General features: G+C 40.5%; 1 protein-coding gene, 1 long non-coding RNA gene and 1 pseudogene across 3 annotated transcripts; 1 reads left to right on the forward strand and 2 right to left on the reverse strand.

Annotated features, from left to right (window-relative positions):
* Positions 1–7,346: 7,346 nt before the first annotated feature.
* On the reverse strand, positions 7,347–56,960 carry NDFIP2 (Nedd4 family interacting protein 2). The gene is made up of 8 exons (XM_084767522.1): positions 56,556–56,960; positions 29,116–29,281; positions 25,670–25,803; positions 23,319–23,412; positions 18,400–18,524; positions 13,911–13,977; positions 11,414–11,519; positions 7,347–8,755 (listed from the first exon to the last, which is right to left on the reverse strand). The coding sequence occupies exons 1-7, from the start codon at positions 56,880–56,882 to the stop codon at positions 11,416–11,418; spliced, it is 1,017 nt and encodes a 338-aa protein (XP_084623648.1). The 5' UTR covers positions 56,883–56,960; the 3' UTR covers positions 7,347–8,755; positions 11,414–11,415.
* Positions 56,903–68,701, forward strand: LOC311589232. Its single transcript, XR_014776462.1, has 2 exons — positions 56,903–57,042; positions 68,395–68,701. It is a non-coding gene; the product is annotated as an uncharacterized lncRNA (long non-coding RNA).
* Positions 60,717–64,041, reverse strand: LOC311589548 (large ribosomal subunit protein eL31-like; annotated as a pseudogene). The gene is made up of 2 exons: positions 64,011–64,041; positions 60,717–61,085 (listed from the first exon to the last, which is right to left on the reverse strand). The product of its transcript is annotated as a large ribosomal subunit protein eL31-like (transcript).
* Positions 68,702–110,674: the final 41,973 nt, after the last annotated feature.

Below are 110,674 nucleotides of genomic sequence, written 5' to 3' on the forward strand. Positions count from 1 at the left end.
GTACTGATGCTGATCTGGGGAAGACTAAAGCCTCGTCGACTCCTCAGGTAACTGACTGTGCTTCCCAAGAAACAGGCCAGAAAACCAAGGCTTCAGTTGGGCAACGTGTCTGAGCCTGGATCAGAGTACCAAATCCTTTCAACATCACCAAGGTGCCTCTCTACAAAACCTATAGAGATGGGGAAAGGAAGTTGCTAGTAGAAAGAAACTGAGTCAGAAAGATCATCTGTATGAGGGAGAAATCCACTTGTGTTGTTTTTATGATGACGGAGAAAGTAACTGCTGTTCTGTCTCAACACTGCCACACTCTGGTCATCTGGCCCTGCAGTCATGTCATAGGTAGTAAGGCATCAAAACCAGACAGGTACTCAACACAGAAGTCATAAGGCAAGGCCTCAAAAAATGCCTAAATTCTGTAACTTGATTTTATATGCCTTGAAATCTTATATACAAATAAATGTGTTCATATTTTCAATGTTCCAGCATATGTATGCAAAGAGCTAGGATGGGCATCAACACCAGATAAAAATCAGTCCACAACCTCCAACTCAGGAAATGCAGTGTCACTGGGTAGAGTGACTGTGCTGGGGCTTCTAGGTACTGGGTCTGAGATGGTAACCTCAGGAGACCTTGCAGCTCACTTTGTCTAATACATCACATTCATGAGCAACTGCCGCCCTGGAAAGAAGTTCTATATGGCACCAGCCAAGGATAATACATGCAGTAAAATTTGAATCCCTACCCAGATCTACCCAATGGACAGGACATTCTCCATAGTTGAGTGGAGAGTGGGGTCTGACTTTCACATGAACTCTGGTGCCCCATATTTGACCATGTCCCCTGGATGGGGAGGCCTGGTGGCACTCAGAGGAAGGATAGGAGGCTACCAAGAAGAGACTTGATACCCTATGAGCATATACAGGGGGAGGAGGTCCCCCTCAGTCAGTCATAGGGGAAGGGAGTAAGGAGAAAATGGGAGAGAGGGAGGAATGGGAGGATACAAGGGATGGGATAACTGAGATATAGTATGAATAAATCAATAAAATATATTTTTTTAAAAAAGAATCATTCAAACTAGATTTTTATCCCTGGAGTTTCTAAGGATTAGGGAAATGTCTTTTTAAAGTCCCTAATTCTCATATGTCAATCAATAAAACTTTTAAGTGGGTGAAAAACCAATTTCAAAATTTATAAAATTTAAATGTATTTAAAATAAAATCTCTTTGATTAAATATTTTAAACACTTGTTTAAGTTAATAGTTTTTGGTGATGGAGAGATGACTCAGCCATTAAGAGCACTTGCTGCTCTTTGAGAGGACATGAGTTCAATTCCCAAGCACCCACATAAGGTAGAGTTCAACTACCTGTTAACTACAGCAGCTCCCAAGAACCCTAAATCTCTGGCTTCTCAAGGCACCTGTATTTATACAGACCAAATAGAACTCAAAATAAAACCTTTGCTTTTTTAAAGTTCATAGCTTTTGATGAACTGATGCTTGGCTTTTTCAAAGTTTCATCAGACCCTTCCTTTCAGGGCTGAGGAGGCAGAAAGAATGTAAGGACCCATAGTGATGGAAAATACCAAGGCCTTCTAAACACAAGACTGATCCACATGTGAACTGACGAGGGACGGGACAGCAGGCACAGGGTCTCTTCAGAACGTGAACACAAGCCTCATGCATAACCCACACACTATCTCCAGGTGTCAACCACTTAAAAAGGAAAGTCAGTTTTCTACAATGGAGTCTCACTAGATACAAAGCACACTTAAGGGAAGGCTCCACGCCCAGCAGTAGATGGCCACCACAAAATGAGCTCACCAGTATTTCTGTAGACTTTTTGTCTTAGGTTGCTTTGGGCATTTCTCTTGCCTTACTGGTCTTTAGCTTGTATAACATGGTTTTGGATTTTGTGTGTGTGTGTTTCTCCTCTTTCTTCTTTTTCCTGTCTTTTTATTTTTTGTTTGTGTGTTTTGGTTTTTTTTTTTCCTGTTTGCTTTATAAAAAATGGAAAAGAAGGCTGAGCTGAGTGGGTGGGGAGAAGGAAAGGAGCTGGGAGGAGGTAAGGGAGGGAAACTCATCAGAACACACTGCATAAAAAAATATTTTTTCAGTTAAAAATAAAATCTGGCCCTAGGACAATTGTAAAATTAACTTTTATTCTCCTGGATCAATTGTTGTCTGGGAGGCTGACTGCCTCCTCCTGCTAACCTGGGCCTAGTCCTGGAAGCATCCAGCCTCTGTACAATCTAACCAAGGCCTAGAATGCTTCCAACCTCTGAAACTCACAGCTTAATAAGCTCACCCTTTCTTGTTCTTTCTGAGCTCTGGGCTGGCTGGGTCAACTCAACTGTTCTGGCTCAAACTCCTCTCCCAGCTGACTTATTTAATCTGGCTTCTCTCTACCTCAGAATTGCACTGCTTAGCCTCAAACTAATTCAGCAATCTGCTCTAATCTTTTGGCTGCTTCTCATTTTTTAGCTTGCTCTGTCTTCACCTGAGTTCTCTCTCTGCAACCCATATCTCTATTACTGTCCTGGTTAAAAAAAAAAAAACTGGCTCCTCCCTCTGCAAAACCGCCTCTCACGTAGCTCCCCTTTCCTCTTTTTCTCCTGAGATTTGAGCATATCCTATTCTGTCAAATCTTTTCTGATTCGTCGCCTTTCCTGTCAATTAGACATCATTTTCCAACATGAGTGCTTCCTTCTACAAACTAACTTCACCTTTGTTTGGGATTAAAGGCATGTTCCACCATGCCTGGAGCTAAGCTTTTCTTTACCTGATACTTGCTCCATACCAGGCTGGCCTTGAACTCACATCTGTTTGCCTCTGCCTCCTGGATTAAAGGCAGTTTTGTATTCCAGCCACAGACCTACAAGATCTCTGGATGTGATCTCTTGCCAGAACAGCCATGTTCTGAATTAACCTTGCTCTACATACAATATTTCATATTCCTTCACAACCTATTTTTTCAGCATGACTGAACACCAACACTTGATAACAGTGGAGAATCTTTAGGTCTCAATGAATGAACAGGATGGGAATTAGGCTTTTACATCCCAAATCACATGGCCCACCCAAACAAGTATTGTAGAATTCAGACGGCTGACTACCTACATTTTGTGAAAAGGGAACGAAATTTTCACACATGGGATGTATGCACATGCATCCCTGAAGAACCCATGTTTTCCAACAACATTGCTACTTGCCACATTCTACATGACAAGGCTGCTCCCCAGATTTCTGAGCTTTGGGTGAATTACTTTGTTCTCTGATAAAGCCAAGAGAAGAAACCATGCCTCCTCATGTCCCTGATGTGATGATTTAATTAAAGAAAAACACGTGGGGGGGGGGGAGCGGTAGGGAGATGGGTCATTTAGAGAGACAGAAGTGTGTATGTGTGTGACAAGACAGTGACACACAGAGATCCAGAGCCCTAGACAAAGGACAAAGCAGTGCTCTGTAAACATAAGGAGAACAGCGGCCCCCAGGCCCTGACTATCTCCTTTATGTTACTGCATGGTTTTGTTAGTTTTTACGCTTTACTTGCTCAGTGGCAGGAGCACATGCAGACCACAGCCTACATGCCACAGCACGCATCTGGAAGCCAGAGGACAAACTATCAAAGCTGGTTCTCTTTCCACCATGTGGGTTCTGGAGATGAAACCCAAGGCATTGGGCGTGGCATCAGGCACCATTACCCTCAGAGACATGCAGTCCCTGGACTGGTGCTTTTAAAAAAAGTGGTTTTCACTGGGATCAGGTAGATGTGTTTTTAAGCAGCAGATGGCATAACCCTTTAAGACAAAAGCAAACAAAACATGAGTAGGCTGAAAGCATCAAGGCAGTAAAGCATGGGCTTAGGATGGAACTCAATGCTCATTGATACATGAGGCCCTGAGTCTGGTCCCGATACCAACAAAAAGAAGGAAGGAGGGAAAGAAAGAGGAAGGGAAGGAGTGAGGGAAAGAGAAAGGAAGAGGTGTTGAGTTGAAAATAAACATTTTTATCTGTTGCAACATAAAAACAAAAAAAGGTTATCTTCAAGAAGTTGATTTGTTTGCATGTATTAAACTGTAACCTCTCTCAACAAAAACACCCAAGGGGCTGGAGAGATGGCTCAGTGGTTAAGAGCACCACCAGCTCTTCCAAAGGTCCCGAGTTCAATTCCAATCTTGGTTCATGACCATCTGTAATGTGATGTGATTCTCTTTTCTGGCCTGCCAGTGTGCATGCAGGCAGAACACTGTATTCATAATAAAAAATAAATCTTTAAAATAACAGGTATATGTTTTTTTAAAAAAACCTGCAAAAGTTTAAATAAAGCTGCACATGCCAACCTATTCCATTGCAGGGTTGCTTTTGTCTCAGATCTTGAAGTGCGGTATATAAACATGTCAGAGAGGTGAAGACGATGATAATATACTTAGAATCTTAAACTGGTTTTCAAAAGGACGACATTTCCATCTATACAATTTTATTAACAAAGTACACACCAGTATGTTTCCTATATAGACAAGGACACTATATAGTATATATAGTATATATAATATATATTATCATCTAACAGTTGAACTTTATCAAGAATGATAGCTTTAAAAATAATATGCTACACCCATCAGAATGGCTAAAATCAAAAATTCAAGTGACACCACATGCTGGGAGGATGTGGGGAGAGAGGAACACTCCTTCATTGCTGGTGGGAATGCAAACTAGTACAACCACTTTGGAAATCTATCTGGTGCTATCTCAGAAAAATGGGAATAGGAATTCCTCAAGACCCAGCTATTCCACTCCTTGGAATATAGCCAGAAGATGCTCCAGCACACAACAAGAAAATTTGCTCAACCATGTTCATAGCAGCCTTATTCATAATAGCCAGAACACGGAAACAGCCTAAGTGTCCATCAGTAGAAGAATGGATAAAGAAACTGTGGTACATATACACTATGGAATACTACTCAGCTATTAAAAACAAGGAATTCCCGAAATTTGTGGACAAATGGATTGAGCTAGAAATGATGATAATGAGTGAGTTAACCCAGAAGCAGAAAGACTCAAATGGTATATACTCACTTATATCTGCATACTAGCCCAAGGGGCCTGTCCCATGAAAGCCTTCACTTACCAGGAAACTGGGACAGAGGGGAGGACATCCCATTGAGACTCTGGATGAGAGAAGCATGGGAGAATAGCAAAGTAGAAGGATCCAGAGGGTCCTAGAAACCTACAAGTAGAACATTATGGTAGGCAGATTTGGGCCCAGGGGTTCTGCTCAAACTAAGGCACCAGCCAAGGACAATACAGGCAGTAAACTTTAAACCCCTACCCAGATCTAGCCAATGGTCAGAACAGTCTCCACAATTGAGTGGAGAGTGGGATATTACTTTCTCACATACTCTGGTGCCTCACATTTGACCATGTCCCCTGGAGGGGGAGATCTGGTGGCACTCAGAGAAAGGACAGCAGGTTACAGAGAAGAGACTTGATACCCTATGAACATATGCAGGGGGAGGTAATCCTCCTCAGGAACAGTCATAGGGGAGGGGAATAAGGGGAAAATGGGAGGGAGGGAAGAATGGGAGGATACAAGGGATGGGATAACCATTGAGATGTAACAAGAATAAATTAATAAAAAAAATTTTTTTAAATAATATGCTAATATTTTATGACTATGTAATTAATAAGGAATTCAAATGATATAATTAAAATCTTCAAATTCCATTGTTTATTAAATATTATAAACTGTAATCAAACATAACTTCTTTTAAAAATAAATTATTATGCCTGTTTTTGAGGCGGACTAAGTGGTTAAGAACTTAACATCCTGTTTTGGCTCCTGCCCCTCCCCTGGTTCCTTTTCTCATAGGCAGTGAGTTACAGCACTCAATTCTCCTTAGGCTGCCCATGTACCTGAGCTTCCGGGACTCCACAGAGTGAGAGGAAACGCTACTGAAGCCGAGAACAACCGTAACAATAGCTGTTCTGAGCACATTCCAGACAGAGGTACGAAGAGTGACTATCCGGCTACCCAATGCCATGCTTGTGCCTTTTAAAGCAGCAAACACTACTTTGGGGGAAAGTATTAAGAAAATCTGACTTTTCTCCAGTTGGACACTTTGCTTTCTTCTGATTATGAAATGTTTAAGTGGAAGTGCAGTGTAGCTGTGTGATCTCAGCTGTGTGGGCAGCTGAGGCAGCAGGTCAGCAGATGCATGGACTGCTCTGAGGTACAGACTGAGTTCTGGGACAACCCTGGGATACTCTGTCTCAAAATAAAAAGTGGGCTGGAGGTGTAACACAGTGGGGGGATCTGTGCTAAGCTTCCATGAGCTTCTCCATGAAAAACAAATGGAGGGCAGGAAGAGAAGCAGAAAAAAAAAAAAACCTTGATTATCACTTCAACAAGTAAAATGAACTACTTCAAAGACATGTCTAAATTGTGATTTATCTGATGGGCTTAAAATATTGGTTAAAGACTAGTGGTTTTATTTTCTATGAAGTAGAGACTTTTCAGTTTTAATTGGTATAAAGGGGTCCATATTTTAACTTTCAATTTTTAAACCTCATCCTAACTCACTACAAGAAAGCGCACATTTTGCTATGAAATATAGTCTACTGTATAACTAATCAAAATGGATTATTCAACCCACAACAAGCTTATTCAAATGCAAAATCATTAAGGCACTTTTATATTAACATGCAAGCCCTGGTTCACATTCACTCAAGATGCTGTAGATACCGCGGGTCTGACTTTGTCTTTAAGGCATCATGGAAAGGGTTCTCCAAACACAGCAGCTGCTGGAGCTCAGAGAAGTGACGGGATATGTGGGAGTCACGTGCTAAAAGGAATGTTAAGGTTTTTAAGCAACACCTTTGGCGATCCTGCTTGGATGATGAAGCGTATGAGCACGCTAGGCTGTTACAGTTACAGGGGATCGGGGAATGTACACTTTACCTTTAAGATTGAAGGGAGAAACGCAACTCCAATTCTGAGGTTGGAGCACAAGTGGCACACACATATGCAAAAAAACAAAATATGAATGCTATAGAAACTAAAGTGAAATTTTAATAACTTGATGTTTGGTAGCTGAGCTTCCTTGTAATTTTAAGTTACTTCCTTAATTAATCTCTCCCAATTAGGCACTGAAGCTCGCCAAGCTGTGTCTTTCCATGCTAGTGGCTTTACTTCAAGGGTGCAACACAGGTACTTCAACCAACAATAAAGACTCTATAAAGGGGAAGAGTAAAGCGAATTAGGAAAAACAATTTAGGAGGCTCAATTAGCAAACAAAACTATATGTTTTATTTACCAAAAACAATGAAAAAATCATAAAATACAAGAGGTAATAAAACATAGTAAATTTTATTTTTCCTTAATACTGGAAAAATGGCCCTGAATCGTTAGATGTACGTTTTAGGCATAGTGTCTAGCAATCAATTTTGTATGTTGTTTATGGCTATATTAAATGATTTTTTTTACATGTAAGCAGTAATGTAATTTCCATGATCTTTACTGTTAGCATTCAAAAGCTAAGATAAAAATGAAAAGAAAACCATATAAAACAAAAAATGATTTGTAAAAAGCCAAGCACTGCATCTCATCGATGTAAAAGCAGATTCCAGTTGACGCAATGGTTGTACACTCACCACACAGACACTCCTCACCCCTATAGTCCACAGATACATTGCCATAGCACGAAAGTAGTATTGAGTATCGCAATTTGGGTTATATGTTTTTACAAATTAATTTTGCAACCACTAAGCAAGGCGCTATTAACAGACCAAAATTTTATTTGCTAAGCTTAACAAACATTTAAAGAAAAATTACAGTAATACTGAAAGATACTTTTATTGGCTTTTTAAAAGACAAATAAAATGCAAATGAGAATATATTTGGTAAATTACTTTTTAATTATCTTAGATGTAAATAAATATAAGATCTAAAGCAATATCTTCTAGTAAGAACTGCTAAGGTGAGTAATCTAAGGTTCTCATTTGAAAATCCCTAAAACTAGTATTGTCCCCTAACTTTTTTTCTTTAAAAGACATTTGGTATACTCATATTTCTTAAAGTTCATCCTAAACCACTTTATCTTTAACAAAGTTTATTTCTATATATTTAGTTTACTTAATTTAAAATTAATGAAAAGATATTTAGACACAATTTCTAAGAAAACAATGTAAAAAGCAACTTATGCATGGTTATTTACAGGAGTTTTCCTAAATAAAATCATATCCAAAGATTCGACATATTCTTTCTAATAATCACACTGTGGGTTTTCATAAACATCATATATAACCAAGAATATTTCATGTGTGGAATTACTAGATGAAGCTAAGAGCCAGAAACTAAAGCATTTGACGACATTAGTAACGTAGTTATTACACTGATGGCCAGTCAGAAGCTCGTCCATGCCGAAGACTGTATCGCTGACTCTTGCAATATCATCAGACACTGATTAACCGAGCGTGGCTGCACTGCGCTGCTACAACTTTACAAATTCTTTCAAGTATATGTATATCGTTTAAACAGGTAAATATGCAAGTGTGCAAAATAAATGAACTATATATAATTAAGGAATGAACAGAAATGGCTTTTCAGCATAAACCATCCTGCCATTTAATTTCAAAGCTCCGCCTTTCACTACATTTCTTCTGTTCTCAGTAGTCTTCTATCTTAGCAAAGTTGAAGGTTTACAGATGATGTGGACATTTCACATTGGCATAAGAAAGGAATGTTGGGCTGATGCACTCTGGAGACAAAGAGAGTAGTCTTAAAATGTATTAAGTTATACTAGTAATCTTAGTACAGTAAAAACACATTTCACAGCTGCATTTCATTTAACTATATAGCAGTCTTTGGATGAAGATAACAATGTGGTTTTTACATTTTTCTAAAAGACAAAGCTTCTATATTTACATTATATCTGACTCTTTAAAAAACCGCAAAATCATTATATTACTGAGGGAACAGTATTCAAGTTAGCAAACCCTTGGTGCCAGTAGTCACAAAGACATTCTAACAAGTAAGAAGAAACTTTGGTATCGTCTCAGAATAGGAAACATTAAAGAACACTTAAACTAATACTTCCATATAATCCAGAAATATATTTTAATATAGACATTATATTTATATTTGTGTTCTTCAGCAGAGATGGTATATCCTTTTTAAGTTTTCAGTTAAAATGTGCTTACATAATTTCCTTTCTTTGCTCTAATTCCTCTCACCCATGTCTCTCTTGAAATTAAGGCCTCTTTTTCTGTTACCATTACACACACACACATATATATGTATATAATACACACACACACACATACACACATGCATGCCTAAGTAAATACAACCTGCACAATCCATGTAGTGTTATAATTTCAAGGCTGATCACTTTGTACTGGCTAACCAACTAGGGGGCTCCTCCCTGGGGAAGACTTTCTCCCAACCTCAGCATTCCTTAGTTGCCTGTAGATCTTTGTCTATGGGTGGGGCCCTTATAGTAAGTCACATAAGCTATAAATGTGTCATATCATAACCACACACCTTGCTTACAGGAAGGAGCAAATCTTACCTCAATAGCTACAGTGGGTTGTTTCAGGAGCTCTCCATCATCGAACTCCTCAGACACTCAAGCACACTAGATACAATGGTATGGTATGTACACATAACATGGCATGCATCCTCTGCTCGTGAGTGTGCATCACCTCTGCTTATGTACAATACGTAATATAACAAACACTACATAAATGATTGTTACACTGAACACTCTGAATAGTGGCAAGAGGAAAATGTTCATATTCTGTATGGATGTAATTCTTTTTCAAATACTCAGCAATCCATGGTTGGTTAAGCACATGGACACAGAGCCCATAAATACAGAGAATTAAGTAAAGACATAATGTCTCTTTATGTGAAGAGATTCCTTGGCTGTTTAATGAATAAATACTGACTATACACACAACTTCCAGAAACTCCCCGAGTAACTATGATGTTCTCTGTTCATCTCCCCCCCCCCTTTTTTTTCCTTAACTATGTGACAAAGTAGTTTTCCTTTTTTTTATTAATTTTTTTATTAATTTATTCTTGTTACATCTCAATGGTTATCCCATCCCTTGTATCCTCCCATTCTTCCCTCCCTCCCATTTTCCCCTTATTCCCCTCCCCTATGACTGTTCCTGAGGGGGATTACCTCCCCCTGCATATGTTCATAGGGTATCAAGTCTCTTCTTGGTAACCTGCTGTCCTTTCTCTGAGTGCCACCAGGTCTCCCCCTCCAGGGGACATGGTCAAAGGTGAGGCACCAGAGTATGTGAGAAAGTCATATCCCACTCTCCACTCTACTGTGGAGAATGTTCTATCCATTGGCTAGATCTGGGTAGGGGTTTAAAGTTTACTGCCTGTATTGTCCTTGGCTGGTGCCTTAGTTTGAGTGGAACCCCTGGGGACAAAGTAGTTTTCAATCACAAATCTGTGATCATTCTGTCTTTCCCCTAGATGTCTACATGAACTTCACATTACTTTTTCCTTTCTATGTAAGTATTTTGTTATAAAAAGTACTCTTTTTAAAGCCTTCATGTTTTATGCTGCCAATTGTTTCAAATGTGGCAACTTATTTTTAAAAAGCTGAGAAAGTAGGATTTAAGTTTCTCTGGGTATGGTGGTGCACACCTGTAATCCCAGCCTTAGGAGGGGCCAAATTTATAGCAAGCCAGAGTTAATAGCACAGGCCTGCTCAAAAGACCAAGGGTAAAGGTTAATGTGCTTGCTTGTTCCACATGCAATGTACTGGGCTCAATTCCAAAAGCATAAAAATAAACAAACTAGTTCTTGTTTATAGTTTTGTATTTTAAAATTGAAATTCATGAAATTCAATTTAATTTTTTAATTTTTTAAAAAGATTTATTTATTTATTACGCATACAGTATTCTGCCTGCGTGTACACCTCCATGCCAGAGTGGGTACCAGATCTCATTATAGATGGTTGTGAGCTGCTATGTGGCTTCTGGGAATGGAACCCAGGACCTGTTGGAAGAGCAGACAATGCTCTTAACCTTTGAGCCATCTATCTCTCCAGCCCCATGAAATTCAATTTAAAGCTGGGTGGGGTTGTGCACGCCTTTAATCCCAGCCCTTGGGAGGAGAGGCTCGCAGATCTGTGTGAGTTCGAGGCCAGCCTGTTCTATAGAGTTCCAGGACAGCCACTATTACACAGTGAAATCATGTCTCAAAAAATAAAACAAAAAAACAAAGCAAAACAAAAATGTTTAATCTAACTTGGTAATTCTAATAATCTATTAACAGTACAGGCATACCAAATACACTAAGTAAAACTTATGAGAATACATTAAATATTTAGTATGTATTTCAAAACCATGACTCTACAATGTGAATAAACAAGCAGATCACCATTTCTTACCTCTATAGTAAGAAGAAATATCTAGTTCTGTGCGCAGCTGCCATGCTTTCAGACATGTTTCTGACTTTTAGATAATTAACAAATCCTCTGAAGAAAAGGAGCAGGCCTAAAAAGATTGAAATAACAGATACACTCTTAGCATTAGTGAGCAAGACAAAATAAACGAGTATAAATATAATTCCTTCTGCCCAAGGAAATAAAGTTGAATTCTATTTATTCTACAATATATCTTACAGTAGAATGATAACCCCATTATAGTAAAATCTAATACAACTTTACTGACATTCTTTCAATTTCTAAATCCTAACTGTAACAAAATTAAAACAAATAAAAATCCAAGGTCACATAGAAGTATAGAAGTGACAGCTTTACATAGCAAAGTTAATATGTTTTAAATGAGCCCACTCCTAGAAATCCTCCCTTTATAAAACTTTCCACTGACCATAACTACTGACCAAGGAAGATATTTATTTTTAAAGTACTCAGACAAAATGAGTACACATAGACGCTAACAGTGCAGATAAAAATTAAAAAAAAAGATTGTCTGGCAATATAAAGTACCTGCCACTTGTGAAGTCTGTATTCAAAGATGGGTAAGTTTTTACATTTTTATTTTGTTTATTTTTAATTTTTCCTTTTTTATATATACATTTATATTGTTACATATATATACAATAAACTACTTACAGCAAGAAGACCCAAGAAACCATCAAGAATTATATAAATGTTATATTCATAGTGTTTTGGCTATTTATATTTGGCTTACATTCAGAATTTTATACATTTTTATTTTTAACTAATAAAAAACCAGTATCAAAAACTGAGAGAAGAAGAGCCAGGATGGCCTTGAAAGCAGCCACTCTAGTGACTTCTTTCTGTTTAGTTAGCTGAGGGAGCTAAGCAAAATATTATTTTTAAATAATACCCATTTACATTACATTCATCTTTAATGTTTCAAAACCAATGCCTATGAAATGCTTTATAGTTTCAGATGAAAAGTACTCGGTAAGCGTAGGAGCATGAACATTGTACGCACAAGCCTGTGGGATACTTAGGCATGCGGGTTCCTGGGAAGCACTTATTAACTGCAGTAAATGTGCTGGTGAATTTGACATCTGAAGTCTAAAGTCTAATGTTTACGCACTATCAGACGGTAATCAAAGCACACAGAAAGAGGTGTGTTTCTAACAGACTGAAGAGAAGATACACACACACACACACACACACACACACACACACACACACACACACACGTACGATGACAAAATGAAGAAGTGACATTTCAGCTAAATCTAGTTCCACTTGCTTTCATGCCCAGCTTCTCCATTTGTGATTCTCCCTCTCTGGATTCTACCCACATTCCCTTCCAGATGCAAGGCAAAAACATAAACATTGTTTTTGTTTTTCAACTACAAAAACACTATGAAAAATAGATATTTTGTGAGATGTCTTCCTTTGTCTATGAAGCACCTAGTTCTTAGACACAGTTTGTTCTACTTAGGCATTTCTTAAATTTCTACAGCCCACTCAGTGACTTAGGGTCTTAGCATCCCACTTATATTCAACATTGTTTTAGGTTTGTAACAGCAGCATTTTAGTCCTAGTCAAGTCTCCTGTAAATAAATGCTAGATTCTGGCTTTCCTGGAGGACAGGATTGTCATCTGCACTCTGTTCCAGTTACCTACCTCCAATGGCAGAATTCAGGAACCTAGGATATAATTAACAATATATAATCCAATCTTGACCCCTATATAAATGACACCCCAACATAGTTACAACATGAAAATATTTTCACTATATAACAGAAAGAATTTAATGACCTTAATTGACCACTAATAGTTTATTTCTAAAAAATCTTAAAGGCCCAACAGCATGACTAAAAACCTAAAGAGAAGACTGCCACCTACTGAAATCTAAAAGAATTAAAATATGAATTGTCAGTCAAGACATTTGAAATGTGGGCCAAAGTATAATATGATGTTAAAATCAACTTAATTACCATTTATTATTGAAAACCCATAAACTTCACCAACATCATAAAAACATGCCTTTCAAAGAGACAACTACACAGAAGGGCTGTGATCACTGGACATGAACCTTTCCCTGCACTGCTGGATTAATGATTAATAAAGAGCTCATTGGAAAAGCACAAGCAATGTTTCCAGGATCCAAAACTAAGAGAAGAGCCTGAATGCTCAAAGCCCCATACTGGCTGCATTATCATTAAAATTATGCATGTGTGTTTCCAAAGATAATTAATAAAGAGAACAGTGTTTTAATTAGGTAGAAATTTCAAATTTTGCAGCCCTCGTTTATCACTCAACTACTGAGTCCCACACTGACAGAGCTGAGCTAAGTGAGTAAAAGTCTAACGTGAGAACTTATTTCTGTACTACTAGTAACACAACTTACTTGCACTTTAAGATCTTAAAAATGCCAGTTAACTGAGTAATAAGATAGATTATTTAAACTAAACCGTACTAAGAATAAACTTACCAAGCACAAGAAATATCCACCAAAGCCAATACTGCCCATTAAAATAGCCAGTAAAATAGTCAGAAAACTGTGGAGTGAACATAAATATATTAATCATGTTTAATTAAATTTGAACATTCAGGTTATCCTGGGTTTCAGAACATCTCTTTAAATAATCTTTAACACTTAAAAACAGCATATAAAAACAGCACCAAAGGAAAGCACAGGAATAATACTTAATGGTATACATACATAGTTGAGGAAAAACTCACTTATGTGACTGCAAACGTCTGTAAAATACTTTATAAACAAAAACTCCAAACTGCTCGCAAGAGAGTAAATGCCTAAATGTTATCTACTGGAATCAAACATTTCCTCCTTGAGAAGTTTACATCAGTTTCTTATACTCTCTCAAAGCCAGAACTACCATCCCACATGTGCTGCTGCAACCTGCTGCTTTGGATATTAACACAAAAGCCACATTAGTTTAATCTTATCAGGCGGGGATGTTCTGGTGACCTCTAAAACGAGAGGTTCCTGACCTTCTGTACACCCCCTACTGCTAATCACTGCCAAAAATACTAGGCACATAAAGGCTCCGAACTCATTAGAGACTTTTTATTTTCCAACTAGACGCCTGGCATTCAGCTGCCAGCAGTGAGCTGAGAATAGCTAAATGAGCCTTGAAGTGGCATTTCAACAGTTGTCATGGCTGGCCATGTCAGCCTGTCTGTCCTGTTCTGTGTGAGGTGGGAGCTCAAGGGGCAGCGGGAGGCTTCCCGGCACAGGACACAGGCAGCTTCTGTTGAAGCTTCTGCACTCATGGAACTTAAAAGTTAGCAATCCATTGTTCTTAGCCTATTACGGATAATTCTTCCCATTTATGTGGCTTTTGTTTGTTTGCTTTTAGAAATAGGGTTTCTCTGTGTAGCCTTGGCTATCCTGGACTCGCTTTGTAGACCAGGCTGGCCTCAAACTCATAGTAGTCCTCCTGTCTCTGCCTCCCAAGTGCTGGGATTAAAGGGGTGTGCCACCATGCCCAGTTTTATGTAGCATCTTAAATTGTCTTAAAATAATTACTTTTGTGTTTCAGATAACCTATTCTAAAAGTTAAAGGGAAAAAAAAGAAGCTTGTTTTAAATGATTTCTTTCTACTGGCTTCCAAACAATTTTATTTACCTAAAATTTTTGTTAAATGCAAATTGATACTTGAATATGAAATTAAAAGTATTTCCAACTATTTGTCAGTAACTTCCATAATGATTAAAAATCTACAGCTTTGGTAATAAAAATACAAATTATACATGGTGTTTCAATTTGAGAAGATTATCAAAACATGTTTTTAAATTTTCTGAAGCACTTTCTTTGAATAATTTTAAATTAATAAATAATATTGTCTAAATTATAAGCTAAGAGTTATAAAAATTCCAAGGAGTTAGAATATCATAGTCCTATGGAATGTATTAAAACTGCAATTGTTGCACACTCCCACACTTAAAAGATACACAGTGAGAAAAAAGCTGACAACTGAAAAAGTGCTTTTTTTTTTCTCTTTGAGATGGTTTCTCTGTGTAGCCCTGGCTGTCCTGCACTCACTTTGTAGACCAGGCTGGCCTCAAACTCATAGCAATCCACCTGCCTCTACCTCCTGAGTGCTGGGATTAAAGGTGTGTGCTACTATTGCTGATGTGAAAATTTACTTTTTAATCAAGTAACGTTTTCTAACAGTTTTAGACGCTGGAAGAAATAAAAAAGTAAAGAACCAAAACATTATATTTTCATCACTATGCTTATAATACTTAATAAGAGGCAACCAAAAGTTCCAATGAAAGATTAGGTATTAATGTCCTCAAATACAGGCTATCCATAATGGATTGACTTCCTTCTTGTATATCAAGAATGACTTTAATAAATTATCAACATCAGGAAAATTAAAAAATTAGTTTTTGAATTGTTTCGCATGTTCAAAGGTTTCAATGATAAATTACGTTTGAATAACAGCAACAGTTCTACTGACAATACAGCTAAGTCTGGACATACTTAGCCCCACCTTTTTTCAGTTTCTTTAGCAAGAAAAGTGTAGCTTTCTTTGTCTTTGTGTTTGTTTACAACAGCTAGCAGTTTTAAGCTCATGATAGGAACTCACTGGACATTTTTGAAGTAAAATTAAAACAAAAAAAATCTGTTAGAGGACAATTCTCATAATGGTTCAACCTTTAATCATCTTACAATAAATTAGTATATAAATCCCAACCAAGAGTAAATAGATTAACATTCAAAACCTATAATCTAGGCTGGAGAGATGGCTCAGCAGTTAAAAGGACTATCTGCTCTTTCAGAGGACCTGTGTTCAAATCCCAGCAACCACATGGTGGCTCACTGGGATCTAATGCCCTCTTCTGGCATTCAAGTGTACATGCAGATACAGCACTCATCTACATAAAATAAATCTTTTTTTTAAAAAAAATCTATAATCTTATATGTACCAGTACAGGATATGTTAAGAGTCAAAACCCCACAAAGCTTTAAAACAAATATATCATTCAGAGTACTAATTTTTGTATAATGGTTACTTTTAATAAATCAATAAAATACATGCATTACCAAAGTGTCTGAAGCATTTAAAAGAAGCAAATATTTTAGACCTGTGATTCTACTGAAAACTTTAGGAAGATTTAGCTCTTCTAATCAGAAAGCAATGTTTGAGTAAATACCATCTGTATAATTTACATAATTTAACTTAGTAATTGTATGAGAATATTTAAAATTCTGTGGACAGCTGTCATAACATGGTGGTCCAAGAACAGAGTTGTGTGAAGGGAATTCCATGTGCTTGTGAGAAAACAAGAGTCTTGTGGCCTCAGTTTCTCGAAAAACATGGGGTTGTTCTTAGAATGTGCTTTCGTGCCCCCCCAGGTGTAGGGATAGAAGTGAGTTTGCTTCAGATGTTACTATTCATATGTCTCTTTGTGACTGTATACTTTACTCAGGGGATTTTTCTTAACCCTCAGAGGATAAATTGTCTGAGGCTGTGAAAAAAAGGGGCTCCTGCATAAGACTTTAATTTTTCTCGTTTTTAGGCTCCAATCTCCCACCGCCTTTAGAGTGGAAAATAGATAGCTTCTCAAAAAAACTTGACACAACAATGAATAAAGCTACCCTTGGTCAGCCTTCTAGGTCTATGCTTTAAAAACCCAGAGGAGAGCCTGCAGATATGGCTCATTAGGTAAAGGAACTTGTCACCAAATCTAATGACTTGAGTTTGAACCCCTAAACCCACATGGTGGAGGGGAAGAACAGACTCTCACAAGATGCTTTCAAAATGTGCCCCCACCAAGTGCTTGCTGTCACACACAAACACTCAAACGCTGAAAGCTAATGAAGGAAGAACCATTTGTTTGAATGAATGAATGAAAGAAAGAAAGAAAGAAAGAAAGAAAGAAAGAAAGAAAGAAAGAAAGAAGCTCAAAGGAAACCTTCAAGAGGCAAAAGTAAGAAACAAGCTGTATGAATTTGCCTGACAAGAAAAGTTGTTGAGACAGGAGCAAGGAAAGGACATTTTGTTTTCCCCTAAACACCACCTTGTAAGTGATGCAAAGTACAGAAAGTTATTTCCGGGAACTGGTAATTAAGAAAGGCATTCCTTTTATATCCTTGGGACAAGGGATAAAAAAGCTTTCTCTTTCTTTTTTGAATCTTGAGATAGGGTCTTACAATGTAGCCAACAATGGCCTCAAAATCTTACTGGCTCAACCTCCCGAGCGCTGGGCTGTGGGTGTATACTTTATACCCGCCAGAATGAGCACTGACAGCTGCTTCATAGGCCTTTACTTCTGAGTTCTCAAAGCTTTAAGGAGAAAGGAAATATTTACTTATTATTTGAAACAGAATTTTCCAATATTCATCTCTTCCTGGTGCATTTCTAAATGTCAGAGTTCTCAGTCAGATTTGAATATACTTTTTAAAAGTCCTTGGCAACCTCTAAATTACTCTTGGTGACCTTGGTATCTCTTTGGCCAACCTTAGGTAAGATCAAAGGGACATTATAAACCTCCTTTGAGGACACTTGAATTCACAATAACTTATTAAGCAGACATCTTCCGTTTTATTTAAGGCAACTTGTACTACATCACAATGGCAGAAAGCATGATCTGCTCTAAACATACAAGCTGTTTACATTCCCGTACACTGGGCAAGGTACTTTCCTCTCCAGCCTCAGAGATAGTCCCACCGGGCAGCATTTATCAACTTACGAGGAAACCAAGAAGATGGTGAAAGCATTTAGGTAACTGAAAGTGAGGTCACAGATACCAAAATATGGAAGCATTTTCTTATTTCAATGTTTTCCCTAACATCTTTCACATACAGTTATGGCATAGAGTTTTACCAAGTTTTCATAGTTACAGAATGCCAAAATAAGAAGTGTTGTCTTTACTCTGTGGAATGTGTATGTATAAAGCAAACACTGTAACAAACACACATTTTGGATAGAAATTACCAAGATGCTCACCCTGACAATAAGGATCCATTTGATCAGTGACAGGCCAAACCCACAGATAGCACCGTACCTCCCAGCTATGGTGTTGGTGATACAGAAGGACAGGCAGAAGCCAAGCCAGTTGAAAATGAACGCCACTAAAAAGAACAGAAACATGTTTTGAGGTCAAATTTTCTATACAAATAAACAGAAACACTGCTGTAATAAAACAGCAGGGTTTTTACTGTTGTTGTTGTTGTTTTTAACTCTACTCATGGGCTGTCCTTATAGACTGCCACAGCTTGCTGTTTGAGATCTACCAGCTACGATATAATAAGCAAATAAACTGGTAAACTTGGGTTCCTGTCAGTTTCCTTAAGCCAATCTGTTCCTTAAGGCTTATTACTAGTATGCAAAATAATTTTTATTGATGAATTTCAGTTTTCATTAGTTTTAGGAAGCACACAGAGTAACTGTTTTTACTTTTCATACTTGTATATCATTATACTTGCTCATATTTGCCCTTCACCTCCCTCGTACTCCCGGCCCTTCCTCCTACTAGATATTCCTCCTCCTCCTCCTTTAGCGATCCCTTCTACCTTCATGTATGGTGCATATATAATATGTGCAGATTTAAATATATGTAACATAGTTTCTGTATGTGAGAAAGGGATACTTGTTTTCTTGTTTCCTTTCCATATTCTCATTTGAAACTTCACTTTATACCAGCAAAACACCAGATCTTAATATTACTCCTTAGGAGTCTCACCTCCAAGGGATCAGTCAAAACTGGGTATGTTGCAAAGATTAAAAAAAAAAATTTTTACCAACTCCTATTCTAGTCTCTTAAAAAAAAAATGAGATGCACTTTATAGTCCTACCTAAGCAAATATGAGATTACTTCTCGTATTCTTACTAAACATTATGGGATACACACATTTCTTCCCTTTTATTTTCTGCGCAGGAAATTGTAATTTTATCACTGAATTTAATTGCAAATCTTGTTTAATGTTACATGAGTTAAGAAGCAAAAACACGAGCCAGGCATGGTGGTGCACGCCTTTAATCCCAGCACTTGGGAGGCAGAGGCAGGTGAATCACTGTGAGTTCGAGGCCAGTCTGGTCTACAAAATGAGTCCAGGACAGTCACGCCTACACAGAGAAACCCTGTCTCGAAAAAAAAAAAAAAAAAGAAGCAAAAACAGCCCCTCTGGTGATGGGCAAGAGGCACCTTGTTGGTGCTGTTCTTATATCAGTCAGGAGCAGAGCAGCTGGCAGTCCTTTGTTCATCCTAGCTTGATGCCTGGCTTCGTGGCCAAAGCTGTCTTATGCCTAGGACTCAGAGTAATCAAATTAAATCCAGGCAGTAAAGCACAGGAGGAAGGAGACAGACAGAGACCTGCAGGCTACCATGCCACCTAAAGACCTGCCCTCCAGTGCACAGCACAGGCTGCCCTTAAATAGCTACTTGCTGCCAAACAAGAGACGCGCCAGCTGCATGGCCGACTGTGGCGGGAGCCAACACAACGTGAGGACGTGGCAGTCAGATGGGAAAGGAAGAAGCAGAGCAGCTTGAGCATTATGAAGGAGATGGAACGGGAGACTCAAGGGTGGAGAGGACTAGCCTGTTGTGGGGGGCAATCCGCACCACCGCAGGCCATGGTGAGATCCCGAGTGGCAGCTGAGGGCCATGTCTGAGTCTGTGGCTACGCAGTGGCAGAGTAGGTGTTAATGTCCATGGCTCATGTTATCTCTAGAGAACAAGATGATGTACCTCATCGGGGCAGCCGCCAGGAAGCACATGATGTCCAGGAACGATGTATAATTGGCCCCACCCCGCACTGGCTGTGCCATGCTAGAGAGCTGGCCCCATCTCACACAGGCGGGTGAGCCAGCCCTGAGGGTGTGAGAACAGGAAAGCCAGCACAGTCCCTCAAAGGCTGCAGCACTTGGGAAAGTGGGGGGCATACCTTGACTTGGCAGCACAGTGGAGCTAGCACTGGATGTGTGGGTGCAGATAAGCTGGCCCAAGGGCATGAAAGCAGGAGAGCTGACGCTGCCTCCTGCTGATGGCTGCCTTGTGGAGCCTGGAGGAGCAGTGCTGGAGAGCTGGCCCTCGTGCTATGCGTAAGGCCAGCAGGCTTATACCAGCTTCAGCTACCACCCAGGCGCAAGGCCAGGGCTCTGAATCGACTCATCCCAAACTGTGCATCATCTCATGCTGGGGCATGAGAAAGGGCCAGTCCTGCTGTTCCAAAGCTGCGGGATCTCCAGGACACAGGGCAACAACAGGGTAACTGGGAGGAGTCCCAGTGAGGATCCAATATTCATGGCCTCACAGAAGCCAGAGATCTCAAAGCATTCCAATGACTCTCTGCACTGAGCATTTGCAAGTGAAGATGTGTGGACAGAGGGATGTTCTGGGGGACACACTGACATACTACAGCTTCCACCTGAGGTATTTTTATGCTTTTTGTTGTTGTTGCTGCTGGTGTGGTGTGTGTGTGTGTGTGTGTGTGTGTGTGTGTGTGTGTGTGTATGTGTGTGTGTGTTATTTTGGGGGGAGTTTTCAAGGATGAATGGCAGATATAGAAGGGCAGAGAAATGAGTGAACCTGGGGTACATGATGTGAAACAAAAAAAACAAGAAGTGTTTTTAAAAAGCAAAAACATGAACATTTTAAATAGAGAAGTCAAGAATTTAATCTATGAAAGTTATTTATTAAAAAATATTATATTTCTGTTATTTTGCTTGCACAAATATAACCTGAAATGTTCAAGTACTAAGCTATGTTAAAGAATGCACTTCCAGACTGCAAGTTTAAGCATGGACTATAAACCCAGGTGCAATGTGAAGAACAGCCACTAGATGGTAGTAATCACAAACAAATCTATGCTAATTAAACCAGGCTCTGGGCATACCAGACCAAAAAGGAAAAAAAAAAAAAAACCTTTTACTCTTATAATTAATACAAAATATTTGTAAAACAGAAGTAACTTGTAGAAACAGAATTTTACTAAAGTCCAGGCATTCTGTATTACATCTAGGAATATATATTTATATACATCAATATATTATCATGGCCTAAAATGATCTACCGTATCTAAGTTACCAGGCATTTACAACATTTGTACGTAAAGTATTTTTAAATCTAAAAGATGCATATTAAATAAAAGATATTAGGTTAAAGGAAATGGTATAAGTTCAGAATCAAACACTTAGAAATGAAAGCATATAATTTATATCTAAGGAGGCTACTATTTATATTATCAATAGTATATTCATAATCTTTTCTAATTGATATTTCTATTTCGGGCCATGTATGTGTGTGTAGTATACATGTGTGTATATATATGTGTGTGTGTGTGTGTGTGTGTGTGTGTGTCTGTGTGTGTGTGTATATATATATATATATATATATATATATATATATATATATATATATATACACATACATACATACATACATGTTTATGGGCACACGTGTGTAGAGTCCAGATGTTCCCAAGGGTGTGTTCGTCAGCTGCTCTCTGCTTCATTTACTGAGGCAGGGTCTCTCATTTGAACTCACAGCTCCTCCATCACCTAACCCGCTCCCCAGCTACCCAGCATGCTCCAAGGATCCTCTGTTCCTTCCTTCCAAATGCTGGAATTACAGGCAGCTGCCACACCTGCTCAGCATGGGTCTAGGGATCCAAATTCTGCCCTTCATATGTGCGTGGCTTCACCAACTGAGCCACCTCCATGGCACCAAGACTTCTTACAAGATATCACAATGACAGGAACTAATCTTTAAGACATTCTTTAAGTAAACAAAATATGTGATGAGCTTGACATTGATATAAAAGTTTACTAATTGAATAGAAATCAAAGATTAAAAACTAAGGTTCACTGGACTGCAGTAAGCAGTTAAGTGTGACCAATAAATTCACTGCCTTTTCACTGGATCTACCACAGGCAATTAAAAACTACAACAGGACAGAATTAAGGCTTAAATATGGCACATACTAGGTAGCAATGGAAACATAATTAAGTGAACTTGAAAAGAAAGATACATTGCCTGCCTCCTTCTCCTTACTCATTTCTTTTGTTTGGTAGATAAAATAAAGAGATGCAAGAAACCTTTCAAACCAGGAAAAAGGGTTAAGCCAACCTCCAGACTCAGAAATAGTTCAACATATGAAGTTGGGTGTATCATTTTACATAACTGAACTATCTATTTTTATATATAGAATAAACCATATATAATCTAATTAAGTTTTTACTCAACATTAGGTATAAAATTGATTTTAGTGGGCTGGAGAGTTGGTTCAGTGGTTAAGAGCACCGTCTGCTCTTCCAAATGGTCCTGGGTTCAATTCCCAAGCACCCACATGGCAGCTCACAACTGTTTGTAACTCCAAGATGTGACACCCTCACACCAGTACACATGACTTTAAAAATTAAATGAAAAACAATTTTTTAAATTGATTTTAGCCACTTAAACAACTTAATATATACTAATACTAATTCCTATGTTTGGAAATAACAAATACTTCTCTCACCATTTAAATTTACTATGTAAGTCGAATAATCATTTTGTATGATGTTAAAAATATTCAGGATTTAATCTTCTAACTGTTCCCCATTGTAGATTTATACATCCATACCTTTGCTTATAGAATTTTCCCTTCTCAAAGGGAACTCTTCCGACCCCACTGCATATATGTCTACAGCCTTAAAGTGACAGCAATACTTCTTTTAAAATTCTCTTTCTGCTTTTTCCCTTTGTACAATCTCATTCAGCTTAAATTTGTATATATCCCTGGCCAGCATCAAAAATAATATCTACAATCAGAATTACCTAACAAATGCTTAATAAATTCTTAGCTTTAGTATGTGCACTGCCTTGAGAACTCTACACTTTAAATGAGGTATAGGCATGTTAGCAGTACTATGGAAAGGTCACTTACTGAAAAACGCCAGCATGAAAATGCCATCGTTGCCCACTCTCAGCTGGTCTACATCGCTGAAGTCATCTCTTGGTGTGCATTCTTCCTCCTGGCTCTGTAAATACATACCAAAACATTTTACTAAAACAAGTAGAACTTTCACATCTTCAATTTAAGAAGAAGTACATCAGTAACACCTAGTGCTCTCAAATGGTCATACATTAGCAAGTATTACTTTACTAAAGGTGCTGATGAGATTAAAAATCCTTAAAGGCAAACACAGAGAAGGTAAGTTGAAGGCTGGGGAAACGGCTTGGTCAGTACAGGTGCAAAGACCTGAGTTGGGATCCCCAAGCCCCCGTAAATGCCTGACACTGCAGCACTAGACACCAGAGTTGGTGAGACAGGAGAGAGGCAGATCCCTAAAGCTCATTTGCCAGTCAATATGGTTAAATTGATTAATTTTTGGTTCAGTGGGAGCCTGTCTCAAAAAAGAAAGGTGGACAGGGGTAGAGCAAATAACACATCCCACACTCACCTCAAGCCTACATATATAACATTTACAGAGAGAGGTGGGAGAAGATGAAAAAAAAGGAAGGGAGGGAGAGAGGGGAGGGGGGGAGGAAGGGAGGGAGGGAGGGATAAAGAAAGTTCAGGACTATGATACAAGACAGATGTGATACTACTCTATAAATGCCAAGTGGAAAAATACAACTCTCACAATCAGTGATGGAATGCAAATTTGTGCAACTCCTGGTTAGCAAGTAGGCAGGATTTATTAAAAATAAAAGTGTATATGCCCTCTGGTCCAGCAATTTTAACTCTTAAATTATATACGTGTGTATATTCCCACTTAAAATAAAATATTACAAAAATCCTGCAGTGACGTTAGAAGAGCAGAGGACACAATTTAAATGTCCCTTGATCATGGGCTGTGTTGGGAGATGGCTCTACATGCATGTTTCCACGTCTGCATGTCTTCCATATGCAAATACTGACTGCCTTCTTCTGGATACTTAACAGTGGAAAGCTTTGAAGAGGAGTGGAATCTCCTGCAGAACATTCCTAACGACCCTAGTAACACAGCCCACAGCACGTGGGGACTATCACTCAGTCCCTGCTGTGGGAACCGGGGCTTGAGGAACAGCAAGAGCAAGACCACTGCTACTGCTATGAACAATGAAGTCTTTACTTCTGACCCAAGTAACTTCCTGCTTCTCTCCAAAATACTGGAAACTGACAAACTAAGAATCTGTCTGCAAGCTTAAAATTCAAGTCAGTTCTGGTAGACGGATAAGTTATAGGGCATACATCCTACGAAACTAAAAAATTTAACATTAAAAATTTAAAAGGTTTAAAATATCTTGGTGTTTTTACTATTATAATTATCTCTAAAATATACTATGTAAAATACTGTTTGTATAGTATACCTTTTGCTTAAAAAATAATATACTAACATATATCTTTGCTTACAAACATAAAGAACTCTAAAAATTACTTGCAAAAATCTGTTATCATTGATGGTTTCTACTATTTAAGAAATGTTACTGCAAAAGGTTTTGCTTCCTTAGCCTTAGACCCTATAGTTCACACAAAACAAACCTGGATGCTCTTCTAGAGCCTATACTACAGTCAGATGGAACGAGACGATAAAGACAATCCAAGTTATTTACACAATTAAAAGTTTTAAATGCGAAGGTGGAAAGATGGCTCAGTGGCTAAGAGCAGTAGCAGCTCTTCCAGAAGACTCTGGTTCAATTCCCAGTACCCACATGGAAGCTAACAACTGTCTGTAACTCCAATTCTGACATCTTTACACAAACACACATGTAGGCAAAACACCAATGCACATAAAATAAATAAATCATTTTTAAAAGGTGTGAATGCATGTATGCAAGAGGAAAAGTTGGAATTGGTATATGGGGGTAGAGAAAGGGGAAGGGAAAAGCAAACACGAATGAAAGATAGAACAATGTAGCTCTGGTGACAGACCACAGGAGAGCGAAGTCCACGAACAGCAGAGAGCCGTGGACAGATCCACAGGAAAGAAAAGAACTACATGGGTGGCACTCGTCAGAGTGAGCTGACTTAGATGAAAAAGTCACTATGTGATATCCCTGAAATCAAAAATCAGGAAGTGACAAACACATTGAAAAGTAAGATAAAGGGCGCCGTAGGTTGAGGCAGTGTACAGACAAGATCAGCAGAAGCCAAGGAGGCCAGGGGCAAGAGACATTGAGTTTATCTGAGTGCAACGTGACCACTACTGACATACGTAGACAAGAAGACAGGCAGACTACACAGAAAGAAGGATTTTTATATTAAATGCACAGAAAGCCACAAAAATATTGTCAAACAAATGGTGTTTTTACTCTTTGAGGTGTTTCCGCTGCTGCAGCTGCCATGGCAGCAGCTTTAGCCTTTTCAGCTTCATCATATGTAGGAAGAGAGGTAGCAACACTGTACGGTGGTGGCACAGGGTAAAACTCACTGTAAACTTCAGTATCTGAAGACAAAAGAAGATTTTTAAAGGATAATCATTAAAAACAATTGAATATGATTTTATAGTCATGATCATACTTTAATAACACAATAACACACTAAAGATTACTATTGCTACTATATGTCTATAATATAAGCCATATAACACAGAACCCTGTTAACCCTGTATAATCAATCTTTTTCGTCCCATGGTTATTATAAAGAGGATGGGATGATAACTATCATCTAAAAGATGGCTCGGACTCAAAAAGAGCTCCAGACTGAGGGTTTTTGAACACTATTTGGCATGTGCACATGTGTGCAACTCCCAGGAGGACATTTTCTCCTTGAGCTGTGTGGACTCTTGGCATCAAACTCAGGTCAGCAGACTTGGTGATGACTGGCCTAACCTGCTGACTCACTAGATGATCCAAATGTGAGAACTGGAAAGGAATTTTGGACCAGGAGGTGGGAATTTCACAGTACGTACCATCTTCTACGTGCTCACTAGTCTGCACAAAGCAGCTCATTTATCCACCCACTGTTTCATAGGCAAACCAATCAAAGAAAACAGTAAAACTGCATCCATGTGGTGCTGACCATGCGGCCTCTGTTCTCTATATATCAATGTTAGCAACTCTGAGATCCAGGAAAATGACATGACTTGCAAGTCCCAATCAGGCCATAAGTGGGAGCACCAGGAACCCTCTGCTCTGATGAGCTATGCAGGATAATTTTTCTATGTTAATTTCAGCAACTACTCTAATCTTTTAAGAAAATCCCATTTCTCAAAAAAAAAAAAAAAAGAAAGAAAGAAAGAAAAGAAAATCCCATTTCTCTTTGCCTAAAGACGGATAGACTTCTATTTTTTTAACTCTTGCTCACTTCTCCTTCAGTTTTCCCAATATCCACATAGTTCTTTAGATTTTTCTATTTATTAACAGTTTCTGTCTCTGGTAAAGTGTTTATGAGAAATAGCCACCAAAAATTCTAATAAAACAGTAAGTATCACTGCTCACTTTAAAAACAAAAATACAGAATATATTTCTAATATAAGTAGTAAGTTAAGTGCAGCATGAACTGATGTTTATAGTAGAATCATGACCGAGGAAAATACACTCTAAAAGCGATGTCAAACAGTAAGTATGGAATACAGAATTTCATCCAACTATAACTAAAATATTTTGATCTTTTCTACACTAACTTACACTTTTCTCTGTTAGAACTCCTTGTATCTCCAATAGGAAACATTTTTACTATAGTATTATATTTTCAGCTACAGAAAAAAAAATATATTTTCAGCTTTAAGAAAAAAAATAAGTGATCAATATAGGCTAAGAATCTGAAGTGAAGTTGTTTCTAGTCCAATGATAGTTGTAATAACAGTACCGTTGAAAAGTGAGAACAAAACTAAGGCAATAGCACTGAAATGATGAATTTATAAATGCTAAGTTTAAATAGCACACATCATCTTCTATAGCAGCAGCATGTGACATCTTGAAAATCTTCAACAGAGAAAAGGATCAAGCCATTAACAGAAGGCAGCGGAGACACCATGAGCCCCAGCATCAAATGCTGTGATTACCTTCTCTGCTCTGTGACCAAGGCTGCTCAACTAGGTTTCAAGTCTGCACGCTCCGTCTCCCAGTCTCCCAAGGACTGGGACCTCAGTCAAGTCACTGACATGCTACTGAGCCTGACTTTCCATGCATACAATGGCATTACAAAGGGAAGTTGCCCTCAAGAGCAATGTGGATAAAATACACAAGTATTACACAAATACTGATGCTACTCAGATGTAAAAAAAAGAAAAAGGTTGTAAAAAGAATTAATAGAGAATACAAACCACAGAAAACTAGGAAAGATCATGTTTAACACATAACTAAGAAACAAACAAAATTATGAACAATTTTTCACTAAAGAGACTGCAAATCTAGAATGACTCAGTTCTTGTGGTTAATTAAAAACATGAGTATCCTGCTAGCAAGAGCTGTAAAAATAAAAAAATAAAAAGACTCATCTCCACAGAGGATACAGTAACAAGTGAATACCCAAGTGCCAGGTACAACTGGATTTATAGTTGAAATTTTTCTAATCTTTAAATATATGCTACATTATCTACTCCAGGATCATGGAATCAGAAGAGTCTCAATTTGTTTTCTATTGCTGAATAGGAAACTACAAAGACAGCAGATAGAGCTTTGGATCCCACTAAGCTGTACAAGCTCTACTAAAGGACTCAAAAAAACCTAAGTCCAGAAGAGATTAAGCCATGGCATGACAATTCATTCTAAAAAGTGAAGATGGATATAGTTTTTGAAATCTAATATAATTTTATTTCAATAAAAATTAAAGCAGAAAGCTAGGTAACTTTATGACTGAGAAGCGAAGAGTGACTGTAGAGCAATGGCTCTCAACCTTCCTAATGCTGCAGCCCTGTTAGACACTCTTTGTGCTATGGTGACCCTGACCATAAAATTATTTTGTTGATACTTCATTTTCCTACTGTTATTAATCGTAATGTAAATACGGCTGGTTTACAGTTTCAGAGTTTTAATCCATTACCATGCAGGAAACATGGCAGTCTGCAGACAGACATAGGGCTGGAGGAACCGTGGGTTCTGTATCTTCATCCACAGGAAGCAGAGGGGAAACTGGATGTTTCACAGTGGGCATAGCTTGAGCTTTAAGACCTCAAAGCCCACCTCCATAGTGACACATTTCCTCCAACAAGGCCACACCCCCTACAATAAGGCCACGCCTCCTATTAGTGGCATTCCCCGGGGCCAATATTCAAACACATAAATCTTTGCAGGCCATATCTACTCAACCATCACAGACATTTGAACACTGCTGAGAAATTACACATTGTGGCTACAGAAATAACGATGAGTATGATAACCTGACACAGAGGACACAGAGCAGCAAGCAGCAAACACTGACTTGTACACAGCATTATTACTGCACATACGGCAAAATACTACGCACACTGTTCATGTCTGCCCACACATACCCACCACGTTCTTATTCATTCCTGTCATGATTAACTTTCCATACAACTTCATGAACATATATGCATAAAAATGTGTGTGTGTGTGTACAGACAAGCATGGTGTGTGTGTGTGTGTGTGTGTGTGTGTGTGTGTGTGTGTGTGTGTTTCTAAGTTCATTTAACAAGCTGGTGTAGTGGTACATCCTGCACTCTGAGCACACAAGAGCTAGGAGGCGCACCCAGGAAGACCCAGGCCAGCCTAGCACGTGGAAAGACTTGATCATCACACAAGAGCACACTGTCAGCCAGGAGAGGGAGTGGCGAGTCACTGCTAGCGCCTCCCACCTGAAGTTGTAGGTGCTTCCACAGGAATGCTGCTGTACGGTGGAGGAGAGGAGTCAGCTTCCAGCGCAGGTGCTGAAGCAGCAGCTTCCGCCATCTGTGCTGCCGAGCTGGAAGTTGATGGCTGCTCTACAGCAGATGATTCCGAATTATCTTCTTCATTGTGAAGCTGAGCAACAAAGAAGAAAATTAATGTAATCAATTTGTTGTTCTCTTTTCACCGCAGCTAATTTTTAAAGATTATTTCAATGTTAAAGGTATTCAAGAAAAAAAAGAAAAATTATCATTTTAAGAGGTGAACAAAAAAATTAACCAGTATATGGCAAAGCCAAAACTGTAATCAGGAAATAAATCCATTAACATAACCCTCCAAGCAAATGCTCTTACTTCTCAGAGTCTTGCTTTGTATGTGTACTGAAATTAGGTTTTCCATTTCTAATGTTGATACATATTTTCTATAAGTAAAAACATTTGTTGGTAAGTAGAACACACCCATATGTCTACACACATGGAGCTGTAAGTGTCCCATCACCCCAGCAAGTCTGCATACCTGCTTAAGCTCAAGAGTCAACAGGGACTTTTATCAAACACAACAGAGTTGACTGTTAACAAAAGTAGATGTTTTGTTTTCATCTAAAACTGCTTGCCTTAGTTTGCTTTCTGTCACGGTAATAAACACCATGACCACAAGAACTGTGTGGTGGCTAGTATTTCATTTCGCAGGTTGTATCATCAAGGAAGTCTGTGCAGGAACTCAAGCAAGAACCTAGAGGCAGAGGCCATGGAGGGGTGCTGTACCGTCAGCCTGCTTGTTTTCTTTCTTTTTTCCTTTCTTTCTTTCTTTCTTTCTCTTTTTAAAACATGTTTATTAAATATTTTTACATATATATTTATATTATTACACATATATACAAGAAACTAACTGCAGCAAGAAGAACCACAAAACAACCAGGAATTTTATATATATGTTGCATTCACAGTGTTTTGGCTATTTGTCTTTGGCAGCCTGGAAGAAAACATCCTTCCTATCTTGGTGAGTCTAACACTCTGAATGTAAATCAGTATCTATCTCTTAAACACCCAAGACCACCTTCTCAGGAGTGACCCCACTCACAGTGCGCTGGCCTCTCCCACACCACTCAATCAAGAAAATGTCCATAGACTTGCTTACAGGCCAATCTGATGGAAGTATTTTCTCTACTGAAGTCCCCTCTTCTCAGATGATACTTGTTTGTGTCAAAGCGAAGAAAACACACACAGATACATACACACGCAGCATAACTAGACTTTAAGATAATGAGGACATAATCCCATTTAGTAATACTTGAGAACAATCCAAATCTCTAGAAGAGCACAGCAAAGAACAGTTCAAGTTTAGAGAAGAAATTTCATTCTTGTTATTTCAAAATTTTACCCCATAAGTAAATTAGCATAGGCATTAACATTTGTTTGTTTGTTTGTTTGTTTGTTTGTTGAGACAAGGTGTTCCCTATGCAGCCTCAGCTGGCCCAGAACTCACAGCGATCACCTCTGGAGTACTAGGATTAAAGGCATGCACCACCATACTTGAGTACTTTAATATTTTTAATAGATAAAATGCAGTAAAATGGAAGTAGAACTTCCAGTTTTGCATATCTCCAAAGCACAAATATTAAGATATACATTACTCCCTATAAGAAAAGGTTTTCTCTAACATAAAATTTACAGCAGCTCCATTATTTTTTTGTTGAAAATGGTACAGCACAGAACTATAGCCATCAAGAATGTGCCTAAGTAATGGAAATCAGAAAACATATCTATCTTTTCAAGAAAATGAAAGGAAAGGATATCAGTAAGTCTATGAACCAATTATAGAATGGACAATCAAATTTATATTACCAGACTAGACACTTCAGAGCTTCAGACCTGTGTTTCCCTTTCTAAATCCATTTTTAAAAAATATTTATTTATTATTTATACAGTATTCTGTAAGCCAGCAGGCCAGACGGTGGCACCAGATCTCATTATAGATGGCTGAGAGCCACTATGTGGTTGCTGGGAATTGAACTCAGGACCTTTGCAAGAACAGCCAGTGCTCTTAACCTCTGAGTTATGTGCTCTTAACCTCTGAGCCATCTCTCCAGCTCCACTAATCCATGTTTCGAAAGGACTCTTGATTTATGGCCAATTCTTTCTGTTATATCTCTCAATGTCCAGCGAATCTATATAGTGCTCAGATCTCAGCTTAACAGCACGTTCTTAGGAAGTCTTTGTGGTCTCCTGAAAGGATTCTTTGCCATATCTTCTCAACTCTGAGCAGTATCTAAGCAGCCCACACTGTCCTAGCCCTGCCTCTCTCACACACGTAACTTGTCAGGTTGTGGTTTTCTTGCACAGTAGGGATCCATCCAGGGCCTTGCACAAACTGATCTCTACTAACAGCTTTTTAACAATCCTGCCCACAAGTGATCTTCAAAGGGTTTAGAGCAACCTTATTTATATAATCAATAATTTCCAACAGGGCTCATAGCTCCTTTTCACAGGAGAACATTTTAGGTAGCCATAGATATACAAAGCTATAAAACAAGTATACAAATCAAATACTTAGTGAAAAGAACCAAGCTGCCTCCTAAATAACTGTATTTAAGCCCATAGATTAGAGCTTCCATCAACCCTAGTCAGAGGAACTTCTTTTTGCAGTGGTCATGGGAACTGACCCATTAAATGGTCAAAATGAGAAGTGACTTGAACATTGCCCCACACATGGTACATTTACATCACCTGCGCCAACCCTCAGGAACGTCACAGAAGAGACATAAGGAATGCGACCACTGTGGGGAAGAGGGCGGAGTGGTGTGCCAGGCTGGCCGGCAGGCATCACAGGTGAGCTGTGATTATTAACTAACCACCCACGATCTGGACAAGGCTGGGCCCTAACACCTGTCCCAGAAGAGGGAGGGCTCATGAGACCCCACCCTCCTTGAGTATTTAGAGTTAACAGCTGATGGACAAAAGAGAGCCATTTTCTTCAGCGGTTAGCCACTAGTAAGGTGCCAGTGAAAATCTTCACCCGTGTTCTCATAAGCAGCTATAGTCAACTTACCAAGGCAGTTCTTTGATATACATATAATTTACCATTAAGGATGAAAGCAGCAGGGCGTGATGGCGCATGCCTGTAATGCCTGCACCTGGGGAGGCAGAGGCAGGAGGATCTCTGTGAGTTCTAGGCCAGCCAGCTCTACAAGGCAAGAGAGTACAAGACAGCCAAGGCTACACAGAGAAACTCTATCTTTTGGGGGGGGGGGCAGGAAGCAAATCTGTAAACAGATGAGATAGATGTACTTATTCATAACATAAAAACCAAATGCTGACTTAATATATGAAACTGCAAGAAACAGAACAACTTCAACATTTTTTCAGAGATGATTGGCATTTTGATGTCATAGTTATCAATGCTGAGGAGATTGCTTCACACGAATATGCAGTATAGGGCAGAATGAGGTAAGTATGTTTAGAGTCATTTCGGAAACATCAGAAAACCTCTTTAATTCCCAAGTGAAAATTCTTCAAAATGGTTTCTTTGTAAAACTGAAATCACTAACTCAAACAGTAATTTAAAAAACCAAACAAACGTGCTCGCTTCGGCAGCACATATACTAAAGTTGGAACGATACAGAGAAGATTAGCATGGCCCCTGAGCAAGGATGACACGCAAATTCGTGAAGCATTCTATATTTTTATATATAGGGGGAAGAGGTCTCCCTCAATCACGGACATAGGGGAGGGGAGAAGGGAGGAAGTGGGAGGGAGGGAGAAATAGGAAGATACAAGGGAAGGGCTAACAATTGAGATGTAATATGATTAAATTAATAAAAAATGAAAAAATAAAATAAAATGGCAGTTGAGCAAAACAAACGAACAAACAAACAAACAAACAAACCTATGTGTGTTGGGGTAGGGGTTATGGGTGTGTGTATGTGGCTGTTCACACCCGTGCGAGAGCATGTGGAGACCAGAGGAGGGCCACCATATTCTTTGGAGATAGGGTCTCTCACTGCACCTGGGCTAAGGCTAGTAGCCAGCAAGCCCCAGTGATCCTTCTGTCTCTGCTCCCCCAGTGATGAAGTGGCAGGTATACAACTGGCCATGTGCAGGTTTTTACACAGGAACTAAAATCACAACTCAGGTCCTCATGTTTGTGCAGCAAGTGTGTTACCCACTGAGCGTGGAACCTCTCAAACAGCAAACTGTATAGGTAAACCTGGTAACTCAATACAACCCAGAGATACACTCATTTTGTACTTACACACTGACAAACAGCAGGAGGAAAATAAATTTGATTTCTATAATTAAATCAGTTTCTCTAAAAGCAAAAAATATTTGTATGTACAGCAAATATACTGCCATTCATAACATACAAGTCTCAAATGTAAGCTGAGATTTTTTAGGTAGTGTCAGTGGCATTACACTGCACAGTGCAGTTGCATATGCAAAGTATGTATGTGTATTCAGAACCAGGGTAGTGTGGTTGTATAACACAGTACTAGCAAGCACCACCACCACCAAGCACTGCCAGAAACATTGTGAATTCAGTACATGTTTCATCTGTACCTAAGTTTTGGGTGTTGCACACATGTACTGGCTCGTTTTGTCAACTTGATGCAAGCTAGTGAGTCCCTCCGAGAGAAAGGAGCCTCAATTTAGAAAATGCTTCTATAAGATCTGGTTGTAGATAAGCCTGAAGGGCATTTTCTTAATTAACAATTGACACAGGGAGGACCCAGCCACTGAGGGTGATGTCATTCCTGGGCTGCTGGCCCCAGGTTCTATAAGAAAGCAGGCTGAAGAAGCCGTGGGGAGCAAGCCAGTAAGCAGCACCACTCCGCGGCCTCTGCATCAGCTCCTCCCTCCAGCATCCCGGCCTGTTGGAGTTCCTGCCCTGGTTTCCTTCAAAGATGCACTACAACGCGACACAGAAGTGCAAGCCAAATAAACCCTTTCCTCCCCAACTTGCTGTTGATAATAGTGTTATGAGCAAAAATCCCAGCAACAGAAACCCTATCTAAGACAATACCCAAAAACCTTTTATTGTCGCCAAACTTGTGCTCTCCAACATTCCGTTACAGGACTCCCAAATTTAAAAAGTGTTTTACTGTCCAAAGATATCTATTAAAGTGGAGGTTATGTTTGTCTTAAATACTGTGAAAATAAAAGTAACCCTCCAAAACCACTTACTCAACCCTGCTTAAAGTGAAAAGAACGTGCATTATAGGCTACTGTTCACAAAGAGAATATAAAGGAAGAAAGCGAAGGAGAACAGCCTTGCTACCTCTTGCACTGTGAAGTCCCTCATAGCTCGTCACTGACTTCCTTCAGTTAAAGGGTAGGAAGGAAAGTTTTTTCATCTCAAAGATTTCCAAAGAACAAAGAAATCATGTAGGTGGGGTAAAGATCTTACATAAACTTCCACTTTCAAAAAAATTACACCTCTGCTTGAATTCCTCTTCATATGCTAAAGTTGAGCATAAATATCTGGGAGACCTAAGATTCCCTGCCGTCTGTACAGCACACTCATTATGTTCAGCCCCTCAGTTGAACGACGTATGCTACTTAACATGTTGTATTGACCAGAACACCATAAAGGGGGGTGGGAATAAAAGGTAACCGTAGGGAAGATACATTTGATCAAGGCACGATACACACACATGTACGGTGAAGCTCATTAACATGTACAACTACTGTATATTAGTAATAATGAAATACTAGCTCACTGTCCCACGATATGAAAATACTTATAAATCTGCCTTATATTTAGTCCTCTTTGTCATCTGGGCAATATCATTTAAAGAAATGATTAGCAGACTGCTGACCTAGTCCTTAAGGAGGAAAAATGGGAACTGGGGTCATTAAACCACTTGAACGGTTCCTCTTTGCAAAATGGCCAAGTAGAATACGTCTCCTTTGTCTGCTTTTCACTACCTGTTTACTTCGCTGGTTTACTGAGGAGGGGTAACTGAGCCCAGCCTGCTAGGCTGCCAAGGCCCACACTCTGATCTTACCACCTCAGGAACACTGCTTCCGCCTGCTGAGGGCTGGGATCAAGGGCTGCTCCACCACATCACGCTTGGGTTTGCTTTTAAAAGGCAGAAGTTTTTGAAGTCTAGTCTCTAGGCTTGGTGTAGTATCTGTCCATGGCACACTATTCTAGTTCATCACTTCAAGCAGGTTTTTCAGGTGAATTTATTAGTGGGTGCACTATAGTTTTAAGCAATTAAGGAAAATACATGACTTCCCCTAAAAGGCTTCCTTCCCTCTTCACTACAGACCACCACGTTAGGTGGGCACTAGCCCTCCCGACTGCAGACCTACAGACTAGCTGTATCACTCACCATATTCCCAACACCCAGCAAGGCCCTCCTTCTGGGAAGGGTACCTAGGACAAAGACAGAAGCTAAAATAACAAAGTAACCTACTTACAGGACACTCAACAGCATGTAACTACAGACAGGAAGAGAAGGAAAGTATCTGCATAAGTAAGGAAACATCTCAGTCTGTCTCGGTATAAATTATCAGAGTTCACTCATTTTCAAGTCAAACACGCTTCCCATCAAATCACATACATTTAGAAATAACAATACAGGGAAATTGTAGTTTTTAAGCTTCCCTTCCTTAAATGGCTTAGGAACGAAAATTTAGAAACCCAGATGGAAAAGATGCTACAAAACATTTTTATAAGCAGAAAAAAAGTTTAGGAGATAATGTTTGGCTTCATAAAGCCACTTAAATGTGGAGTTTTAAAAAGATTCTAATGCTGATTTTATACTTCACTATACATTCCATTCCATACAGGGACACATAATATAATAGTAACAGCAATTTGTAATAAAAGCTTTTACTCCTTTCCTGTCCCTGTAATCAAATAAAATAAGAACATTTTGACATATCTTCCAGAAAGTTTCTAATTTGCATGAACTAAAAATATATCACCAAACTGGTAGTTGGTAAAGTTTAAAGACTAAAATTGTCTAAGAGCACATTTCCTAATGAAAGGCTGAGATATCAAACCAAGCATAGAAAAATAACAAAACAGATGTCACTGGACTTGGAATATGTCCCTTTTAGCTATTAGAACCTGAACATTCTCTAAGATTTTAAAACAAAATTGTTGGGGGTAGAGTCTACTGAAGCACAAACAGGACGAGTAACTTTAATCGCAAGCACTCTCTTGGGAAGCACCAAGACGGTGCTGTCTGAGGAGGCTCTAAGGCTCTAGAGCAGCCGCTCTCACCCTTCCTAACGCTGCTGCGACCCTTTAGTAGCGGTTCCTCATGTTGTGGTGACCCCCAACCAGAACAATTATTTTGTTGCTACTTCATAACGGTAACTCTGTTGTTGTTTCAAGAGTACCCAGGTTCAATTCAACAGCCACATGGCAGTCACAACTTTCTGGAATTCTAATTCCTGGGATCCAACATCCCCTTCTGGCCTCCATGGGCACTTGGTATGCATGTGGTAACAGACATACATGTAGGCAAAACTTAAACACATAAAAAATAAATTTTAAATAAAATAAACTCAAACTCTGTACCACCTGTCTTTAAAACAACTCCACTAGAGATGACAATCTCACCACAGCTAGGTAGGAGTCAACAGAAAAGAGAATTAAAAAATAAAGGAAACAACAACCAACACACAGACACAAACTCCTCCATCCCTCCCTTCCTTTCTCCCTCCCCCTCGTCTCGTCCACCCCCTGCTATGGAAAATCAAAGACTAGGCCAAAGTTCATATGTTCTTCATACACAGAGGGCTAGAAAGCACTGAACAGAAGCAAACATCCACCCACAGATACAACTTTTCTCATTAAAATACAGTATTCTATTAAAAATAGATAGGAACCTAAGCTGGTCATAAAGGAGGTAATGTTCTTTGCACAAATTATCAAGAATATATCAAATAAAACCCACACAAGTAGTATTAATTAATAGCAAAGATAAGAAAATGTTCCTGGAAAAACTACATAGGGGACAGATGTGGTGGTACACGCCTTTAATTCCAGCATTCAGGAGGCAGAGGCACGATGACCTAATGAGCTCAAGGCAGTTCAAGGTCTACATAAGGAAGCCCAGCCAAGCCAGAGTGAAGAGACACTTCTGTCTAAAATAAAACAAAACAGAACTGCACAACGAAAAGAACAGGCCTAAATTCCCTGTAACCACACCAGAGAGCAATTCTGACCAAATAACCTATGAGTCTATTTTCTATTCGTCAATACCAGAGAACTCTTACACCTAAACAAAGACACACAGAGGCCTACTCAAGGCGGCATTTCCAAAGAGCAAGCAACTGTGTAAGATAAGTACGTCGTGAGTTAATTATTATATAAATATACTGTTGTGTTATGTTATACATACATATACTGTTACATATTATACCATGTAAATTGTTATACAAGTACACCATGATTTAAACAACAGAATTCACCATTTAAATTTGGAAGTTACATCTGTATTAGCTGTAATGGTTCACTAGCACTGGCTGTTCTTCCAGAAGACCCAGGTTTAATCCCTGCACCTGCATGACAACTTAAAGCTGTCTGTAATTCCAGTTCCAGAGGTTTTGATGTCATCTTCTGGCCTCCACAAGTACCGCACACACATGATGCACAAACACACACATTAAAAATAAAAGTTTAAAAAGCCAGCAAAATAATGTAGCAAACACAATTCATATACTCTAATCCTAAAGGATACACTGTACAGAATAAACACTTTGTAATAAATAAAAGTAAAGAAAGCATAAAATAGGGAGGGAAGAGAGCTCGCTTGGAATACAGGTAGGTGTGGGAGAGATCTTCCAGATCTGAAACCACACAAAACATCAGTTGTTCCTATGGCGATATAGAAGTCTTTTATATTATTCTGTACTTTTTATGATGAACATGTTTCATAGTTTTGTGGTTTTGGAGTTTTTTTGTTTGTTTGTTTTATTTTGTTTTTTAACTGAGCCAACCAAATTGTCCTCCAAACACAAAGCCACAAAGAACATTTTCAAGTGTAATAGCAGTCAAGGAACACAGAGCAGCGTTCTTGTGTCCCTGCAATAAAGCTGCTTCAGAATAAATCTCAGGCAAGAAAAGAAGCAATCAAAATAAAAACCAAAAAAACAGAAAGGTTACATCATTTCTTTTTTTTTTTTTAATGTAGAACCAAGGCTAAATACAGACCTAAAGACTAAGTAACTCCTGGAAACAGAAAGCAAATTTTATCTATGCCCCCTTCCTTCCCTGAAAAAAATACCTAAAAACAATGCAAATACCAGAACTGGGAAACAGATGAAAGTACTACTACTACTACTACTACTTAATATAAATAGGATGAATAAGCACGGTATATCATAATACAAGAAGTGTTTTAACAGTGTTTGGAGAGAATATAGACTTTGAAAGAAATGTCTTGACAAGTGAATCAACTGCTACCCAATTTAATTTTTTTTTTAATTTATTATTTCTACAGTATTCTACCGCATGTGCACCTGCCTGCCACAAGAAGACACCAGATCTCATTACATGTGGTAGTAAGTCACCATGTGGGTGCTGGGAATTGAACTCAGGACCTTTGGAAGAGCAGCCAGTGCTCTTAACCTGTGAGCCATCTCTCCAGCCCCCCAATTTCATTTTTTGTTATTTTTATATCTTTCTTTTACGTGTGTGTGAGTGGAGTAGTGTATGTGTGTATGTCTGTATGTGTGTGTGTATGAGTGTGTGTGTGTCTGTATGTGTATGAGTGTGGTGTGTTTATGTCGTGTGTGTATGTCTGTCTGTATGTGTGTGTATGTCTATGTGTGTGTGTGTTTGTATGTCTGTATGTGTGTGTGTGTTGTGTGTATGTCTACGTGTATGTGTGTGTTTGTATGTCTGTATGTGTGTAGGGGTGTGTGTGGGTGTGTGTGTGTGTGTGTAGGGGTGTGTGAGGGGGTAAGATATGGACATGCATGAGCCGTGGCACTCATATGGAGGGCAGGTGGGTGGAGCACATATTGATGGAGCTGGTTTTCTCCTTCTACCCATACGTGTGTGATTGGATGCAGCTCTCCAGGCTTCTACAGGAAAGGCCACTTCTGCTGAGGCCACCTCCCCAGGCCTCATTTCAAGTTTAAATAATACAAAAGATTATTTTGAAATGATTGCTAATAAACAAAATAAATGAACTCTTGCAAACTGTGAATTCTTTTTCTTCATTTTCTTTTTCACTAGCCTGTTCTTTCCCAAGATCTCTACAAGAGAGATTAAAAGTAGGGAACATTCTTTGTTTCTAACGTAGGGCAAAATGACAGAATGAAGTCATTTCTGTGTTTGAGGGAATTTCTGTGAGTTGGAAAACAAGTGTCGTGTTATAAAAAATCTTACATCTGTAAAATTTCTCCATGATACTGAACAAGATTATCACTGACTGCACATGTATTCAAAATCTTTTTTAGCATCTCCCGGGGAAAGTCAGGCACACAAACCCATGTGATGTAACTGTTTCGGTCAGCCATCTCACAGCATTAAAGACTACTATCAGCATATCTCTTTCTGTGTGATGATTTACTAACGAAATTCAGCTTAGAGGTCAAAGGCTTCATCAGGGCTTTCTGTTGCTTTGCCACCTGTAACGACACGCTTCCCTCTTGGTGCCCTTTTCCTACACACTCCATACAGCACATATATCCCCTATATAACCTAAAAAGGCGCTCTGAAGCCATGCTCCTCAGTCTAAAAAGACTGTGCCTCAAAACGAAACACAAAAACCAACCAAGCGAAAAAAGACATTCCGTTGTCAGTGTTGAACTCATACACACTGTACACCGCCCAATGAAAAATGCTTGTTAAGCAGCATCAGCAGGAAGAAAGCAGGTTTCTTCCACTGCTGTTTGCACCACATGTGCAAACAGCCTTTCAATCATAGTAAATTCAAGAACTCAAACCTATTGCCTTATTTAGATGCTATACGAAAAGAAAGTTCCAAAATAATGGTGAACATGTCACAAAGACACAGGAAATGATGAAAGAGGCTCCAGCTGAATAAATTGGGATGATCTGAATATTTTATTAAGTAGAAGTATGCAATTATAACATAGAATAAAATATGAATCTGAGAATTCAATCTGAAATAAGTGACTAAACAGCATGGATCATGGGAAAGTGCTTCCTTGTAGAATTAAAATTACTGAGTTCTTTAGAAATTATGAACTGGGAAACTACCACTTAACAACCACTATAATCACTGTTTTAGTCAAGAACAGGCAAGGAACCCTAAAGCCAGAAACCCTGTGTGACCACTACTCCTCTATCTACTCAGCACGCCACACATGTGACGGAATCATCTTTGCCTGGATAGTGCTCTGCCCCTCACCTCACAGCCCTCTCAAACAGCAACTCCATTCCCCCTACTCCTCCCATTTGCCTATGTACAAGAACAAAATTAGGGCTGGAGAGATGGCTCAGAGGTTAAGAGCACTGGCTGTTCTTCCAAAGGTCCTGAGTTCAGTTCCCAGCAACCACACGGTGGCTCACAGCCACATATTATGAGATCTGGTGCCCTCTTCTAGTCTGCAGGCATGTGTAGGCAGAGCACTGTAGCAATACTAAATCAATCAACAAAATTACTTGGGAGCCTCGAGCTGCAGATCAGAAGCCTCTCTCCAAGTCCCCTCACTCTCCTGCTTTTGGTTTATGACTCACGGAGTCAGTAACTTCAGTGCAAAGAGCCAAACTACAAGACAACGTGCCTACACTCTTGGACTTTTTGGTTTTTATTTTTTGGGTTTTTTGATAAACATTTTAAACAAGAACATTAAAACACGTAATGAACAATGCTGAGGTCAAAACATGTCTTAAACCCTTGTGACTTTTGATTTTTAATCTTATCTTAATCCTTTATAGTTCATAAACATGGGCAACACCCTGTATAAACCATGCCTCAATCTCACAAAGGAAATCCTTTAGATAAAACAAACCTTTGCACCTTATTTTTTAAATTTATTATTTTAAACTTTAATCTTTAAACTTAGTTACAGATTATATCTCTAGAACAAAGTAACTGTAAGAGGCACAGAAACAGCACATACTATTAGGACATTTGAGGGCCCGTCTTTTCCCCATGTGCGCTGGTGCTTTGCCTGCATGTCTGCCTGCATGAGGGTGGGGGTCCCCTGGAACTGGGGGCACGGACAGCCACAAGCTGCCATGTGAGGGCTGAGAACCAAGCCCAGGTCCTCTGTGAGAGAAACCAGTGCTCTCAGCCACTGGGCCAGCTCTCTAGGTACTCTCCTCTGATTAATGAACTTTACTTTTGCTTCACAATGACTTGTTCTGAATTTCTTTACTGCTCTGAGTCAAGATCTCAGATATGCCTGAGTAGAAAAGTCTACCTGGATGTTAGGATAAAGCTGCATTTCCCGCTGTTGGGAACATTTTTCTCATGGTCCTCCGTGACCACCACGGAGCAGTACTTCTGAGAAGAGCAGGGAACTTAAGCCCTTACATCCCCGCTCCTTCACCTCTCCTGAGTCTACTTCTCCATTCACCATCTCCTGGCTCTATCTTCTATCCTCTAGCCTCGGAGAAATAATACGAGCATCCCACGCAACAATACTGCCAATTTCTTAGTCCTCTGTCTGGGGCACAGCTACTCCGCCCAGACCCCTCAGGATGAAACTGCTGCTGCTGACAGAGGAAGGGAATAACCAGACGACCATGTAGACTGCTACCATGATTTAGTGCCCAATCCCAGCACGGCTGCCACTTCACTCATCTCATTGCCAGATGGGGCTCAGGATTCAGATCCTCTTTTCTCCTTCCCCTATTGCCAACCAGAAAACTTACGGTCAAATCTTTGCTTCCTACTTCAAATGGGGGTGGGGGGGACGGACGACAGTTCTTAAACTTAAAAAAAAAGAAAGGTTAATAAATTCTTCAACTTCTTGCCACTGCATCCCTGTGTCTCTAATCTTAGCCTTATGGCACCTATACTAGCTCATATTCTTCACTCCCAAATACCAGACAAATATACGGAGAAGATCCTGTCAACCATTGGAGTTTCTCTTTATTTAAATTATTCCTCTTACTTACTGCTGTCTACCTACATCACCCACATGTGGTTTATTTATAGCATACGAACAAACAACAGCAAACAGAAACCTGTCCCTGTTTAAAAGTACTCTTTTCCTGTTTGGAAAACTGTCTCATCATTCAACCTTCACACATAAACATCATGAAAAGAAAAAATAAACTAAATTCTCGGTGATTCTAATTTTCATTTCTTCCTCAAACCATTACCGTGTGGCTTTACTCAAACACCTCTTCCTATGAATGGTGCCCTTCTAATTGTTAAGGTTGAGGTTTAACTCCAGCCCTAACCCTTGCAAAGGTCTTCAATCCTTCCAACACACAAAACTGCACTGACTGGATGTTAGCTCCCATCATTTCCTTCTTCTTTGGCCTCACTGACCATTCGTTGCTGTTCTTTTTGAGGGATCCATATTTTCCTTTAAAGACTGTGGTGGTTGAATGAGAATGACCCCCTTAGGCTCATTTATTTGAATACCTGCTCCCCAGTTGGAAGAATTGTTTGGAAAAGATTAGAAGGTGTGGCATTGTTGGTGAGGGTGTGTCACTGAGAACAAGCTGAGGCTTCAAAACTATTCTCAGTGTGCTTTGTACTTCCTGTTTGTGGACTGGGATGGAGGTCTCAAGTGCTGCTCAGTGCCATGTCTGCCTGCTTGCTACCATTATCCTCAACATGGTACCATGGAGGTGGTATACTCTTATGCTTGTGGATCCACAAACCCCAGATAAACCCTGACCCTTCATTCTATAAGTTGTCTTGATCATGATGTTTTATTCCAGCAATAGAAAAGGGACTAAAACAAAGACTCTTAGCTAAAACTGAATCCTGAGCAATAGATACTGCCTCATATCCAAGAGCTAGAAAGAAGCTGGATAACACATAAAGGGTTTGGCTGAGTTTACTTTTAAGGGCATTAAGGCACCTACCCTAATGTGTTACTGTCAAGCATTTGGCTGACATTTTAGAAGGCAGCGTAATGCGCTCTCCTTTCTCATATGCTTCTGGAACAGTGGTCCTCAACCTTCTAATGCTGTGACCCTTTAATACAGCTCCTTGTGTTATGCTGACCCCAACCATAAACTTATTTTCACTGCTACTTCCTAACTCTATTTTGCTATTATGAATAATAATATAAATATCTGTGTTTTCTGATGGCCTTAGTTGACCCGTGTGAAAAAGTCTTGTGACTCTAAAGGGATTACAACCTAAAGGTTGAAAAGCACTGTTCTAGAAGACTGGGTAACTGAATAAACTAAAAAAGAGCATAATCTGATGTCAGGAGATATAAATTTAAGATATACATAGCCTACTTGCTAGCTAAGTAAGCTAGAATGCATTATCAGCCTTATGCCTCATTTTATTTCTGTGATTCATATATTTTTATTTATTCAGTCAAGCAGCTATCAATTAGTTTTACAACCAACACTCTTTAAACCTAATATGCATCTAGTATAATACTGGGTACAGTAAACAGATTCAGTCCTATTAATACCCAGAGCTGTAGCTTCTAATAACCACAGAGCTCTAGGGAAAGGCTGTGACAGAGTACAGCTGCTGCCGGAGCAAAGAGGATGGCTATATTTGACCATAGATAACATAGAGAACTGAGATACCAAAGACCAGGCCAAAATGCCAGCTCTCTTCATAGAAAGTGTTAGTCTTCCCTTTACAAATGTAGAGAGACTTAGGAATAGAACCCTCAAGAAAAACTAAATACAGGGGCATTAGTTACTAAGGCATGCTGTTACTGATGATTCATTCAGGAAGCAGCAAGTGCCAAGATACCACTATAGACACTATTAAAGGGCTGATCCATCAAAGTGTTGCATGCAAGACCAAAAGCTCAAAAGTTGGCAAGTTCTAAACACATAAACTGAGTAACTCTAGATTATCAAAAGACAGAGATCCACGTAAACTATACAATGAGTCTCAATCTCTCTCCCTCTTCCCCCGTCCCTCACATCTCTCTCTCAGTTAGCAGTAACATAACTCTAATGTTATTTACCATATAAGTCTTGGTAAGTTCTTAGATTCCCACTCACAGCCTAAAGTGCAGCAACTTTCCATATAACCCTGCCGCACATATGCTGCAACTCCTCTTAGATACCCCACCTTCCCTCTTTCCTCACTAGGACAGAGCAGCCATTGGCTGTCTCCAGAATGACACACAGTTGAAATCTCACAGTCCCTAGATCTGCCAAGCTGGCTGGTTTCAGTTAGTAATATGCACTGGCATTTACTCCATGCTGTTTGAAATCTAGATCACTTATTTCAGGTCTAAATATATGTCACTGTCTAGAAGCGCTGCCGTTTATTCTCTTACTGAAAGGTATTTTGGTTGTTTCCATTTGGGAAGTTACAATCAAAGCTACTTTTACCATGTATGTGACTATGGTATGTGAGTCAAGGGTTTTTAACAACTTCTGATTCCATTTGTTCACTGTTTACAGAAAAACAACTGATTTTTCCATATTAATGTAAGATTCTTACATTCTAAAAGTTTTATTTGTTCTTCCACATTTTACATGGACTCTGCCAACAAAGGTTGGTTTATTTCCTAATCTATACCTTTTATTTTTGTAGTTATATAACTAAGCAACAAAACACCAGAACTTATTCTTAGCTAACTATAACTATTTATCAATTGACCAAGTTTCCAACTCACTCTCCAAACCACTATTAAAGTTCCACTAAGACACTGCTATAGTTTCCTAAATGGCAGACACTGGCTTTGGAAGTTAAAAGGCAGCTCACCAAGAAATGACACAACTCTGAAACCACAGAACAAGTAAAGAACACAAACTCAGCTTACAGGAGTATAAATAGGCACAACAGAACATTGAAGTTTAAAAAAAAAACATATCTTAGGGGGAGCAAAAAGCAAATAAAGATATCTAAGACCTCCAGCATTAAAGAAAAACAAAACTAAGAAGGAAGCTCAATATGGGGAGTAAAAAATCTCAAAACCCTGTTGTTGGCTCCTGTTTCAACATGGCAATAGGCCACCTAGGATAGGCCACCTACAGGCCAATCCTCCCACTGCCACATGTATTGCTGTTTATTTACTGCAACTATAAACTCAGAGCCAACTATTAGTAACAGCAAACCTCTCGACAATTCTCAATATGAGAGAGAGAGAGAGAGAGAGAGAGAGAGAGAGAGAGAGAGAGAGAGAGAGAGAGAGGCGGGGGGGTGGAGAGAGAGAGAGAGAGAGAGGGAGAGAAAATACACACTGCAAAGTCTGTCTAGTGTTGCTTATACGTATGTATTTTTAGGAGTGACTACTTGGTATTGGACAACCAATTGGAGGACTCAGTCCTGAGGAAACTAATTCTCCCACTCTCAAGAACTGTTAATTCGCGTAGTGCTCATCTGGTTGGAGGCCTCTGAGTTTCCCATCCACCACGGAGTGTCAGTTTGTGTTGTCATTGTTCAGATTTTTTAGGCAGCCTTATCATTGAGATTTCAGGGTGTGGCTTCCTTGTCCCGTAGAAGAGACAATCCTGCAGCAGACTTCTACAGTCTTTCCATCCCTGTTTCTTGATGTTCCCTGAGCCTTAAGTGTAGTGGTGCATTGCGGATGTGCCAGTTGGGGTTCCTCAAGATCAGATGTTCTCTGCATTTTGGATAACCATGGCTCTCTGTAATGTAATCTCCATCTGCTGCAAAAGGAAGCTTCTTGGATGAGAAGTACTTTGAATGCAGCTGAGAATTATACTGTCTTAGTACAGTTACATCAGTAGGCTCTCCTCTAAGATCCATGACCTTACCATGAGCAACTAACTAGGCTTATGATATCAGGCATGAGTCTTCTCCTGTCAAAGTGGACCTTAAGTCCAATTAGACAGCTGTTGGTTACCACAAAGATATGACTGTCACTATTTTACCATGCTGGTCATTGTAGTTCATAGGTATCACAGCTGGCTCACGGCAGCTTGAAGAACATCTTCTAGTATGGTGAAGAGTACTTCTCAGAGGATGCTTTCAGACCAGTTCCAGCACACATCCTCCTCAGTCCTATGTCAGAAGAGAGTGGTGTCTTCAGCACTAGGGACTTACCTTCAATTTCTGGGAGGTAATGAAGGCCAACAGCAATACACTATACAAAAACTTAAAAGGTGGTTTGTCATGTGTGGTGCTGGAGCTCTTGTCAGGCAGTCCATGGTTGTTGGGGAAGCATTATTATACCAAGTGGTGTAACTTCATTAAAGGTAACTAACACACACACATACACACACATATTTCAATGTCTATTAAATGCAATTTCAGGCAAATGTAAAATGACTCCCTATGGTCTTTTCAAACATCCTTAGAATTATTTATCCATCCTCTCTCCCTCTCGTTCTGTATTGTTTTGGTATAATTGTAATACTGAAGTTATGTTTACAAGTAATGGAATTTTTCCTCCAGCTTTTATTGTATAGCCTCAAACAGGAGCTCCTGTACAGAGGCTCCCATCATTATGGAATGGCTGAAGGAAATGATTAAGTACTCCCTACTTAGAAAATACGTAGAAATATATTCTCCTTTTCATGGATAGAATAATCTACCCATGGTTACCATCTTACAAATGTAGGCTGCTAAGCAGAAGAAGCATGATAAAAATATCAGAACTAATTAGCAACATTATACAAGCCAAGTGCCTGTCCTAATGGTGACCATAAATGATGTTAATATTATATAGGTTGTACAGCATACTTTATTTTTCCAGTACAGGCCTCTATAAAATTATATACCACTCTATAATACACTCATATATCTACGTTTACACTTCAACAACTCAGGAAAAAAAATCAGCTATTTATTTCTTCCCTGTATTATTTGTCTGCCATCATTTTCTGAGATAGTATCATGACATGTGAACCCCAGACAAGCTTCAACACATAACCTTCCTGCCTTAGCTTCCTAACTATTCAGATTACAAATGTGCATCATCACATGTAGCTCATTTATTTCTTCCAGAAGTTATTTATCTTATCCCTATATAGTAAAGAGGCCCACAACAGCTGGTCACAGTGGACACACCTGTAATCCCAGCACTCAGAGAGGCAGAGGCAGGCAGATTTCTGTGAGTTTGAGGCCAGCCTGGTCTACTAAGCGAGTTCAGGACAGCCAAGGCTACCAGAGAAACCCTGTCTTGAAAAACCAAAAGAAAAAAGAGGCCCACAGCAACATAATATACTATTAAAAGCAAGCATATCTGGTTCTTCCTATGGATTTAGTCTAGGGAGCAAATGTGTACTGCAAAGTAAGAGCTACAACAAGCAGTGCATAGTGTTTAATGGGCACACATAACTTGGAAATAAGAAAAGGCCAGTGTGGAAGCAGAAAGTGAAAAAGCACTCTCCAGACAAAGTAACTGCAAGCACATACATGAATACAGATTTGAAATTAGTCCTGAGAAGGAAAGAAGACAGAGGCAAAGGTGATTACAAAGGAGAGAGAACAAAAGAATTCCAAGTGCCAGACATGGCTGAAGAGTATACTAATGCAGTAACTGCCAGAGATGAGCTAAGCTTGCCCATCATGCGCTAACATTACAAGCCAATTCACTGCTCTCAAGTTTTACCTCCAGACCCTTGTGTCTTGGAGGAAATTACACAAAATGTCATCTGACTTCAATAAAAACTGTCCTGAGGTCAAAAACAAAAACAAAAACAAATGACCTTCAAAAACTGCCACTGGAATGAGTCTTCTGCCACTGGAATGAGACGACTTGTCTATTAGGAAAAAGATTAACATCACCACTTTGATGTAATAAACTCTTGTTTATTTTCTTGTTCTCAACTCTGCTGTCCAAGTAGCATGATTTCTCCAATACTGTTCTGGATAACTCTGGAGAGACATCAGAGATGAGTGAAAACACAACACATTCCTGAACTTAAAATTAAGTTGTTCGTGTTCAAACAAATCTTAAAAGTAAGCAAGTCAAAACAGTGAAATAATCTGATAGTAAATCTTAAACTACTGCAACATTTCTCAACTCGCACTTGGCATGTCTTTAACAAGAATTTTTACCCACACCTTAATTCCAGCTAAGTAATCAAACCTCTAAAAGGCACCACAACAACACGGCCTGAAAATGCAGACATAACGATGATTTAAATCACACGGGAGGCAGGGCTAGCCTTAATTATAATGAATACATCAGTAAATTCACATTAATAAGTGCCAGCAGGATATAGTCCATAGTTATTTAAATGCATGTCAAGACTATATAGAATACAAACAGAATTCCAAACTAATGTTAGCAATACACTTACAACTAGAAAATATTTTAGAATGTGAATTGTATATTAAGTCAAGAATAAAAAGAACATAACTGTTAAGTAATCAGTATAAAACAAAGGAGGACAAGCCAGAGAGATGGCTCAGTGGTTGAGAGCATTCACTTCTCTTGCAGAAGATCCAAAATCAGGTACCAGCACTCATACCCTGTAGCTTGCAACTGCCTGTAACTCCAGATTCCAGCAACGCTGCACTCATGTGTATAAACCCACATGTAGACACACACACATATACACGATTAAAAATATAATCTTAATATACTCGAAATATAATGCTTAATATAATCTATGGTCACTGTCTTGTCTTTGAATCTGAGTTCTGTGTGTGTTGTCCAGTAGGACGGCCATGGAGCACTGCTTGGGACTTGCAATCTCAGCTCCCAGTTTAACGCACCTGCAAGAGTTAATCAGCTTCACCGTCTAACTCAGTTCTTGTCTCCCTCTTCTCGTACAGCCACAGGTGAAGGCATCCACTGCAGGCTGGCATCACCTGGGAGCTTTGCGCCAGCGTGTTAGCAAAGCTGCTACTCTGCTGCTGGGTCCGGGGAGGCAGGCCCCAGCTGGCGGAATCCCTGCGACTCTGAGGTCTGCTTGCCAGGAACTGCAGCCGACTACCAAAGGGTCAACTGGTTTTGTTTGTTTGTGTGTTTGTTTCTCTTCAGGCCAGAGTCTCATATTCTCATTTGACTCTGTGTTTTGTTGCTTAGCTGAAGCTGACTGCCTTTGTGAAATAAAAGCTAGAAACTAGAGTGGCCAATGGTGTTCCATTTTCCTATCAAACTCGGATACACGTTACTCTGAGCTTTGGCCCAGCCTGCAACCCCCAACTCACAGAAAGCCTCACTGCTTTCTACGTCTTAAACCAACAAATTCACGTAAGCTATTACCGTACCTACAATACTCACCCACAAGAACTAGATCTTTGTAGTTCAGTCAAAATGCAGCCTGACTATTGCACTTTTATAATGGATGAGGTCCAAAATATCCTACTATTTATTTCCTGAAGGGTCAAAATGCCGAATTCAAAAATGAACACCATCAATTTCTTCCCTCAACATAAGTGCATCCTCCACCCCATTAAGATGGGGGTCAAGCCAGTGCGGGGTGACTCATGACTATAATGCCAGAACTTCAGAGGCTGAAGTGGGATAATTGCTGGGAGTTCAAGGCCCAGCCTGAGCTACAGTGTATGACTGTCTCAACGCAATTATAAGAATAGGCAGGGACGTTTCTTCCCTCTCCTTTTGAATCTGGGCTGGCCTTACAATGGCCTTGACTAAAAAAGATGCAAGAGAAATTTAATTCTAAATTTTCAAGCCTAAAACTTAAAACAAAAACAAAACAAAACAAACAAACAAAAAACCAAGAAACTGGCAACTTCTTCCTCCTCCTATGCTGTAAAAAGCCACGGCCATATTGAAAAGACATATTAAAAAGCTATGAGAAAGCACACAGAGACTCGGGGTGTTCCTGTCAAATACTTTATATTTTCCTTCAGAAGATTTTTATTATTTTAATTATGTTTATGTCTGTGTGTACATATGTGCCCATGTGAGCAGGTGACCTTGAAGGTAAACACCACCCAACATGAGTGCTGGGAAATTGAACTCAGGTCCTCTGCAAACAGTTCATACCCGTAACCCTGAGCAGCCTCTTCAGCCTCCAAGATAAGCTGATAGATTTATCAGTGGCACAGCATTTTCACAGTATAAATTATATATTTTACACTAGTACTAGAATATGCACAGCTCAAATATACCAATAAGGGTCTGCATTTGATTCAACAATGTTCATGAATGATGAAGCAACCGACTCATATATGTAGGTATTATAATGAAATACATTCAAGTCAAAGGCACAGTAACTGTCAGGGTGCTGCTGTACACCTGAGGAAACTACCTGGGACACAAAAAAAAAATCTGAGTGGAAACATTCTCAGGTACACATTTTCTACGTTAAAAAAAAAAAAAATCAGTCTTTCCCAGAAGCCCTGAACAATCTTTGAGGAAAACACTAGACTCCAGGTAGAAAGGCACACAAGCATGTAATGCAAGAAATCAACCGTTCTATTACTGTGATTCTCAACTTTGCCTTTGCCTTGGTGCAAATGGCAGATCCAAAAACTCTTCAAATGATAGATTTATAGGGATTCCTACATTTAAGAATAAGATTGTAGGAACGGGAGATGGCGCAGTGGCTAGGAGCACTAACTGCTCTTCCAGAGGACCTGGAATCAACTCACAGCACGTGCATGGCAGCTCCTAAATATTTGTAACTGTAGGATCCACACCCTCACACAGGCATACATGCAGGCAAAACACCAATGCACATAAAATAAAAATAAATAAATTTTTAAAAAAGAGTAAGATTTCTCAGTGCTACAGAGTGAGACCATGTCTCAAATACTAAAACTTAAAAAAAAGGGATGGACGTGGTGGCGCACACCTTTAATCTCAGCACTTGAGAGACAGAAGCAGGCAGATCTCTGAGTTCGGCCTGGCCTACAAAGTGAGCTCCAGGACAGCCTGGGCTACTAAAGTGAGTTCCAGGACAGCCTGGGTTACAAAGAGAAACCTTGTTTTGAAAACCAAAATTAATTAATTAATTAATTAATTAATTAATTAAAAAGAGGACACTAAGTTGAGAATCTGGTAAGAGAAGGTCTGGAAAAGGAGGAGGAGGAGGGATGACTATGGTCAAATGCATCATATGCACAAATGAAACTTTCATGGACTAAAAATATTCTCTTTTAAAATGAGACTGAAAACACTCAAAAGCATAAGTGCAACAAACTGTTAAACTGTTCTTCCACTTTTCTATACCTTTCTACATATTTGAAGGTTTTAACAGTAAATGCTATTGAATGGTGGGGTAGAAAGGAAACCACCAAAGGTTCTTCAGCAAAAGAGAGAGAAGAAAATCAACTTCATATTAAAAGAACATGACTCGTGCCAGGCAAACAATAAACTAAAGAGCAGCCAAGCAACCGAAGAAAGTAGTAATTATTTCACAGCATGGAAAGCACCAGCACTCAAGGAACCGGGAAGATTTCTGAATAAAAGACAAAGATGTCAAAAGAAAACTTGTAAATATCAGGAATAAGGAAGAGTTTCAAGGACAAAGTTCAATGTCGATATGCTAAAGACCTAAAGTAGACAAGCGCCTAGGTGTATCAGATTACGCAACTGGGCAAGCTTGAGAAGGTTAGAAGTAGTAATACAAGCCAGATAATGTATATTAATAAATTCAAAAGAAACAAATGAAGGTCATGGGAATCAGGAGAGACAAAACCCAAAAGGGGAAAGCAACATAAAGTAAAAGACTACGGTATTTCTTTAAAATGAAAAATGAAAGCAAACGACGACACCTAAAATTCACCTTTTCTATAAACTAGAACGGTCTACTGGGTGAGGCGAAGGTCCTGGGTCTGAAAATCTCCAGCATTCTTACTTACTTTGGGTACTGGGCTAGTTTCCTGATGACTGAACCTTCCCTGTAGTACGTTACACAGACAACAGAGAGAACTCTCAGAAGCTGCCTTCAAAGGCAAATAAAACAGCACTGTTGTTTGCTACAATGTGAGCTGCTTCCTGGGAAAAAAGCAGATAAACAAAAAGTGCTACAGCCATGACACTGGTCCCCTCACATGTGATGCAAACTCAATGCTGTGTCTCTCCAAACACTTATTAACCTCAAGGGACTTTGGAACGAGGAAAACTACTCAGCTATGCTGTGTTCCTGTTGCTTGGTGTACTATGAGTAATGCCATTTGTTCTGACTTAGGAGTCTTCCGTATTCTGCCAACAACCATGAAACATTAACAGACTAATTCAGGAGCTTATGAAAACAGTAGTGATTTCTATGTGCCAACCTTTTTATCAGTGGCTCCCAAACTTCCTAAAGCTGCAACCCTTTAATACAGTTCCGCATGTTGTGGTGACCCCCCCCACCACCATAAAATTATTTTGTTAATGCTTTAATTTTTTTCATGTGCATTGGTGTTTCATCTGCATGTTTGTTTGTGTGAGGGTGTTAGATTCCGGTAGAGACAGTTGTAAGCTGCCGTGTGGGTGCTGAGAGTTTAACCCGGGTCCACTGGAAGAACAGCCTCTTAGCTACTGAGCTAGCTCTCCAGTCCCCATAAAATTATTTTTGTTGCTACTTCATAACGGTGATTTTGCTATTATTATAAATTGTAATGTAAATGCCTGATATGCAGGATATCTGATATGTGACCCCTCTGAAAGGATCATTTGACCCAAAGGTGCCCTGAGCCACAGGTTGGGCATTACCACTCTGTGTTTTACATGTATTATAGTACTTAATTCTCATAATTAATAATACTTATGAGGTTGTACTAATATGAGGAAACTGCTTTAAGATATAAAGTAGCTAATTTTTGAAAACTTGCAAACAGGAGGCTGGTAAGATGGCTGAGTGGTTAAGTGTTTTTGATGTTGTTCATATAACCAGAGTTCAATTTCCAGCACTCAGACTGAGTGGCTTACAAACCATCTGAAACTACAGCTCCAAGGAATTCTTTGGCATCCTTGGGCACCAGCACATAAATGGCATACACATATAAAAGGAAGAAAAAAGGTGTGTGTTTGTTTTTTCATTGCAATCAGAGTAATCTAAATATAAGCCTAGGTGACATTAAAGCCTGTTCTGGTTTTGTTGTTTTGTAGTGCAGAGATGGAACCAGAGCCTTGTGGGCAAGCACGCTAGGTCAAGTGCGCTACCACTGGGCTACATCCCAGCTCCCTAACTTGATCTTAGCAGTTCAAACCTTCCAATTCTGATTTATCAGGAGCAACTTTAATTCTCCAAATATCAAAGTAAAGTACCGAGACCTCTATAGCACAAATACTGCAAATTATGTTTCACTAAAAAAAAACCTTACATTGTATAAATGCTAATATCTTAAAATGCTAAAAAACAAAAACTAGAGGAAGCAAATCTAAGCAACTGTCGTTGCTAAATAATTCTCACTATGTTAATAAGGAAGATGTAGTCCAAGAACACCTCTCGTTGACATGCTAGCATACAGTTCAGGAAACTGCTGCTACAATTAACACTGCCAATGTAACTGTACACAGAATACCTTTCAAATCAATAGTCAGCTTGCTGCAGGTACATGAGCCTTCAAAACAGAGAACATCAAAGCCAGAATGTAGTTCCACAGCTGCAAGACAAGCCAACCACTTAACAGTTTGGCACATTGCTCTTTTCCTGTCAAGCACACCTCAATTTCCCAAAATGCGGTAAAAGTAATCATTATGCCTGTTTTGTTGGGGTTTTTTTTTCTGAAATTAGAAAATTACCAAGACTTTGTAGGTGCACATTTTATCTTTTGTAATGGATCGTTTTTAACAATGGATAGGACAGAGGAAGGAAAAATAATTCTATCCAGGAATTATGCTTTGTGTCTGTTATCCTAGTAGGAGGTTGAGGCAGAAGCATGAATTCCTTGGCTACTCAATGGCTGAGTGTTTATCCAGAATTTACAAGGGCCACTCTGGCAAATAAATAATAGTAACCAAGGTGTAGAACCAGCCTGGAGGCCCATCAACAGGTAAATGGACAAAAAGTACATACATACGTACATACATACATACATACATACAGGATGTTTTGCTCAGGTGAAAAGAATGAAACCAAAACAATCACAGGAAACAGGAAAACAGATGGAACTGGGGGAATCAATGTGTTAAGTGAAAAAAGCCAGATTCAGAGAGAAAATACAACATGTTTTCTATCCTAAGGGGAAATGTAGGTTTAAATTAATATATGCCTATGTATATGCAGGACATGAAAGTACAAAACGAACTTATAAAATTCACTACTTAGTATGCTAGTTAAAGCAGTAACAAAAAATAAACACTTTGGATTGCCTAAAGATAAGAAAGTTCCCAGATACAAGTACATACATAGGTTGAAGACAGTAAGTCATTCTAATCAGCAGGCATCACGAGTACACAGAGCTGAGTCTTAGCTCTTTAAATAAGAGTAAACTACCACAACACAGCATTTCTCACCCCTACATACAGTTCCTTATCTCCTGACGCAGTCATCGCTTAACACACAACCAAAGTTGTTTACTACTCCAGTTTGTCAATCATTCGAGTTTCAGAATAAGGCTTGAGCTAAAGGCAGCCATAAAACAGTCCTGTTCATCACATAGGTCAGGCTCCCACGCTGACAACTAGCTACAAAGTCTACTCAAAACTAAAATTCAGTTGTACCTATGCCATGGTCCCAGGCGCGGTTACATAATAGGAAGCCATCCTCAACAGAGCAAGAGTTATCCTAGAGACAAACTTAGTATGTAGCACTGCAAGTGAAAAAATTAAAATGTAGATTGCGAGTATGATAAATGCCCTAATGCTTCTCCTTATAAAGAAAAATAATGTTCTATCTATAATAAATAATGTATTTGGAATGACTGAGTTTGCCCTCTGCCCTTATATAGTACCTCCACCCATTCAAAGTCCATATAGGACACAGCTTCAGTTTTCAAGGGGTAGGGGATTTTCTACCTACTTTGAAAATGTAGACAAAGGTGAAATATCTTAACAGTAAAAGTAAACTCCAACATTATCTGAAGAGATTTTGAGGAAAAACAATAGTCTCAACTAGTTACATCTATTGAAAGCAAAAGAGCAATATAATAAATTATTTACTGTTAAGAGTATTTAAGTATTGACCATGGTTGAGCCCAATAAGGAAAAGCAGCCCAAAAGAAGAATTCAAATCAATTTATATTATTGAGACACAAATAGAAATGGGAAAGATTTGAAACATAAAACAAGTATCAATGATAAAATTATCCAAAATATATCTGTGACATTTCATTTTTGCAGACACTTAGAAAGAGAAATGTTTAAAAATATAAAGCCACCCCAAACTGACAACTTGAAAGTCACCTTCTACAAACTGGCAACAATTCTTTTTCCTAAAGCATTCTGAAAATGATAATTTTTGAAAAATTCATAATCTGAATCACCTGGCCATGTTATAGCAAATAAACTCAAATGAAGTGGAACTCATACCCCCCAAAAAAGAAAAAATAGTCTCTTCCACAATCCTTAGCATTTGTAAAAGGCACTTGATAGAAATGCTTGGGTGACAACACGCATGCAAGTAATCAGAAAGGTGACATATGGGACCAACTGTACAATTTTATAAACTACGACACACAACATCAACAACACGCACAAATACTTTTCTCCTCTCCCCCCGTAAATAGGTTCTACTAAATTATCTGAAAGTTTGTGAGCGAAAACACAACCCAGTAAATACTGCTGACAATGATTATTTACAAGTTATCTCCAATGACATTGCTAGAATACACAAGGGGGGAGGATAGAGAAATTCCAACAAAGAAAATATAGGGCACCCTTCACTCACTTAAATATGGTTAGGGGTTTATACATTTGAGAGGTAAAACTCTATTAAATGAAAACTAATTATCTTTTCAAACAAGATCTGATTTTTTCCCCCAATAAACCGCTGCGCCTCCCACCAAAATCCATACAGGTACACATACACACGCAAAGTAGGGACAGATTTTTCTCTCCTAAACCAACCACCACTGTAATACTAACATAATAGAAAAGGGCAAATGACAAGGTTAACTAGAAGAGAGGCACGTTCCCCAGCACAGCTATTCTCTCCGGGTCCACAGCCCCTAAAGCCGGTTTTCAGCCCAGCGGCATCCCACTCTACAGCAATCTACTCCAATCTCGCTCGATTTATGACGCCGATCACCTCCCGAACAGGTACGTGCACTCGGCCCCGCCGCCGGTGGACAGCCCACTAGTGTCTCACGGGTGTCTGAGTCAGAGAATAAGGAAGCCACAGCGAGTTGGGGTGCGGGGTGGGTTCTTGGGAGGGGGGCTCGGTGGGGAGCAGGCCGTGGGGTGCGGCCGGGGGACTGGAGGGAGGTGGGCCGGGCGGTCTCGCAGGGCGGCAGGAGGCTGCCCGTCCTCTCCGGGGCGTCCCGGGGCGGGGGGTGGCGGTGTGGTCCCGCCGGGCGGTCCCCCCGGGGGCCCCGCGCACTCACCACCTGGTAGCGGCCAGTCCCCAGCTGGTGGTGATCCATCCTGCCCGCCTCGGGGTCCGGCTTCCGAGCGGGCGTGTCCCCTCCGCGCTCAGCTCCCTCGGCCTCCCCGGTCGACGACGTCCTCGCCGCAGAGCCCCTTCCGCCGCCTCGGGTCCTGCCGCCGCGCTCGCCCGGCGGGGCCGCTTCACTTCCTGTCGTCGCTCCCTCGGCTGCGGCAGAGACCTCCGCGTCGCCAGCCGATCGGCGCCGGAGCTCCCGGGAGCCGCGCGCGCTACTGAGCATGCTCGGGGCGGACGCGCATGCTCTCTGGCTCCGCCGGCGTCCCATCCGCGCCCGGGCTGAGAAGGTGGCCCTAGGTGGGAGGAGATGGAAAAAGTCAGGCAAGTCCCGGGGAGCCCTGTAGGTTGTCAGCTTCTTCGGAGTGGGCGGTGGCAAAAAAAGTGGGGAGAAAAAAATTCTCCCCGCTTGATTGGATTTTTCCGTGAAGGTAGGTTTCACTATGGGGCGAGCGAATGCACCGTCACTGCGGGACCAACCTTGAGAAGAGTAGAGGCGCCACGTTCCTAGCGCACCTGAGCACAGACAGGTCTCCCTTTTTACTAGTCCTCAGCCTAGAACATCTCAAAGAGATCCATCTCAGGATGGACCATTCGAAATCATTAATGAGTTAGTCTATTTATTCGAGATATATATATATATATATATATATATATATATATATATGCACATGTAAACATAAAATTATAATATCTAAATATATATAAACATATAAAATCAGCTTTAAATTCACAGTAAAATTTCCAGGAAGGAAAAAGACACGTATTCTTGCTTCTGCCCTTGCATAGGCTTCCTCAGTAGAACAGCACATTTGTTACAAATACCGAAGCCAGGATAACATACCGTTATCACCTAGGTCCGACAATAGCATTGGAGTTCGTTTTGAGCATTGTGGGTTCTGCCCAATATACCATTACTGTGCACATGATAATTCATACCAAACTGCCCTGAAGGTCCTGTGTAGAGCTATACCCGCCTCTTTTACAGCCCCCCTTCTTTCTAAGAGATTTACAAATCCAAATAACACTTAAGATATTCCAATGCCTTCCAGAGAAAGGGGTCTTTAGAAATAGGAAACGGAAAGGCAGAAGAAAATAATGAATGAGGTAGGGTTTTTTTTTTTTTTTGCGCCAATACTCAGATATTCCTAAGATTTGATAATGGTAAAGAATCGCTTTCTGTGGAACATCATCATGCCCTGAGGCTAGCCACGCATGACACACTGTGTTTGTGCATCTTTTTCTCTCACACAAGGCACGGAGCAGGTTTCCCTAACAATGCAAGAGTATAGTGGACCAGCAAAAGGTACCTTTTAACCCAAACATCTGCTTATTTTACCATGAAAACTATGATCCCACCTCATCTGGCCTTTTTTTTTTTTTTAAGATAACCAAGCCCTTTATCCATAAATGATCATACTGTGGAGATCCCCTGAGGGAACGAGGGGAGGAAATCTGGAGAACTCTCCCTTTGCTTTCACGCATGTACGGAGGAGAATTCTGAAAAAAAAAGAAAAAAGAAAAAAGGAAGCCAGTGGGTGTCCCTCGGCAACTGGTTCAACTACCTAGCAAGATGGATAATCGTTTAGCTAAAGAAGTTAAATCTTCCTGGTATCTTTGTTTTTCAAATCATCCCTCAGATCTCTATTTGGGCCATCTTGCAATATGGAATGCTAGCATGGCCAATTAGCAATAACAAAAAGTGATGGTATTGTCATAGCTAATTTTCTTCATGTATTCCAATGTAATGTGTTTTATAGTCTAAGGTAATAACCATGCCATTTCATCAGTGTTGCTAGTGTTAAGCACTAACTCTTATGGTATCACCCCTAATAGAATTACCTTCAGGATCTAAACAACACCTAATGTTAGCAAAGAAAGCTTAGATTCCTATAAAACTTGTTATCTATAAAGGCCATTTGGAATTGAATTTCTGTGTCCTTTTATTTTCATTAACCACCTAGGTTCACTTGTGTCTCTGGATTTTATTACTTCTAAGAAAATCAGAGACCTGACTCAGAGTAAACATCCCGAATCCTTTTTATATATCAATTTGTTCCTTTTAGTCCCACCCAGGTTCTCTGAATAGGTTTCTGCTCTCACAGAACAGAAGACACAATTCAATGATATAGTATATTTTCAGTAAGAGAACACCGAGACCAAACAGCACTGAGATCTTCTGAATCCAGTCACTGTGTGTGTGTGTTGTGTTAGCTTCCACACAACTCTGTGCTGTAGGAAGACATGACTGCAGTAGCTACTTAACTGAAACTCAGAGACAGAAAAAGTGAGCAACTTTACCAGGGCCAAAGTCATCAATGAGTGGTGATAGACATCAGAACCTCCACAAAGTGAGGCATTGCACCCTAGAAAAGAACAAATCCTTGTCTCCTTTCCCTGTCCTGACCGTCTCTACTGTGGCCCCTGTGAAGAAGAGGTAACCTAATGATGCGTCATGAATAACCAACCTGGACTCCGGCCAGCGCTACCTTTTTCATCCTGGAAGTCACGATGCTTTCTCCTTGTCTGCAGAAGCGGCATTCTGATCACTTTTCCCCGTGTCAACTAACCTACAGCCATAACAAAGCAAGATGCTCACATGTGCCCTGGGAGCCACTCCTTGGGGGATGAAATAGAAGCCCCCTTAAGAGATCTGAGTCAAGCAATGGCAATATTCTTTGAGGTCTTAATAACTGGAAATATTTTTAACACTTTTAGCCATGACTCCACTTCCCTAAAAAACTGATGGTGATACACTGCCCCAAGCCACCTCAAGAAGAAGTGTAGAATTTCACTGAGGTTGACTGACACTTCTTGCTTAGCCCAATCAAATTCCATCTCCAAATGTTTACAAGCGCCGCACTGCCACACTGGGTAACACATCTGCCCTAGATTCTCTTTCAGGAGAGTTCAGTCTGCTCAGCTGTAAGGAATGCGGACAGCCAGCATCTTTCAGCTGTAGGCTTTCAGACTGTATGCCTGCAAGGATGTTGTGGGCAGCAGCCAGCCCTCCACTGAGCTAGGCAGCTGGATGCAGCCTGGGCTGTTGTTCTTTTGTGACACCAGACCTCTTTAAGCTAAACTCACCAAACTGTTGAGCAGGTACTTGTCAAAACATATAATCTGCATCATATTATGGCTGCTCTCCCTGCAGAATCTCTCACAGTCTTGTTTTGTTTTGTTTTTTGATTTTCGAAACAGGGTTTCTCTGTGTAGCCTTGGCTCTCCTGGACTCATTTTGTAGACCAGGCTGACCTCAAACTCACAGCAAACCACCTGCCTCAGCCTCCCGAGTGCTGAGATTAAAGGCGTGTGCCACCACACCCAGCCCTTGCACTCTTAATTTTATGTCAGCATCTGCTTTCTGAAAAGCCCAGCCGAGGCAAGTACCAAGAGGTAAAATGATAGACTATTATGACTAGAACATTCTATTAGACTAGAAGGAATATTTGTGACTTTGCACATTTGTCTACCAAGTGACTGAAAAGAAGTAAATTATTATCTCCCGGAGACTCTGTCTATATCTAACTAAAATCCATTGTCCTTTTCTGAACTTTATTATTCTAAAATCTATTTTTCAGAGAATGCATAAAAGTCTGCTTTTCACTTTAGTAAATTAAAATAAGCACATTGATCAATCCAGACTTTTTTAGTGTTGCTGTATATACTTGTCCTTAAGCAGTTGTAGGCTTGAGCCTCAATTTAGCATCATACCATGTTCCATATTTAGCTGGTTATGGGATTCCTGTCATCTGTTTGGCTTCGTAATTTTAGAGAGAAAATGTAAAGCAAGTGATTTGACAATGAGGCACATGCTTTTTGCTCTCTCCTTATTCTCTTCCAGTAGAAAGGACAAATCTAAAATGAAGCTCGTCTTCCATCTATCAGAATTCAACTACAGAAAGAAGCAGGACAGATGTATATGATGAAAGTATTTGAGAGGGCTGGAGAGATGGCGTAGCCATTAAAGGCTAATCTTACAACCCAGACGAATATAGTTTTGGCTTCAGGTCCTTTGTTGTTGGGTTTTGGGTTTTTTTTGTGTTTTTATTTTTTGTTTGTTTGTTTGTTTTTTGGTAATTCTATAACTTTGACATTCAGCAGGTTAGTTCTCATCCACATTGACCGTCTGTGGATTCTTGAGTGTGGTAACAGGCATGTAAGTTACCAATGTGAAGAGCTTGTTTGGTGACTCCTCATCTTCATTTATGTTTTCTGGACAAACATGTTCGGATGCGATATGGAACATTGCTTATTCCTTTGGCCCAGACAGCTTTATTGAGCCTGGTATCTATACGCACATCTGGAGTCTCCCATCACCTCCATGGCAAGCTTCTGAATTTCTCTGAATGCCTGAGGAACACACTTCTTGAAGCCCACTCCATGGATGCGCTTGTGAATGTTGGTGGTGTACTCTCTGTCACCACCTCATTCATGGTGGAACGGCCCTTCTTCTCACCGCCGAAAAGCCATTCTGCTGGGCCAAAACTGGAACAGCCTTTTTTTTTTTTTTTAGGTTTGTTTGTTTTGAGGGGATTGTATTTGTGTTTGTGTTTGTTTTGCATAGATTAGTGCATGTAACTGTGGGTGCTGGCTAGGCAACTGATGATCCCTTCTGGCAGGAGATAAAGATTCTATCTTATGGAGAAAAACGTTACTTTTAAATACACCCACGTGATCAAATCAGGACCATTTGGGTTCTAGAGGCTAACCTTCACTTAAAGTCAACTCATTCTGAACTCCAGTCGGACTTTAAAATGCTGTCACAGCAATGCTGCTTTGGACAGATTAGTCAGACTACACCCTAACCACACTGATGTGCTGCACTAGTGTCACAGGTTTATTTAAACACAAGTTAAAATGGTTTCTGTAGAATAAAGATAAAGCAGGAAGACAATGAAAGGGAAAGGTGCCAAAAAAAAAAAGGTAGCTTAAAATTTTAAATATTCTTATATTTGTTTCCTGTCAGATTTATCTCATATAAAGTGTTCAGGTGTAGTTATGGGTGGAGGCCTCACTAGGCAACAATTCAAAAAGATCAGCAGTATGATTGTCTGTATTGCAGTCCTGGTGATATAATTAGCATTTTCATTCTTGCCCAGAGTTTGGTCATGGACAACAAACATGGACAAATCAATAGACATTTTCCATTAGAGAGTTCAAACTTGAATTTGAACAGCAGGAAAGTTATTAGAATAGCATTTACTGGGCCCTGAATACTTTTAGTTCTTTGGCCATACTGAAGAGCAGAGTGTTGTGTGATTATTTAGTTTCTTCTCTCTCTCTCTCTCTCTCTCTCTCTCTCTCTCTCTCTCTCTCTCTCTCTCTCTCTCTCCAAGGTAATCCCTGTCATTGAAAGCAGGGGTGACCCTGAACTCTATTGCCTCTTGGGACAGGTTTCCTTTAAGTGATCAATATGTGCTCTCTGTTTGAGAAAAAAATGCAGTGGTGGAGAATACTAGGAGAAAAGGGATATGTACTGCATGTCAGCCCTTGTCAACATGTTATAAGCACTGGCTCTCCTCCCCCCACAGTCAATCTATGTCTATCTTGTAAAGCATAGTCTGGTGTCCAAGTCATTGTTTCACCACTAACAGTGTCACACAGCAACAATAATGTCACCATATTTTCAGTACTTAGAATAAAGGACACCTGGCATCCAAAAGGATAAATAAAGATAACAGTCAGGCCCAATGTCTCCCCAAGTGCTGCTTTTTCAAAAGCAAGAAGCAACTCAAACCTATTTCCTGTCCTTAGCTTTCAAATAGGGGAAAGGCTAGTGGGCTCACAGAGCCAAAGGAAGTAAACATAGGAAACAAAAGGAAGTCCCTTTGACATCTCACTTCGCTTGTTGCTAATATGTAAAGTTTCCTTACCTATAAGGTTTGGTAGCTAAGATCTGCCGAGCTAGGCATGGTGGCACACACCCGTGATCTCTGAGTTCAAGACCAGCCTGATCTTCATAGCAAATTCCAAGCCAGCCAGATCTACATAATGAGATCCTTTCTCAAAATAAATAAACAAATAAGTTTTGGCCGAAAGTTCCTCTAAATAAAAGACATTCAGTTTTACAGTTCTTTCTCTAGGTACTCCTAAAAACAAGCACTGATGCCAGGAGTGGTGGCATTTTAAATGCATTTAATCCTAGTACTCGGGAGGCAGAGGCAGGCATCTCTGTGAGATCAAGGCTAACCTGATCTACAAAGAGAGTTCAAGAACATCCAGGGCTATTACACAGATGTATCCTGCTTCACAAAACCAAGTACAAACACCTGTGATACAGATACATGTATGTACATTCAGCATATATAGTAGAAAAATCAAAGTGTTAGTTCAAAAGGAGCAGATGCTATGAATAGCAATGACAGCTGACTAGAACCGAACTGTCTAGAAAGCAGTCATAAAACTCTAGCCTTTGTGAACTTACTGCCTAAGACTACAAGATCGCCCAAGCCAACACCTTCATTTTAAAGAAAAAGAAACTGAGGTTCTAGGTGCTGGTGAGATACATCAGAGTGTAAAATTTGATCCCCAGAGCCCAAGTTTAAAAGCCAAAAATAGTGGCACATGCTTGTAACCACATCAGTGGGGAGACAGAGCTCACTGGCCAGCCAACCAGCTCTGTTTGGGGAGCTCCAAGTCAGTAAGGGGACCTGTCTAAAGCAACAACAAAGTAGGCAGTGTCGGAGGAATAACACCCATGATACCCTGTGCCTCATGCCACATCAGCCATACACACACACAGACACAGACACACACACACACACACACACACACACACAAACTGAAGCTTTGAGTGGTAAGTTCACTTAGGCTATATCTGCAATCAACTACCACTTCTCTCCTAGCTTTGCTTAACTTTGAAACTTCAAAAGAGAAAAATCCAAATACTTTTGACTTTTCCCACATCATCCTCCTAGAAATAGCCCTCTAGAACACTACTACCATTATAAATCAATAAGGTAGAATTCTAGCAGTCATGAAGTCAGTGTGTCAAATTCTTGTAGAAGAGATAAGACAGGTAAATGCATTGGAAAAAAAACTAAATTAGCATGAATTCTCCTCAGGTTTCTGCTTTGTTACACGTAAGACAAATATAGTAAAATATGTTCCCCACAAATCGTTTCTGTGCAATTATAGTAGATAACATCAGCTGTACATATTCAGGCTTGAAAGTCAAACAACCCTTTGTGTTTACATAGAGTTGAGGATTTAAGAAAACCAGATATGGAGAGATAAATTGGATTCTCTCTCTTAACTAAGTCACCACTCTAGCCACGGCCATTTTGACATGTTTCCTAAGACAATACAGCGACACTATCCAATATAATAGGCCCTAGTCGCATATGGTTATTTACATATAAGCTAAATAATACTACAAATTACTTTCCTTACTCACCCAAGACACATTTCAAATATTCAGTTGCCATGTGTAGGACTAGTGGCCACCTTACTGATCACCTTAGCTATAGAACACTTACATCACAGAAAGGTTCATTGGACATTATTGCTCAATAGAACATTCTCTTACTCACCTTAAGCTGCCCCCACCTTCCTTCACTTCTGGAATTAGCCAAGTCAGTTTGCAATAGCCTTGGTCTCATTCTGCCATATCTTAGCCATATAGTCACTGGGTGGATCAACCTGCTGAGCTGGTTTGCTCATCGTTAAATCATAATCATTCCTTCTCTGTCTGTCTCCCAGATTGTTGGGAAGCTCATCCAAACACAGAGGACTGTCACTCCAGGAGGCCCCTGTCCTCCTGTCCCATCTTTAATGTCCCAGTGGCTGTCAGGAGGGAAAGAGCTTTAAAATGTTTGCATGTAAATTTTGGAATAAGTATTACCTCTGTAGAACGCTGAACTGAGTTAGGTCTTCCAGCCTGAGCACAGCACAGGTTTTTCTAGGATGACTTGGCTTATACTGTCATATTACCAAGTCATCATAAAGGAAAAGATGCGACTGTATGTAACCACAGAAAATACGTCTGAAGTTGCTTATCCAGTAATAAAGTTATGACGTGGCATATTAGTCAGTCATAATTATGGTAATAATACATAATGTTTACTGCATGTCGCTGGCAGTTTTGCTGAATGTTTCATGCATATTATCTCACTATATTCTCAGAGTAAGCATATAGAGCAAGCACTACTGTTGCTAGCTTTTCCCAGTGCAGAAAATATGGCCTGAAGAGACTTACCAAAAGACACAAGTCAGAGGAGAAATGAAACATATTACAGTTTTACTTGAACAGTATTTTTATTTCAATATAATCACACGTAAGAAAGTATACAGCTCATAAGTCTATACCTTGATGATTTTTGGAAACTACATAATCTCATGTAGCCAGAATCTGAATTAAAGACATGGAATGATTTCCGGAACACCCAAAATACCACAGTGATTTGTTTGTCATCTTTTCCCTTGTGCAAGGAATAACAATTATTTTGACTTGCAGCACTAAAAAATTTGGTTTTAACTTTTTACATTAAATTTACCCTGCTATATTTGTTTAATCTTACATTGTTAAGATTTCTTCATCTTGTTAAATTTGGTTGTATATCTATTTTGTCACTGTGTATCTGTTGATAACCGTGGCTTCTAGTCCCTTCTGGAACTACCACAGTAGCATATCATAAGCTATGTGGTTTGAGAGACAGAAAGGTATGCTTTCATAGTTCTGTGGGTTAGAAGTTCAAGATCAGGGTTTCAACTGGGCTGGTTCCTTCAGATATCCTTAAGGAAGAGTCAGTTCTATGCCAGGCCTTCCCAACAGACTCTGCCGGCTTACTTGCAGTTGTGTGGAGACGGATCATTCATTCTGTCTTCATCTCCACATGGTACTCTCTGCGTGCCTGTTTGTACCAAAAGGCTTTCCTTCTACAAGGTCTCCAGGTAGTGGGTTAAGGTCCAAAGTGCTATCTGACTTCATCTTTACTACAGCTACCTACAGCAATGATGTTCCCTGATTAAATTCAAGTTCTCAAGCCATGTAGGAGATACAAAAATCCAACCCTAAGACATTGTGAACTATGCTGCTAAAAGTGTTCTCACACGTGTTTTAAAACATTTGTCTTTGCAAGTGCATATGCTAGATTCTAAGTATGTGTATAATAGATGTCTGATAAATGTGTGTGTGCATATTTCCACTTTCGTTGATGCTGTGCAACGGTTTTCTAAGACAATTATAAGATTTTTTCCCTCTCCTAATCAATATATGGGAATTAAAATAGATCCACAGCTTTCCAGACATTTGGTTTTGCTTTTTTTCCTTAAGCTTTAACCCTCCTGGGGCTGGAGAGATGTCTCAGCAGTTCAGAGGTCCAACTACTCTTCCTAAGGTCCTCAGTTCAATTCCCAGCACCCACATGGAGGTCACAGCTGTCTGTAACTCCAGTTCCAGGGCCTTCGCCATCTTCTTCTGGCCTCGGTGTACAGCAGACATGCAAGAGGCACACAATTGTATATGCAGGCAAAGCATCCATACACACAAGGCAAATGTTTTAAATGTAATTTTATCCATCGTTATGAGTCTTGCTTCTCTTTTTTTTTTTTTTTTTTTTTTTTGGTTTTTTGAGACAGAGTTTCTCTGTGTAGCCTTGGCTGTCCTGGACTCACTTTGTAGACCAGGCTGACCTCGAACTCACAGCGATCTACCTGCCTCTGCCTCCCGAGTGCTGGGATTATAGGTGTGCGCCACCACGCCCGGCTTGCTTCTCTTGATAAATAAAAATTTGAACTCATTTAGATGCATCTCAATTATTTTATCTAAACTGCTCGTTTGTTTGTCTACTTTCTATAACATTGACCTTTTTTTTTCCAGCTGGATTCGCCACCATTTGAAAAGGAGTCCTTTGTTAGATATAGCTTTGGAGTTAGCAATAAGACTAGATTCCTTTTTCATTCTTCTTGGTCTTAGGAGGCAAGCTTCAAGAGACTGATATATGTGGTTGATTTTTCTCCTTTTCTGCATTATTATTTAGTATCTTTAAAATACCTGTTGGTTTGGGTTTTTTTTTAAAGATTTATTTATTTCTGTATACAATGTTTTGTCCACATGTGCACCTGCACACCAGAAGAGGGCACCAGATCTCATTGTAGATGGTTGTGAGCCACCATGTGCGTGCTGGGAATTGAACTGAGGACCTTCGGAAGAGCAGCAAATGCTCTTAATCTTTGAGCCATCTCTCCAGCCCCTAAAATACCTCTATTGATTAGAGCTTCTATAGCTGTTATAAAACGCCATGATCAAAAGTGTCTTGGAGAGGAAAGAGTTTATATCATACTCTTCCGGGTAACAGTACATCACTGAAGGAGGGCAGGGCAGGAATTCAAGCAGGGCAGGAACCTAGATGCAGGATCTGATGCAGAGGCCATGGAGGAGTTCTATTTACTAGGTTGCTTGTCATGGCTTGCTCAGCCTACTTTCTCATACCATCCAGGACCACCTGCATAGGGATGGCACTGCCCACTGTAATCTGGGACATCCTACACCAATCATCAACCAAGAGAATGTAGTATAGACAAATCTTATAAAGGCATTCTCCTAGGCAAGATTCTGTCTTCCCAGGTGGCCCTGCTTGTGTCCACTTGCCATAAAAATCAGCCAGGACAATGCCCACTCAATGATGGAAGAGGAAAACCATCCTATCAAGCAGAGACAGGAGCTGCAAATCATACAAAACTGTCCATCAGAAGATGGCCTATGTGGAGATTTCTATTTTCTTTGTTACTTAACTTTTGTCTTCAGGAGTGAACACATACACATTAGTCTCTGTGCTCATCGAATTTGGTTGCTTCTGGTGTTCCTTTTAGAAGCCATGGCTGTTCTGCCCTCTTGTCTTTCTTCCTCAGAGGTTCTCACTGGGCTTGCTTCCCCTTTGGTTGGCTCTGCTGTCATGGGGATGGGGTGTGGCCTCGCTCAGAACTCAGGATGGCTCCTGTAGAGTAGTCCAATGTTATTACTTTTTCAACTCCAGTTGATTGACATTGCCATCCAATCACAATGCTGAGATGATGATAAAATGCTATTTCATTTAATATGCATTTTCATTCTCAAGGAAGAAATATTTCAAGACATAAGAGATGTGTCACGCTTACAAATAAAGTTTAAGAAGCCTCTAAATTTTCCCTAACTGTAAATGGGGTCTAACCACTTAAATGCCATCTCCTTTCTATTTTTATCTGTTATTGTAGATGGAGTCTCTTAATATCCTCAACTAAGTATTGGTTCCATAATGAGCTAAAATGAAACTGAGGTTTTTCAAAATTACTTTATTATTATGGTAAAATAAACATAATTCCCTCTCTCTCTCTCTCTCTCTCTCTCTCTCTCTCTCTCTCTCTCTCTTTCTCTCTCTCTCTCTCTCTCTCTCTCTCTCTCTCTCTCTCTCTCTTTCTCTCTCTCTCTCTCACACACACACACACACACAGAGCCTTTCAAATATTTGGACTGAGCTATATCCCTAACTCTACCTATGCTAATTCTCTTAAAATCATGTATTTGCTGGATGCCCTAGGATCCAGGGTTTAAGATAGAGCCATGTGTTTATATTGATTTGTGGGAAATAATTAGATATAACTTGTGTTGGTTCAGGGAAAGAGAGCACTTAACCACTCTTTTGTTTTGTTTTTGTTTTTAACTAAATCAAGGCTTCTGTGGGAACTAGGAATTTTAAAGAAATTGTCCATTCTGTCTGCCTGTATATTAACTTATTATTACATTTGTAACAAATTAAGCAAACTTGGTGGTGTTTATACTGTATACTTTTATTCTGTTACAGTCCTGAAGGCCAGAATTTCATGATGATCCTTATACGGCTAACATCAAGATGGTGACAGGGCCCTGGTTGCTTCTTTGGATGGTCTAGAGGAGAGAATTTGTTCTCTGGCTTCTCTCAGCAATGGAGATTGCATTCCTTACAGCCTTGGTCCGCATTTTCTCTTCTGTCTCATCAAATGTCTTCATCTCTCAAACCTCATTAGCCTGAGAAATGCTTAAGTGACCCTGTATATATAGGCACATAAAATAATTGTACAACTCAACTTCTGCTGATAATAAATCATTAAAATATTATAAAAACTAAAAAACATGATAGAAAACTTGCCATATTAACCATTTTCAGCATGCAGCTCACTGGCGTCCAGCACATTTGTATCTTCTTGTCTCCACCAACATCATTTAAATCCAGAACTTCCATCGCATCCTGGCACTGTGCCTGTTGAACACTAACCATATGTGGCTTTCTCCTCCTTGTCACTGGCAGTTGGTCACCTTTCTGCTTTGGGCCTCTGTCATTCTGACTGATGAAAATACCTCATCTTTGTGAGATTACAAAATATTTGGGTATTTTCTTTGGCTTCTTTCAATTGCCATAAAGTCTTCAAATTTCACCCATGTTGGGCTGGGGAGATGGCTCATTGGATAACAGCACCTGCTACCAAGCCCAGTGACCTAAGTCCCATTGCCAGGACCAGTATAATAGAGGGAGAGAAGTGACTCTGTGGGACACACACACACACACACACACACACCAACAATATCTTAAGTCATATTCCTTTTAATGTTAGAATTTCATCCATGTCACAACATGTGTTAGGACTGTTTATTTGACTAAATAATATTCTCTCATATAATAAACTATGATTTATTTATATATAATTATTTTAATACATATTGGGCTGTTTCCACTAGAAATAGTTTTATTTAATCTCTAACTACAGCCCAGTGCAAACATAATTTTAAAGCTGGTTGTGTCACTAAATAGCAGACCTTAGCTAAATTTAATTTTTTTATATCTTAATTTTATCATTAAAAGTAAAAATTAAGGTACCCATGTCACTGTAATACAGTGAAGGTTTAATAAGAAAACAAAACATCTAGTGTATGTAAAGCAGATCAAATAGCTGGATATCTCTCAACTGGCAGCTAGACATAGTTCGTGTGGATAGTAGACAGTTGAAGAATTTGCGCCACACATCTCAGAAGACATACAGACTGATGTATGCAATACATATCTTGCTTTATGAAAAGTCATCTGAGGTCAAATACATATGGCATGTCCCCAAGATACTTTTAGCTTCTACAATATACTAAAATCAATGAAGGAAGACAAGGATAATTTGTGAACCATGTACTTTTTCTTCTGCCTATAATCTATTTGCCAACCTCAGAGAGGTTAAAATGTCAAATCAAAGTCTGGTTTTAAGCGGCATCAATTTTGTTTATCAGACAAATAAAATCATACCTTTAAGGAACCAACTGAAGATAAACTAATTCCTAGGGTTAGCAGTGATCAAACTTTTCAGAACAAATTTTAGTGTGTGTGTGTGTGTGTGTGTGTGTGTAAGTGCACTCATTTCTGTGTGTATATGGGTGTGGCAGCCAAAGGTCAACTTTGGGTAACTTTCTTTATTGCTCCCCAGCTTACTTTTTTTTTTTTTTTAACATTTATTTATTTACTTACTTAGGGAGAAGGTTCTGCCCATTTGCCACAGAATGTGGGTGGAGATCTGAAGCTTGTTCCAGTCAGTTCTCCCCCCCCCCCACCCACCCAACCTTGTGGCCTCTTGGGATTGAACTCAAATCATTAGGCTTGGTGACAAGTGAGCCATCTTGCCAGCGCTCTGCCTTATTCTGTGAAAAAGTCTCCCAACACCTGGAGTCCTCTGTCTCAGCTGGCCATGAAGCTATGGAATCTGTCTGTCTCTGCCTCCCTTCCACCTTCCACTAAACCCCCCTTGTAGCACTGGGGTCACCGATGTGTACCACCATGCCCAAATTTCATGGAGTTTTATTTTAGACTAGAATCCAGGAGTTTGTGCAAAAAGTATCTTATCCACTGAGCATTCTCCTCAGTCACTCAGGAAGTATTTTGAGTGGATTTTATAAAATATTTAAAAAGTCGCCTCTTGTAAAATATGATTATAAGCTGTAAAGAACTTTTAAGTATGTCTTATAATGTTAATAACTGGAGTTTATAATAAACATTTCTGATTAAAGAAATTAAATTTCACTGGGCGTCGTGGTACACGCCTTTAATCCCAGCACTCGGGAGGCAAAGGCAGGTGGCTTACTGTGAGATGGAGGCCAGCCTGGTCTACGAAGAGAGTCCAGCCAGGGCTACATAGAGAAACCCTGTATTAGAAAACAAAAACAAAAAACCCAAGAAATTAAATTTCCAAAAAGGAAAGAAAATTATTGAACTTTGGCCTTTTTTCCACCACAAACATAGCTTTTGGGGGAGAGTAAGCCTAATCATTTTCTATGTTTTTGTTTTGTTTGTTTTCTTTTGTTTGTTTTGTTTTGTGTAGCCCAGGTTTTCCTCTTGTTCTCAACATTCATACTGCCTCAGTCTCACTCCTAACTGCTGGGGTTAAAGGCATGCCTGGCTCGGTGTTCAATTTGTATTCTTTGTTTGTTTTTCAAGACAGGGTTTCTCTGTGAAGCCTTGGTTGTCCTAGACTCTCTTTGTAGACGAGGATGGCCTCGAACTCATAGAGATCCACATGCCTCTGCCTCCCTGGGTGCTGAGATTACAGGTGTGCACCAACATTCCCAGCGAATTTTATATGCCCCCCCCTCTTCACTTAACATTGTAAAGCACTTCCTTACATGGATTTTTCTGAAGTGATGCTTTAGAATTTAGTACTTTTCTTTTAATTCTTCAGTGAGCAAATTCTTTCAAGAGATGAATAATGGCGAAGTAATTAAGAATAGGCTTGGACAAATTTATTGGTTCAAATCTCAGACCTTCCAACACCAAATGATAGCAGAATGTTGAGAAGTTGATCTCTCTATTCAGATTTTTAACTGAAAATGCAAAATTCTTAACTATCCAGAAGACTGATATAAAAGTTAAATATAATCATGTGAGTATTTTGAATACTCACAATGATGTCACTTTTATTAGCAACTTAAAATCTAGGTACGGTATTTTAAAGACTGGAATATTTAGATGAGATGGCTATAAGCATTTAAAACCTATAACATTATATCCTGAAGCCCTCACTGTCATGTGACTTTATTTGAAGATAGCATCTTTAATGGAGAACGTTAAAGTTAAGTGAGATCATGAGTAGAATCTTAATCTCATAAACTTGGTATCTTTTCCAAGAAGAGGAAGAGGAACCAGAGAATCTCTCTACACTCTGCACAGAAGAAAAGTCACAGTAGGATACAGAAAAGAGAGCCAGAAGAGAGGCTTCAGCAAGTATCAACACTGATCCCTTCTGCTTGGACTTCCAGCCTCCTTAACCGTGAAAAAATAAATTCTTGTTGCTTAAGCTACCCAGTCTGTGGCATTTTGTTAGAGCATCCTCGGTACACTGAGTTATCTATCTCTTGATCTATCGATCTATCAATAGATAGAATACATAGAATATGCATTTTCAGTTTAAATTTCAATAATTGGAAGTCAATCAATATAATCCTCAATTTTTCATTTATGTAATAATCTTGTAATCTTATATTTTTGTTTTCCAGAGGGAAATAAATCTTTACTGAAAAGCCGTGTGCATGAAGAATGGCCTAACCAGAATGCAGCCACGCCAGAGCTTCCAGCCTTTGGCTATGAGAAGAATAGTTTGTTGCCTGCACCACTTACTGCGAAGCCCTAACAGAAGTTCTTACTGTCATGTATATGGTAATTAAGTGTGCCTTTTCAAAACAAACAAGCCAGCTAATTCTGACTTTAACAACAGAAAATGTAAAAATGTTATCACCTTAAGGTCACTTATCCGCTGCTGTGAGAGACACTGTAGAGCAGTGGTTCTCAACCTTCCTAATGCTGGACCCTTTAATACAGTTCTCATGTATTAAAGTTCACACACACAGAAAATGATTTTTTTGTTGCGACTTTGTAACTGTGATTTTGCTACTGCTATGAATCATAATGTAAACGTGGAAGGGGTTGCACCCACAGGTTGATTACCACTGCCAGCTGCACCCGCAGGTTGCTTACCACTGCCATGGACCAATGAGCAGGAAACGAAAGAGCACTGTGTCTTAGGTGTTCTTTGCTGACATTCCCCAGCCAAAAAAAAAAAAAATCCCTTTACAAAGAAACTCAAAAATCATCACTAGGAACAATAATATTTATATAACTTTATGATAAATTGAGAAATTTTAATGGAAAAAAAACCACAATAAAGGTACTCATCAGTACCATAAAAATAAGAGGGGAAAAAAAAGGTGAAACTAACAAATGTTAGCAAGTACTTGGAATAATTGGACCTTGTGTGCAGTGCTGCGGAGACTAGATGGGAGGACAGAAAATTGCTTCAGAAATTAAAAATAGAACTGCTCTATGATCCAGCAACTGCATTTCTGGGTATGCGCCAAATATAATTGAAAGATCCTAAAAGAATAATTACACACCTATATTCAATGCAGTGTAATTCAAATATACTCATGCACGTGTTTATACACATATATGCGAATTAACTGTATGTGGTGGGATATTATGCAGCCTCCCACAACGGTGAGAAATTCTGTCCTGGCAAGTCTGTTACAATGTGTAGATGTAGAGGGAAGTCAGCTAATCACAAAAACAAATACTTGTTGTTTGAGGCAGAAGAATCAAAATCACAGAGACAGAGTAGGGTGAAGGCAGGCATGGTTTGCAGGGGGCTGGGGGAGAGACTTACCATCAGCTGTGCAAGATGAAACTGCCAAGAGGACAGGTGATGCTTGTATTACAGCATGAATACTCTTGGCCCGGCCTGCCGGGGTTCGACTAACACTCAGGAGGAGAATTCTCCTGTATAGGGACAGAACATAAGACACGAAGAAATGGGGGCAAGTCTGGATTCTAATTAAACCCCGTTTATTGAAAAATTTCACAGAGTTTATATAGGCACAGAGTCATGGGTAGTTGCATAAGCAAGGCTTGCTATGGATACCTAACTCTGGAATGCTCCAGCAGGTGTCTACCTTTACAGTTGCTATAGTTGCAGAAGAGAGAGAAATTCCAGAGAGGAAGGGAAGTTGTGAAAGATCTGGTTAGTCAGGAAAAAGTTCCCGGAACTGCTGCTCGCAGGCAGCTGGCCTTTAATCTGATCTTACCAGTAGTCTTACTGGAAAAGCTAGTTTATAGCCAGAAAGGAGTAGCTTGGGGGTCTTAGAATGACCGTCCCCCACAATAAACCACAACAGGTGTCTAACTGCCGAACCACAATAGGGTCAGTTGGTTTTCGGTAAACGACAGACTGCTGGAGAAATAGGAACCTAGGCTCTGACAAGATGGAAGAACATTGGCCATATAGCCTGTCCCCAACATACTCTGTCTTCCCCCTTTACACTTAACATGGTTAACACAGCGAATTGTGTTATGTATGTTTTGCTACAATGGTGCAAAAAAAATTAAAAATTACTTTTATTCTGTTTGCAACAGAAAGCAAACTTATTTACAGAGTGAGACAAAACAGGCTGATCAGCAACTGATCCTAGCACACCTGGGAGAGCAAGGCCCCCACTTCATTGCTGCAGGGAGACGTTATCATTTCTAGTCCAGGTGGGGAATCTGACTAATAGTTAAAATGATTATAAAAAAACTAAAGGTCAGTGATCACTGTCAGCAGAAGTGGGAAGGAAGAAGCTGACTCACTCTATTCAAGGTAAGAAGCAGTGAATGATGGATTCTAAAACTTTTGACCTACTTTGCCTAGAGGCTCAAAAACAAGCATGAATAGACAGGGCACACTGTCATCTGAGGTGAGACTGTTGGTCAGATTCACAAAGTGCATCAGAAACTCTGTAGCCCTTACAGGGAAGAGAAGGGAAGGCCAGAATGCCAAAACCAAACAAAAGCAAAAGAAAGCAACACCAGAAGCCGCTGGAGTAAGGCCTAATGATTCTTTGCATTTCCTCAGTGTCCCCTGATATGACTTGATGAGCTCGGGTGGGGGAGTAGGGTGGGCTCCCCTTTTCTGTGGAATAGCGGGGTGGGGGATGAGGGAAGAGGGCAGAAAGGTGGGACCAGGAAGAGAAGAAGGAGGGGGCTACGATTGAGATGTAAAGTGAATCAATAAATTAATTTTTAAAAATAGAAGCCACTGAAAATAGAATCGGTTGGTTTTGTGTATACATACATTTGAGTAACATTTTATTCTTTAATATTTTTAATCACAAGGCATTTGTAAAATGAACTGTATGAACTCTGAAATTTTATTCACTCTTCAAAATACAGTCGAGCTGGGCATGCTGATGCTTGCTTTTAATCCCAGCACAGGCAGAAGATCTCTGAGACAGGGGTTAGCCTGATCTATAGAGCGAGTTCCAGAACAGGCAGTGCTACACAGAGAAACCCAGTCTCAGAGGGAAAAATATAGTTAAGACTTAAAATATTAAATTTAAAAGTGACCATTTGAAGTATTAATTTGTATTCTAATGCTTCTTTCCAGAATATACCGTGTTAACTTAAAATATTCTTATTTTAGTCATTCAGTGATTTACACAGACCCAAATGAATTTCAATGGTATCTAAACTGCGGGGGACGTTTTTTATTGTATATTATGCTCCAATTTTGTGTTTTTATGGTCTGTGTGTTTCTTGTGCTTTTTCTTTTTTGATGTTTTTCCATCTTTATTCTTGTATGTTTGTTTGGGGTGTGTGTGCGCTTGCGCATGTTTCTAAAGAAAGAAAGAAAGAAGGTGTGGAGTTGGGTGGGTGGAGAGTGTCTGGGAGGAGTTGGGGTAGGGGAAACCATGATCAGAATATATGGTATGAAAAAAGCATTTTCATTTAAAAAAGGAAGAGAGCGCTTGTGACAATCTATTATGACCCTGTGGTATACTGAGGAGACGCCACAAATGAATCTGATCCCCCCCCCCTTCCTCCCCTGAATCAATAACTAGGTCAGAAAGGTATCCCTGTAACCCTTCCTCTTAAGGGATAAAGAGCGAGGTAAACAGCGGGCTACCAGTGTGCTGAGAAGCAAAGCTTCAGAGCTGCACAAATAACACCCAGAAAGCAGGCATGAACAGCGTGGGGAGGAGTTGCCAGTGGTGAGCTTTCTTCCAGGCAAGACTGATGGCCGATTTGGCTACATGGGTAGTAGAGGCACATGATTAAGAGCTCTGTTTGACATGCTAACATTTTGGATTTTTGTCCTGAAAGCAAGGAGAGTCATTTAATACCTCTAAAATATGAATTTATGACAGTCTGTCTGAGGCCTGACTAGTACTGCAGGAGAATGGAGATACAAAGCCAGCTAGAGAGAGTGACTTCATCCTGTGGGCATTCGGAGGCAGAGACAGACAGCAAGGCTCTGGAGGCGATGAGGAGAGAAGTGCTTCAGTGTACCAGTAGTCAGCCTGAGGATGTAGTGGGTCTCAAAACCAGAAGTTTAAATAAAAAATTCTCGGCCGGGCGTGGTGGCGCACGCCTTTAATCCCAGCACTCGGGAGTTCGAGGCCAGCCTGGTCTACAAAGTGAGTTCAGGACAGCCAAGGCTATACAGAGAAACTCTGTCTCGAAAAACTCAAACCAAATAAACAAACAAAATAAATAAATAAAAATTAAAAAGTCTCATGATCAAACCAGGTGTGGGGAGCCAGCACTCAGGAGTTCCGACCAGTCAGAGATATATAGTGAGACCCTATCTTGGAAATAAAAAAAGTCAAAAAACAATGTTAATGATTAGTCAGTTTGGGGGTCGTCCACCAGTACACACTCCTTATAAAAAAGCATGAGAGTCAAAAAGTGACCAAGGGAATGACACTTAGGAAGCCAAGGAAAAGCCTTTGATTAAATATCAAAGTGACTTAATTGTTACAAGGCAGGCAATCAAGATGCGGAAGGGAAAAAAATCAATAGCCTGTGAGAAGTGGCGATAGGGACCAGAGGGCACGGGAGTAACCATCCTAGGGCCTGGGATAATGCCGGCCATTCAGGGCAAAGACTTCACCAGGATCAAAGGGCAGTGAGGGCGGCGCCAGGGCCCAGGAAGTCTAGTTATCCTTGCTAGGCTGTTCCCCTTTTCTTGGTGAGTCTAGTACTGAGAAGCCAAGTTCTCAGCCAATCAAAAGTGCTTAGGAGCAACGGCAAATGATGGGTGGGAAGAAGGAGGGGACATGGCTGATGAGAGACAGATGAGAGTCGCCTCGCCACTGGATTAAGAAGCTGCTTTCAGACGGATAACAGTGGGCAGAATTGTGTTCTTCCCTTGGGGAAAGGCTGTCCACATAACAACTAAATTTGGAAAGGTAACGGATACATTTCAGCAATAAGTGTGTTCTATGAGATGCTGGAAACATAATTACTTGAGATTCAAATGTGTCTGGCCATATATTTGATCTGGCATCTCTATGTAAAGAGAACTCGAACCAATGAAAAGGATTACGATGTAACACTCTTAGTGAAGTCGGGAACTTACTATACGAGCCGGCTTCATTTATTAATATTCTGTCTACAAGCGTGCCTCCACTGCCAGCCCCAAATGCCCACGAACACACACTCACAACAACCAACACGGAGTAGGGGAGAGCAACTCTTTCTCTTTCCCAGCGGCCCCGCTCTCTTTCCCCACGGCGGCGTCACCTGGCTGTGGACCTCCTCCGCAGGATGGAGTCCTTCAAGCCGGAAACAGCCTTGGGTGCTTTGAGAAGCTTGTGTTCTCACAGGAGACTGATCATATTTCCGTTCAGAAACCCCCTGCCCTCAACATTTAAATTTTCTGTCTCACGTAAGTGGGGAGGTTTTACCAAGGTAAACTTGTCATGTCGCATCACAGCTTAGCTCTTGGAATATTATTCCTATGAGAATAAGAAAAGCAGGCCAAATTATATAGATGCAAATTATATATTTAGGCTAATTATTACTGATTCAATGTAAAAGTCACTGGGCCAAGGAAAAAGTTGATCCTTATATACAGGCTGACTTCCTAAAATACCAATTTGGACATATCCTATATAAAGTGACAAAAATATATGTCTGATTCTATATGTTTGTATACTTAATGCCAAACACAAATGGCTAGCAATCTATCATGTTCTCTGAACTCAAAAGTCACTTCAAGTGACTTACAAGCATATAAGCAAATGTCAAGGAAACCTACGTCCCACTGGCTCAGGTGTACCAGTACCACAGGGCGAAAATGAAGACAACATGATTTGGGAGTCACGCTTTGATCAATGCAAACCTTCATTATAATGGCGGTGCTCATGTCCCGGCTTATCGTTATCAAAGAGACACACTACCAAATGAATGCTCACTCTTCTTAGGAAACAAAGCTTTGGCTTTGATTGAAGGTACAGATGACAGCTAAAAGGCATTTTTCACAACCTCCTTCCTTTCAAGTGGATATGGGCTAAAAAGGCTTGTCAGGAGAACAACCAACTTGCCTGTGTCTTTTTCTTTCCTTTCCTCTGCTTCTTGTCTGGAGGTCGAGCACGGTGTCAGGACACCAGCAGCACTGCCCGCTAATGAGAAACCTTGACAGTGGCACAGTAGAGACCCAAGAAGCTGGACCTCTGACTACACTGCCTCTGAGACCTAGGCCACTCCACCTTAAGCTCCTTTTATTTGAGAGGCAAAAAAAATGTTAATGATTGTTATTTTTGTTATTACTAGCTACTAAGTGTCACTCTTAGCCAATGCAACTGTTAATTGGGGATATTAGAAATCATTAATATTTCTTGGATAAGTGACAGCAGCAACTTTTTGAGTGCTTACTGTATTCCAATCTCTGAAATACTTCCTAAATATTGTCTTATTTAATCCTTACACTACTAGTCTATGAGGTAGGTATTATAACTAGCTTTTCTATCATGAGAAAAACTCAGCTTGGAAGCATTAAGTAAGTGCTTGAGGTTTGAAGAGGAAGGGGCGGCATTGGACTCAGACCCCAGCAAGCCCTGGTATGGCCTACGAGGTGAAAGGAATAGCGTTCCTAGCTGGGAAAGCAAAGAGGATTTTTAAACATTTAACAAAGCAGCCGTTCATTTGTGAAAATGCCATCGAGCATTTCTTAGGGCTGTGCTTGTTCTCGGGCTCTAACAGTGTGTAGCTGTGCTCCCCATCTTTTCTAGCTCCTTCGATAGGGGAAGAATGACTAGCAAAGGTTTTTGTTTTTGTTGTTTTTGTTTTTCCCTGCCTATGTTTTGTTTGTTTCACTTGCTTTTTTTTTTTTTTTTTTTTTTTTTGGACAGGGTTTTACACAATCCCTACTACTACTTGGGAACTCACCGGTTAGCCAAGGATGACCTTGAACTCTTTGTCCTTTTGCCTCTACCTTGCATGGTGGCTCACTTTATAATGCTAGCACTCAGAAGGCTTCAGTCAAGAAAACTGTGAGTTCAAAATCAGCCTGCGCTACTTACAGATTGTCATCAGAAGGGAGAAAACAAACAAATTACAGCACTGTTGCTGGAATCCCATGCCCATCTCTGGTTCATGCACAGGAAAACCAGCAAAAACTTGGAACTTGTATTGGCTTTTTTCCTGGCATTTACCACGATATTTCTAAATAATGGGTGTATATCCTATCTTATTTATCAATATCAACTTAGGCCAATTGTGGTAAATAAGGAGGTGTATCTTTTATACCATCAATCCTACAACGGTTATATCTTCCAAGATAGACATATCACAATTTTTAGTTAAATAATCAGTATTGATATTTTATTTATTTGTTTGTTCGTTGGTGGGGTTTTTTGTTTTTTGTTTTGTTTTGTTTGAGACAGGCTTTCTCTTGTAGTCCTCAATGTCCTGGACTCACTTTGTAGACCTGGTTAGCTTCAAACTAAGTGAGATATGCCTGTCTCGCTTCGCAGTACTGGGATTAAAGGCATGTGCCACCATGCCTGGATGACACTATATTTTATCTATCTATCTATCTATCTATCTATCTATCTATCTATCTGTTTGTTTTTCAAGAAAGGGTTTCTCTTTGTAGCCTTAGTTGTCCTAGACTCACTTTGTAGACCAGGCTGGCCTCAAACGCACAGTGATCTGCCTGCCTCTGCCTCCCGAGTGCTGGGATTAAAGGCATGCACCACCACACCCAGTGATACCTTATTTTTTAAAAGATGCATTTGTATATTTATTTGGGTTCAATGGACAAAGCACTTCCATCAAACCCAACAACCAGAGTTCAATCCCTGAACCACACTTAATGGAAAGAAAGAACGAATTCATATTACTGGTCCTCTGACTTCCACGTGTGTGCCATGGCACATGCACTTGTGAACACTCACAATAAAGATTTATATAAATATTGTTATAAACAATGTATTGTATGTGTGAGTGTATGAACAGGTGTGGGGAGTGAGAGCCTCCATGTGCACACAGGACAGACGAAGGTGTCAGGTGTCCTCCTCTATACCTGCCTCGTCCTTTGAGGCAGGGTCTCTCCTTAAAGCTGGGGATTACCTGTTCTTAGATAGGTGTAAACTCAGCAAGCCCCAATGGTTCTCCTCTCTGTACCCCTCTTGAAGCTAGGCTTATGGGGTGCTCCAGATGCCCAACTTGTTATGTGGGTACTAGAAGATGAACCTTGAATCTCATGATAGCCCCTCAAATGCTCTTAATTAATCATTGTGATTTTTTTCCAGCTTCCTATATTATTTTCATTACTAGTAAATACTCAACTTTCAGAGCCAAGTCCTTTCCTACTATTTTTCCTACATTAGTAATTATGTTTTATCATTTGTTACATAAAGAGTTGCCTCACTTGGCAATTTCCTACGAGAAGTTTTAGACATGCTCTTTCTCATCTTTCAAGTACTTAACAGTGTTTTTCACTGTTCAGTGCACCAGGTTGTTTGCTATTTCTGTCCCCACCTCCCCCTCCAGTTAGGATTGAAGGCTGAGTTTGTTACACAGCTGTAACTTAGGAGTTCTTAGGGCTACTGTGTTGGGGGATGGTCTGATGTATTTTGATGCTAATTACAGCCGGCTGTCTGTGTGACCCACCTTTTGCTTAATGAAAAGCCATCCCACCTGGGCAGGGCAAAGGAGATAGGTGGGGCTTAGAGCGAGAGGAATTCGGAGAAGAAGAAAGACCGCCCACAAGGAGAAGGGAGAGAGACCTGAAGGGAAGAGAGGAAGGCTGCCATGGGTTAGATGGAGGAGAAACACGTGGCCAGTGATGGAGAATCTGGCCCAGATGAAGAACATGAGCAAGTATATGGGATTATAGATGGGAGGTAGCTTGATAGAAGTTATTGGAAGCAGATGGCATGGGATTGAGGCAGGGATCCCATGCCTGGCCCACAATGGGAGGTAGTTTAGAGGATTGATATCTGCCCTGCCCCAGGTTAACTAAGGATGTTTTGAAATATAACAAGTGTCTGTGTCTTAATTGATTGCTAGCCAGGCCTACAGATAATACAGATACCTTAAAAACAATATGACTGTTCTGAGACCTCCCTTTGCTGCCTACCTTTTTTGGCTCCATCCTTCTTGTGGCCTCTGGAGTTGTGTCATGATCACTCCCACATCTTGTGGCACATACTCTCCAGCAATTTTGTTCTGCTTTACAAAGGTTATCTATTTTAATCCTCATGTCTTAAATGTCTCTATTTACCGTGATACTTAAGTCTGTTTAAGAGAAAAACCTTGTCTCACAAACCCCAGAATCCGGGTTTGGTGCTCTGCAGGGTATAACTGCTGCTAACAAGCCTGATGCCGTGCAGACTCTTGAGTCCAGCTTGAGGACTGATTCTGAAATCACTTTTCAGACTCCCTCTTCCTGATGTTATGAGCATCGTGACAATATTCTTTCATGCAGATCTTCTCTCATTTGTTCCGACTGACACTCAATGGGCTCCTTCAAATCTGAAGGTGCAAGGCCTCACGGACCTCCAGAAATCTTCTTGTTCCCTTTGTGGAACTATTCTTCTCCAGTTATCCTCCAAGTCCACTCTGGGCATCTATTCAGGCTTCGTTCTTACCGTCTGTTTTTCCCTAGTCCTTTTCTCCTATTTTTCTGAGAGGTTTTTGTTGTTGTTGTTGTTGTTGTTTTGCTTTGTTTTGTTTTTTTTAATCTTTTATAGCTTCCAAGCAAAGCTCTCCTTTGCCATTTGTCATTCTATCTCATTTTAATTTTTGTCGTCAAGGAAAATCTCGGGGAAGATCAGGTATACAGGGAAAACAATATTTATGATTCAGGTCAGAGTGACATGGTGACCTCTTTTGGAAAAACACTGGAACCAGTATGCTAGGCTGGCTGTTGGGGCACATGATGGTAATCCTAGAACTTTCAAGGTGGGGTCAGGGAGGCCAGAAGTCCAAGGTTAGCATCAGCTACATAACAAGTTGAAGGCAAGCCTCTTTACATGGAGCCTTGATTCTGAATGCCAAACAACTTCAAAAGCTAACACGCTTTTTCTGAAGGGAATTTTGCCCTGAGTGGTTGGTCATCCCAGGTAGCAGAAACCTCTGAACTATAACCAGCCATCAGGTTAGCCTCGGAGTTTTGTCTCTACTCCCTAGGTGATCTAGCTGTTCTAATGTCCTTTTATGAAGTTCTAGGGTCGTTTGGGTTGGGATCAACGTCATCCCTTTGCCTTCCCTACAGATGGTCAAACATTTTCCTAGAGGCAGGCTTATCTTGGTGTGGAAATTCTGGGGCACCTGGAGTATAAGATAAGGCAGAGGCAGTCAGGCAGACCGCTCCTTGGAAGACACAGACGATGTGGAGCTGACAGCATAGACCTAGCTCACAGTCTGTCACTTACAACCACCGAGCCACATCCTCTCGTGGAAGAGTCACTGGGCTAGCCAGACTCGGTTGTGGCTGGATGGCTGTTCGGTCAGTGGTGACACCTTCCTCTCTGTTCCCATGTCCTCTGCACCCTGAGTTCTGAAGAATCACCCCAATTTTCAGTTCTGCAGAGGCAGGTTTTTCCTCATCCTCTCTCCTCTTCAGTGACCTTTCAAAGAGACAGCCATTATGTCTACTTTGTATATTATGTAACTTCTTTTGTAGGCTGTTTTATTTACTTGAACATATGCTATAATTGGGTCTTTTAAAAAGTCAATAAATTTGTTATTCATATCCCTATTCTGCTTCCCAACTGGAATATTTTCTTTCCATTTGGGAGAAAAAAAAACAGTGCAAGAGGATCTTATATCCTATGAGACAGTCAATATAATATTTCCCCAATAATGTTATCAGTAATTGTCTAGAGTAATGTGAAGAACTGTGATCCTAAGAGTCCTGTGTTTGTAGGACCTGTTTCCCCATTGCTCTCCCTCCATACAGTATTCTCTCTGGAAGGAGAAGAGTTGCCAAGCATGCAAAGCTGAAGCACCCAATGCATGACCCTGCAGTGGTAAGTAATTGAAAGATAAAAAGTCTCTGTTCTAGTGTGTTTGTTTCCATTTTTAGTGTATCGTTACAGTTTGAAACCCTTATAATTCAATATAGTAGGGCTCTTAGAGGTGAAATCACATAAACTCAAAACTCCAAGTCTGAGGGTCCTACCACTCATCACTGGCTGTAGTCAGTGTGTCTGAGTACCTGCAAATGAAGGGTGGATGGAGGAGAAAGACACTGATTGGTTAAAGGCCTGGAATGGAAGCATAGACCCAGGCTGGCAACAGAAAAAGAGAGGGTATCAGGAACTATCCTCTAAAACACTGACTCTTAAAGTACAATTAGACAAACATCCCGGAACGATGTGCTGGCAATGCAAAATCTCTTGCCTTGCTTCCTGAGTGGCAAACTGAGGGCTTGCCATGCGGCAGCCAGCTTGCACAGGCCCATTGGGAGATTCTGACTCTGATACGAGCTACAGTTCGAGAGTGTGTGTTCCTTAAACACCAGCTGCAGCTTTGGAATAACTCTGAAGGCCAAAGATTCTGTGAGTTTAAAAAACAGACAGAGTCACTGAAATTTTTTATGTTGTGTTTAGACCTTAGGAGTCAAGCACAAGCTTTTGTAAAATGAACCAAACCAACCAACAACCAAACACTACTATAGAAAAGAAGGCTGGTTTCCTAACCACCAAGACTATCTCAAGGGTGGCAGAGGTAGAGGTTGAAAGTACAATGAACTTTTCTTTCTTTCTTTTAGTTTTTCTTTTCTTTTTTTTTGTATTTTATTTTATTACACATGTATAAAACTAACTACATACAGCAGGGAGAACCATGTGACAATCATGAGAATAATGAGTTCTATACATGTTACATTCATAGTGACTTGGCCATCTGCATTCGTCTCGTTTGAAGTAAGTGTTTTTCCTGTCTTGTTGGGTCTAGATCTCTGAATGAGATTCAATATCTATCCTATCTCAACTCTAAGAGCTTAACTTCTTTATCTTGATCTAAAAGGATCTTATCCCCTAACCAGCTAAACTTGGTTATAGAATTATAGTATCTTGTCTTCAGTGCCCCTCAGAGACTTGAGAAGGAATAAAACTTAAATTCCTGAGTGAATCAGCCGTGTGGGTTAGCAGTTTTCAAAATGTACAAAGTTTCTCTGTATAACAGCCCTGGCTGTCTTGGAACCCTCTTTGTAGACCAGGCTAGCCTTGAGCTCACAGAGATGCACCGCCACTCCTGGCTACAATACTTTTTTGTTTTGTTTTGTTTTTGTTTTTGTTTTGCTTTTTCTATATCATAGGCCTGGCTATCCTGGAACTCTCTTTGTAGACCAGTACAATGAATGGTTGTATAGCTCTGAAAATAAAAGATGTGAAAGAGCAACTTAGTGAACCTGCCACTTACTCATTTGTACTTCTGCCTTAGGGTTTTATTGCTGAGAAAAGACACCATGACAACAGCTCTTATAAAAGAAAACATTTAATTGGGGCTGCCCTACAGTTTCAGAAGCTTAGTCCATTATCATCATGGTAGGAAGCATACATGCCGGCAGACATGGTGCTGGAGGAGCTGAGAATTCCACGTCTTGACCAACAGGCAGGAGAACGGGACTGTGTTCCACACTGGGTAGATCTTGAACATATATATGAGACCTCAAAGCCCCGCCTCCACAATAACACACTTACCCTGACAAGGCCACACACACACACACACACACACACACACTCCAACAAGATCACACCCACTCCAGCAAGGCCACACCTCCGAATGGGCCAACCGGTCACACACACCAAACTATGGGGGCCATACCTATTCAAACCACCATCATCAATTCTCACTCGAGCTATTACATCTTAAGATTTTTATGTGTTGGGGCTGGAGAGATGGCTTAGTGGTTAAGAACACTGACTGTTCTTTCAGAGGACCCAAGTTCAATTCCCAGCACCTGCATGGCAGCTCACAACTGTCTATAACTCCTGTTTCAGGGGATCTGACACCCTCACACAGATGTACATGCAGCCAAAACATTAATGCACACAAAATAAAAATAAATATTTTTTTAAAAAGCTTGTTATGTGCAGCAGTGCTTCTCAAACCCACCGCAAAAATTCGGGTATGAAGACTCCTGTTGTATGTCACGATAGAAAAGATGGAGCTCCCCAGCATGTCCTCGTCTCCTTGAGCACAGGAGCCAAGAGAGCAGAAAGTACTTTGCTAGCTAAGATGCAATCCGATTCTGCCCTAACATTCAAAGGGCAGAAGGCAAGCTGATTGATAAGAATATGGCCTATTTTTGCAGGGTTCTCTGATCATAATCGTTCTCTAAAAACACATACTTTACATTTTAGTGGTCAATGTATTAAAGGGAGAGCCTTTGGGAGTTGGCTAACGCTTGTACACCCCCATAGAAGAGGTGTTAGGAGCTGTTTGTCTCTGTGTCACCTTGCCCAGCCACCATGTGTGGACAGCCAGACAGTCCTGTCTGTGAGGAAAGGGCCCGCACCAGACACTGATACTGCTGCCACCTTGATCTTGGGTGTCCTAACTTTCTGATCTGGGAACTGCAAAGTTCTCTTCTTTATATACTTAGATCAGTCTTGTGACAACAATGCAGACGGAGTAAGGCAGAATTGATGCATCAGGAGCCAGTGATGTAACAGAAGCATGCCAGTTATTTGAGCTGGGGAAGTTCAATATGAGAAACTGGCTGACAGCAGAAGGTGACCCTCAATCAACATGGAGGAGTTGGAATTTTAGAGGAATCAAAAAGTATCACTTGTAAGTCAGGCATGGTAGGTAGCACGCACCCAGCACTCAGGAAGCAGAGGCAGGGGAATCTCTGTGAGTTCAAGACTATTGTGGTCTACATAATGAGTTCTAGCAGAGTCAGGACCACATACTAGAGAGCCTATTTTAAAAACAACATGCCAGGTGGTGGTGGCGCACACCTTTAATCCCAGCACTTGGGAGGCAGAGGCAGGCGGATCGCTGTGAGTTCGAGGCCAGCCTGGTCTAAAAAGTGAGGCTAGGACAGCCAAGGCTACGCAGGGAAACCCTGTCTCAAAAAACAAAACAAAATAAAATAAAATAAAATAAAATAAAATAAAATAAAATAAAATAATAAAAACAACAACAAACTGTTTGTGCTATAAACCAGCAGCCACCTCCTCCTGCTCCACTCTCTGGAAACACAGACTGGCTAAGAAGAACGGAACTGGCTATTTGTCTGAAGAGGGCTGATGCCTGACCTGAGGCAAATGCTGCCAACAGAGTAACGGGCAGAAAGTAGTGGCGCCTGTGGTTACCAGAATGTAGTTGGCATCCATTTGTCATGTGGCTCACCACTGCAAAAGGTGGACAGGCAAGGGTGTTCAGTCCCTTCCGGTAGAGAGACCATGGCCTCAGCTCGTAATTAGAACACACTACATAGCTGGCTGCTGACCAGGTAAAGTGACTAAGGAATGGAATCAGAAAGCAAAGCATCTTCTTGCCGCCTTTGCATTTTAGGGTCACATTAGTTGACTCCACAGGCAAATTTCCAAGTGGACTCCTGGGAACTGTCTGAGAATTCGGGGTGTATCAAAAAGCCTCATTAAGAAAGCAGATACAATGACAACAGCACAGGCAACCGGTGGCTTCTCAGCTTCCATCCGTGCCTTTCTCTACACGTGTTTAGCCTTCCGCTAACCAGCAAAGCAACTTGAGTTCCCTCCAAAGAGATGAGGTTAGCATTCCCAAAAGTAAGAAGACATAGTTCCAAGGCTTATCATACATACTGCTGTATAATTTAATCAGAGCCCAACCAAATATTTTTCTAAAAATCTAAGCTGACTTAACACTGAAACACTTGTATATACGGTAATAAATGAGAGAGAAGAAAATTAACATATGCAAATAAGTGTGTACACATAGCAAGCAAATACAAAATAGGCACGATTACTGCCGCCTTCCTTTCTGTGATTGGCCGTAAGGCTATCAATGACTTTCCGTGTTCTCATTATTTAAAGGAAGACTTGAGCTGCCGGAGTCTCTTTACAGGCAGAATGAAATGACAATTAATGGAGTGTCTGAACTCTTAGTAATCTTGTTCTTCTGTGTTTTAAAAAAGCTTTCTCTACGCGTTTTTGAGGAGGCTGTTGCCAAGGTTTTCATCAACTGTAGTGCATGGCCTTTCTAAGGGGCAGTGCAGAGAATCCCCGGAGTTCCGGGCAGAGTCTGTCTTTCTTCCACATGGAGCAGCTACTCCATTTCCCCTTAGTAATGCGCGCCAATTGGCCAATCGCAGTAACGAAACAGCCTGTTGAGTGGCTTCTGTTGTTCTTCTTCTTCCTTTTGAACTGATCTCAAGACACAGACGTGTGGCAAACTTCAAGTAGAAGCGTTGTTTGGTCTACTGGAAGCATTTCTTCCTAGAGTCTGATTGGAACAGTTTAGGAGACAGGAGGCAGAGGCTCTGTAGTGAGTTATTAGGCACAGTTAAGAAAACCTACTCCAGCCGAGCGGTGGTGGCACACGCTTTTAATCCCGGCACTCAGGAGGCAGAGGCACACAGATCGAGGTGAGTTCGAGGCTAGCCTGGTCTACAAGGGAGGTCAGGATAGCCAAGGCTACACAGAGAAACTCTGTCTCAAAATCCCAAAAAAAGAAAGAAAGAAAGAAAAAAAAACCTACTCCCATATCTATTCCTGATTCCTGCTACCAGATATGGGGGAAAAGGTACGCCAAACCCATGGAGCATATACTATGTTCTGTAAGACAGAACCTCCTATCACACAATAACTAGGACCATAATTATGCTTTAATTACACTATGTCCTACTAGTGTAGTTCAGCTACTTCCATGCCTTTGATTTCATATTTTTCTAAAGAGATTTTTATGTTTGCTTTTCAGAACAGATAATAAAAATAGCTTATTATCCACATTAAACAAATGGATCATGACACGATTATGAAACACGTAGGGAACTATAAATTGGATGCTGACTTGGGTTAGAGAATTGTTACACTTCCATTCTCAGCATGTTCCTGGGTCAATGTTGCCTGGAGACACATGGCCAGTGCACTGATGCAAAAGCCTCTTTGGCCTACTAATGTATCACATGCTGATAAATTATATGGCTAATTGTTTTGTTGTTTTGTTTTTGCTTTGGGGGCAGGAAGTTCTGGGGATTGAATCCAAGTCTTCATGCACAGCAGCCAAGTTCTTTTTCACTGACCTAAATCCCCAGCCCTTGTGATTTGATGTTGACTGCATTATTCTAATCTATGGATTACTTAGATTCAGAAGGGACAAAAATAAATTGAAAAAGAAGATGTTAAAATATCTATCAAACTTAAAGTTGGGACTCAATTTAGCAAGATTAAGTTTAATATGGGATAGATACAACTACCAATAAGCTATTATAATTAAACAGGTTGATAGTCATATCTGATGGAAAAGCGAAAATTTAAGGACAGTAAGGAAGACACTGAAAAAGGGGGAAATTAACAGGAGGAGTTAGGCCTACCAGATGGGAGAGCGGTACATTCAGATCTTCTGTAATTAAAGTGCACGGAACAGACTTAAGAAATAAGCCGGGCATGGTGGCGCACGCCTTTCATACCAGCACTTGGGAGGCAGAGGCAGGTGGATCGCTGTGAGTTCAAGGCCAGCCTGGTCTACAAAATGATTCCAGGACAGCCAAGGTTACACAGAGAAGCCCTGTCTCGAAAAACCCAAAAACAAAAACAAAACAAAACAAAACAAAAAAAGAATAAAGAAATAGGCTAGTAACATAGGATGTCCAGAATACATCCAAATGATTAGATAAAGTTAAGATATGAAGAGCGTAACATCTCAAAACACTGGATTCAAGATGAATTTTAGAGTCTGGAGAGATGTCACAGCAGCTAAGAACACTCGCTGCTCCTGCAGAGGACCTAGGTTTTGTTCTCAGCAGCCACATGGTGACTCTCAACTGACTGTAACTCTGATTTCATAGGACCCTACCCTGGGCTCCGCAGGTACTAGACACTTGGTTCTCCTAAGTTGGTGCAGGCACTCAGGCATACAATATATACATTTATATTTAAAAGGTTAGTTTTGGGGGCCAACTATAATGTGGATCAGCAGGTTGAAGCATTTGCTTCCGAGCCTGATGAACTGAGTTTGCTCCTGGAACTCACATGGTGGAAGGAAAACAGACTCCGAAACTTGTCTTCTGACTTCCACACATGTTGTAGTAGGTGCACACGCATGAATACACACAAAACAGTACATCCAGATCCTCTGTAATTAAAATTGCACGGCACAGACACAAGAATAGAGAAATAGGCTAATGATATAGGAGATAATGTCCAGGGTACATCCAAAAGATTACGTAAATTTAAGATAGGATGAACATAACACCTCAAAATACTGAGATGCAAATGTACACACACACACACACACACACACACACACACACACACACAGAAATATATGAATAAGCATAATAAATTACAGATGATTTTTAACAAATGAGCTGAGATAACCAAGTAGCTATTTGGAAAAAGATAGATTTTCATCTGATATCATACACAAAAATAACTTCCACATTGACTACAAAATCTTAGAAGAAAATATCGGTGAACTCTTCTTTAGCCTTGATATTATTAAGGCGATCTAATCATGTCTCAAAAATCTAGGAGCACTAATAAAATAAGGAATTCGACTATTTAAAGCTTTTTTTTTTTTTAATGATTAAGAAACTCCACACCAGAAGGCAGAGGCAGCAGATCTCTGTGAGTTTGAGGCCAGCCTGGGCTACAAAGAAAGTCTAGGACAGCCAAGGCTACACGAGAGAAACCCTGTCCCAAAAGCAACAACAAAAAACCAACAACAAAAACACCAAAAACAAACAAACAACCCTCCCCCCCAAAAAAGGAAGAAAAAGAAAAGAAAAGAAAAGAAACCCCAGCACAGTAAATGTGGGAAGGAGTATAACCTTTGTCACAGGTGAAAGCAGTCTTGGCGGGCTTTGCCCTTGGACACACCACGGATACTCCCTGAGATTAGCCTTGAGATAGAGTGGATGGAGCCATCTTGGGCCTGGAATTCAGGAAGCGGACCAGGGGACTCCACCCGGATGATTGGGTTTCTAATGGACTCTCGATGGGAGGAGGAGACAGACAGACAGAGAGGACAAGTGGAGGCCGCAAGTTTGGACTGAGCTCGAACAAGGATCAGGAAAAGGATCAGTGAACAGGCCGGACCAGCGCACAGGCCAGACACCTAGGAACCCATACCGTGGAATGGGTACCAGAAGGTTCACTCTTGTTTCCTGTTAACCTTTTTTCCCTCTTGTGTAAGATAGTTGGGTTGTATAATAAAGTTTAATTGTTAAAAAAACAAAGCCAACAGTAAAAGAATACTTTCAAACTAGGAGTGCAGGTACTCATGATGCGTGAGACCGAGTCTGAAAGCCTAATATACAACAAACTTTAAAGTTAAAGCAGTACTTACTGGGATATTTACAGCATCAAATATTTATGTTAGCAAGGAAGAAATGTCTCAAATCGATAATATCAGCTTCCAATTTAGGAACAAGCTAGGAAAGAGGAAAATAAACTGAGAGCAAGAAGAATGAAGCAAATAGTGAAGATTAGAGCAGAAATAAATGAAGTCGGAAAACAAATGATAGAGTTAATGAAACAAAAAGGCACTTCTTTGGAGGGGAAAAGTAAACATGATCACCCCACCCCCACCCCATCAAGGATGAAAAACAGAAGAGAGAAGGACATAAAATAATCAACGTCTGAAAACAAGAGGGAAGCTGAAGGGCAGCGCAGGTAATGCTAACACTCGTGAGCAGGAGGTTCGGGGCCACTTTCTTATCTCAAAGGTGGAAACAACAAACCAAAGCAAAACAAAACACAAGCAAGGAAAGGGAAGACAGCAGCACTCCAGGCCCCACAGACAGCACAAAGATCAGAAGTGAATGTTAGAAACATCAATTCCTTGACAATCACATGCTAAAAAAAAAAAAGCATTTAAATTGAAATAGGCAGCCTGAATATTTCTACAATTGAAGAAACTAGATTCGTAGCCTAAAATTTTCTAGGAAAAAAAAAACTATCTAGACACAGAATATTTCACAAGAGACTTGTTCCCAAAGTTTAAAGAAACAACTGCAATCTCTTGGAAATCCAGAAATCCTCGAAACACTGGGACACCTAGTTACCAGCAACTAGACTGAGCAGCTCGTCTCCCTCCCCATACCTCACCTCAGGCTGTGCCCAGTCTCCTGGGCCCTCCTCCTCCTGGTAGGCAGGTGCTCCACTCTGAAGCCCTGGCTCCTATACTTTCTAACTCGCTCACTCCTCTGCTCTCTTGCTCCCTCCTTCCTTCCCTCTTAAGCTTTCACTTACAAAACTGTAATTGTCTCAGCACGATATTAGCAAATAAGATTGAGCAAGGAGCGTACAGTGCAACCAAGCGAGTCATGCATGCTAAAGTACTGCATCAGTAAGCCTAAGGAAGAAACAACATAAGTTTGTTATCAATTGATGTAGAAAAAAACATCTGACAGCATTCAACATCTGTTCATGATGAAAACTCAATACATGTATATACAAGAACTTCTTTGACTTTGTAAAGGGCTCTACAAAAAGCCTGCCAACTGTGTATATGTATGTATGCATGTGTGTGCCATAGGTAAGATAGTCATATTTCATAGAGTTGATAAAAGTGATAGATGTTAATATTTTATAAAACTGAAATAAAGAATTTTTATACTGGATGAATTGTGTGGATCAGGCATTTGCAAATTAACACAATGCTCTTTTCTTTCTTTCTTCCCAATATGCTATAATAGTATCTTCTAACAATTGGTTTTTTTGTTTTGTTTTGTTTTGTTTTGTTTTTTCTTAAAAAAGAATGCCAAGTTCCAAAGTACAGTTTGTTCTACTTTTAAAAATTGTTTTTTGACCCGGTCTGCCCGGGTTCGACTAACGCTCGGGAGGAGAATTTTCCTGTATAGGGACAGAACACAAGACACGAAGAAATGGGGGCAACTCTGGATTCTGATCAAGCCCTGTTTATTGAACAATTTCACAGAGTTTTTATAGGCACAGCGGCATGGATATTTGCGTAAGCAAGGCTTGCTATGGATACCTAACTCTGGAATGCTCCAGCAGGTGTCTACCTTTACAGCTGCTATAGTTGCAGAAGAGAGAGAAATTCCAGAGAGAAAGAGAACTTGTGAAAGATCTGGTTAGTCAGGAAAAAGTTCCCAGAACTGCTGCTCGCAGGCAGCTGGCCTTTAATCTGATTTTACCAGTAGTCTTACTGGAAAAGCTAGTTTATAGCCAGAAAGGAGTAGGTCGGGGGTCTTAGAATGACCAGCCCCCACAATAAAGCACAACAGGTGTCTAACTGCTGAACCACGACAGGGTCAGCTGGGTTTTGGTAAATGACAGACTGCTGGAGAAATAGGAACCTAGGCTCTGACAAGATGGAAGAACATTGGCCATATAGCCCGTCTCCTACAGTTTCTCTAGTTACAAAATAAAAGTTTCCCATTTAAATGGCATGGCTCTAAATGTAGTTAACACAAAGAATAGTAATATTATGGAAAATTGCTTCAGAATTTTCCTCACACTCCATTCGAAGTCATTTTGTAACTTAATGAGTTTACTGAAATGATAACATAGTTATGCTATGTGTTTATGAAATAACACATGTATTTTGCACTTGTGCTTTTTTTATTAGATGGGGTGTCAGTTAAAAACATGTATTTCAAACAAAGATTTCTATTTATTTCTGTTGAAGCTTCAGGAGATGGAAGCTCAATTTATCTTATCAGCCTCTGTTAATACAGCTTACAACAATTGCTAAATTGCCACTAACACACAAACTTTTCCAAGCCATTGACAAGAAAAAGAATGTTTTTATTTTCATATCTATTTTTTAAAAGACTTAAGTATTTATATTTATTTTTTTTAAAATATAAATTTAATAAGAGTCAAAATTATAAGAACAATATAGAGGATTGCTATTAGTTCAATTTTGTCTACTCTGAAACTTTGATGTTGACTTCCTAGTCCTCAGTATTTTAGAGCGTGAGTGTGGAAATGGGGTAGGTTTTGTTTTATTTTAGATAGGGTTTCAATATACAGCCTAGCCTACTCAGAATCTACTTGCTGATATTACATGTATTACAGGCTATATGTATGCCTTCCCTCATACCTCCAAGAGTGGGCTTTTAAAAAGTAAGATAAAATAAGGTTTTATGGGAGGATCCTAATTACATATGACTGGGGTTCTCATTAAAAGGAAATTTGAGCCAGGCGGTGGTGGCGCACGCCTTTAATCCCAGCACTCGGGAGGCAGAGGCAGGCGAGTCACTGTGAGTTCAATACCAGCCTGGTCTACAAAGTTAGTCCAGGACAGGCAAGGCTACACAGAGAAACCCTGTCTCGAAAAACCAAAAAATAAAAATAAAAATAAAATAAATAAAAGGAAATTTGAAAATAGACATGTGGGTACACAAAAGACAGGGAGGGGGTAGTCACAATGAGAAAATGGCCTTTGTTTTGTTATGGCAGCCATCACAATAGGATGCAAAGAATTTTTAGCTTTACCTTCAATGAGGATTTTTAAATGCCTAATAAATGCTAGACACTATAAAGAAGACTGACATTCAAATATTTGTTTCATTTGTTACAATACTCAAAGTCAGGTCTGACGTGATAATGCACTGATAATCCCAGCACATGGGAGGCAGAAGCAGGAGAAGTTCATCCTAAACTATATAGTGACTAAAGATTTGCCTGACTTCGTAAAAGCAACAAACAAATAAATAAAACCTAAAACAACAACAACAAAACAAAGTTCACTTCAAGTATAGTGGGGCACTTCTTTAATCCTAGCACAAGGATGCAAAGGCAGGCATCTCTTCGAGTTCAAGGCCACCCTAATCTACAGAATTAAGGTTGAAGATTGTATTTATAATAAGCAGATGTGAATATACAACTATGTTTTCATATGTTCTTTGTTAAACAGAAAAGAAACTTGAGTTTTCATTTCATGTCTAAAATAGATTCACAATGTCTGCTTGAACTATATTCCAGAGGTAAATGTTTTTCAGAGAAGGTTTTTTTTTTAAAGATTTGTTTATTTATTTTAATATATGAGTCCTCTATCTGTATGAACACCTGCATGCCAGAAGAGGGCATTAGATCCAAATATAGGTGGTTGTGAGCCACCATGTGGTTGCTGGGAATTGAACTCAGGACCTCTGGAAAAGCAGACAGTGCTCTTAGCCACTGAGCCATCTCCCCAGGCCCAGAGAAAGTTCTGATGCAAATTAATTTTTCTAGATCAACTGCACTAGAATCATGAGAAACGCAGAAGTCAAAGTGTTGAAACTGATAGTACATTTAACTGGAAAGCCCCAATAATCCCCCAACAGGTGATCGTTCTCCATTGAAAATACAGTGGACTGGTGTCTAGAGTTGAGTGCAGAGCAGAGCTAACATCCTACGTGTGACACATTAGATTGTCACCATTTCACAAACCAAGATTCCTCTTACCTTCCTGTTGTTCTGGGGAGTAATATCAGAGAATTTCTCACCATTAAAAAGTTTTAAAAGGGGGCTGGAGAGATGGCTCAGTGGTTAAGAGCACTGCCTGCTCTTCCAAAGGACCTGGGTTCAATTCCCAGCACCCACATGGCAGCTCACAACTGTCTGTAACTCCAGCTTAAAAAAAAAAAAGTTTTAAAAGATGCACAGTTTAGAACTAGAAGAAGAATGCTAATAAGTCAGAGTTTTGCCTGATCTTTGTGGGTCTGGTACAAACTGTGTACCGTGTTCCAGCCCACTCATCTACATTAATCATCTCTGTCACTGAATAATTGAAAGTTAGCCTCACATCTGAGCACTTACTACACTGTCTTCTCATGCATTCTTAATATGATATCACTATTAGGTTGATAATGTACCACCCTTAAGTTAGAAATAAATAATGAACCTGAGGTGCTGAACGCTGGCAATATGAGCCACCTACCTCTCTTTTCGCTGAGTTCATAGCTTTGATCACTTTGGCCAGTGGTTGCCCGTTAACTTATCTGATGAACATTCAGCAAGCATTAAGATACAGTTATTACTGAAAACTCATGAAGTCTTTTCAGGCTGTTTACACATCGTGTCGTTCACATTACATAACTAATTATAGTTATTCCCTTAGCCAGTCACTCCACAAGATTTACTGAATGCATACTGTAAGATAGTCCTTACTGGGCCTGGAGAGGTGACGTTGTGATTAGGAGCACTTGTTGCCTTGCAGAGGACCAGACTCAGTTCCTAGCATCCACATGCTGTCTCACAACCATTCACCAATCTAGTTCCTGTGGATCGGATGCCCTCTGCTGACTTCCAGAGACACCAGTTATGGACATGGCACACTTACACACATGCAGGGAAAACACCATACACATACAATTAAGTAAAGAAATAAATCCTTCTCTTTTGTTAAGGAAGAGAGATAGTACTTACCAGCTACCATGTAGAAGTTTTGGTGACGGGGAGAGTTCTTGTGGACACAATTAGCTGAGCGTGGGCTTGCAGGAGAAGGAAGAGGAGGAAGATGAAAGCGGAGCATTTAGAGAAAATACAGTCTCATGGGGTTAGTATGTTAGGTCCAGTTTAACAGAAAACTGCTCTCCTTAGGAAGAAAGTTCGCAATGGTGTGGCTGCTTTGACTTTCTGTGGTATTGTGAGAAAGTGAGTTATGTCTTGGGAATAAAAGCACCTTTTTAAAAAGCAGACTGTGGGTGGGTGGAGACATGTGCTCCAGAGGACAGAGATCCAGAGTCACTCTCTCCTCCACTGATGGGTTCAGGGGGTGAACGTTGGCCATCAGGCATGGTGGCAAGTGCCTTTACTGTAACAACATTCCCAGCCAGCCATGGGATGGCCAAAGCAGCCATGCCAGTGAGCCAGGGCACCAACAATGTCCACCGATTCCCCGGATGCCTATGTTAAACAGTCATGACCAGCTGGGCTCTTTTAGAAGTATGAAAAAGCTTACAGATAACTTAAGACATCACCATTTACTTTCCACATAGGACTTGGAAATACAGTGGTAGTGGAACTGAATTTGTCATAATTTGAACCAAATGACAGGTGTGACATTCAGCAAGTACAACTTTATTATGCCCTAATTCCAATTTGCTGCCCGATACTTAGCTTTTGGTTAGTGTGCATGTATCAGAAACCTCTCTAGTCTCCATGCCCTCCCCCGAGTTAAAAGAGAAAAATCCAATAAGATGCTGAGTCTTATATTAGACAAGAATCAGCTACTCAAAACCAGGCAACTGGATGAATTTATCTCGCAGTGTATTTCAGAAGAAATCAGTTCCAAAATCCAGATGAGAACGCAAAAAGAAAAAAAGAAAGAAAGAAGAAGAAGGCTTTAGAGTGGAAATAACAAAGAAGAAACAAGAGATCAATTTCTTCCTATTATAAACGATGAGGTCGGAAAACTTCTGGCTGGAAAAATGCCCAGACACAAGGGAGCTGGAGCGCCAGCAGCGCTGTGTTGCCACATGGAGCAGCACTCATCGGCACACCACACTGTGTATAGAAGAATCTGGAAGCGGGCAGAATCACGATTCTACTTTCAGGTCATTTGAGTTGACATACCAAGCCAGGATTTCCCTTTGCCCTTCAGTTACTCCCCACGTATATTTACTCTGTCCTAAGGACTCTGTAACCCTACCAGGTACAGAATAGGAAGGTCGTAAATTCTTTTTTTTTTTTAAAGATTTATTTATTACATACACAGTGTTCTGCCTGCATGTACACTTGCACACCAGAAGAGGGCACCAGATCTCATAATAGATGGTTATGAACCACCATGTGGTTGCTGGGAATTGAACTCAGGACCTCTGGAAGAGCACACGGTGCTGTTAACCACTGAGCCATCTCTCCAGTCCCAAATTCTTTTTACTTTAAGAAGCTCTTACCCTGGAGTTCTTAGATGAATTCAGAGGATCTTTGACCTTTATTGGAATTTTTTTTTAATTACATAATTGTTTTCAGTAACATTTAACTGAAACTTAAGTATTTCTTTAGGTATGAATATTGGCAAATATCTTAGTCTCTCTGACTTTGCCACAAACAGAAACCACAGATATTTTCATATCACAGTGAAAACGTTGCAGATATCTCAAAGTACTTTTTGGTTTTGTCATTCAGTCAGAAACATTTTGTATTCGGTCTCACCCTCCTGTCTACAGACACTCTCAAACCCTGTAGCTGGCTGACTAAAGAGGAACACAGGGCCACCAAATAGTGATGCTATGTAACCTCATAAAAAAATTGTAACCCAAACAGATTTGGGGCATTTGGATATTTTCAGAGGATTAAGTGTTTGTGTCTCCTGCCACCAAATTCTTATGCTGAACTTCTACCTCCTAAAGTGAGGGGACTAGGAGATGAGTCATCAGCAGGCCAGAGCTCACACAAATGTGACTCCTGTCTTAGAAAAAGACACAAGAGGGCCAGTGAGATGGCCCAGATGGTTAAAGTACTTTCTATGCATAGTGCTTTGAATAAGAATGGCCACCATAGGCTCATGTATTTGAATATTTAGTCCCCAGGGGGTGGCACTATTTGAAAGGATTAGAAGGATTAAAGCTATGGCTTTGAGGAAGAGTGTCTCTGGGGGTGGGCTTTGAGGTTTCCAATGCTAGAGCCAGTTCCTGCCCCTCTTATCTCCTCTCTCCTTTTTCTCAGCTACTGCTCCAGCACCATGCTCCCTGATCTAGTGAAAATGGACTAAGCCTCTGAAACTGTAAGCCAGCCCCAGTGAAATGTTCTCTTTCATAAGAATTGTCTTGGTGGCAAACCAGCCCCTGGGCAAAATGTCCTCGTTTCTGCCACAGACAGAATTCTGCCGAAAAATAGGAATGCTTACATGCGGGCAGAGTCGATGGCCAAACTCTGCCAAGACAGAGTAAGCAAGTCCTTAATAGTTCCTGCCTTGCAAATATGTCTGTCAGATGTATTGGAATAGAAGGCTGAAGATGATGCTTTAATGTTATAAAGAATGTTGGGTGACTGTTCAGGCAGTGAACTGTCTCTTTCACTTTGGAAGCTGCTAACCTGCACTTCTGACCTTGGCATAATACTTTGAGTGGACCTGGGGCAGGCTGCCTTGTGACCTCTTTCCCTCCTTGCCTCAGGGTACATTCCAGAAGGCTGCCTTGAGACCTCTTCCCCTCTCTCAAAGTACTCTCCCGCTTTTCTCAGTATTCCCGGAATTACAGAGGCCTTCAGAGGACGAGCAGAACAAAGTCTGTAGATAACATCTTGTGGTTCCAGATGCCTAACAATTCCACCGAGCCCCAGAACCACAGGGGCCCTTGCCCTGCCAAAACTTCCTGACTTCCTGATATCTTGTGAAAACCGCCCACCCGGATCACCCCTCTCAGCCTCCTGCTTCAATGGTACATATTTGCCTGTGAGAAAATAAAATTTTGTCAGCTTGATCAGACTCCTTGACTTGCTGTCCGTTCTTCGCGTCCCTTGTCCCCCATTCTCTCCCTAAGGGTCTGAGGGTCCCAGTTGATTGTCCGGTGGGTCCGGACAAAGATAGATGTTTTGAGTTAATAGAGATGAGATATGATAGATATTGATCTTCATTCAGAAATTTAGACCCAACAAGATAGGAAAGATGTTTACTTCAAGTTTGCCGAATACAAATAGCCAAATCACTATGAATGTAACAGTTATATAATTCCTGATTGTCTTGTGGTTCTTCCTGCTATATGTAGTTTATCTTATTCATGTGTAATAATATAGATGTATATGGTTTTTTTTTTTTTTGAGACAGGGTTTCTCTGTGTAGCTTTGGCCATCCTGGACTCACTTTGTAGACCAGGCTGGCCTCGAACTCACAGCGATCCGCCTGCCTCTGCTTCCCGAGTGCTGGGATTAAAGGCGTGCGCCACAATGCCCGGCTGCTATAGATATGTATATGTTAAAGAGAAACATAAAGTAAGAAAGAAAGAAAAATAAATAAAAGAATTGTCTTGGTCATGATGCCTCTTCACATCAGTAGAATAGTGACCATGACTGATAAGCTCGGTTTCATCCCCAGAATACACATCAGGAGAAGAGAACCGACTCTTTAACTGTTACAGATTTAAAAATGGCATTCTACCTCTATATCCAACTGCTTAAATTTGTTCTGAGGTTATGGGGATTACGCTATAACACAAGTCTTGTAACTATGTCCACACAGCATTGCATGACATTTGAGAAACATGTTTAATGAAAAGATTATAATGCTAATGAGTTCAGACAAGAGTCATCATGGATGTTAAAGATAGTAGTAAATGTTGGTGGGCTAAGAAAGAATTACACAGTCTCAAACTGTCTTCCCACAATGTTTTTAACAAAATCTCAATCATTCAATTTTACCAATAAAGACTCTGAGCCAGATGTTGGGGTGAAAGCCTACTAGCTCAGAGAGGCAGAGAAGCACCCAGCTGACCTTCCTCCTCAGCTGATGTCCCAAAAGGAAAAGCAAGCCTCCTTTCCTACACATCCAAAAACTCCCCAAACGAATGTCCTTCCCTTCTGCTTCCTGTTCATCTCTCTATCCAATATCCTGACTTCCTCTTACTCTCTATGGGTTTTTCCCCCTATGTTCACCATTTGTCAACTGGTTGCTCACTCCTCCTCTTGAGCTGGGGTTAACTTTATTTTATCCTGTTTACAATACTCAAGCAGGAAGCTCTTGGACTAAAGATGCGGGCTGAGCTACACCACAACTAGAAACAGGTGTTTCCAGGAAACAACCCAATCTTGGTCAGGTTCACAGTGTGATCAAATATCCTGCAACACCACAAAGTATTAACTATAACAATAAACAGTTAAAGCTAAAAGGCACGACAGGTACCATCTCGGCAAGTGATCAAAGTTAATGTCTTTTATGATTAATAAATAAGAGAATAATGTATAAGATAATATAAAGCAATAAGATATAAGGTATAAGGTAAGGCAATAAGGTAATAAAGGTAATAAGGTATAATAAGGTACCAGATGCCAGATATTATCTTGTAGAGGAGTTTATTAAATGAGCATGGGGAGCGAAGGAAAGGGGGCAGGGGAACCCGAGAGAGAGAGAGAGAGAGAGAGAGAGAGAGAGAGAGAGAGAGAGAGAGAGAGTGTCAGAGACAGGAAGAGTAAGAAGAAGAAGCGAGAGTAGAGAGAAAGACCTCGTGGAGGGTCTGTTCTTTTATATGGCCCTGGGCAGGGCCAAGCCCCCCTGGCAGGTAAGCAATGACATCACAGGTAGGTGGACTGAAGCAGAGCCCTAACAATATCACTAATAATGGGGCAAATCAACAGCATGTGCCTCCAAATGCAGTGCTCAGAGAACACAGGATCACCCCTATGGTATACTCAAAGCTCTGTCCACAGTTTATAACTGGAATCTGATCAGAAGCAAGTAGGAAAACTCAAATTTGAGTGTACTGGCTGGTTTGTGTCAACTTGGCACTAGCTAGAGTTAGCTCAGAGGAAGGAACCTCAGTTGAGGAAATGCCTCCCTGAGATCCAGGTGTAGGGCATTTTCTCAATTAGTGATCAATGGGGGAGGGACCAGCCCATTGTGGGTGGTGCTGTGCCTAGACTGTGGCCTGGGTTTGATAGGAAAGCAAGCTGAGCAAGCCAAGGGAAGCAAGCTGGTAAGCAGCACCCTCCATGGCCTCTGCATCAGCTCCTGCCTTCAGGTTCCTGCCCTGCTTCTGTTCCTGTCCTGACTTCTCCAATGATGGATTGTGATAGGGAAGCGTAAGCCAAATAAACCCTTTCCTCCCTAATTTGTTCTTTAGCTATGGTGTCACATCACAGCAATAAAACCCTGACTAAGTCATTGAGAGACACACCTTTGAAATAATTGTCCTATCCTCTTCAATGTCAGCTTTATGAAATACAATGAAGTCTCAGGCTCTCCTTAATATAAGAAGCAAATAGATTTGCAAAATGAACGTACGTGGTCTTGGCTTTCTTTTGCTGCACTTGCCATTGTCAGAACCATCAGTGAAATATGAATGTGATATGATGTGATAGTACAGTATCAGTGTTGATCATAATTTTTATAATTACATTGTAGTTACATAAGCCATCCCTGGTCTTGGCAAATGTACACTTAGCTAGGTAGCAGGGGGCGGGGGAGGTGGAAGCATCATATCTACAACTTGCTCTTAAATGATTCATAAAATATGTGCATGTGCGTATATATGTACAGGTACAGAGAGAGAGAAAAACAGGAAAATGAATGAATGGAAGCTAAGAAAGACCAGAAATGTAACAAAGGTTAGCCTTGGGAATTTGGGAGAAGCTATTCTGAATTCTTTGTCCTGGTTTGAAATGTTTTATAAATACAAAATTGTGGCAAGAGGGAAAATGATGCTTAGTCTTAAATGTTCTCACTGTTACACCAAACTCTAAAAATTCTCACACTCAAATTTACACTCGACCATTAGTTTTTAGCTACTGGTAAATTTTCCATGTAGATTTTTTTCCCCCTCTGTGTTTCACTTCTTCGTCTCCGAATCTCCATTTCTCTTCTCCTTGGTTTGTTATTTCCCTAGGGCAGATGATGTTCAGTGTTAAGCATATGGCGATTTTCACTTTCTGCCAATCACTTTACAAAAATACAACAAAATAGACCAGTCCTTGCAATAAGCTAAAATAAGCTATGGAAATGGACAAAAGAATGAGTCATGTGTTTTAGGAGTCAGCAGCTCTGGTTGGTCATTCATTCAGCCCGTGACCTTGGGCAGGGGAGGGGACAGTGTTTGTCCTGAGTCCTATTCTCTTCACAGTCTGTTCCACGGGAGCTTGTGGTACAGTGCTGGAAGGATTAATTTGTGAGTGTGAATCCCTGTGAATCTCTGTGATTTAGGTATTAGAGATGTTACCTCAAATAAGCATCCTTATAAATAGCCCTCTCCTGCAAATCTCCCTCTTGGTATTTAGCTTGCAGCTTTAGAACTGCGCATGCTTTTCATGAAGCCCAGAACAAGACCAGAATTGGGCTGGTATGTGCTTTCTTTCTGTGGGCACAATGCTGATAAATACTATTAAAGAAAATGAGATATTATAAAAGGGTTTCTTGAATCTTTAGTATGTTCCCATTACATTTCTAGGATGTAAATAACTTTTTTTTTCCTTTTAAGTTTTCACCTTTTCTATCAAACACACTATCTTTGTCTGCCTGGCATCTGCTATTTTCTGGCACCATTGAGCAAGTTTCCTTCTAGAAACCGCCACCCTCAGCTTAACCACGGGATGTGGAGCTGACCTCAGAGGACAGGGTCTATGAAGAAAATATGAGCAGTCCGAGCAGCACATGTCACAGCTACAGTGATTGGCTCAGGAATGGGCATACCATGCCAAAGACCAGAAGTACCTCTCACGACTCAGTAAAATTACCAAGAAATGGGGGCTTTCTTTTTCCTGGGATTGCTAACTCAGGGGAAAAGAAGCTTGGTTTCTTACAGTTATTTTGCTGCTCAGAGGAAAGAGCATTTTAAATAGTATTTCCATCCCAAATAGAGGGCAGAACAGAGAGAAAAGGGAAACAGTTTCCAAATAGCCATTTAATCACCAAAATTGAGTATGCCTGCAAAGACATGCCTGATACTTATGAATGTGGGTCATATATTTTCTTTTCTTCCTCTTTCATCAACCCCCTCCACATACACCATTTTGTTTCTTAAGTTGGCTCCAATGGCTATAAGCCATTTGGAGTATGTGACAGACCACTGACTGCCTATTTTATGCCTATTTTCATCTTCGTTCTATTTAACATGAATTTTATTTATTCAATGTATTCAAGATCCAGTGACCCCCAACTTAAACTATGCACTTCTCATCTTTCTGCATGCATAAGCATGTTTGATTTTTTGAAGGGGAGTCTCTCTATGTAGCCTAAGCTGTCCTGGAACCCACCGTGAGAACAGGCCGGCATCAACCTCTCAGAGATTCATCTGCCTCTGCCTGCCAAGTGCTGGGATAAAAAGGGATGTGCCACCAAGACCAGCTGGATATTGTTATTAATGAAAAGCTTATATTAGTTTATCTGTGCCCTGCCTGCCTTTTTGGTGGTGATGGTGGGTTTGGCATGGACACGTGATGGCTGTAGTCCTAATGGTTGAAGATGGAACCCATGGTTTGTTTTGTTTTGTTTTTTGGTTTTTCGAGACAGGGTTTTTCTGGCTGTCCTGGGCTCACTTTGTAGACTAGGCTAGCTTCGAACTCACAGGGATCCACCTGCCTCTGCCTCCTGAGTACTGGGATGGAAGATGTGTGCTGCCACGCTCAGTTCAGAACCCATGTATTAAGACCAAATGGTGAGCCCTGAAAAAATATAGAAAGACAAGTAACATGATACAGACTGAGCAGGATTTATTTCTATATGTAGAAACACACACACACAACAACAACAACGGTTAAAAAAAAAGAGAAGCCAACCCTGTTTCGAAAAACAAAACAACAGCAGCAACAACAACAACAACAAGAAGCCACAAATTTGTCTGAAAGCAAAAAGGTACATTGGAAGCGTTGGAGAGAAGGGGAATGGGGAACTTATATAATTATATTATAATATAAAAACTGGAAATTATGATAAAAAAAAGAGATGTGCTATTGCCTGGACATGGGGGTGCTCAGAGGCAAGCAGAGCTCTATGACTTCCAGAGCAGCCTGGTTTCTATAGTAAATTCTAGGCAGAGCTAGAGGATGAGACCCTGTCTCAACACACACACACACATATACACACATACACACACACACACACACACACACACACACACACACACACACCACAATTTTTAAGGTATTTTACCAGAAGTACCTGCATGGACTGACAACCCTGTTTCCAAAAAGCACAGGTTATTAACTGAAAAATCTCATTGTCAAGTGCTGGATACTTCCTTACAATTTACTGGTCAGGGAGACTCCGGAGGCACCCAAAGAAACAAGAGGTGTTTCAGTTAGGGTTTCTACTGTTTCGATAAAATGCCATAATCCAAAAAAAGAAAAAGAAAAAAAGCAGGCAAGCAAGCAACTTGGAGATGAAAGGATTAATATCAGTACGCAGTTCTCAAGTCACATGCCACTGCTGAGGGAAGTCAGTGCAGGAACTCAAGACAGGAACCTGGAGACAGGATCTTAGAGCAGCCATGGAGGAGTGCTGCTTACTGGGTTGCTCCCCATGGCTTTCTCAGCCTGATTTCTTATAGAACTTAGGACCACCTGCTGTGACCTTCTACACCACTCTCCCCCTTGTCCCCCCCCCCCTCTTTTTTGATTTTTCGAGAGAGAGTTTCTCTGTGTAGCCTTGGGTGTCCCGGACTTGCTTTGTAGACCAGACTGGCCTCGAATCACAGAGATCTGCCTGCCCGCCTCCCTGAGTGCTAGGGTTAAAGGCATGCATCACGGTACCTGGCTGTACATCAAGCTCTTAATTGAGAAAATGCACCACAGGTTTGTACACGGGTCAATCTGGTCCAGGCTTTCGGTTTGTTTCTTTGTTTCAGGTGAAGTGCCCTCTTTTCAAATCACTCTAGCTTGTGTCCTGTTGACATAACACTGGCCAGCACAACAGGCTACTGTCATTGTGTTTGGTTGCCCACCGTAACTTCATGGTGAGGATCTTCTACTGACATCTGACGACGTCTAAATATTTGTCCTTACAGTAGTCCATTTGCTTTGCTCTCAACTTTGGTCAGAGTAGCTTCTTTTTCCAGTGAGTAGCAGTTGGAGTTTAGAGTACCTCAAGATGCCAAGTGTAAGTCACTATAAGTGCTTGAGTGACGTCTGCACCTGACATGACTGTTGCACACAGCAACTTAGAGCAGCTGTAGTTACCTGCACAATATCAAGCCAGCCCAAATTTCAGCGCGGATAGGGAGGCCCTCTGAGGCCCCATACTTAATGGAGGAGCTATTGTCAGTGATGGCTGAAGGAGGGAGTCACTACCACACGATTCAGGGGAATCCCTCCTCCCCGCGCCCATGTGCATAAGGGCAGACTAATTGGAATCAGGGTTGTTAGCAGCAGCAAAAAAGAGGAGTCAGAGCAGTGGGAGGGGCTAGGGAAACTTGGATAAAGGTAGCGGTGGATTTTTTTTTTTTTTTAACACGGAGAAAGCAAGCTAAGAACTAGCACGAATTAATTCTTCTCTTTTCCAGGAGTTGTCTTAGTAGAGGTGTTTTATCGCGGCTGGAGAAAAGTAACTAATACAGCAGTCAACTCTTGCAGGAAAACAATAGTAACAGATGAGAATAAAGTTAAAGACATGAGCAACGGAGTCCTGGAAAGACACAGAGGAACTTTGATTTTTCCCACATTTTGTTTCTTGGTGGTGGTGATGGGCATAAGACACAGGGCCTGTGCACGATAGACAAGGACTTTATCGACACCCTTGACCCCCAAATACATATTGCTCAGTGAGAGAAACTAATATGATGTGATTAATAGTCTATAATTAACACTATAAACACTATGTATATCTTGGAAAAGTCCAAGTTATGGAGTCAGTAAAAAAATGTTTAAACGACTGTGATTAATTTCATGTGTAAGATTTCAATTTATATTAACTTATTTAATAAATATTGTCTATCATATTTTATGCTTGTCGTTGGAAATTTCTTTTTATCCACTCTGTAAAAGTAGTAATCTCAGCAAATGTATGTATGTATATACATATGGGAAGTAAATTGAAAGGATGTAATTTTGAAACTGCTTCTAAGTAAAATAAGTAGCATTAATATATTTTTTTACATTGCAGCAATTTTTTTTTGATTTTTTGAGACAAGGTTTCTCTGTGTAGCCTTGGCTGTCCTGGACTCCCTTTGTAGACCAGGCTGGCCTCGAACTCACAGCGATCCGCCTGCCTCTGCCTCCTGAGTGCTGGGACCACCACGCCCGGCTCATTGCAGCAATTTTTATTTTAATCAACAGTATATTTTTTTGTTTACTACTGTATTTTTATTGACTCAATAATAATGACATTCTAAGTTCAGTAGTTTTTAAAGGACAAAAATGTGTGAGCTCCCTCTACTGGATCTATAGTAGCAGAACCAAATGTCCGTGTGTGTGTGTGTGTGTGTGTGTGTGTGTGTGTGTGTGTGTGTGAGAGAGAGAGAGAGAGAGAGAGAGAGACAGACATCAGGCACGTGGTTCATGCCATGAATTCAGTTTGCTAGTATAAAAGAACAATATTAAGCAGTTTTTCATAATCTTAGGTGAAACTATTACAATATACAACTGATACCAACATTAACATTTCAATACAAATGTTAAAGTTTCATTTGAATTATGACTGGACAATTTGATACCTTCCCCAAAGTAGAAGCCCTTAAGTGTTTTCCCATAGGAAATTTCTCTACATATATACAGTATGTATGAGAGAATTTTAGGTTTTTAGTTTATTGTGATTTTCAAATTTCAGGAAATATAGGAAGTGTACATGTTGTAGCCATATGTTGATAGTTCATTAACTAAACACATCAATGCATACATGGGAGCAAAGAAGAATATAAAATGTTTGTGTACACCAGGTGTGGTGGCACATGCCTTTAATCCTAGCACTTGGGAGGCAGAGGCAGGTGGATTGCTATGAGTTCAAGGTCAGCCTGGTCTGCAGAGCAAGTCCGGGACAGCCAAGCTTGACAGATGGAGACCCTGTCTCAAAACAAAACAAAACAAAACAAAACAAAACAAAACAAAACAAAACAAAAAGTTTGTGTAGTTGAACAATGGCTCCTGTAACTAAGTACTGTGAACGAAAGTTCCTGGACCGAGGTTGCACCTGACCCTGAACCTTTCACAAGGGTGATTAACCGATTAGAACTTCAAAGATTGTACTGCGCGGGGCCTCCAGTTCATAGCCCAGTGTCCCCGTGGTACTTAATTCCTTTCTGACTCCAGGTGCTCAAGTCAGGAGGCGGTGGGTCCTCCGGATTCCCAGGGTCTCCCGGTATGAGCTGTGGTCAGCTGTGCTGACAATACAGGAGGCAACATTTTGTGTATCATCTCTGTAAAGGGAATCAAGGACTGGCTGAACAGACTTCCTGATGCTGGTGTGAGCAACATGGTGATGGCCACAGTTAAGAAAAACAATCCTAGCCAGCGGTGGTGGGCCACCCCTTTAATCCCAACACTGGGGAGGCAGAGGCAGGCCAATCTTGTCTACAGAGTTCCAGGGCAGTCAGGGCTACACAGAGAAACCCTGAGAGAGAGAGAGAGAGAGAGAGAGAGAGAGAGAGAGAGAGAGAGAGAGAGAGAGAGAGAGAGAAGGCAAACCAGAACTAAGGGGGAAAAGTTATATATAGTTATATATATCTAGATAGATAGATGGGTTTCTTTATTTTGAAGGTAGTCAGGGGTCATCGTAAATAAAGGCAAGAGAAAAGGTTCTGTTATCACAGGTCCAGTTGCAAAGGAGTGTGCAGATTTGTGGCCCAGGACTGCATCCAGTGCGGGCAGCATTATATGATTCTCCAGTGTATGTATACAATGGATTCATTAAAAAGTCTTCAAAAAACAAACAAACAAAAAAGCCGGGTGGGGTGGTGCACACCTTTAATCCCAGCACTCAGGAGGCAGAGGTAGGCAGATTGCTCTGAGTTCGAAGCCAGACTGGTCTACAAAGAGACTTCAAGGCAGCCAAGGCTACACAGAGAGAATCCTGTCTCAAAAAACAAACAAACAAACAAACAAGTCTTCGCTCTATATCTGCTCCTCTCAGTTGCTTCCTTCATGACTTCTGTTTACTTGGGGGACCCTTTTCCTCCTACTGGGATGTCTTGTCCAGAATTGATGTGGTAGTATGTGCCTAGTCTTTTTTGTTTATTTGTTTTTTGTTTTTTTGGGTTTTGTTTGTTTGTTTGTTTGTGTTATTTTTTTTCCGAGACAGGGTCTCTCTGTGTAGCCTTGGCTGTCCTGGACTCGCTTTGTAGACCAGGCTGGCCTCGAACTCACAGTGATCTGCCTGCCTCTGCCTCCCGAGTGCTGGGATTAAAGGTGTGCGCCACCTCGCCCGTCTGTTTTTTGTTTTTTTCAAGACAGGGTATCTCTGTGTAGCCTTGGCTGTCCTGGAACTTGCTCAGTAGACTAGGCTGGCCCTGGACTCACTGAGATCCACGTGCTTCTGTCTCTCCAGTGCTGGCATTAAAGGCGTGCACTACCACCGCCCAGCTGTGCCTTGTCTTATTGTAGTTTGTTCTGCTGGGTTTGGTTGACGTCCTTGGGAGGCCTGCTCCACTGCGAGGAGAGGAGGGGGCAGGGGAGGGTAGATGGGGGCGGGGTGGGATGGAAGGGGGAGGAAAAAAGGGCGGAAGTCTGTGGAGAGGGAAGGTTGGGAAAACTTCAGTCAGGATGTAATATATGAGAGAATTTAAAAAAAAAATTAAAGCCGGGCGTGGTGGCGCATGCCTTTAATCCCAGCACTCGGGAGGCAGAGGCAGGTGGATCGCTGTGAGTTCGAGGCCAGCCTGGTCTACAAAGGGAGTCCAGGACAGCCAAGGCTACACAGATAGACCCTGTCTCAAAAAAAACCAAAAATACAAAATAAAAAAATAAAAAAAATTAAAACACTTCAAAGAGTGTACACAGTGTTAGCGTACAGGCAATTCAGCTAGCCTGCCTTCAGGGTTCTAGCAATTGCTTATGTCATCACCTGCCATTGCCTAAAGTGCCAGGTGTGTGGGATATAGAGCCCACACCTCCCACCATCCTAGTCTCCTCTCTCTCTCTCTCCCTCTCTCTCCCCCTCTCCCCCCTCTCCTTCCCTCCCTCCTTCCCTCTCTCCCCCTCCTCCTAGTACCCCCCCCCCCGTTATTGTTTCTTTCCCTCTCTGCCATCTCTCTCTGCCCTCATGGCTCACTAACTGTCCCCAACTCTTCCCCAGGAATTCCCCTTCCCCAGGGACTTCCCCAGAGTCCCTGCCTCTCCCCAACAAAACTCTTTATACCAGATCTGTTCCATGGTGTGTAATTTCTCAGGGGGGGACACCTTAGCATGGGCCTGCCATGGTGCCACCCCACATCATCCCACAGAGCCCAACTGCAATTTATTTTGGGTTACCTTAACCCCTTAATAGGCATTCCTTGTCTACATCTGTGTCTGCCCTAATAGCCTCGTGGCTATCAGATGAAACCTGTTAGATTGTATTAGCTTAGACTACCAGATTCAACCAAACGAAAAGCTATGAATGTCATTAGGTAGCATCTGTCTTAAGGGTTCATTGCTGTGAAGAGACATCGTGGCAATAGCAACTCTTAGGAAGGACAGCATTTGATTGTGGCTGGCTGACCGTTGCAGAGGTTCAGTCCATTATCATCATGGTGGGAAGCCCGGCAGCGTGCAGGGGCTGGAGAAGGAGCTGAGAGTGCGATATCTCAAGCTGTAGGCAGCAGGAGAGACTGTGTGCCACACTGAGTGTAGCTTGAGCACAGGAGACCTCAAAACCTGCCCTTATAGTGACACAGCTCCTCCAACAAGTCCACATCTACTCCAATAAGGCCATACCTCCTAATAGTGCCACTCCCTATGGGTCAAGGACGCAAACACCTGCGTCTCTGGAGGCCGTACCTATTCAAACCACCACAGCATCTGTGGCCATTTAGCAGATTTCCCTGCTTTGCTGTAACTCACCTACCCAGAGATTGGGTTTCCATGGTCATTCTGATACGGCCAACTTGCCTGACAACAAAGATTAACCATTACAGAAATCAAGCGGTTGAAGTAGTTCAGAAAATACACAAAGGAGGTTCTTAGAGGTCTCCAAAACAGTGCAGGCTCTTGCCACTGCCCTCGGTTACCAATCATAACTATGTTGTGAGGTCCAATTGCTGAAGACACTACACACTCCAGCTTCAGGACATGGAAAAATCCATTTGAACTTCCTCCTTGCTGGCTAGTTTTCCTAGTGCTTGAAAACACTATTCAGGCTCCTGGGGCATAAAAAGATATCAGTGGTCTTGCCCAGGATCGAACCCTGCATATTATTAATACCAACGTGTCTGGCAAGATGCACCCACTTACAAAACAGTGTCATGGCTGTTACAGGGGTAGCAAACTGCTTTCTTATTGGATTTGAGGTCTGCCCCACAGGAGGGAATACCTGGTAATGTATCCAGTGCTGGAAAAGTATGGGTACTGGGTTGGAGAGGTGGCTCACTGGTTAAGATCACTGTCTGCGCTTCTAGAGGTCTTGAGTTCAATTCCCAGCAACCACATGGTGGCTCACTACCATCTATAATGAGAATGCATGAAAAATAACATCTCACACTGGGGAAATGACAGGCTGCTGAGGGACACTAGAGAAAAACTAGTTCAGCCTGTAGAGATAAAAGGGAGGCTGATAACTCTTAAAGCATTTTGAGAGTGTTAACACTGTATTCATCAACCCTGTAAGAGAACTGGAGGAATGGGAGAAGTTAAGCAGGCTAGGGAAAACACTCCTGGGGGCTGGGCAAAGAAATACAAAGCAACTCAAGACAAAAGAGCTTAAAAAGATACAAGTGTGTAGGAAATGTATCACTATCATGCCCAGCGGAACCAGTTTCACTTACTTTGGTTTCTTTCCTACTTAAAAAAGAGCAAATAGTCTTTAGCTTTTGTTAGTTTGTTTCAGATATGCTAAGTCAAGAAGCATAAAAGGGAATTAATTTGACAGGCATATTTGGAGATGTGAAAGATTAGAACACTGAATGAAAAATTTAACTTCTATTTTACATTCGGAA

The sequence above is a fragment of the Acomys minous genome (genome assembly GCF_964271855.1).
Source record: "Acomys minous genome assembly, chromosome: 18".
NCBI classification, from domain to species: domain Eukaryota; kingdom Metazoa; phylum Chordata; class Mammalia; order Rodentia; family Muridae; genus Acomys; species Acomys minous.

Excerpts from the sequence above, each read along its gene's own strand:
- NDFIP2 (XM_084767522.1), bottom strand. The coding sequence starts at position 56,882 with ATGGGACGCCGGCGGAGCCAGAGAGCATGCGCGTCCGCCCCGAGCATG. Across the intron at positions 18,525-23,318 it reads TTTCATGCTGGCGTTTTTCA|TGGCGTTCATTTTCAACTGG; the intron begins GTAAGTGACCTT and ends TGTTCTTTTTAG. Across the intron at positions 13,978-18,399 it reads AATGGATCCTTATTGTCAGG|TTTTCTGACTATTTTACTGG; the intron begins GTGAGCATCTTG and ends TTCACTCCACAG.